Source organism: Ornithorhynchus anatinus, chromosome 14 (assembly GCF_004115215.2).
Source record: "Ornithorhynchus anatinus isolate Pmale09 chromosome 14, mOrnAna1.pri.v4, whole genome shotgun sequence".
Classification (NCBI taxonomy): Eukaryota; Metazoa; Chordata; class Mammalia; order Monotremata; family Ornithorhynchidae; genus Ornithorhynchus; species Ornithorhynchus anatinus.
The window spans coordinates 9292812-9436990 of record NC_041741.1 but is presented as its reverse complement, the minus strand read 5'-3'; the positions used below and the strand labels follow the sequence as shown (position 1 = coordinate 9436990).

Below are 144179 nucleotides of genomic sequence, written 5' to 3'. Positions count from 1 at the left end.
CAAAAGGCAACTGCAGGGCCTGGAGCCAATCAGATGGAGTTCTCCCGGTACGGTTGGACTCTTGATGATTCGATGACACTCGGCTACTTGAATTTAATTTCCCGATTCTCCATCTGACCTTAGCCCCCAGAACTTTTGACGATAATCTCCCCATCATTTCAAATACGCCAACCCGTCTCCAGACCAAATGTCTTTCATTCATTCATTCGATCATATTTATTGAGCGCTTACTGTGTGCAGAGCACTGTACTAAGTGCTTAGAAAGCACAATTTGGCAACAGATAGAGACAATCCCTACTCAACAATGGGCTCACAGTCTTGGAGGGGAAGACAGACAACAAAACAAAACAAGTAGACAGGCATCAATAGCACCAAAATAGATAAACAGAATTATAGATATATACACATCATTCATAAAATAAATAGAATAATAAATATGTGCAAATATACACAAGTGCTTTGGGGCGGGGAAGGGGGTAGAGCAGAGGGAGGGAGTAGGGGCGTTGGGGAGGGGAGGAGGAGTTTTCTCCAGATCTATACTTAGGTCCAAATACTTAATCAATAATTCAACTAAGACCAAATAAACATCTTCATTAGATATCAAAATTTCATGCCAGACCAGATGCAGTGCCCAGGAAGATAATCAAATACTAAGTTCGATGACATGTTGTGTGGGAGCCCTATATATGCATAAAAACAATTTCCTCATGCAAGAGATTAGCAATGCAGCTGCCGAGATCTGAGAGGTCAAACGTTTCTAGGGTCGTTAAAGATCATTTTAGGGAGTTTATCTCAGGGGCACAAAGCACAGACAGGGGAGCATCATTTTCCACTTCCCTTACCAAAGTAACGGGAAGACATAGGAAATATGTTTCTGCAGCGTGTTGTGTGGACAGAAAATTTAAAAAGTAGATTCAAGAGGAGTTGGGATAAACTCAGGGCAAGAGATCTATTATAGTTTCCTACATGGCAGGGAGGGATTTTAGAAGGCTGACCCTTCCTCATATGGTTAATTACCCTCCATGACATCCCTCGTACCATTTCACTAGGCATTCTGTGGCCACTGTAAGAGCCAGAGCACTGGGCTGGGTGAACCATAGGTTATTTCAAGTATTCCATTATTTCATTATTTCAACTAATAGGCTAATTTTCTGGCTAACTAGAGTGGTGTTATATTTGCTGTTCAAACCAGATATGGATTCGCTACTTGGGCCTTAATCTGTAAAGCCCTAAAAAGTCGCTGACTTGTGAGGAGGGCCAGTATCGACAGAGCAGCATGAGACAAGTGTTTTCTTCTGAGCCTGCCTGTTTCTTCTTGGGGTGTCCTACACCAGTGGGTGATTATCTAAATCCATGCCACCTTTTTCCACTTATAGCTTATGGTATGCGTAGCTCGGCCCTGAAAAGCAGGCCTATTCAAAGTATGGTCTAGTGAAAAGAGCACGGGCCCGGGAGCCTGAAGGATCTGGGTTCTGATCCCAGCTTCATCACTTGTCTACTACGAGACCTTGGGAAGTCTCTTCACTTGTCTGTCCCTCTGTTGCCTCATCTGTAAAATGGATATTAAGACCATGAGCCCCATGTGGGACAGGGACTGTATCCAACCTGATTAGTTTGTATCTACCCCAGTGCTTGGAACAGTGCTTGACTCATAGTAAGCACTTAACACCATCTTTTTGAACTTTCCCTTCCTTGTTACCTCTACCTCTTCCTATTTCTCTCTGCCACCTGACAATTAAATGCTAACATCTCCCTGCAGTCAATATTTCCCACAGATTCTTATTCTCACAAAAATAGAGGGAGGAAGACAGTGTTCTGTTTCCAAACCAGCCCTCATTGCAGTGACTTTAGGCTTAAACCCTACTGCCCTGAGCCCAACCCCAACCTGCTCATTTTAAATCTGCAGTGGGCTCTTAGTTTTCTGCTGCTCTCCAATAAGCCTGTCCTCTAGTAAAATCTTCCTCCCTCACCTTCACTGTTTCCTAGTGTCCTTTCGAGACAGAGTTGCATCCAATGAAAAGTGATTTCAAGCCAATCATAAATCTCCCAAATATCTTCAGAGAGAATGGTTCTTAAAGGCACATCCTCGGGGATATTTTTTAATCTTCTGATCTTGTAATCACTACACTCAAACCATTCCCCAAGTTGTGCTGTAACCTTTAGACAAGTCCTGATTTATTTCCTGACTTGCCTCTGAGGCAGGCACTGATGTCAATGATTTTGCGTAACAAAAGATAGTCAGAAAGACAACCAAATTACCACTCAAGGAGACACCTCTGGGACATCCAGGGCTATTAAGGGGCAATGCCTGTGACTCTAACTTTGAAGCACATCTTTCATCAGTCATCTGGTCTCTAGAAGTTTCCGACCATTACCATTTCACCCCAACCACCATTAAGAATAGTCCAAGAGCCCTCAGGAGTAGATACAGCTCTAGAATTAAGTTCTGCTCTATGTAAAGTCCTACCAAAATCACATCTAATAAAAACAATAATTTTGTTATTTGTTAAGCACCTAACACATGCCAAGTTCTGGGGTACACATCAGTCAATCAGGTCAAATGCAGTCCTTGTCCCACATAGGGCTACCAGTCTAGAAGAGAAGAACAACAGGTACTAAATTCCCACTTTACAGATTAGGAAATTGAGGGACAAAGAATTTAAGTGACTTGCTCAAGGTCACACAGCAGGCAAATGGCAGAGCTGGGGTTAGAACCTTGGTCCTCTGAGTCCTAGACCCGTGCTCTTTCCATTTAGGCCGGGTTACATCTCCTTCAAGAGGCCTTCCTCAACTGGGACCTTTGGGCATTTGATATTCACCCCACCCTCAACCCCACAGCACTTAAGTACATTTCTTTGAATTACATAGTGTATATTATTTATTTATATTTGAATCTGTCCCCCTCTAGACTGTAAATTCATTGTGGGCAGGGATCGTATCTATCAATTCCACTGTATTATACTTTCTTAAGTGCTTAGTACAGTGTTCTGCATGCTTAGTAAAGTGCTCTGCACATAATAAGAGCTCAATAAATACTACTGATGATGTTGGTGATCTAGTCCTTACTTCTCCTTTTTGAATTGCCTATGTATTTGGGTTTACCCCTTAAGCATTCTGATATTTGCCCCTCCCTCATCCCCAGTGTTTATGTACAGATGATGGAACATCTATAGTTTATTTTAATGTCTTTCTCCCCCTCAAGTCTGTGAGCTCCTTATGTTCAGGGATCATCTAAACCTACTCATTTGTATCGCACTCCCCAAAATGCTTAGTTCAGTGCTCTGCAGAAAGTTAAGCATTCATAAGCAATGAATGCCATTGTTTGACTGATTAATCAAGAGAAAGGCAGTTAATGAGGAATGGGGTAGGAGTGATTCATTCATTCAATCTTATTTATTGAGCGCTTACTGTGTGCAGAGCACTGTACTAAGCACTTGGAAAGTACAATTTGGCAACAGATAGAGACAATCCCTACCCAACAATGGAGGAGACAGACAACAAAACAAAACAAGTAGACAGGCAGCTAAAACAAGGATAACCTAACAAGGATAACCTAGTGAATCCTCAAAGGGTTTTTCTCCTTAAGATTCAGCGTGGCTGAGTGGAAAGAGCACGGGCTTTGGAGTCAGAGGTCATGGGTTCAAATCCCAGCTCTGCCACTTGTCAGCTGTGTGACTGTGGGCAAGTCACTTAACTTCTCTGTGCCTCAGCTACCTCATCTGTAAAATGGGGATTAAGACTGTGAGCCCCACGTGGGACAAGCTGATTCCCCTGTGTCTCCCCCAGTGCTTAGAACAGTGTTCTGCACATAGTAAGTGCTTAATAAATACCAACATTATTATTATTATTTACTCCTTTTTAGCCAGTTTCTAACTGATCTGCAAAATCACATTCTCTTTCACTGTTAGCTCTTTCAGTCACTCAGTCTACCTATCAATAATATCTACACAGTGCTTACTCTGTACAGAACACTGTACTAAGGCTTTGGGAGAATAAAACAGAGTGAGTAGACACAATCCCTACCCCCAAGTAATTTACAATCTATTTTAATTATATCTATTCCAGTGCTAAATACAGTTTTTTTGGGGGGGGGGGGGTTGCAGTGGGGCAAGTGGGGAAGGATGAAAGGGGGGAAGGGGCAAAGGGGGGAAGGGTGGGGGTTATTAAGCATTTACTGTATGCCAGCCACTGTACTAAGTGCTGTGGTAGATACAAGCTAATCAGGTTGGACACAGACCCTGTCCTACATAAGGGTCACAATCTTAATCCCCATTTTACAGATGAAGTAACTGAGGCTCAAAGAAATTAAGTGCCTTGCCCAAGGTCACATAGACATGTGGTGGAGTCAAGATTAGAACCCAGGTCCCTCTGATGCCCAGGTCCATGCTCTATCCACAAGGTCACGCTGCTTTTTGGCACACGTGACACAAAGTAAGCACTAAAACACCATAATAATAATTATTATTGGTGGGGAAGGCAGACACAAAATAAATTACAGGTAGGGAGAAGTTACAGAGTATAAAGATATGTACCTAAGTTCTGTAGGAAGGAAAAGGTGGGGTGAACATCTAGAGGGTGAGGACTTCAGTGTCATGTGTGATGCAGTGGAGGGGAGATGAGAGATTAGTCAGGAAAAGCCTCCTGGGTTTTGGTAGGGCTTAGAAGGTGGGGATGGAGTTTCAGGGATGGGGAGGGTAAGAACAAGAGGATAATGGGGAGAGATATGAGAGTGAGGCATGGGAAGTAGGTTGGCAGTAGAGAAGTGAAGGTTGCGGGCTGCGCTGTAGTGGGAGAAGAGCAAGGATAACTTGGGGAAGAGAGCTACCCAAGCAATTATTTCCATTCCCATGTCCCTCCCCTGGTTCCCTCTGAACCCTCCTCCCCACCCTCTGCCCAATCCATCAATTAAACAATCAAAAGGTATGTATTGAACGCTTACCACGTACAGTGCTCCGTACTAAGAGGAGAGTACAATACAACAGAGCCGTACAATACAACAGAGCCGGTAGACACATCGCCTGCCCTCAGGAAGTTTACAGTCTAGCAGGGAAATCAGACACTGAATACATTCACGGAGGGGAAGCAAGAGAGTGTAAGGGTACGGATGTAGTTTTGGGCTCCCGGTTTCTCATTCCCGTGACCTGGACAACTTGAGATCTAGGGGTGGGGAATGTAGTGAGCTGTAGATAGGGAAAGCTACATTTGGGGCAGAGAAGAATGAATCGGTTCATATACTGTCATACTTTTCCCGCCCCCACCCCTTTTCACTTTATTATTTCACGTGGCGGATTCAGTTTGGCTTCTGAGTGTCATTTCGAGTAAAAGAAAATTAGCAATTTGGGGCGATAGTATATTCCATTTGCTGTGCCGAGCAGGTTGAATATATTTTTAGGCTCTGCATGTTTATAACCTAATTTTCCCTCATTACTTTACAGAGGTGACCTTGTTCTAATACCTTCGGCACCTGATGTTATAAAAGTGAAATTCCTTTCAAACCTCCTCTGTTAATGTGCTCTGCACAGAAACAAATGCAAGATAACATTAACATTCCTGCCACAGAATACCTGCTAATTTGCTTGCAGTGAAGATAGAAAGCTTTTCATTACATATCACAAACTTCATTTATGTGGAATGAGTCACCAGGCCTTCTGAAAAGCCAAATGAGAGTCTAATCGCTAATGCTGCCTTCAGCTCTGGCATCAATCCTCTGGTTCGACTCATCTTTTATCAACTATTCAGTTTTTAAAATTTTCCATCCTGTTACAAAATTGTGTTGTTCATCTGTCAAAACAGCTTTGATTTATGCTTTTTTTTTAATATGATGGCTTTAGAAGGGGGAAATAACACCCAGAAATATGCTATTTTCTTATTAAAGCTAGAGTCAAATCAATGTAATAGAAAATGAGCAACTTCTTCTGAACAATTGATGACACTATTAACTTTGTAAAAATTTGCATTGGGAAATTCAACCCGCTGCCAATTTGAACTAGTTTCCCTTGTCTAAGATCTCCCTAGAATAGAATGGCAAATCTGGCCAGGCCCTCTGGCAAACAAGATGATAAAATGCAAGGATGACTTTAAGTGCATTTACATACGTTCAGATCCACCCACTCCTATTGCCAGGAGGATTAAGATGCTTAACTCAGTGCCCAGGGTGCTTGGTGCTAGGGGCAGAGAAGTTTGCCAAACCCCTCAAAAATGTATGTCTCACAGCTATAGACACAGCGTTTTTGGAAGGGAAGTTGTCTAGGATCTGACCCTCGCTAAACTCTAATCTTACAGAGCATGTCAGGACCAAAATTCCACAGCTTTCTGGCCCTGTTGTTTGTCCAGTGGAAAAAACATGGCACTGGAAATCAGGAGACCTCAGTCGTACAAGAAGAAGAATGCCTTCTGGGGCTAGGCCATCAGTGGTGAAAGTTTGTGACTGTGGAACCAGCTAGGGCATTTTGCAAGGCCTAGCAAGAAACATGAAAAATACCTGACAACTTGGGTGGAGGAGACCACAGCTGAATTAAGCAACTGCCAGCTGAATTAAGACTTTAACCTGCCCAGTATTAGCATTGTGCCGTGGGCACTTGGACTGTGTAAATGGGTCCTATATGTAAAAATAAAAAAAGCCTCTGCAACATGCTCTGCACCCTCTCTGTCCTCTGTGTCCCAGCGGGAACATGACTGGTGAGGACCAGAGGGTGTGAATTTCCCCTTGCACAAACCTCTCCCACTACAATCAATTCCTGCACAGAGGGTTATAGTCCTGAGGCCCTCCGACCAAGGCACATCTATTGTATTCAATGAGAGACATGTTAATCAGACATAATTATCTAATTGTCTTCCCAATATTCCTGTGATGTTGGGAGGATACTTAGGCCAGGGTTCAGAAGAATGTAGGACACACAATATCAGTGGCAGAGCTGATTAGAAATCCAGACCTCCCGGCTGTATTAGTGATTCTATGCTTTGCTGAGAAAACAGCCTCCAAAGGAAATGCTTTCCTCTCTCCCCACCCCACCCCCCCATCAAGAATCACTTTATCAAAACATCCAGCTTTTGGATGGTGATTTTTAAGTACTTCCACTTTTTCACATGATCTGGGCTGAAAAGAAGTCAAGAGGTATAACCTCTTGCACTGACTCACACTTGATTCACACTCCACGGACTCTCTCGGCCTAGGTACGGACCAGTCACTCTCTGTAAAACATGAGGCTCAAAGAAAAACCTGCTCTTCATTGAAATGTCAGAGAATTACAGTCTGTGTGAATCCTCAATCCCTTGATCTGCTCTTTAATGCATACCCAAGTCAAACGAAAGCTACAGATGACCAGACTTCCAATCTCTCAGTTTGGGTCTATTTTGACCAAAAAGAGATGGGAGAATGTTAAGAGTTTCTCCTCATTTCTGCAGATCCTTACCTCCATGAGTTCTTGAGAAGCCAGCAGTTCCATCCATTAAAGCAGGTCCGCTTTATGGACCGAAAGGTCGGGGGGTTATGTGCTGCTGAACACCAGAACAGTAATACAAGATAGGGTGTAGGGAATCCAGGCAGAAATACATCTCCGGTGAGCACAATTAGTGTTCAAGCCAGTACAGCACAGAGACATTCTGACTTTGGCTGAAGGTACTAAGGGCAGTGATATTCCTTAATTATAGTTCAGACGAGAACAATTTATATAGACGTAGAAGGGAGAAATGTTTCCCTAGCGACATCCCACACCACATGGCAGTTTAGACAGAAGTGCCCTAACCAGCCACAACACAGGGGAGTGTTCCAGCTAAGTCCCTCTCCACCCATCTCTCTCAGCCAATTCCCCAGAGGAGAAATAAGCCCCAATAACAATACCGTTTTCTAGCCGGGGCGAAACCCGACGCCTCAAGGCTACCAGTGGTGCTCTGACGCTTCTCGGAGACAGTTCCCCCAGAAGCCTCAGACTGCGAAGAAGCGCTGCTACCAAATGAAACCCTGCCTATTAGTACAGATTGAAATTTGGAATTTCTGGCAGATGATTAGGGATTTTGAAACTCATACAAAGCCAAAATAAACCTCATTACCCACAGGTCATTCAAAGGATGCTTTACCACCTGCATATCACCTGTTAAATTTAGATCTGGATTGACAAAATATTTTTCCTGTGGTGCATATAACTCAGAAGCCAAAACCCTTAAGACTTCTTTGTCCTACTTTCACAGTTTTCTGAAAAATTCTCTTTCACAAATGACTTTGAGGAACTTGGAAGACTTTGACTTTGTCTACTGCTATTTGGGATTCTGATTCTGACTTAGAGCAATGAGAAAGCTTTAGGAGAGGTAATGAAATGCTCTCTCAATACCACCAGAACAGAGAAAAAAAAAAAGGAGTGACTTTGGGATCTCTCTGGGGTTCGGAGATTTGACCCTGTCCCAGAGAGCTACCCCTTACTGACCTATTTGTTTCATTTAAAAGAAGTGTCATAGCTGAAGGACTTCACATAAAAACTAAGGGGAAAGAATTCTCACTGTAAAGCTGACTATCCAATAGGTGGGTTCCAAAGTTAGGATTCTGGTCCTAAGAGGGGAATCTTCCATTTCCCTAAAATATCAAAAAGCACCAACTTTCATTTATTTATTTATCCCTAAAGGTACCTTAAGCATCAGGCGATAGACCAGCACTTCCTGTGACTGTGTCAGGTGGTCAGATTAATGATGGTATTTGTTAAGTACTTACTATGTGCCAAGCACTGTTCTAACTGCTGAAGACTCTCAGAAGCCATTGGAGGAGCCCTCTAAGGTTGACAGAGTCTTAAGTGCATACTTTTCATTTGGAATGCTAGAATGAAAATGGTGACAAGTTTGGGGGAAGAGGGAGCAGTGGATTTTAGATAACCTAGTAGGTGGACTCATAAGACCTCATCTGGAGTCATTTCAAAAGGACTCACAATAATAATAATAATGTTGGTATTTGTTAAGCACTTACTATGTGTCGAACACTGTTCTAAGCGCTGGGGTAGACATAGGGGAATCAGGTTGTCCCACGTGGGGCTCACAGTCTTAATCCCCATTTTACAGATGAGGGACCTGAGGCACAGAGAAGTTAAGTGACTTGCCCACAGTCACACAGCCGACAAGTGGCAGAGCTGGGATTCGAACTCATGAGTCCTGATTCCAGGGCCCGTGCTCTTTCCACTGAGCCATGCTGTTTTTGTTTGAGGAAGGCTGAGAGCCAACCCACAAATCTGTGGGGGCAAAATCAATGGCTTCCCTTCAACCCCCACATCTGGACAACCTTGAGGGCAGTTGCCCCACTTCCCCCATGGAAGAGGAGCCTATGAGTTGCGCAGAGCTCCAGCACGGCCTGTCTCTCCTCATGTTCTCCCCTCTCCATTTTGTTACTCCACTCTGAAAGTAAGCCAGGTTATGCTGCACAGGAACTGTACCCCACAAAATCAGGAAGAACACAAGCAAGGTCTGAGAAAGGGCTAGTACTCACCAGCGAGTTCTCAGGGCTCACCTGTGTGGGAAATTAACCCACAAACAAAATAAAGTACGCCTGTGTTCATGCTTGCTTTTCACCACACAGATTAGTTTTACACTTTAAATTACAGTCACGCTGCAGAAACTGGGGATAGATATTCCTTTCACAAGCTGACAAGTTATCACCATGCTTATCCTCCCCGATCCGCCATTTTCTGAGGCACAAAAATCCCAGTATCCATCCCCCTGGATTTACAAGAATTGCTTTCCATGGCTGTTAGGTCGTTGTATTTGCCTCATCTGGGTCACTGAGCTCAGATTCAGGCAGAACAGAATGTTAGCTCTTTTCCCAACGGACATCATTTTTAGTGCATGCTGCTCTTAATATCGGCCTCTCCCTGAGTTTTAACTGGGTTACACTCAGAACCCAGCCTGGTGTTCGGTACAAATTCTCCCTCCTGTGAGAAATTCATCTGCCTTTGCTGCATTCATGTTAAGAATGTCAGTAAAACATGTACAAAATGGGAAGAGTCATATGAAGAAGAAGAGTCATAAAGCTTACAAGATGAAAGGACAGAAACTAGGGCGTCCGGGACAGGGTTTTCCCAACTGTACTGCTAAACTCTCCTCTGCTCACAGTCCTCCTCACATCACATCCCAAATGGTAAGAATTTCACCTTAGCCAAAGGTGAGGGTGATTTGCTATGTCTGAGAATAGATTGCAAACTCTTTGTGAGCAGGAATTGTGTCTACCAACTCTACTGCATCGTCATCTCCCGAGTGCTTAGTACAGTGCTCATTCCAGGGGAGTTGAGAGGTCATCTGATCCCCTCCCCTGCTTTCAGAACTGAACTCACCTCGACATAGCAAACAGATGTAATCTACCCTGCATCAGTTGGCCCAGCAAAGAAGGTTCCCAGCCTACCTTAGTGGTTTTTGTTAAGCATTTACTATGTGCCAAACACTATAATAAGCATTGGGGTAGATACAAGATTATCAGGTCCTACATAGGGGTCATAGCCTAAGGAGGAGGGAGAGACAGGTACTGAGTCTCCATGAGAGAACACTGAGAGATGAGAGAACTGAGGAACGAGAAGCAAAGTGACTTACCCAAGGTCACACAGCAGGTAAGTGGAGGAGCCAGGATTAGAACCCGAGTGGTCTGACTCCCAGGCCCATTCTCTTTCCACTAGGATATGCTACTTCTCAGTCCTCTTAGTCCTCTGTCCCCAGTGTTCTTCCTTAGAGCTGCCTCAAACCCCACGTGCTGTGGCCTAAATCCATTTCCTCTTGGTCTGTACCTCTTGTAGCCATAGCAAGCCCATGCAAGCACTGAGTGCAAAACAGCAGATAAAAACCAGTGTTCATCCAAATCTCATTCCTGACCTTTTGCTGTCCCCTAGAATGGTGCTCTAAAGCATGCCCCCCATATCAGAAACCTGACCTTGGAATACCACACTCCACACTTATTTTCAAAATAAATGTATCTGAAAAAAGCATGACAGCGATAGTTCAAGATTTGAAGACCAGGGTGGAATGCTCGTGGTCCATTTTCTGTGTGACCCAACTGACTCTGTTCCAGCTCGGGGCGTTAAACATCCTTTAAGAGAAGACCCCACTAAAGCTGTCCAGGAGCAGAAGGGACACAGTCCTGCTAGGCCGTTTCCTAGGGGTAACAAGAGCTTCTAACCTCCTTCACTTGACAAGAGGAGGCCCATAGAGTTGTTCCTGGTTAAAAATGTTTAGCTGCTTGAACTTACTCAGTGAGACTCCTCAGTTGCCTTAATCCTTCCAGTTCCTCTTCCGGGAACTCCTCCTCTGCCTCTTTCGACAAGTGAAAACCAGCATCCCTCCTGCAGTAACTCCAGCATCGGGAAGAGTCCGATGCCTCTTCATTTTAAGGCTGGAAGGCCCCAAGGATCACTGACTTGAGCTTAATGGGACCCCACTCCAGGGCTATTTGGAATATCTTTATCTATTCCAAAGGGAGGGTCAGCTTCTTCAGCCACATTTCAACACTCTTGATGTGAGTCTCATCTGAGCCAAATATATTTAATTTTGCATGCACAATTTCAAGCCTTACTGTAACAAAGCCTTCACTCAAGTTCAAACACAAATCTGGCATTCTCTCAGTGAGTTTTTAATTTGTCATATGATTTCTTCTTCATTAGACCATGAAATTCAGTCCTAGGCTTTCATATTGCCTCTCCCAATTTCTATGCCTTAGTTTTAACATCATGTAAGTCAGAGTCACTGATTTTCAAATCATTTCATTGTCCTTTTGGATGATCAGTACTAACCCTGTTGCAAAAATCCTCTGTTTAGCAGTTGTACTATGGAAGTACTACTAGTGATAGAATTATTATTATTAATAATAATAATAATAATTACTATTAGTAGTAGTATTTATTGAGTAATGGGTACAATGCACTCAACTAAGTGCTTGAGAATGTATGACAGAAGCAAGAGTCACATTCCCTGCCTTCAGTGAGCTTTCACTCTAGTGGGTTAGGTGGACATAAAAATGATTTATGTAAGTAATTTCTCAGTAAGCCAACTCTCCATCAATTGAGTAGTGTGGGACCTGAATCTAAAGTTCCATTCCATTATGCATTCAAGTGTCTGTTGACAGAGAAGCCAGGGACTGTCGAGCCATTATTGCCTAGGCCTCATTATTTCCTAATTGTCCAGATTTATTCCTTATTAAAGACAGATGTAAATAAAGAATTGAATTTTGTGGCCACTTTGAAATTGTTATTAATTTCATACCCTTCCTGATTCACTTGATGACCTTTTATCCCTCTTGGATCTCTTTGTCCTCACTTAGAAATTTAAGTATTTCTCCTTTTATTTTCTTCATCTAATGGAATTTCATTTTTTTTTTCCTGCCTGTCACGGTTTATCAAAGCCCTTGGTTTACCAAAACATGCCCTGTTAAATTAATCATAGCTGACAAGAAAGTCTGTTACATTGTTATATTATACTCTCCCAAGCACTTAGTACAGTGCTCTGCACACAGTAAGCATTCAAATACAACTGGCAGACCGACTGACAAGAAAGTTCCCAAAGTCAGGATTGAAAATTAAACAGTCACAGATTTTCTAGGCTAAGCATGTAGTTTAATAAAAGAATAAGGATTCATATTCACATCCAGTTTTGTATATCGTCTTGTACATGAAATTGTCTTAATGTCTGTCTCCTCAACTAGATTATAAAATCATAGAGAGATAGGGATCAAGATTATTAACTCTACTGTGTTTAGCACAGGGATCTGCACACAGTAAATGATCTATAAATACCTCTGATTGATTTCTGTTAGACATAAGGAAGACCTTGATTGTCAAGGCAATAAAACCCTGAAAGAAGTTACCACGTAATTTCATCTTCATCTCCAAATAATTTTAAAGAAAAGAATAGACAACCACATATTTTAGATAGCTAATTAATCACTGAACTAGAGGCAGGGACAGATGATTTCTCAAAACCCTTTGTAGTCATTCGACCGGATGAGTCTCTGCTCCAGGCTCCTCCTTCAACACAGTAGTTTCTTACAATGCTCTGTGCATCTTAGAGCTCATAAATCCTCCCAAAATTTGCTTTCCTGAAAGCAAAAATCCAGTGTCAATAGACAATTTTGTTACAATTACATTTTCTAAAGTTGGCAGGCCATCTGCAATCTTATCTGGATCTAATTCCAGAAACTACATCTTCGGATTAGTTATGATTTCCTTAGAATTACAGAACTGGAGTCAAGAGGAATGGAATGTATCAATTATATGCATTGTCCCCGAACGCAAGTCACTGGATTTTAAATAGTGTGGAGAGGGTCCAAGGAAGAGAAATTAAATAGGTGTGGATGATGGATAACCGTTCGCATGAGGAATGTTTAAAAGAAATGGGCAGTACTAGTTTGAGGAAAGGCTGAAGTAATGAGAGGAAGCTGACCAGTTGTTGTCCATGTCCACAGTGATCAAATTCAGGAAATTCAGTTTTAATGATAAGGGCTCACAATGGCCAAAGCAGTGTAGTGAACCCTGGAGGGAATATAGAAACATCAATTCATACAGAGCCCACAGGGGATTCCCAATCTAAAATGAGGGAAAGGACAAATATCCAGGGAAAGATGTTGGGAGAAGGAAAGAGCAGCAGAGAAAGAAAAGAGACAGAGAGGGAAGACTCTGAGCTCCATGAGGAGCCGAGACTGGGCCCGATCTAATTATTTTGTATGTACCTCACGCCTTAGATCTAGGTAACAGCTTAATAAAGGCCATCATCTTCATTATCATTACTGGTATAGTAATAAAAATGAAAGACAGTTCCTGTTTACAGTTCAATGGAGGAGATTAGAGGACACAACTAACCAACAGAGAAGAGAAGCAGTGTGGCTCAGTGGAAAGAGGCCGGGCTTAGGAGTCAGAAGTCATGGGTTCTAATCCGAGCTCTGTCACATGTCAGCTGCGTGATTTGGGGCAAGTCACTTCACTTCTCTGGGCCTCAGTTACCTCATCTGGAAAATGGGGATTAAGACGGAGCCCCATGTGGGACAACCTGATTACCTTGTATCTACCCCAGTGCTTAGAACAGTGCTTGGCACATAGTAAGCGTTTAACAAATACCATCATTATATGTTATGCATTCACTTGCATAGAATATAAATGTGGAATTTTTAACATAGAGATCATTATTGGTGGTTGGTCAACTTGACAGGCACTGTGGACCCCTAGAAAAATTTGCTGAACTTGCAAACTATTAGTCAAACTCCGATATTAGACTATTTTCTTGATCTTTCCCAGGGTGGTGAGTTTGACAAAAAACATAGGCCATGAACCTATGAAATACATGGGGGAAGTAGAAAATATTCCCTCCTTTTCTGGGAGAATAACTCATAAATTAAGCAAGAAACAGTAACTTTACAGGAAAATCCAAAGAGCCAAGATTCATACCTCTCTTTGTACATTTAAGAGGGAAGGTGAACAACTAGCATCCCATCCATCTTAATAATGACAATAATAATAATTATGGTATTTGTTAAGTGCTTACTCTGTGCCAAGCACTGTTCTAAACGCTGGGGTAGATACAAGGTAATCAGGTTGTCCCACGTGGGGTTCACAGTCTTAATCCCTATTTTACAGTTGGGGTAACTGAGGCACAGAGAAGTTAAGTGACTTGCCCCAGGTTACACAGCAGACAAGTTGAACCCACATCCTCTGACTTCCAAGCCCATGCACTTTCCGCTAAGCCACGCCACTTCTCCAATTTATCAATCCTCAGCGATAACCGGCAGAAGCTGGCCAGGCAAATTTGCGTTTTACTTACTGCTAAGCCTAAATTAAGGGACACTGTGGGGGAGAAATCCACATCTCCTGTGGTTGGATATTTAAAAGTCCATTATTGTCATCCAGAGTGCAGGGTGGTGGAGAAGAACACATTTAGACAGAACAGCCTCAGAAAAACTAGTTGCTGATCTTCCATTACCAAACTGGCATTTCCCTGGTGAAGAAAGGCATTTCGATTACGTCGAGAAAGGGTCCGTTGGTGTTGTACCACCACACTACGAATCTGCTCCTTTTCAATTATTACCCTTTGCTCACCATCATTATCGCTCATCAGCTCCTGCACAAATATTCCATTGTCCATCTTTCTGGGCAAGATCTTTAATTGCTCAATAACCACAGTGTATTGATTTGGGCTCCCTTGAGTCCCGGGAGCACACCAAGTGGCTCACTACAAAGGTGGAACCATGACAGGCTGATGGAGCTCTTTTTAATTGACTTCCAAATGTGAATTCCTTCACAGAGAAGCTAAAGTTTGCTCTCCCTCCTTACTGTCAAGCCACACCAGAGAGTGTTCACCTTTGTCTGTAGGCTGGAGATCTGAAGCTTGGCTGGGAAGCTCAGGAGTTGGAGGGAGCTCAAGGGATATCCCTTGAAGCAGACAGATATCTCGTGGAAAGTCAAAAGTCACTCCACAGAGTTCTAATCCCAGCTCTGCCACAGCCTGCTGGGCGACTGCAAGCAAATCACTTAACCTTTCTGGGCCTCAGTTTCTGTCCCTCTAAAATGGGGCTAAAGAACTCTGCCCACCTCACCTTCTAAATTGCAAATATGGGAAAGAGAATATGATTGATCTGATTCCACTGTATCAATCCCAGTGCTTAGCAAAGTGTTTGGAATATAATAAACATTTAATACCAGAACTATTAATGGACCTGCATCACCTTCAAAATCTCACATCTGTTCCATATTCTTTATTGCTCTTTTGCCCATTTTTCAATCAATATCCACTCTGTTGGCTCTTTGGTGATTGAAATACATGCTTGGTCACATATGCTCAGCCCTGTTATGGGTTATGACCTGTTTTCACTCTGAGTCTTATCTAGAATGCTATTAGAGAATTATGGAAGAGTAGTCTGGTGATGTGAACCAGTTTGGATGCAGTACACCTAAGCCTGGAAGAAGTAATTTGTGCATATGTGCATGGGGATACAGCGCCTAACACAGCGTGCTACAATCTGGGTTATCCTTAATGTAGGGAAATGATGTGAACAACCTCCATATTGTGGAGGACTGGAGATACACATACAACACCCACTTTAGGGAACCATATTCTTGCCCCTCCCTGAACTTCCCCAAAGAGGACCAGAATCTAAACTCTCCAATGCTACCTGAACTGTGACTCCCACATGGAATAGGGACTGGGTCCAACCTGATTATCTTGAATATACCCCAGCACTTAGTATGGTGTTTTGCACATAGTAAGGGCTTATCGGACACCACAAATATTATTACCACTATTACATTGTAAGACTAAATACAGTAAGCACTTAAATAATATTATGAAAGATCAGGTGGCAGAGAGCCAGTGGGGAGAATGAAGTGAAAACCTGTCCCTCATTCAATAATAATAGTAATTATGATGATGATAACGATACTAATATTAATAATATTTGTTAAGCCCTTACTATGTGGTAAGCACTGTACTAAGTAGTGGGGAGACACAATACAAGCAGATCTGACAGTTCTTGTCCCACGTGGGGCTCACAGCTTAAGGGGGTGGGAGGAAGAGGAAGTTTATACCCATTTTATTGATTGAGATGACCGAAGCACAGAAAAGCCAAGTAACCTATCCAACCAATTCACACAGCAGGAAAGTGGCAGGAGCCAAGATTAGAACGCAGGACCTCTTCCTTCAAGGCCAGTGCTCCCTCCAACTATGTCAAGAGGTAATAATTAACTTTATCCCTTAAGGAAAAAGGTTTGCACCTTGTTGTGCCCCTCTGCCCTTAGGCTAGGATGGAAACCATCGCTTTCAGCTTCATCTGAGCTGGATCTTACGTACTGTGTCTAATTTGCAGATTAATAAACTGAGGCCCAGGTCAATGACACGGCTTTTGTCCAAGACTGTCTTGAGGAAAAAAAACAAAACAAAAACTTCCAACTGAACTTTGGAGAGAGGGGAGGAAAATTAGAGCATGTCCTCAGCAAATGCCTTTCTATTCACCTCTGAGCGAAGAAACATCTTGGCACTTGTAAGCTGTCAGGATTTCCTCCCACTCCAAACTACCAGTGTAAACCCTCATCAGGATTAGCCGCAGGAAATGACCAAACCAGCTTCTGGAGAGGGAATGAAAGTCTCTTTTACTCTTCCACATTTTCCCTTTCCTTTTTTTTTCTGAGAGGAACTTAAATTTCGAGGGCCTGAGCCAACCCCAAACAGATGGTGCTTATAAAAAAAAAAAAGTTAATTCAATAAAACCAAACTCATGTCGTTTATAACCCATTTTAAGAGCACAGAGCATAAACCATTTTATTCTCACCCAGTGGCTGCAAATCACTGTTTCACCACAAAGGTCAGTCAAGAAGGTCAGGAAACTTCACGGCCTCTTAACAAAATGACTTCCTGACTAGTCGATACCCTTCTCTTGCGGGATAAAGATGGGGGAAACTCAAAAAAAAAAAAAAGAGGTTCAGGTTTTCATCCTGATCTCCAAAGTCAAACAGGTCAAAAGCAAATCCCAGGATTAAATATGTAAGAAATGAAAGGTTGCCAAGATCACCAGAAGCCCAAGTGCCCTCCTTATCCTTGGTTTCCCTCATTTCCATTACCAGGCTCTGCTGTTGACTCATTCCTGTTTGCTCAATCAGTCAGTGGTATTTATTGAGCACTTACTGTGTGCAGAGTAATGTAATAAGCGTTTGGGAGAGGACCACCAACAGAATTGGTAGTCACATTTAGTAGGAGGGAGAAGAGACAGGTGGTGGAGCTGGAATTAGAATCCGGGTTCTAATTTGGGGAATGAGCAGTGGCCTAGAAGATTATGGGACTGGGAGTCAGAGGACCTAGGTTCTAAATCCAGCTCTGACACTTAACTGCTGTGTCACCTTGGACAAATAACTTAACCTCTCTGTGTCTCAGTTTTCTCATCTATAAACTGGGGATTAAATCCTACTCTCGTCTGTGTAGACTGGAAGCCCTATGCGGATCAGGAACTGTGTCCAATCTGATTATCTTTTACCTAATAGTGCTTAGCACATAGTGCTTTACAAGTGCAAAAACAAAAATAATAACCACAATAATTAGACCCTCTGACTCGTAGGCCTGTGCTCTTTCCATTCAGCTAAGCTATTTCTCTGCTTCCCAATGGAGCTATGCTATCAGACAGAGAAGTTACCGACCAAAGCTATGGCCTCCTTTCCAAGGGTCCCAAAATCCCTTAGAGGTTCCACCCCTTCTAAGAGCCATTCAGTTTCCACTGGAGGTCAAGTTCATGGCTGACCGCTTGGTTTCATCAAATTGATAACATCAGCTCCCGAAGCAAATGAGTGCAGGAAATTATGGTGTTTTATCTTTATTGGATAAACACCAGCTAATGAGCCAGGAGGCCAAACACACTGTCTGCACTTTAAATATAGTTTTCTCCTGGAATTGATTGGTTTTAGAGGCAGGTGAAAGGTGCTGGTCGGAGCCCTCTGGCTGCCGTCAGAGAGCAAATGCCTTTGCATAACTGCAGAAATATTCTCCACCCAACTCACCCCTTTAACTTATTTATCGTGTGAGGTCTAATGCCCCCGCAATGCCATGACCATAATTCCCTGAGAAGTTGTCTGCTGAGGGTCCACAGAGCAATGCGAAGCATACCTGGAGAAAGCAGTACCATTCACCAGCAGTCCTTCAGTGATGGGGGTATGAGGACTGGGGTAGATTCCTTCTTAGGACCTTGTGAATAAAAGTACACCCAGTGAATAGCATTCAGTCATGCTGGATGGCTGCATTCAGTGAGAACAATATTTTTGACTTGGCCAACCCACAGAAAAGACCATTTCCATCCAGACTTCCCAAACGTTAAACCGTAATAATTATAATTATGGTATTTGTTTAGCACTTTCTCTATGCCAAGAACTGTATTGAGCACTGACACAAGACACGGGGTAATCAGACTGGACACAGTCCCTATCGCACATGTAGCTCACAGTCTTAAGAAGGAGAGCGCACGGGTAAGAATCCCCATTTTACACATGAGGGAACTGAGCCACAGAGAAATTAAGTGACTTGCCCAAGTTCACATAGCAGACAAGTGGCAGATTGAAATCTAGAACCCAGGTCTCTGGCTCCCAGGCACTTGTTCTTTCCACTAGGCCTAGCTACTTCTGAAAAAGATTCTTTACATCACTGTTATCCAGACCAGAGGTAGAAATACCAATACTTATAGTAACATGTTGTTGATATTCATTGGCTGCCTACTTTGTACCTAGACCTACACTAAATGCTTTGAAGTAAACAAGAATATACAAATTGAAGACCCTTCCTGTACACAACAAGCTTACAACCTAGTGGGGAATATTGCCACAGAAAAATCAAATGTTTAAACAGCAAACTAACCCCAACGTTCAACTTTCCCCTCTCCAATCCCAAAACAGCAAATCCCCAACAGTGTAGACGTTTTTAAAAGCCCCCTTCAGGCTTCACTCTCTCTCCACTCCAGGGAAAAAGTAGGGTTCAGCACCTGTGATGGGGATTGATGATCTGATGGCATATTTTATTTGCAAGTGTTTCACACCTTTTTCTTTAATATTCTCATTCTGAATCTGTAGATCCAGCTTTCTGCAACCAAGAGGGAAATCAACATGAGGCAGCAAAGTTCCCCAAACTGGAAAAAGCAGAAATTCAATGATTGGTTCAGCTGTGGGCTCAGAGCCCATCTGGAAACGGCCGGGATTAGAGGCTGAATCCCCTGAGCCTCGGTACCCGGAAAGGTACATGAAATGGGTCTGACTTTGCACAGCAATCGATGGGCAACCAGTAAGTTGGTTATGGGCAGGGAACGTGCCTGCCGATTATGCTGTATTGCACTCTCCCAAGACCTTAGTACAGTGCTCTGCACATTTCAAGCGCTCAATAAATACCACTGACCGATGGATCCAAATCCTGGGATTCCCAGCAGGGCCGGCTCACCTTAGAAAGATGGTATTTGGAGGAGGAGTAGAAGAAAGGTATCTTTTGAATTCCCATTGGGTGCAATGCACTGTACTAAGTGCTTGAGTGACACCTTGCTCCTCCAACACCAAGCTACAGTCCACCACCCTCCCTATCTTCAAAGTTCTACTAAGTCCTCTCTTCCCTGTTTAAGCCCTCCTGTCGATGACACCTAGATACTTAGGTCTGTAGATCTTAAGCACTTTGATATTCATCATTCATTCAATCGTATTTACTGAGTGCTTACTGTGTGCAGAGCACTGTACTAAGCACTTGGGAAGTACAATTCGGCAACAAATAGAGACACTCCCTTTCCACAATGAGCTCACAGTCTACAAGGGGGGAGGCAGACATCATAACAAGTAAACAGGCATCAGTAGCATCATTATAAATAGAATTATAGATATATACATATTATTAAAAATAAATAGAATTATAATTATAAATATGTACATATATACACGAGTGTTGTGGGACGGGGGGTAGAGCAAAGGGAGCGGGTTGGGGCAATGGGCAGGCAGAGGAAAAGGGGGGCTTAGACTTGGAAGCCCCTCTTTCAGCCCTTTCCCAGCCCAACAGCATTTATGTACATATCCATCAGTCTCCCCCTGTAGTCTATAAGGTTCTTCTGGGCAAAAATCGCGACTGAACTCTATTGTCTTGTACTGTCCCAAGCCTTTAGATGGTTCTCTGCACAAAGGAAGCACCCTATTTATTGACCCTTGATGGACTGATTGACAAAATACATTCCCTGGCCACAAAGAGCCTACCCTCTAACAGGGAAAAGCACAGAAGACACATCCAGCTTCGTGAATGTGCTCAGTGGCTGGTGGCAAGACAAGATTATCAAGAATGAAATTTCCTCCAGCTGGGAGGAAAGATTAATAATGTTGGCATTTGTTAAGTGCTTACTATGCGCTAGGGTAGATACAGGGTCATCAGGTTGTCCACGTGAGGCTCACAATCTTAATGCCCATTTTTCAGATGAGGCACGGAGAAGTTAAGTGACTTGCCCACAGTCACACAGCTGACAAGTGGCAGAGCTGGGATTTGAACCCATGACCTCTCACTCCCAAGCCTGTGCTCTTTCCACTGAGCCACGCTGCTTCTCTACAGGAAGAGTGGAGCTGGGTGGACAGTCTCACCACTCCTCCATCTTGGGAAGGCCTGTGGGTAAGGTGGTCACTGAATACCAGACAAAAAGAGAAATGTGTTGTCACGTGCTGCAGCTGGTCCTGCAGCATAATGTGCAGATGATATACATGTCATTTGGTGGAAGCAGACCGATTCCGCCTGCCCCTCGGGTGTTTATCCATGACACCTCACACCTGCCCCAGAAATTTTGTGTTGCCCATCCAGGTCCCTATGAGCATGGAGGCCACTTCCAAGTCATGTATTTGGCAGGATGAGCTATGGCCTGGAAATAAAAATCCCAGACACAGAGGTGCACGGTTTTTGTACTGGACTGTGGACAGGCCAGCTGAAAGGCGCGTGGAATAAAACTGAATGGCCACTGCGTGACAGTCGACGCAGAATGGCAAGTCTCCTAGGCCCTAATTCTTTTTTTCCGGAGGAGGAGTCTGCCTCGCTTGCCTCTCCTGACCATCTGTTGGAGGGTAGAAAGGAAGTGACAACCCCATGTTGTTCATGTCTCTGTTGACCTCGGTGCAAGGATGCCGGTGACTTATCAACTCTCCCAAGCTGCTTCTCGGAGCAGCTGGCCAGCATGTGCTTTCTGTCATGATTATTCCCTAGAGAGTCTATGTGTTGCCGGGAATATCAGAACCCAGCTCTAGACTAACGGTGAGCATATCTCCAGGAGCCAATCCGTTCGGATCTCCAGGCTTAAGTTTTCTCTAGCCGCTCCGCTCGGCACGTTCTCCTTCCTCATTCAGCACTCCATTTCAAACCCTTCCCATAGAACGTCTGCGTTCCACGACACAGGACAGAGAGGACACGCCAGGCCAGGACTCGATAGGCAGCTGAGCTGATGCTTCTTCCCCTTCACCACACCGTGTTGGAATCTTCTAGACTGTTGGCTCGAGAAGACCCAGTGGGCAGACACAGACACAAAGGGGATGAGATGGGAAGATAGACAGTGAGAGGCAAGGTCTTCTCCAGTTTCAGAATCACTGGAAGCAGGGTATGCAGCTCAGAGGAGGTCAGGCTTGGCACGGCTGGAGTCGGTATGGTCCAGGCAGCTGTGCCCTGTATGTACGCATCCTGGCATGGCCCAGTGAAGCCCTGAAGGTGGGTGAGTAAAGAAGCACAAAAGCATTAGGCGTGGCATCTGTGTTAGCCATTTTTTAACCCCAACACGAGCAAAGTGCTTTGGGATCACTGGGGAGTCAGAGATGCTACACGCAGGTCCATTACTGCCCCGGTCTTATTATGATTTTCTTATCATCTATCAGACAAGACTCTCTGTAAATAAAAACTGTTACCAGAAGACCAGAGCCCTGAATTTTCCACTTTTTGTTTATATTCCCGTTCGGCTGCAAGGAGAGAGATAAATTCCAACCATCAATAGGGGGAATAAAAATATTTGACGTGCCAGGCAAAACCTTCTCTGCAGCAGCCTGATTTATCAAGAAGCCCAGACTCCACATTACACACTTCCCACTTCCTCAAAATTGAACTGCCCAAGTCTCTGCAGGGTGGCTGACGAGGTGTCTCATGAGCTAGATACCAGTGCTTACTTAAGATGAAAAAAAAACCTCTCCAACGAGCCTAACCGAAACCTCGGTCCAGTTTGTTTTTGTTTTGTCTCACAGAACTGTCCAATTTCTCAAGCTAATCTCCAAGTCGCTGCTTGCCAGCGGTGCGGGCAGATATCAGAATTTTAGTTACCTTTTGCTTCAAAGGGAATCCGACTGCCTACCGGCAGCAGGAATGAAGATGGATGGTTGCTGGAGCCGGTTGGTCGTACCAATTTGTACTGCAATCTAGGAGCTGCAGTCTCTGAGAGTCGAGTTTAAATGTGTGCTCTATGGCTTTTGAGGAGAAGGATGTGAGGTGCATACAGTTGTAGATCAACTCGGCCAGTGAATTCATGGGATGAGGCTTTAGTTACGAAAGAGCAGCCTGGCCACTGCATGCGACAAAACTCGGTGCAGAGAGAGTCTCATGGACTGAAAAACGGAGGGAGGGAGAAAAGATGATTGTTATTGCAACTGCAACCGAAACATACTTGCACCAAATCATGCTGCAATCAGAGAAACAAAACCATTAGGTGTATATAGCTGGAGAAGAGAATTTAATACTCGCTCATTGAAAGCTCAGCCCTTCGATGCATACAGAACCTAAGATTTAATTCAGCAAGGTGCCTGGGGCATAGCTGTACTCATTTCAAGTGACCGGTTTCTGTTTTTCTTGGCCACTGTATGTCACTAAATGAATCTTGAGAGGCCTCAGAGTTGTTTCTAGTGTTCCTGATGTAGTAGGCCTTCAATTTTAGAACCATATCAGAGCCAGGTGAGTGTAAAACCTTTCAAATCTGTCCATGTCCTTATCATAATGTTTATCCATTATTTCTCATGAGAAGTCTGAGGCTGTCCAAGGATCTCCCTGCTACCAATTAGGAAACAGAACACCACCGAGTTGAAGGGAGTTACTTCAGGGCACAGAAGACTTTAGTAACAGCAGCCCTAAAGGAATTCACAACCACTGAACATTTACTCCCTCCTCTAGACTGTAAGCTCAATGAGGGCAGTGAACCTGACTACCACTTCTGTTATATTGTACTCTCCCGAGTGCTCAGTACAGTGCTCTGCACACAGTATGTGCTTAAGAAACTGATCAAGACTGCTCTCTAATATATCACCGTCACCTGCTTCCTCAGATCTTGCTTCATTCCTCCCCTACACAGGACACCCAGAGAGGAATGTAAGTACCCTGGGAAAATGTCTTTTTTAAAAAATAAAAAATAAAAATGGAAAGCAGGGGAGAAAGTAGGGAGGAATCCATGGCTTACTTGGAAGGTGCAATTGCACCAAAAGTCTCATTAAAAATACTTGAAGCTCAGGGGGAAAAAATTTCATTTTGCCAAGACAAATTTTTGACCTGCTTGTAAGTAGACTGGATCTTGGCTGCTCCTGACCAGCAAGGCGATGAATGACAAAGGAAACCGGCTCCATTTCAGGGTAGGAGCCACAGTTTAGGCCTCAGGTTAATGGGATCGGGTGCGGAGGTGGTCAATAATGGCATCTCTGCGGGAAAGCAGTGGGTCAAGAAATGAATAGCTCCGTGTCCTCTGGCACTGTGTCAGGCAGCGGAAAAAACCACAGATTGCACATGCGAGGATTTACCGAATGGTTTTATGGTTGAAATCTACTATGCAGGAAAAATCTAGTCTGATGCCACTGATCAGAGTATAATTTGAAAAGAAATAAGAGGTTAAAGGTGTGGGTCAGAAAAGCATTAGAAAAGTTGACAGTGTTTTTTTATGAGACTTCCATTTCAAACTTTTACCCAGAAAAATAACCTTCTGAAATCTGCTCTTTAAAAAAGACAGATTGAATTCAGTGTTCTCATTGTCTTCATCGTCATCATCATCCAAAAGACATTTATTAGTTATTGCAATTAGCGGGCAAATTGAAAGCAGAAAAGTCAAAGTTCACCCTCTAGATTTCTAAATGTTCCCCCTTCCTTAACTCCCTCTCCTATTTCCACCTCAACCCCAGGTTAAAAGCCCCCAAGTAATTAGGAGTGAGAGCCTGTATCTGTGAATTCTTCCCAAGCCCCTCTCAGGGAAAGAAGAGGAAAGAGTTAAGACCTTAATCTTACCACTAGGTGAAAACCTGGAAAAACAAAACAAAAAAACCCTTATCTCTGTGAGCATCTTAATCAGCCCTTAAGACAAAATGGTTTAAGTGAAGATTCCAGGTATATTTCATTCTCCATTCTACTCAGAAGCTTCCCAGGTTGTAAGGGTCTTGATAGCTTTATTAGTCTAATAATAACAATAAATGTAATATTTGTTAAGCGGTTACTCTGTATCATGCACGGCACTCAGCGTTGGGATAGGTACAAGATGATCAGTAGGGACACGGTTCCTCTCCCACATAGGGCTCACAGTCTCAATCCCCATTTTACAGATGAGGTAACTGAAGCTCAGACAAGTTAAGCGATTTGCCCAAGGTCACACAGCAGACAAGTGGTGGAGCTGAGATAAGGACTTTTCTGACCAACAGACCCATGCTCCATTTACTAAACAATGCTGCTTCTCACTAACCTATTGCAGAAACACATCAAAATGATCCCAGACCAGTGGGAATCTCCTACTGTTTCAAATCGCTGGAGACGGAGACTCCGCATTATCCCTCTGTTACATAAAATGATGGTGAGGTGAACTGAAAAGAAAAACTCCAGACAAAACAGAGAGGGGACATATGACTGGCCATCTTTACCAACCAGAATTCAAGTTCCCCCTCGGGTATTCCCTTGGGGTACCCCAGTGCAAAACAGAACACAGAGGGACATACTGATATGACTTGCACCCCAAGACACGAGACTCCATCAGGTGAAAGTAGACTACCCAGACTCCTGTAAGTCTCCAGAGTGCTTGGCAGCCATTTGAGGAAAGTATATTTAACTCAAAATAAACTGTGGAATTTGTTGTGCCAAGCACTGTTCTGAGTGCTGGGATAGGCAAAAGTTTATCAGCCTGCCACAGTCCCTGTCCCACATAGGGCTCGTGGTCTAAGTAGCAGGGAGAACAGGTATCGAATCCCCATTTTGCAGATTAGGAAAGTGAGGCTCTGAAAAGTGAAGCGACTGGCCCAAGGTCTCACAACAGGCAAGATACAGAGCTGGGAAGAGATTCCAGGTCGACTGACTCCCAGGCCCATGCTCTTTCCAATAAGCCACAAGGCCCCTGTTGGTTCCCTTCCTCACAATCAGTGGATCATTCACTATTCTCAAGTGCTTACAGGTTCAGAGCACGCTACTAAGCACTTGTAAACCCTTCTTGGGCAGGGAATGCGTCTGCTAATTCTGCTGTACTGTGCTTTCCCAAGCGCTTAATATAGTGCTCTGCGCCTAGTAAGCATTCGATAAATGCCATTGGTTGATTGGGAGAGTACAACAGAGTAGAATTGGCAGACCTGATGCCTGCCCTTTGGGAGCAGGAATCCAAGGTCCAGAGATTAAAAGACTTGCCCCTGGTTAACAAACTGCAATTAGTGGCAGCCTGAAGACTAGAAATCTCTCTGTCTGGGCATTCTACCTCTACGCCTCACACGCCTTGTTCCTTCTGGAGAAGCAGACCCAGGAGAATTATGCAGCCCAGACACTGAGCCTGTTAGAGAGGGAGATTAAGTCCTTTGGCGGAACCTACTACCTAAGGCTTTGGGCCCAGATGCTGCCCCGGTTGGGAACGCTTTAACTCCATTCCTCTCCCCTTGTCGGTTTAATTAGGAAGCACTTGTAACCGAAAATCCAAATTGCCTAATAAAGTCTTTAAACAACATCCCAAGTAAAGAAAAGAATGTCTCCCTTAAATGAAGCTGTCAGCCCAGCTAAGTATCTGGAGGAGCAAAAGATGATGGCCCTGCTCTGATTTAGCTCTTTAATTTCTATTAAAAACGTTACCCTGGGTAAGTTAAATATCTCAACTCTTAATTTAGAATGGCACTGGGAAAACATCAAAGTAAAAACAAAACGAATAGGGAATGCCAAGGAAAGCACAGTCTCATGCAAATAAAGGTCCGCCCTGCCCCTTCACCTTGAGGTTTGCATCTCCGTTTGACCTGGAAGGCAAAGTTGAATGTTTTTTGAAACAAAAGGCGGAGGGCGTAATGGAGTTATTTTTAGAAAAGGATTCTGGTTCATTTAAGTTCTGGGGATTGCAATTTAGGGTTCTTAAAATAGTTTGTCTCCAACAATTCTGCAAAAGCCCCAAATTAATAATCCACAATTTGCTTTCCCTCGCCTGAAATTTAATGAATTCCCTACCCCGCTATTACAAAGCAGCGTTTATGAAGTCGGGCTTTAATTAAATCAGTGAAATCAAAAATTCACCGGGACCTTACGGTTTGGGGGTGTTTCCAATCCCGGATCTTTGGCGTAGAAAAGCGAGGTAGGGTTTTTTCGACGCTCTGTCTTTCTATGTAACCTGGGGCCCACGGAACTTAGACGAGTGGCACCAAGATGGGCAGAAAGAAACGTTTCCAATTTCTCTTTGGGCCGCCCTTCCCTCTCTCCTGTTCTAATAGTAGTTACCACTAAAGGAGTCTCGGGATGGAAAGATTTGGGTCAGACACGTTCCCTAATCTCCTATGGCCATGTAATGCTAGTACCTTCCGGCACCGCACACAGTCTAAGTCTTTCCGAAGGAGAGGTTAAAGGGAGCTGGAGAGGTCAATCTATGGAAGCAAAGGATTGCTAGCTGCGAGCAGCGGCGTTGGGCGAGGAATGGGAGTTTGGGGCCCACAAGAGGGCAGCAGAAGGTCTCAAACTACGAGCTAAACTAAGAATGTGGTCGCCCAAAGTGAGGAAGATTCCAAGCCAGAAGGCAGTGATTACTCAAATCTTTCGGAGAGCAAGGAGAGGACCGTCAGAGGAGTCACGGTGAATGATCTGGGGGCACTTATTTTCAGATTTCTTTAACAAGAGCTGAGTTCTTTTGCAGGAGAGAAGCAGCGTGGCTCAGTGGAAAGAGCCCGGGCTCGGGAGTCAGAGGTCATGGTTCGAATTCCGGCTCTGCCACTTGTCAGCTGGGTGACCGTGGGCAAGTCACTTCACTTCTCTGGGTCTCAGTTCCCTCATCTGACAAATGGGGATGAAGACTGGGGGCCTCACGTGGGACAACCTGATTACCCTGTATCTACCCCAGCGCTTAGAACAGTGCTTAATGTTAATGTTGGTATTTGTTAAGCGCTTACTATGTGCCGAGCACTGTTCTAAGCGCTGGGGTAGACACAGGGGAATCAGGTTGTCCCACGTGGGGCTCACAGTCTTAATCCCCATTTTACAGATGAGGTAACTGAGGCACAGACAAGTTAAGTGACTTGCCCAAAGTCACACAGCTGACAAGTGGCCGAGCTGGGATTCGAACCCATGAACTCTGACTCCAAAGCCCGTGCTCTTTCCACTGAGCCACGCTGCTTCTCTTGGCACATACTAAGCGCTTAACAAATACCAACAGTATTATTATAACTGTGTGTGTGTGTGTGTGTGTGTGTGTAGTTGTGTAGGGCGGGAGAACGGAACAAAAGTGGATTTGAATATGAGTGAGGTGAGGAATAACCCCAACTTCATCCCCAGGGAGCAAGACCTTGCTTTCTGCAAATTAATACCCAAAGATGGTCGTGAACAAGGCTGTTACCAAGAACAAAAATGCTCTCTTCCCTAACACTCAACATTGACTCCCTTTGTTTGCTCTGTGGTGGTTCTTCCATCTTGCCCCATCTTTGAACAGGAGTAAGACAATGCAATTGATTAGTCAACCTGTTCCACTCTTTATGAGATGCCGGATAAACAACCATCACTAAGAGCCTCCATGTCAACCTCCTACCTCCTCCTTTTCTATCACTTCAACAGATTCCATCCCCTCTCCCCCACGACCAGGGAACACCAAGGAACAAAAAACCTGTTTTTTAACATATTTTTCCTCACTCAAATTCCTGCTATCCTAGAGAGAGGAGGAAACAATCAAAGAGATTTTCTAAGCCCCCAGTTTTCACAGTTTAAGTGACCTGGGTTCTAATACTGGCCCTGCCAATTGCTTCCTACGTGACCTTAGGCAAGTCGCTTAACTTCTCGGTGCCTCTGTTTCCTCAACTCTAAAATGGGAATTAAATACCTGTTTTCCCTTGTACTTAGACTGTGAGCCCCATGGGGGATGAGGACTGTGTTAAACGCTTTCTATGTGTCAAGCACTGTTCCAAGCCCCGGGGTTGATACAAGTTAATCAGATCAGGCACAGTTCCTGTCCCACATGGAGTTCACAGTCTAAGCAGGAAGGAGAGCAGGTATTGAAATCCTAATTTACAGATGAGGAAACTACTGAGGCACAGAGAAGTGAAGTAACTTGCTCAAGGTCAAACAGCAGGCAAGTGGCAGAACCGGCATTAGAACCCAGGCCCTCTGACATCCAGGTCCTAGACCATGCGGCTCCTCAGAGGGCATTAATGTTGAATAGCCCAGACCTAGTTATAATGTGATTGGAATTCCTCGGGTAACCAGCTCACGACCATACTCGACCATTTTATTAGGTAGCAACCTTTGTATTCAAAATGTCCAGCCATCTCAGTCTTCTATCATTTAGAGAAGAATGTGAGATCAGGTATAAACTTAGTAATGATTTATCGCCTTCATTTTGGCTTCTTTTAGTTTTAATCACCTCTCCTTCTTCAAGTGCCTCTAACAGCACAGTCAAATTGGTCTTCCCTGCACCTGGGTCTCCACAGGGCGCAACGGTCTTGAGCAAGGGATAGACAAAGTACAGGCACCTGACAGCAAAAGAGAAGAGGGAAAAGTCGTGGAATATCCACCAAGAGGGCACTCAGTCCTGAATAATCAAGAATTGACTATGCATCAAATGGGGCTCTTACCTGACCTCATGCATGACTTTTCATTTATTTTTCCTTGGAGACTGTTTTTTCCCCCCTTAATAACCATGCCCCTCTGTCTTCCCGGCAACTCTCTTTGGTACCCTTCAATCTGACTTTGGATGATTTTCCTGTTTTGTTTTTGTGGTGTGTTTTTTTCCATTTCTCAGTTGCTGTGCAGTAGGAGGTTGCGTAGAAGTCATTTCTTTTAATCAAGTTCCAATCCTGAAATTCTCACTGCTGAGCTGCCCCATGCTGGCAGAACCCCAGAGCTGTCACTCAGGATTGGTGATCCAAAACAAATTCTCTCTTTTTCCTCACTGCTGGCCATTCTCCCTCCATAGGTGTGCCCTGGCAGAATTTTGAGTGTCTCAGAATTTTGAGTGTTTCACATGCTGGACAAAGACGGTTCAGAGGAGTCGTTTCTCAACAGGTGATATTATTTAAGGGCAGAGCAGTCCCCAATCTAATAACAATGATGCCGTTAATAAGCATATCTTATTGGCCAAGCATTGCATAGGTGAGGGGGTAGATACAGGCCAGATCAGATACCATCTCTGTTCCACACAGGGTTCGTGGTCTAAGAGTTAGGGAGAGCAATTATTTTAGGCCCATTTTACAGATGAGAAAACTGAAGCACTAGAAGTTATGTAACTTGCCCAAGTGGTAGAACTGACACTAGAACTCTAGTCTCCTGAATTCCAATCCTGTGCTTTTCTGGGGAGTGCTTCAAGCACAGCCTGGGCAGACACTTCTTGAGACAAGTGGCCTCCACAGAAAACACTGGGTAGATGAATGTTTTCTGAGAGGAATTCCTTCAATTTTCAGTCCGTGGTCTTTCCAAGGCTGGAAAGACTGTCTGAAGCCAACGCTCTCCCAGCCAAACTGGCTTGGTGGTGACTCGACAAAGCGGTGGTGGCGACGTGAGCCTAGTGAAAGAGTACGAGAATGGAAGTCTGGAGAACTAGGTTTGAGCCCCAACTCTATCGTTGACCTACTAGGTGACCTGGGGCAAATCAATTCACTACCCAGGGCCTCAGTTATCTCATCAGGAACAAGGGAATGAGATTAATTATGAGCCCCATGTGGAGAAGAACTATGTCCAACCTGAATTCCTTGTATCACCCCAGGCATTTAACACATAGTAAGCGCTTAATAAATGCCATAATTAAAATGTGATAATTCATTAATTAAACCCAGCTGAGTCCCATGCAAGGCCCATGCAAGCTTTGCCTGCTGCGCAGCTTGAAATCATGTGGACTTGGGAACAATATGCATGGGGCCGATGGATTTCAGAATACGGAACGTGTTAAACAGGAATCTGGCCTGAGGGTGTTCTATTGGAGACTGGGCCAGGGTGGATCCTGGGGCCGTTTTAGTGAGAGACATCAAAATAATGGGGCATAAAACCGTTATTCATTCATCATGCAAAGTGAGTAAACAGCCTCCAATCCTAGCAGACAATTCAGGGGATGGAACGTTGACTCCCTCCTATAAAATGAACTCCCTCCGATGTATGTGTGTGTGTTAATGTGTGTGTGCTTCTCTCCGCATGCCTATATTCATTCATTCATTCAATCGTATTTATTGAGTGCTTACTGTATGCAGAGCACTGTACTAAGCACTTGAATGTGCGAGTTGGCAACAGATAAGAGACAATCCCTGCCCAACATTGTTCTCACAGTCTGAAGAGGATCTGTATCTATGTGGGTGTCACTGTGGGGATGTGTCCATTTATGTTCATTTGTCATTGTCTATCTTTGTCTATCAACCAATAGTATTTCTTGAGCACTTACTGTGCACAGAGCACTATATTAAGTACCTTCACTTAGACACAATGTGTCAAAGTGTGTCCGGGTCCATATGTTTTATGTGTATTGCTTTGTGTGTCTATGTGCATAGATATGTCCTTGTGTATATTTATTTGTGCTTCTCTAAGTGTGCATTTATTTGTATCTGTGAAGCTAAGTATGTGTTCTTTTATCTGAAACTCTATGGCTAGGTGCCTATATGTGTTTGACTGAGTCTTCATGTTGATATGTCCGTGCATGTCTCCTCAAAAATGTTATCTGCATCAATCAAAAACCCTCGACCACGGGCTTTCAGGCACTCAATCTCTCCCTCCTATTCATTCATCCATTCATTCAATCATATTTATTGAGCTCTTACTGTGTGCAGAGCACTGATTAAGTGCTTGGAAGAGTACAATATAGCAATAAGCAAACACATTCCCTGCCTCCTATTTATCCACACTCCTCCCACTACACCCCCTGCTTGCACTCTTAGCTCCTTTCAAGCTACACTGTGTCTCATTCTCATCTCTCTTCCTGCCAACCTCTTACCCTCCCTTCTGCGTGGAGATCCCACCCCCTTCCATCTGCCAACCACTGTTCTCCCCATCTTCAAAGCCTTTCTGAAATCACCTCTTCCAGGAGGCCTCCCATGATTGCTTTCTACTTTTCCAACTTCATTCTCTGTACTTCTGCACAAACTAAGCAGTTCTCACAATCCCCTCCAGTATTCACGTACATATCTTTATGCCCCATTAATAATAATAATAATAATAATGTTGGTATTTGTTAAGCGCTTACTACGTGCAGAGCACTGTTCTAAGCGCTGGGGTAGACACAGGAGAATGAGGTTGTCCCACGTGAGGCTCAAAGTCTTCATCCCCATTTTACAGATGAGGGAACTGAGGCACAGAGAAGTGAAGTGACTTGCCCACAGTCACAGAGCTGACAAGGGACAGAGTCGGGATTCAAACCATGACCTCTGACTCCTAAGTCCGGGTTCTTTCCACTGAGCCATGCTGCTTCTCTACTTCCTCCTAGCTATAATTTAGGGGCTATTTCTCTAGACTGTAAACTCACTGTAAGCAGAGATCATGCCTACTTATTGTATTGCACTTTCCCAAGTTTAAAGTGTTCAATAAATACTATTAATTGATTGCAGGTGCCTGGTGTGTCTCTGTGTGGGTAACTGTGTATATATGGGCCTGTATGTATATGTCTGGATATAGGCTCTCAGCTTTGCCCAGAACATACATATCGCACAGGAGCAGGAGAATTTAAAAGTAAATGGCTGAGACAAGATGCCCATTCTTACTCAATATCCTCAGAAAGCAAATAAAACCTCCTCAGAGTTATTCATCAAACTCTGAGCAACAATGGAGTTGTCAAAATCAACTCCTACTACCCACAAAGAATGCTCTTAACTGACATTGCAGATAGGACAATGATGGATACCCTATAACTTAGTTTTTGAGAATGATCTGGGGCAGTCCTATTCTCATGGACATCTTCTCTCACTAACTTAATGATATACTGGGGCAGAATGATAGCAATTATGGCACTGGTTAAGCGCTTACTCTGTGCCAAGCACTTTACGAGGTGCTAGGGGAGGGATGAGATAATCGGGTCAGGCGCAGTCCGTGTCCAACGTGGGACTCCCAGCCTAAGGGGGAGGGAGAACAGGTACTTAATCCCCATTTTACAAATGAGGAAACAGACACAGAACCGCTAAGGGACATGCCCAAAGTCACACAGCCAATAAATAGCAGTTCTGGGATCAGAACCCAGGCCCTCTGGCTTCCAGGCCCATGCTCTTTCTATTACACTGCAAACAGGTAGCTCTCCTCAGTCAAACTTTCTTGAATCATTAAGGCCATGGCAAGAGGGAGGTTTGCCTTCCTGAGATGCAAGCATTCTGCTGAAGGCGGCAGTATCTAAACCAGGCCAAACCAATCAGTCAGTCAATTAATCATATTTATTGAATGCTTACTGTGTGTAGAGCACTGTGTGCTTAGGAGAGTACAATAGAGTTGGTAGACCCAGATCCTGCCTCATAAGGGTTTAAAAGGTCCACTCTTTTTCACTTTGGATTCTTCAAAAAAACCCAAACTGCGTGTCCCCAGGCTAGGCTCTATTCTACCTTTTCTTTAACACTGTCTCTAGCCCTTTCCTCACAGTGAAAATGTGGGTGGGTTGGGGGACATTTGTTGCTAAAGAAAGCTGAAGTGCTCGGAACAACCGCCTGATGCCGAGGGTGATTTCAATCTCCCCCAGTCTTCATTACTGCAAGGAGCCAATTACAGACTGAGTTTTTTTTTTACATCAAGGCATGCAGTGATTCCAACACAGATGTTTGAGGCATATAACCATCCCCTCCAGGATTATGGGATTCAACTAACCGGTAGCTCCGGACATGGGATTATAGAAGCAGTGTCACCTAGTGGAAAGAGCCCTGTCCTGGTAGTCAGAGGACCTGGGTTCTAATCTTGGCTCTGCTACTTACTTGCTGTGTGATCTTGGGCAAGTCACTTAATTTCTCTGTGCCTTAGTTTCCTTAACCGTAAAATGGGGATTCAATGCCTGTTCGCCCTCCTAATTACGCTGTCAAGCCCATGTGGGAGCTTGTATCTACCCCAGTTCTTAGAATAGTGCTTGACACACAGTAAGCACTTAAATATTATTATTCTTATTAATGATATAAGGAGGAGTTTTTAGTTTTCCATATAATGCTAACTCTGTCCTTTGACTTCCCCATGGTTCAGGGGTCCCTGCTTTCAATTGAGATTGTTACACCAGAAGGCTTTGAACCTTCAAGGAAATCTCCCCAATGCTTTTAGAAGACCTTGCGTGAAAGATTAATTGGGCCAGCCTCCTCCCAAAAAAGTCTACTTCTACTTCTCTGGCTCATTCAGGCGACGGCAGTGATTTTCATTTGGATTATCAGAAACGACTTGATTACTTATTTCATTTTGCCCGTGGAGACCAACCTTATACATAAATGCTGGCAACGGACACTCTAAGGCTCAGGTGTGTATCTCAACTCAGACCAGATTCTCTGTTACATGAGATTAGGCACCCAGAAAAAAGAAAGTTATCTCAGAGCAATTCCATCCTTATGGCTATCCTGCAGTCCAGAAAATCTATGGGAGTGATAGTCCTCGAAAAAAAACCTCTCTCTTCATTCTGAACTGCCCTCAGAACTTGGACATAACTACCAATCTAAATGTAAACTCTTTAAGGGCAGGTATTTTGTCTACTAGCTCCATTGTACTCTCCCAAATATTTAGTAGAGTAAGCACTGCACAGAATAAATGCTCAATCAATTCTATTGATTGATGGGGTGATTGGTCTTGCATCATACTTGTATTTTTCCAGAGCATGCTTGCATTAAATGCCTCATTTAATCCTCAAAACATCCCTGTGAGAGAAGGAGAGGCAGGCATCATTACCCCCAATTTCAGAGGAGGAAACTAAGGCCTACCAAGAGTAAGTGACTTGCCCAAGGTCACACACATTAGCCTGTACCTGAGCCAAAGCTTCCCTAAGCCCTTGCCACCGGACCAAGCTGTTTCACAATGTGCTTCGGTAATATCTGCCTCGTGTGAGGCGGCCCTCAGCCCAGGGTTAGACCTCCACAACCATGTCTCTGAATTGCTGATGGTTACACTACTCACTGGGAGCAGACCAGTTGCCTTGTTATTTTTCTAACTTATCCAGGACGTTTAGCTCTCGCTGAGTGTCTTACAAGGCACTCAACAGTCTCCTTCACTGCTCAAACATTTCATGTCCCCCTCCCGAGTGAGCAGGATGCTCTGGGAGAGCAGTTACCTCGACCCAGGGCCCGCGTGAATCAGAGTTTTTGAAGTCTGGAATCAGGGCACATTTGCGGTGGGGATCAAGCTTTGACTGGAGGGCTGTGGTAAGGGAAGGTCTTTGTGCATGTACACCGCTGGGGCTCTATTGCGCATGCATTCTGCACACGTTCTGCGCAAGCCCGGGCCCTCCAGCTCCTTCAGTGTACGGCCAATCATGGGAGGAACCATTCTCCCTATCAACTGCCAAGAAAAGGCAGGGTTCAGGAAAGTTCACTTTCCTTGGATGGCGCTTGGAAATCTAGAGACGTTTCCCAAAGCCAGGGGATAAGAAGAACAAAGGAAACCAAAGTCGAACATCCCCCCTATTTCGCCCTCCTCTCCCTGCCCTATCCTTTTCAACGGCCCCGCAAAGAGGAGGAACAGGCCAGTTATTTTCCGGGCAGGAAACAGACTCAGCAAGAAAGCAGCGTACAAAGCTGGTGTCTCTGTAAGTGTCCTGTACAGGGCGCTCAGACTGGGCCTCTAATGAAGTCATTTACATGCAGATGCAGGCCTGACTGGGTGGACATCAGTCCCAACTGTGGGAATTGCTGTTTCCCCGAATCAAAAGAAATTTGCACATGAAAGCCACATCCCTGTTAGCGAACTCTAGGCTTTCACCACCTCTCATCTCCGCCCCCGCTGTCCCAATATCAAACCTTCGTCCTACTGAATCTCCTCCTTGAACTGTTTTCCGTTATTTTATTTTATGTGGGTTTTGGGGGGGGGGGGGGGCGGTCTCACTCAGCAACTCCTGAACCTACCCCTGGGAAAGAAAAACTTCAGATGGGCCTTATCTCTGGTCCCTTGAATTTCTCTGACTCCACCCTGATTTCTTACAGAAACAGAGTCCAGAACTGCCAGAGTTTCTCCAAGCCCCAGTCTCCTCAGCAGCCTGCAGACAGCAGAACGATGGGACTGAAGATGGGGGTCCCAAGGTATTCAGTTTAATTACAGACTTTATTTTCATGTACAAACGGGAACGGGAGACCCAGATCCGCCTGGTGCTAAATATTAATCACACATTCCATTAGAAAGGGAGGGCTGTCACACTGGAAAGCCGCCACCGGAGTCCAAACTCCAGGGTTATCCGATGACACCGGGCCCTAGCACAGTTAATGATAATTACCCATCCTGTCAATCCTGCAGGCACCAACCACCCCAGCCTAGACGCACTGATCTGGTGGGCATGCTTTTCCTGGTTGGTGAAAAACAAGTCGAATATTAGCATAGAGACGGTGTTTGCTCTCCACGCTGCAATGCACCTCTTTCATAATCTCCCTCCTCCCTTTTGTTTAGAGCGAAATTCAATATAGAGAAGTGATTTGAGGTCTCCATTTTGCCAGCAGTAGAAGATGGAAGTCTCTCTCCCCCCCGGCCCCCCCCCCCCCCAGCTAATGTGTTTCTGCAGTGACCTGAAGGGGCCTCTGAGGCCGATAAGGGTAGTTCAATTCTCATGCTCATTCAACGACTGCCCTATTTCTGAAACTGCCAACAATGCTACTAATTAATGCCAATTAGGATGGAGGTTGGGGGGAGGGGGTTATATGGACACCTGCATTCTGTGGCTTGGAGAGAGAGCACTAACTTCCTATCGGTCATCAAACAGCTGTCAGGGGCTAACAACTTGGAGTTGTTACTGTGCCGAACTGGATTTAAATCAATCGCCTAGAGGTGAATGGCTTTATGTCTCATTATTAATCCACTCACCCATCCAGACACTCTTTGTGTGTCTCCACAAACCCACATTGGGTGCTTCTGGGTTTAGGAAACATTCCCCAGGCCAGAGAATCTCATTTCTTTTGGGTCACCAGCCCCTGCCCCTGGCTGATGTGTCAACAGCAGAGAGGGGACCGGTCATCGAGATCAGAGAGAGGTCTTTAGAATGTGCTGCAGCAGGGAGGATTCCAGGATGTGAGAGAAGTCAAACCTGAACTCTGAACCTCCCAAAATCCATTCATTGTTTCTCCTGGCAGATGAGAAGAAGGAAGACTGAGCAGCTTCTAAGGTGACCAGAACTGGGGAACTTAAAATGAGGTGGGGGTAGGGTTGGGCAAGGAGCCAGGGCTAGAGGCCAGGAACAGAAAAAAGTGAGAAAGGCAGACATGACACAGAGGCAGAGGAGGAGAGAAGAACAAGGAAAAAAGCTAAGACAGTGAGCCCCCTCCGAGACAGACACTGTGTCTGACCTAATTAACTTGCTTCTACCCCAGTGTTTTGAACAGTGTTTGACATACAGTAAGCACAGCAAATATCATAAAAAAGGGAGAGCGGGAGGTCTAACTAGGAAACAAACCTGGTAGCCTTAGGTGTGGCCAGATGGGGCAGAGAGAGGAAAGAGGAAAGGAAAGAGAGAGTGAGAAAAGGAGAAGAGAAGGATGATGGAGATCAAGAGAAGTAGCATGGCATAGAGGATAGAACATGGGCCTGGGAGTCAAAGGTCATGGGTTCTAATCCCAGCTCCACCGCATGTCTGCTGTGTGACCTCAGACAAGCCATTTCACTTCTCTGTGCCTCATCTGTAAAATGGTGATGGAGACTGTGAGCCCCAGGTGGGACAGGCACTGTGCCCAACCCGATTTACTCATATCCACCTCAGCACTTAGTACAGTGCTTGGCACATAGTAAGTGCTTAACGAATGGTAACAAATACCATTAATATTATTATTATTAAATATAAGGAAGAAAAGGCCACAATATCTGCCCTGCCCGACCATTATCTCCTTTCTTCTCCCTCCTGTTTCTTCCCTTTTTCCTGGTCTTCTTCCTTCCTCCCCATATGCCACATTTCCCCAACATAGTGAGGAAGATGTGTAGGTCCATGGGAACCCTGCTGGCCCCCTCCCATTGGCTAAGATACTATCTTTTTTTTTCTCATCAGGTCTATCAAGGAACCTAACATAAGAGGTGGAACAGACCCTTAAATTTCAGGACCAACCATCCAACTGTTTGACTTCATTTGCCACACAGCTTAATTGGCCCAAATATAGATTTTTCCCAAACCTCAAGGAAGCCCATCTATTCACTGTAAGAGAAAAACAAGGTTGGGGGGAAGGAAGCAGAAGGAAAGAAAATTATGGAAGGAGGGGGAAGGAGGAAGGGAGACAAAGAAGGAAGTCAAGAAGTGTAAAGGATACAGAGAGATGAGAGCGAAAAGGAAAGGATAGATAGAGGGGAACAGGAGGAAAAGAAGGAGGAAGAAGGAAATCAGAGGTAAAAGACTGGAGGCCATGGGCTATAAGGTACTTTTTATTATTATCATTATTATTACTATTAACAATAGTAATAATAATAATTGTGGTATTTGGCAATGTACTCAGCGCTGGAGTAGATCAGGCCAACATTCTAAGTAGGAGGGAGAACAGGTACTGAATTCCCATTTTGCATATCAGGGAACTGAGACACAAAGAAGTTAAGTGATTTGCCCAAGGTCGCATAGCAGACAAGCGGTGGAGTCGGGATTAGAACCCAGGGTCTCTGACTCCATGCTCTTTCCACTGGGCCACATTGCTTTCCCGAAAGATAACATCAGCAACCCCAGGATTCAACAGGTTTTCAACTTAAAGGGCCCTCTCTGATTCCCAAACGTTTCGGATGCTTGGGAAGTCTCAGGTTAGTAAACTATATTCAAAACACACTTCAATTTTCTTCAGAAAGGATCCAGTGGTGGGCTCTTCACAGGATTCCCAAAAACATGTGTCATTTTTGAGATCCTAGAAAACAACGGAAGCAACAACCACCACCGAAACCGGACTTCGTTCTGGACCAACTAGAAGAGAAGTTTGGTTGGGTTGCTGGTAGAGTGCCAGAATATTTTCCCAAGATTTATACTCTCATGATGGCAGCTGTCCTATCCAGCAACTCGACAATCAATGCAACACAAGTTTCCAGGCTCAATACAAAATTAGAAAAGGGAATAGAAATACGTTCATCGTTGCCTCCCGGGCTCCAGCCACCGGGATATAAGATTTGTTTATGAAGCTCCATCGTGCATAGCACAGGAAGATGTGTGACACTTTGATTATGACATGCTGTTGCCGGTTCTCAAATTAAAATAGTATTCAGAGTGATCACTGCATCTTGGCCTCTAAGATTTGGATTTCCTCAATCAATTCCTTCACCCCTACAAAATTTTCAGGCAGCTGATGCTTCTGCGTTATTCTCAAGGATGTCCGTGACTGGCCTGAATGGTCAAATCGGTGATGTTTGAGACACTTTTATGCTTTTCAGAAAACAGTACATTATTGGCTGGATTACTTTATTGCCAAACATCATTTCTGGCTATTTTGATTTTCTGGGGAGTTTGACAAAAGGGCAATTAAGACCGCTCTTGGCTCTTGAATATGAATGTTCGCCTCTCACAGAAGGCCGGGTCGTTCAACTCATCACATTCCAAGTATTTTTAAATCAGTCTGCCCTGTTAGAGTGGAAGCTCCTTGTGGACAAGCAATATGTCTCTCCATTCTGTGGTACGTTCCCAAGTGCTTGGAACAGAGCATGAAGCCTAATGGGTGCTCAGTAAAAGTCACCGCTACCCATTATTGGGAGACTGTTCATTCTTCTGGTCTTTGTCTCCCCCAGTATGGTGTAGCAGTAAAAGTTCCACGCTGAGAATCTAGAAACCTGGGTTCTATTGGTGGCTTCACCACAGCCTTCCTCTGTGACCACAGGACGTGGCCCTGGACTTTTCGGGAGTCTTTTTCCTCATTCTGTATTTCTTACTGACGAATGAAAATACTAGGCAATGCTTTTACCCCATGGAAATAGCATAAGTAACCTTTAAAATTAGTATCATAGATTGAAAACACATTATTTGATGCTATTTAATTATGTAATTTCATTGTGAATGATTAATCAAGAGATTTCATCTTCAAAACTTTAATCTTAAAAAAACATAGGAACCTTAGAAAGGAAAAGAGGAGCACGTCAATGTAGTGATAGTATTAGTAGTAATTAATAGTAGTTAAGTGCCTACTGGGGAAAGCACTGGGAAAAAATAGGAGTTTGAGAATTAGACATGATTCCTGGACCCCCAAGAGTTTTACAGTCAGGGGAAGCAGTATGGCGTAGTGGATAGAGTACGGGCCTGAGAGTCATGAAGTCATGGGTTCTAATTCCAGCTCCACCACTTTATTATTATTATCATTATGTTATTTGTTAAGTGCTTACTATGTGCCAGGCACCGTATTAAGCACTGAAGTTAGTAATAATAATAATGATGATGGTATTTGTTCAGCGCTTACTATGTGCAAAGTACTGTTCTAAGTGCTGGGGGGATACAAGGTGATCAGGTTATCCCACGTGGGGCTCATAATCTTCATCCCCATTTTACAGATGAGGTAACTGAAGCACAGAGAAGTTAAGTGACTTACCCAAAGTCACACAGCTGACAGTTGGCGGAGTCGGGATTAGAACCCATGACCTCTGACTCTCAACCCCATGCTCTTTCTAATGAGCCACACTGCTTCTTAGTGAAGCGACTTGCCCAAGGTCACACAGCAGACAAATGCTAAAATATGAATAAATTTCTGAGGTAAATTGTAGGGGCAAGATATCCTAATAATTGATAATAGTAATCGTGATATTTGTTAAGGCTTACTTTGTGACAAGCACTTTAGTAAGTGCTTGGAAAATGTCCAAGCATCAGGTCGGACTCAGCCCATCCCTTATGAGGCTCACAATCTAAGGGGAATGGAGAACAGGCACCAAATCCCCATTTTGCATAGAAGAAAACTTGAGGCGCAGATAAATCAAGTGACTTGCCCAAGGGCACACAGCAAGGGGTGGCAGGATTAGAACGCAGGTCCTCTGACTCCCTGGCCCAAGCTCTTTCTGCTAAACCATGCTACTCCTTGAGAAAACTGTAATATAACATAACTCTCATCAATCCAGGGTGGTTTAAGCATAATCTGTCAGAAGTCCGAGTGATGGACCAAATGAACTCACTGAAGGCTCTTCTCATCTAATCCATCCCCAAACATTCCACCTAATTTGGTCACATTTATTATCCTAGTGATACCCTCATACACAAAAGTAGGGTGATACTCCTCAGCGATGCTAGAGGACTAGACATAAATGCCTCGTCCTCACAAGCAATAGACTCCTCTCTTTCTGGAACGCTGATCCCTTGCTGCCAGGTTTCCTTTTACTCGAGGAGCCTTCCACAGTGAGCGGACCCCCCTCATTCAAATTTCCAGACCCTCTTTACAGAGCTATGAGGACCCAAACACAAGACCTGGACAATCTGGGGTCCAGCGGTATATCCTGCCTGACGAGTTCCAGAAAGAGATCTCAGAGTGCGATCCCAAATCCTTTGCTGATGCACCAGTGTTCCACTACAAAGGTGGCCTGGCCTAGGTAAAATAACTTGAGGCTGAGATTCACGAAACCTGGGTTCTAACACCCAGCTCAGCCCCTAGCCTGATGTGATTCCTTGGGCAAGCCACTTAACCTCGCTGGGCCTCAGTTTCCTCATCTGAAAAATGGAGATAATAACCCCGCCTCTTATGTTGAAAGCGCCACGTGGGAGAAGGACCGATCGTGATCTGATTTTCTTGTATCCATCCTAAAACCTGGCACACAGTCAGTGCTTAAAGCCTTAATGAGTATTATTATGACATGATCATGCCATTGCAGGCTGGAACTTATACAAGTATCTGAACACTTTCTCAGGAAACTCCTTATCACTTTAAGAGAAGAGAACTTGGCAACAAAAGGCAAATCGAAATGAGGGCATTCCTCTGACCTGGATGAGGTAGAAGGAAAGTCCGCTACAATTTTGGCAGGCATGGAGAAAATCGGGGAAGAGACAGAGAGAAAGCGAGTTAAACACAGCCTTGGTGAGTTGTTTTTTGTTGCACGCTTCAAATGAAGATTTCCCGAAGGAAAGAGGGGACTGTAAAAGAGCATTGTGGGAACCCAACTGAACAGTAGAATGAATGCCTTGTTGGTTTGTATTTGGAGAACCAGAGGATGCTTGACAACTTAATGAATCCCTGAATATGCTGAAATCCAGGGGACCAGAATGGAATAAAGCCAGCACCTGGACCCTGGGCTGACTCATCTGGACGAGGCTTCTTGCTACCCCTGGAAGGACCCTCGCCTCAGACAGAAAGGACTTTCAGAAAGAAAATGAAGCCGACTGGACCAATCCTCCAGCTGCCCAGAGAGTGTTGCCATCACAGGTCTGGGATTGTTCATCCACGTAAAAGGAAGCTTTGGATGAATCGCTCATTCACCAGGATCCCTTCATTAAGCCAGAATCTCTCTCTGTCGTGACTCTATTACGCCTGAGAATTAACCGGGGGAGTTATCGTTCAGGCAAACAAGATACCTCTGTCTTCCACCCCAGTGTGCACGTTAGCTTACAATGTCAGCCTGTCTCTCTCTAGGTTAGTATTTCTTGCTGCAGATGAAAAGATGAATAAGGGTATGTGTTAAAGAAGGGCAAGAGTTTACTGAATTCTAAATGATTGTGGACCCCCTAGTCAAGCAAAATATATCTGAATGTAATTCCCTCTCCCTCTTTCTTCTTCCCCATCCCTCGGATGTATCATCCTTCCTTCCTGGGCTCAGTAGACAGATGAAGAGAGAGTGTTTTAAGTCCTATTGCTTGAAAATAGTTCACTTGAATGTTTAGAAGGAAGAGAAAGAGGTGCAATGTCTGGATAGAGATTGTTAGCCGAACATGATGATGGTTAATATCTTTGCACACTGCTTCATATGAAATGCAAGCTCTTAGGGATGCACGCAGACTTTTAAATAGCTGAGCACAAGCTTTGCATAAATGAATGAAAAGGGCAAGTTTGGTTTCTTTTGTTTTTTAAATTAACAATTGCCTACCAATGGGATCTTTAAGTTATCTATCAACGGCAAGTGACTTTGGTCTGATGTGGCATTTACTTTCCCTGATTAGGAAACACCCGATACCTATCGTGATTACATCATTGCCTCGATCCTAAGCTTGCTTTTTTTTTTTCCAAAAAAAATTTGAGTTTCTGACAAGATGTGCAGGAGAGAAACAAATCCCATTGTTAATGTGGTATAATTGACAGCAAGCATCCTCATTTCCTTTCCTCATCTTTCCCACAATTTCTTGGGGCAGTTCCCCACAATCAAGCACCAGACGACTATTTGGGTGGGAACCTGTCAAACAGAACAAACTCATTCATGAGGCCCGGGAGTAGGAGGTTGGGGGGGAGGTTTGATGCATCAGCTGGGCATTATTGGTCCCTACCGGTCTTTTTTGGTGGAAAACAACTGATCTAGCCTTGACTGGAATCAAGGGGAGGGTTCAGATCTCCCCTGAGCTATTCCTCTTGCTCCAAAGGGTCACAGAGTTGAGTCTGGAAGTATTTAGAAGAAGTTTGAGAGCAGCAGTCTTTTGAAGGGGCGTGGTTACGGGGACAGTGGTTGGGTGAACCGACCTTTTCTCTTTCCTCTCTTAGGGGCCAAAGAAAGGAAGGAAAAAAGTCCAAGAATTGAAATACCATCTTTCCAAATCATCTCCCATTTTGAGAAGATTTAAGCTCCATTGGTGATTGTGGAATGAGATATGGGGAAAAACCCCTCCTGTCAAGTGCCTGGCTCACTCCAGAAAGTACGAGGAACTACCGTCCTGGAGGGATTTCTAAGGGGGGCATCCTGGCCCTGTCACCCTCCTCCAAGCAGGTGGACTACCCCCTGCCTTCCCCCTCCCCAGGCACACTCTGTAAGAGAAATACTCCTGGCAGAATTCTACATATCACAGAGCTCTCATTTTCCAGCTCCAGATTGGAGTGGTGGTTGCCATGGAGACATATCTTGCGTTCCCAGGCTGGAGGCCCTGGCTACGTGCAATGGGCATGCACTTGTGGGGTGGCAGAATAAAGCAGAGTGCACCAGACTCATAGAGGGAGGAGAGGAGAGGTCATCTATTGTTAGGTATTTCAGATTACATTTTAGGTGCCGCGATGCAAAAACAAGCCCGATTTCCCTTCGGGTGCTGTAGATGAACATGAGCATGCCAACATTGCATGATGATCTATGGGATTTCTGGGCAGCGAGGTCTAAAGCAGCCAATCATGGAACTCTCATTGCCCGGAAAAGCTCGGGACAGTCGGTTAAGCTTCTTCCACCCCGACCAAATTCTCTTTTCTACGAACCCTACGACTGACCGCCTCGCCTCTGCACAATCAAGCCCTTTTCAGAGGCTTTCCTCCCCCGTCTTCTGAACTCCTTCCACTCCTTTCCGCTACACTCATGATCCCCCCTAAAGTCCTCTTTAAGTAATGACTGGGCATCGCATGCATCAGACTGAGAAGAATGGTTGAGTGAGATTGCTGAGAATTTAAAGTATTGGGAGCAAATGAAGGCAATGATAACTGAAAATTTTAACACAGACACTGAGAATTTGGCATTTCTCCTCATTTTTATAGAAGAGATTCTGGGTGCCGGGGGCAAGAATAATGGTCATCATAAAAGTATGAATTCTAGCCAAGAGTTGTATTTAGATGCATCAAAACTGGGGAAAACAGAAAAGAATCAGGTGGAATTTTACCTGGGTATGTAATTGTTTCCAGGTAATCTCATGGCATATATCAAGCTGGGGATGTAATGTTTCTCTGTGGAATAGAAATATTGAATAGTTCCCACATTTCTTTTCCTGAACAATGGAACCTTTTTGAAATGCTCCTGCTTATTATGTCTGGGGACATATAATGTTTATTTTTTTTTAAGAGACACAGCCTAATCCAAAACCATTCATTGTTTTCTACTTACATTATTTTCCTGGTGTTCCCTTTTCCAGAACCTTTGAAATGCTGATAGCATGGTCTCAATGTACTGCTTAATTTTAAGACGACTTGCATGGCCATTTCCATGCTAAATGGGCAAATTTTAATTGAGATATGATAGCTATGTTTTGAAGCTGAAAACATGGTCTCCCCATCAGAGCTTATCACTGGGAACAACCAGGCAAAAATCACTGTCTTTCTTGGGTCTGCATTTAGATTACCCATTCACCAAGGATAATGATACATACAGGGGAAAAATGCCATCCGTTCCATAGTATTTAGTAAATCTACTGTATGCAACACAATGTACTAAAATCTGGGAGAAAATCAATCCCCACAAAGGTCTACAATTTTGGAATGCTAAAAATTAGGATAGAGTGCTCGCCCTCTGAAACGGAACGTCACATCAAAATATAGCATGATATACCATCTAGCCTCAATCAATGGTATTAGAGAAGCAGCCTAGCTTAGTGAAAAGAGCACGGGCTTGGGAGTCAGAGGTCATGGGTTCGAGTCCCCGCTCTGCCACTTGTCAGCTGTGTGACCTTAGGCAAGTCACTTCACTTTTCTGGGCCTCAGTGACCTCATCTGTAAAATGGGGATGAAGACTGTGAGCTCCACATGGGACAACCTGATTACTTTGTATCTATCCCAGCACTTAGAACAGTGCTCAGCACATAGTAAGCACTTAACAAATACCAACATTATTATTATTATTATTTATTGAAGGTTTACCACCTCCAAAGCCCTGCACTAAGCACTTAGGAGAGTCCATAATTCTTCCCTCACCAGCCCTAACTTTCCCCACTCATAGCCAGCTCGTCTCTCTCATTCATAAATGTATTCATTCAATCAATCAATCGTATTTATTGAGCACTTACTGTGTGCAGAGCACTGTACTAAGTGTTCGGAAAGTACAATTCAGAAGCAAATGGAGACAATCCCTAGCCAACCTTCTTGAACCTTCTAAAAGTTTTGGCAAGTACAAACTATTGCTGTAACCTTAACACCAGCTGCATCTCAAACTTCCACTTCCAAACTGCAAATGGGGTCTCCCTCCACTTGTGGTTTGGAATTTTGTGATCAATGATTTTGAGTTTGCCCTGACCACACCATTCATGACTTTATAAACCTCAATCATGTCCCCTCTCCCAGGGGTCTTTCCCGACTGAAAAGCTTTGATCTTTTCAGCCTCTTCTCAGATGGATGGTACTCCATCTTAGTTCACTTCTCCGTACTTTTTCTGGGTTTATTCTACCTAAGATTTATGTGATTATTACAACTGTATCTCAAAGAATGCTCTTAATCCAGATTTAGTCAAAACTAGTGGATTCAAAACATGTAGCTGTTTGTGTGCAAACAGGTCATCCATCCCTGGAGCTCCCGCTCAGGATTCAGACAGTGGAACCTAGTCCAGGTTCCGCTCTGCTCTGGTTACCCCTACACTAAGCTGTGATTGTGCAGCTGGAAACTGCAGAGACCCAGGAAAAGGCAGGGATGGTTCTTCACGGCCCCAGTCCCCAAAGTCTGTCTTGCTAGACTCCTTGTACCGCAATAACATTTTGCCTTTCCCATCCTCTCCTAGAGACCCTACAAGCTGAAAACGTGAAAGGCTTTGTTAAAGCAAGTAAGATAAATCAGAAACAGGAAAGTTCTTTCCTTGCATCCTGATTTCCCCAGGTAAAGTGGGGTTGGGCATATGGGAAATCTCCCCTTTCTCCCCAGGGGCCGACACCTGCCTACACTGCCTGAGCCCGGAAAATGGTGAAGGAAAGAAGCAGCTCCGACACTGTAGTTCTTTACCTCTCTGGGAAGGGAGGAGACTCCTGGTAATTGACTGTGCTGGTGCCAGAGGAGTGTCTATCAGCATGGGTGGATGTCAACGGGCTGGCCTGTGCCAGCCTCCTGGCCTCCTCCCCAGCCCCAGATCCTACAGTTAAATTATTGAAGTTATTATTAGAGCTGAAGATGACAATACGTGCCCAACTGTTGCCTGGATGCTCACGCTCCAAGTATATTCTGAGTTACAACAGGTAACTTGATCTGGGATCGCATCTACCAACTCTATAAGCACCTAGTTCAGTGCTCTGGACAGGGAATTCAGTAAAGATCATTGATAGTTTGATTGAATGCCATTTTCAAGGGAAGTTTTGTGTTGTTCACATATTTTTTTTTAGTCAAATTAAATTTTTCTTAGTTAAACAATTCAGCAACTCTGCCTTTTTATCGTTGTTGCTGTTAGACAAGCGATATCCTGCCTTGAATCTGGATAGTATCTGGGAATCCTTTAGCTCTAAATGCATTATCTGCCCTAGTTCTTGCATTTGGTAGTTTCAATTTGAAGTTATTCAGTTACCAAACTTTTTTTAATTGAAGATGTGCATTTTCAAGTGGGTCCTTAATTGGATTTGAGGTCATATTTTGCTTCCAGCTGTAGCTCCCTCAGATCAGAAAGTTGAATTGACCGGAAACAAGTTATAAGTATGCTGGAGCAAGATGAGGTTGGATGAGAGAGGCCTGGAAAAATTGAGTTATTTTTGCTTACCCCTCCTAAAGGAAGCCAAGGGGAACCGGGAAAAATAAAACTGTGATATCATCAGGCTGGGATCGTTTGCTTCGGGATGTTTTGTAACTTTCTAATTTCCAGACATTTTCCCATTGTTTTAAAAATATGCATATTTCAAAAGGCGTTGGACTAAATCTATTCAAGTTATCTAGGATCATGTCAGCTGCCAAAAAAATGTTAAAAATTAGGTGTTCTTGTATAGGTTTTTGGATTTGATGTTCAACTAGTTCAGAAAAGTTCCATATAAACACTCCACTGTCCCCAGTGTTTACCCAAACAAAGTATTGGAACCTTTAAAAGTTTGCACTAGAGAAGTGTTTGCATAACGTGTTCGCCATTTTGCCAGAGAGCTGATCGTTCCTCAGGATGTCAGTTGCACTCAATAGTTCTAAAAACAGTTGTTTTTCTCATATGCTGCCTCACTGAGATGAATCATCAATGTAAAACATATGCACAAGGGAACAGGGGATATACATGCAGCTCTGAGATAGGGGAGGAGAGAGAGAGGCAGATAGACAAAGACGGACAGAGAGAAAGTGTATTCATGTGTGAATCCATTTTTACAGACAACCTGGTACTGATGAGGAGGTTTTGTGTGCTTTCACTAGGGCTGACTGCTTTTCCAATGGTGTGAAGATGCTCAATCGGTACTAAGAAATTGGAACTTTAATCTTTTTCTTAATGTTTTTCTCAAAGATGACAAAGATTAGAAGGAACGAGAGTGGGGTTTTTTCTCTCTCTCTCCTCCCCTTTCCCTCTCTCCATCTCCATTTCTCCCTCACGGTCAATCTTTCTCCCTCTTGCTTTCTTTCCTACTCTCCATTTCTCCCTCACTGTCTCTTTCTCCCCTTTCCACCTCTGTTTCTCTCTCCCTCTCTTTATCCTTTCTCCTTCTCTCTCTCTCTCTCCCCCTTTTGTTTGGAAGACTAATCAGCTTATTCTCTGCCATTAATACAGTTATATTTACAAGAACCATATTAACCTATCTGAGGCCCTGGCCCCGGCTGCAGTCATCACCATCATCCTTTTTTTTTTGTTAACTTCCTCACAATTAGTTTCTCACGGGGCGGTGAGTCGGGGGTGGAGGGAGGCGGGAGGGCGAGGGGGAGATTGCGACTGTTGGTAAATAAAAGGTCTTGCATGAGTGCCTTTTAATAGCTTATCATCAGTGTGTAATCAAACTGAATAATTGCCAGAGAGGAATCGCTCCTACATCCTGGCAGATGCCTACGGGCTGTGCTCTGCTCGGTAATGTTGCCACGCAGCAAAGTGCTGGGCGGATAATGCATCATCAGCATCCCTGCTCCAGGCATGTCCTGCAGGTGGACAGGAATCAGTGGGGTGAGGTAAATGTAAGTATGCCAATGACATCTGAGTGGTATGAGATGGATAGGGGGCAAGGGAAAAGACAAAGAAACCTAGAAATGGGAGAAAACAGCTTTCCCTACAAAATGGAAATTACCTTGTATGCTGCAGTGCACCAGTGTGTTTGACAGCTAAAGCAGAAGCAGAGAGAACTTGACTAGGGAGGGCATTGGGCATACTGTTTGTTTTGCAAGGGGACTATATGTGGTTGATTTTCACCTGATGAGATTGATCGCAGTCCCCAAAACAAACTACCTCAGGTCGCGAGAATATTTCCTCAGAGGCGTTTGAAAAGGGATGACGTGCCGGGGTATGTAGAGCAACAGAACGAAACTTAAACCTGAAAGCATATTTACACCTTGTTCACTTAGACCAAGGGCTATGTTCTTTAATATATGAAAACCATACATCATACAACGGCAACTGTAGTTCTGGTGCATAGATTCATAGATTCTATCTACCCAACAGCAACCGCAGGATTACATATAAATTTGAGTCCAAATAAAAAGTGGTTGGCACACATGCCTGCTTCTGAGACCTAGCCCACAAGGCGGTCATTTATCGTTTCTTTCTTTGTGTTGCCACTCCCCAGATCTCCTTCCAAGGACGATATTATTCTCTGGCAGACTGGCTAGTACTTATTTTTTTGTTTGTTTGTTTGTTTTCTTACCTTGCAGTGAGTTAGACTCGCCATGCACACACCCCATCCATCCACACACAGAGCCAAAAGAGCCTCTTTATGGGTCGGTAACAGTTGTGACAGAAAAGTAACATCTGTGCTATGTTGTCGGCAAACAGTGCGTCTGCCAGGGGATCAGTGATTCACAAATCCCTTAGAACACATGTTCCCCCTTTCTTCCTCTCCCCTTTTGAACCAGAATGTGAATAGGAATTGAAATTCTAAATTAGCTGCTCTAGATGAAGCTTAAGGTTTTCATTAATATTTAAATTGAACTATCAGCGATGATATTGCGATCTTTCATACCAACAGCTTACAAGGAGATGCTCTTAACTAGGCTCTGTGATTTCCAATGGAAATCTGAAATTGTTCTTCCCTTTAACCAAGAATGCTGAAGAAAATAACTTCAACTCCCAAAGAGATGGGAGGGAAACAATGGGATGAGCGGGATCCGTGCTTGGCTTGCATCTCCTAGAAGGCTGATTCCTTCAGGGGGTGGGTGTTGGGGAGGGCGGGGGGAGAAGAGACGTTCTATCCTGAAGGCAGAGACACTCATTCATGCACTCAAGTTGGGAACTCTATTCAGAACTGAAGAACTGACATTAATCTCACTCTTAACTAGAGCCAGACTCAGGTCCTGCCATTCTCTCAAATAAACTCCTGTGAAAATGGAATTAGGTGAACAGTAAGCTCCTTGGGGGCAGGAAATCGTGTCTTCTAATTATATTATATTCGCCCGATTGCTGAGTACAGTGCTCTGCACAGAGGGGGTGTTCAATAAATAATACTGATTGGTTGATTGATAGGCATGGGGAGTCTTTCTGAAGGTATACAGGCATTGCCAAGCAAAGACTGCTGTGGGCAAGGAATGGGTCTACCAACTCTGTTATATTGTACTAACCCAGATGCTTAGTACAGTGCTTTGCACACGAAACAGTTGATTGATTTGTGGTATTTGTTAAATGCTTTCTCTGTGTCAAGCACTGTTCTAAGCACTGGGGTGGGCACAAGTTTATTGGGTTGAACACAGTCCCCATTCCATACAGGGCTAACAATCTGTGCACAATGGGACACCAGCCCTTAATCGGTTTAGGGCTTCCAGATCCAGCCCTGAACCCCCAGGAATCAGCAGCTCTGAGGCCTGGTTCTCTGGGGATGTTGTGCTGTTGCTCACACGATCTACCAGTGTCAACATGTCACATGGCAGCTCCAGCCTTGGCCACTCTATATTTACAAATCAAACCCTGGGTAGAGGCAAGAGATGACTCCAAGATAGCTTGACCTCCACCTCACACAGCAGGCTTCCACTTGGGAGAGGATTAAAGGGGATGGTTTGTTTACTTCAACAGAGAAGTTATGAAAGTAAAACCCAGTGAAATTTCCCTTCTGTGAGGCAGCCTTTGTTTTTCCTGAACTATTTTGGAACAGGTAAGGATGAATAAATATGAATGGGACAGGCTAGGTAAAATGGAAAAAGGACTGAAGGCCGAATTACTTCGTGACTCATCGTTCCCTGGTAAAGCAAAAATCACATCCCGCTTTGAGATTCTGATGGAAGTTTGCTGTTGCCGAGGTGGTGGGTGCCAGCCAAAAACACAGCTTGCTTGTTCGGAAGGCCCAGGCCAGATGCCATAGAAGTCTACCGACCTAGAACAAATGTCGGATGCGAGTGAATAATGGTGTATGTTAAGGTTCGGTAACCCAGGGTTTAGAAACTGCTCCAGGGTAAGATTTTTATAAATAGGGCATGATCATCCACTTCCTCTCCTTGACCTCCTTCTATCTGGTATTCACCCCTTCACCCCATGGAAACTGCCCTCTCAAGGTTCACCAGTGACATCCCTCTTGCCAAATCAATGGCCTCTACTCCATCCTAATCCTCCTCATCCTCTCATCTGCCTTTGACACTGTGGACCACCCCTTTCTCCCAGAAACATCATCCAACCTTGCCATCGCTGACACTGTCCGATTCTGGTTCTCCTATCTCTCTGACTGCTTCTTCTCAGTCTCTTCTGCAAGTTCCTCTTCTGCCTCCCACCCTCTAACTGCGGTAGTCCCTCAAGGCTCAGTCTGGATCCGCCTCTATTCTTCATCTACACCCACTTGGAGAACTCATTCATTCCTCTGGTTTCAACTACCATCCCTAAGCAAATGATTTCCAAATCTCTCTCTCCAGTCCTGAAGTCTCTCCTCTCCACTCCCGCATTTCACTGCACCTGATATGATTATGTTGTATCTACTCCAATGCTTGCCACATAGTAAGTTCTTAATGAATGTTATAACAAAATGCCATAACCTCCTGTTTTTGTGTGCCTGATTTCAACTCGGCATGTAGCAGGAGCTTGAGTGTCCTGCTGTCTGTCATTTTCCATATATGTTGCTGTTAACCAACATGGCTTGTTTATTCATTCAATAATATTTGAGCACGTACCGTGTGCAGATCACTGTACTGAGTACAGTATAATAATAAACAGACATTCCCTGCCTACATCGAGTTTACGGTCTAGGACCTGTCCCAGTGTTTGTGATCTGTTGGCATACTAGTGAAAGAAAATATGATCTTTACATATGCACCATTAGAAGCATCTTTTAAAGATTTTCACACATTGGTCTTATTAATCATACCCACCCATAGCGATAAAATTGTACCATCAGTGGTATCATCTTTGACCCCAAAAGAAATGTTCCCCCTTTTCCTCTTTTCTCAGTCTTGTTACCTCTCTCTTTCTCTGTCTTCACACCTCTCTCTCTCTCTCTCTCTATATATATATATATACACACACACACACACACACATATGTATATTCTTTCTCATTTATTTTCTTCCTCTCCCCTCCTCTCTCTCTTATAGAGAGGTGCTTTTAATATGGCTTAGTATGAAACTGTCTTCGGTTGGAGGTCTCCAATAAGGGCAGATTAAGATTTATATTTTATTTTCACATAATTATATGTACAGCTATATTTTGAGCATATGCACAAAAATATGCCTATTATGTACATTATAATAATAAAAATGATAGAAACAGAGGGAAGCTGCTTTATTGACACCTTATAGGAGCCTTGTACTTAGCCATCTGATGGTCGGCCCAGGAAAAAAAGTAATAAAAAAAATTATGATTTTTCTTTGTTTTGGTTTTTTTTAATTTGGGCAGGCTGGGGAAATCAAAGTTGGAATTTTTGTGGGATGGTAAATTCCTGGAACTGATTTACAGCCCTGAATGCAGATACTGTCGCCTGATGCCGTCATTACAATAGAGAGCTAAAGCTGAATGTGTGCTCAGGCTGCTGGATCTAACTGGCAAAAACCTGGGTAAAGAAGCAAGTCTCATTTAAATGGTCAAAGCAAACTAATATGTAAATCAGACCCTCCTCGGGTTACAGATTTCAGTTAAACATTGACCACTGTTTTGCCAGGAGCTCAGAAATAGAAGCACTCAGAATGACTCTGCCAGCTATACAGAGCACCATATGGTACCAGTTCGCTGCCTGCCGAGTAAACAGGGTTATACTTCCCTTTTGCAAACCTGTTTTCTTTCAAAAAAGAAAAAAAAGAATGAACAGTGACAAACACAGTGGAAGGCAGAAATGCCACCCTGGCACAGGCTCCAATTCTGTCACAGAGAGACCACTGCTTTAGTCTCCTCTCCCATCTCCCAGTTACACTACAAGCTGCTGCCTGGATCATCTTCCTGAACCATCGTTCGGTTCACATCTCTCCGCTCCTCCAAACCCTCCACGGGCTTCCCGTGTTCTCTCAACATCAAATAAAAACTCCTTACCATCTGGCCCATCTTATCAATCTGCTTTCTTCACCCACGATCCCCCAACCCGCTGTCTAGGTTTTTCCCAAGCCAACCTCCTGATTGTACCTCACTTTCAAAATTCTCTCAACTCTATCCCCTTGCTTATGTGATTCCCCACTGCCCATCTTGGGACTGACTCCCTCCTTCCCTCCCTCTCCACAGATCTGCACACTTCTCACTAAGTGCTCATATTTGGCATAGGCAGGAGACATACACACCTTTTCCCTTTCAACTGAGATTCTGACTCTTTGTCCTCCATTACTGAGGGGAACGGTTGAGTGGAAGCACCTAGAAGTAGAGTTAATAGGGACAGATTAGCTACTCTTGTGAAGGATCTGGGTATGTCTTGCTTCTCTCGTACTCTCTTAAGCACTTAATACAGTGGTACCTACTGAATAGGCATACCATAAATGCCATATAATGGAGGAGGCATTTATTAAGCCTCACTATCACCCAGGTTCTTCGGGTCAGGTGAATATTTAAGAAGTCTTCATCCTGGGCAATTGCATGCTTGTGGACTTTGAGACTCTGATTGAAAGGTTCTATCTCTGGTTTCCAGATCAGAATGATCATTTTTCCAATTTGATTTCTCCACCTCTTCCTGGAGGTGGGTATGCAACTCCTCTAGAATATCCTGCCACTTGACTCAGGGCTGTCTCCCCTTAGAAGATGTGCACTGGACTATGACATTACTAGGGGAAAATTCAGGGCTGTTAGGGTGACTCTCCCCATACATTAGGATGGATGACAAAATAGGCAACCACTGGATGGTTCCTCCAAGCTTTCCGTTATTCTCAGAGACAGACTCCCAACCTGGTTGGACTAATAGTTCCCAGTATGGTACTGCTAACGTCCTTATGTTCATGCTGTTTCCCTGTTCAAAGCTTCCTCTTACCTCCTATAACACCACCTCAGAGACTCCCTGCTCCCTATGCAATTGAAGGTGTTCTCCAACCCCTCCTTTCTCACTTCACAGTTCCCCCCAGGAAAACCTCATTGGCCTTTTCCCCTTTATCTCCTCCACTCACTCCAGATTGCTGTCCCTTTCTCCCGAAGTGCTCCATTTGCCTCAAATAATCTCCCCATTCCTTGTTACCCAGGACTTGCCTCAAATCCCAGCTCTGGCAGGAAGCTTTCCCATAGAAAATGATTCAAAAGAAACAATCATTTCCCTGAAATCTCTGCCCAACTATTGCTCTCACCCATGGGAGCCTTTCAAATCCATTGGCTTGAGAAAACAAGCACCCTAAAATCAAAAACCACCTGGAGACAGTGTGGTTTTGTAGAAAGAGCATGGCACTGGGAGTCAGGACCCCGTGTTTCTAGTCCCATTTCCACCCCATACCTGCTGAGTGACCATGGACGTCACAACTTCTCTGGGCCTCAGTTCCTCGTCTGTAAAATGGAGATTAAAACATACTTGCTCTCCATTCCCCTTAGATTCATTCAATCGTATTTATTGAGCGCTTACTATGCACAGAGCACTGTACTAAGCGCTTGGGAAGTACATTTCAGCAACAGATAGAGACAATCTTAGATTCTGAGCCCTGTATAGGAGACTGTGTCCAAATTGACTACCTTGCATCCATCTACTCCAGGGCTTAGCACAGTGCTTCATATGTGGTAAGTGCTTAAAGAATACCATCATCTTTAGCAATATTTGTTTTCTTTACCTATGGGTGGCTGTCTGTGTGGGAAGAAGAATAGGTGCATCGGGATGTCTCATACTGTGAATTCCTGGAGAGCAAATCAGGCCTTGTTCTTATGTTTCTTGTTCAGTTCCTACCAGACTGTTGGCCTTTACTAAACACAACCACCTGGTCCTGCCCCATCAGAAAGGAAAGAGCCTCCATCCATGGAGATCCAACATCTTTTCACACTCTTTTCTCACCAAACTTGTTTCCATCTGTTATTCTCCTTAACTTTGCCCGACTTCCCAGAGAAGGACCCATGCTTATCAACTATTAGTCATCAAGCCTTACTTCCAGGGTATTTTTAGACCCGCAAATCCATTTTACCGAGAGGAAGATTTGAACAAAGTCACCACAGTACATAAATCTAAATTGGTGTCTAAAGAAATTCCGGTAAAAGTGGATTTAACCCTGAGGTGGCATCTAAGGAGCTAAAATTACCTTTGGTAAAAAGTCAACCTATAAATGCTGACCTTTATTACTTGGATTCCAAGGGTTTCAATATTTCATGTCAGCCATGCAAATTAGTCCATGCCCATGTGCCAGGGCCAAAAGCGGATAGTATTGTGACTAATGGCACCTCTGGAAGCTGGAAATCAGGCATCAGGTCTAAGAGAAATTTAGTGTATGCTGACTCTCTTTTCCATGACCTTTTCCTTTTGGTTTTATGGGAGGCCTTGTTGGTGGGGGAACTCTGAATGTGGTGCTCCCCGAAACTGTGGCCAGGCACGAGGCAAGGCATCACCATTTCGAATGTGCAGGACTGGATCAGCGCAAAGAGTTGAGATCCATTTCAGAGGGTGGTTGTGGGACGGCCACAGCCCTAAATATTACTAGGATGCTGAGTTGATCAGTTAATCACATCTACTGAGTGTTTATAATGTGTGCAGATCACTGTACTAAGAGCTTGGGAGAGCAGTTCCTGGAATGATCTGAGGACCACCATAATGAAGCATTCTGCCAGGGACCATATTGGATCCAGATCTCCAAGGCAGTCCAGATTGTAGTCCCGGAGGGTCCTCGGCAAACACAAGTAGGGCTGTTGAAAAGGGCCACCACAGCAGCCAATCCTTTCTCCTCACTGGAACTGAGGATGCAGTGAGTAAGACATGTAGCCCAAATTCTCAGTCACAGGGAGGGTGGGTCATGCAGGGGCATGATATCTCTGCTTCCATCCCATGATGTCCAGGAACTATGTCCACCATTATGCTGCCAAAATGCTCCCCCCCGTGGAGTGGAGGGGTCTGAAAGAGGTGCAAACATTTAGAACCCTGAGATTTTTCTACTACTTGCCTGAGGACGGGGGAACATGACATGGGTGGAAGGAGAGAAGCAGCAAGATGCTACTCTTATCTGGTATATTTATGTTAAATTGGCAGTTTTTCCCGCGTTCACCTTCCCCCTTAGAGTGCATGGCCCTTGGGGACAGGGACTGTCTTCACCATATGTCTTTATTCATATCCTCAAGTGTGTGTAATGCAGTGGTGAACACTCAACAAATGTTAGCAATATATAACAGATAAATAATTTTGGATTTGACACTTTCTCCATTTATCCGTAGGGCTGTAGGTTATGAGACATATTAAATTTTATGTTTTGACTGTCTTGCAAAGCAAGAATAGATTCAGTAACTCCAACATAATCACTTTAAGCTTTTCTTTTTTTTTTACACTGCTGAGCCTAAGAAAGTCATACTAGGTCATGAACTTTCTCCTCACCCAAAAGAAACAATTCTTAAGAAATTCATCTGTCAATGGAAGATTTATTTTCTCCTGTACCTCAGAGGCCTGTCACTGCAAAGGTCCAAAGGGTTTGGGCAAGCTGTTGCCATTATCCATCTGGGGTCCCTTATCTACATTCTTTATAGAGGTTCTGCAGAACTATTTTCAAAAAATTAAGGATCCGGGTAAAACTTGCTTTCTGTAGATAGGTGTCAGTAAGAAAAAATGTGTGACAAATTCTTTTAAAAATGCTCTTTCAGAGGCTAGTTACATAAAATAACATGAACTTTTAAAAAAAACTAATAGTCAGTAATAGAGGCAGGTGTTTCCAGATAAACAGCTCTCCAGTTGATGATATAAATGACAAACTGGCCCTAATTTTTCAGAAGGTTCAATATCCAACATCCTCAACTTTGATTTAAATAGTTAATTTGTCTTTGCCTCAGAACCTTATCAATACACAATCTTATTAATTGTATGATGAGACAGAGGGAATTTGAGTAAAGCATTTTAAAATAATTCTTCTGGAACAGTGAACTCTCTCTGACCTTCACTAAAGCCATATGTTCATTACAAAGAAAAAAGTTTTAAACAAAAAGAAAATGAGAGCACAAATGTTCAGCTGTTTCCTCTTCGGTCTTTCTGACACAATCACCCACGATTTATCTACAACCAGCAGCAGGCTTTTAACTACATCGAATAAACTTTGGGTAATATAATATCAGGCCAATTCTGGACATAGGACTTCGTCTAAGGAGAAAGATAAGTAAAGGAATCAAAGTCATTTTTTCTTAAATAATGTGATTATAATCACATTGGGGTTACATAAACCAGACAAGGAAATAAGCTTGTATGGAGGAACAAGAAGAAACCAGGCAGAAAGTAACATGGAAATGGACCTATTCCATTCTTCTCTTTTCTACCGGCTTTTAGTTTGATTTTCAAAGTAATCTCTGCTTGTGAGAGAACTGAGGGAATCTGTTATAAGCAGATGCTTGTGTTAATGTAGCTTAGTGATATGTTAACGAGCATCATTGAAAGTCTTTGAGACAGTCATCCAGTTACTATACGCTGATGACTGGGCTCTAGAGGCACACTTTCAAGACCGGTTTAGGATATAAACCATTTCAGAGTCAGGACAACCCTAAGGACTGACAATAAGCCTACTGAAAACTGAAAAACATGCTAACTTGTACCAATAAAGCCACTTTCCCAGCTCATGTTATTGAAGGGCAATGCAGAATTTGATGTTGCTGCTGAATTCTGCTACCCAGGCAGGGTATTCACTAATCATGAGATTACCAAAATTTACTTTCCGTGACAATACTTGTGTTGGCTGCCTTCCTGATGTCCAACATCCCTCCATTTGTTTTTAGTTATCTGCATCTCCCATCAGCAGCCGCAGCAACAGCAGCATGCATATTTAATAAAACCCTCCTTCGTAGGCTAATTTAGAGCCCCTCTGTATAAACCTTTCCTGTCTGCTGTCTGTCAAGCTCATCAGCCCACGACTGTATACTTCTAACAGTGCACTGCTACATTGTTTGAAACTGTGCTATACTGGGTCTTTAAAACATTTGTTCTGTATCCAGCCCAATTAACTTGTACCTCCTCCAGCACTTAGAACAGGGCTTGGCACATAGTAAGCGCTTAACAAGTACCATAATTATCATTATTTGCTCTGACTCACCAACTTGTGTCCCCCGTTTCAATTCACCATATAACCGTTTGGGTGTTCTGCTGTCATCCATCTTCATGCTGTCCCTCTAATGAACAGCATAGCCTAGTGGAAAGAGCAGAAGACTGGGAGTCAGGATACAGGGTTCTAATCCCAGATAGGCCACTGGCTTGCAGTGTGATCCGGGGGTGTCTCTTGTTTTCTTTGTGCCTTGGTTTCCTCACTTGTGAAATGGGGATTAAATACTTGATCTCTCTCCCCCTCAAACGGAAAGTTACATAAGGGACAGGGACTGTGATATGATTGCCTCAACCCCAGTTATTAGCACAGCATTTGGCACACAGTAAGTGCTGAACAGATGACATGATCATTATTGATAAGATGTGTTGCAATGAGCACTGTTTCAAAACTGGTGAGTTTAACTGTGTTCCAAGACACGATTTTTGATTAATTTATCCTGCCATTTGACAGTGAGTATAGCTTACAAGTGACTCAAGGAAATGACTTGAGCAGTCGAGTGTGTCTTTGGAGATAGATCCAGGTCTCACAATCTATTGGAAGGACTTGATTATGCCTTCTTAACTTGCAATCTCAGTGTAAATGGAGCAACTTTTGAGCAGAGCACATTCAGAGAAGGGCTAGCATATGGTAAGACCTTAATACCCCAAAATTAGTAGTATTGTATATAAATGAGGCATGGACATTTTTGATCAAAACTGAAAAGTCTTATCACTGGTTAGGAACGATTTGATTTACTTGGACTACTTTAAAGGTACAGAAGGAATGCCGCAGAATGTTTCTCATCCCTCGCTACATCTTTTTTTACAGGAAAACTCTGTGTAAGTGTACTTTGCATATATTCAGGTAATGTTGCTGTGCATTTTACACCCACATATGTTATGCAAAGTGTTTTATATTAAATTGCACTAGCCCCATTTGGGAAGATACAGAATGTCTATCATAGCATGTAAACATATGCAGATTTATGCAAAAGATTTTCAAATATGTGTACCTAAAGTCCCAAGCTCCCAACAGACAGGCAAAGCCAGACGGTTTTGTTTATTTTCAAATTTGGAGAAAGCTGTAAATGAGATCCAAGGCCAGTGCTAGGCAGTGGGCTACTCTGGGCAGGTCACTTGAGCTTGTGGCCCTTCTCTGCGTTCAGTCTGGTGCCGGTTCCCAGAGAAAAGAGTTATACCTTGCCAGGAATGTAGCCCTGCTCTTTAAACTTTCCCTCCCTGCCATCGGTCCAAACTCTACTTGCTTCCAGGGATGGATGATTTCCCCACAACTGACAGCCCTTGAAATTTAGTATCTCCCACTTCTCGGGCACCTCCGACCAGTTCTGATAAGGGATGGGCAAGACATGGGTCCTCTTTATGTTGTAGGTTTTACTTGGGACTCCCTCTCTTCTGATTTTCAGACCCTTCTGTAGGCTTGCTATGGTCAGGGAATATTTCTGTTTATTGTTGTATTTTACTCTCCCAAGTGCTTAGTACAGTGTTCCACACACAGTAGCGCTCCAAATCTTCAATTGAATGAAAATACCAAGTCTTGAAACATCCTTCATTGGACCCCATAGTCACCTCACACGGTCCTTGATCTAGGCAATAGCTTTCATTTAATTTGACAAAATCCTCCCATTCATTCAATCAGTAGTATTTATTGAGCTCTTACTAATTGCAGAGGACTGTACTAAGCACTTGGAATGGACAATTCGGCAACAGATAGATGTAATCCCTGACCAATAACGGGCTGACAGTCTAAACACAAAGAATAAAATCCTTTCAATGGATTTACAAGCCATTTTCATTCATTCAATTGTATTTATTGAGCACTAACTGTGTGCAGAGCACTCTACTAAGCACATGGAAAGTACAATTCAGCAACAAATAGAACTCGGACTGCCCTGGTACATTAGGTCAGTGCTTAACTTCACCAGTGATCTCTCAGGATTAGAGATGTGACCCAGTTTACAATGTGTCTGATTTAGCAAAGTGGCAGAAAATAAGTAATCCTGAATCCCTAAGCAGAACAGCAGCAGCAGTGTTGGTCATGAGCCCATAAGCCACTCACAGTCAACATGGGGAGAAAGTATAGTGTATTTCACTCAGTAGTCATTTGATAAATGTCATTATTACTTCAGTACATTCAGAAGCAAACAGGAGTTCAGAAGTTGTTTTTTCTAAAGACACTTTACTGGAAGATAGCTGTTGATCATCTTTGCTGGTGCTAGTCCTCTTGTTGAGTAAAATCAAGTCATGTGGACTAACACTGGCATATTTCCCATTCCGGGGTAGAGGCAAGCAGGACTGGCCATACTTTATAAGCTCAAATGTATTTATTGAGCACTGACTATGTGTAGAGCATTGTACTAAGCAGTTGGGAGGGTATCGTACTAAGTAGTTGGGAGGGTATGATGTGACAGAATTAGCAGACACATTCCCTGCCCAAAATGAGCTTACAGTCTATGTGCAGAGCATTGAACTAAGCATGTGGGAGAATACAATGCAGCAGAATTAGCAGACATTATTAGCCTAGAATATAATGAGTTTATAGTCTAGACAGGGAGATTAATATGAATAAATAACTTACAAGATGTAATTTAAAGCTATCAGCGTGGCTCAGTGCAAAGAGCCCGGGCTTGGGAGTCAGAGGTCATGGGTTCTAATCTGGCTCTGCCACTTGTCTGCTGTGTGACCGTGGGCAAGTCACAACTTCTCTGTGCCTCAGTTCCCTCGTCTGTAAAATGGGGATTAAGACTGTGAGCCCCACATGGGACAACCTGTTAGCTTGTATCTCCCCCAGTTCTTAGAACAGCGCTTGGCACATAGTAAGCTCTTAACAAATACCACCATTATTATTAAGTTCCATGGGGTTGGGAGTGGGGTGAATATCAACTGCCCAAACATTACAGACTAAGATACACAGATGACGCAGAAGAGAGAGTGAGCCAGGGAAAAGAGGGCTTAATCAGGATTGTCTCTATCTGTTGCCAAATTGTACATTCCAAGTGCTTAGTTCAGTGCTCTGCACACAGTAAGCACTCAGTAAATATGATTGAATGAATTATTGAATAATCAGGAAAGACCTCTTGGAGAAGATGTGAACTTAATAATTCTTAAGTGGAGAGAGTGGAGTAGGTAGCGAGATCGAGGCTCAATCAGTGATTTAATAAGCATTTATTGTCTACTGAGCACTGTGTTAAGCTCTTGGGAGAGCATCATAAAAGGTGGTAGGCATCATCTCTGGTCACAAAGACCTTACAATCTAGTGAGGCCACTAAACTGTCCTACTGAGTTGAAAAGAAGAACATGGATTTTTCCACTTTTGGGGTCTATTTCACGACTCACCTCAAAGATAAGCTCTCTCCACCTTCAAGAGCTTCCAAAAATCCCATCTCCTCCAACAAGCACTACCTGATTAATCTCCCAGCACCCTAAGCAATATCATTCCCTCACTTAAGTACTTGCAAAACTTATTTACACCCTCTTTAACAGTCATGTATATGTATCTGATTCATGTATTTATTTTGATCAACTCTAGGTGTAAATGTTTTAATGTTTATCTCTCTCAGGTCAGTGTAAACTCCTTTGCAGGAGGGGACTGTGTCACTTTGTTGTCCCAAACACTTAATATAGTGGATGGCACCAAGTGGATACTTGATAAATGCTGCTGCTGCAAATATTACTATTACAACCTAACCAGCTGGGCACTAATGATACTCACTAGACGCTGCTTTTGATGATCAAGAGTCAATTTACCCTACTAACGTTGTGCTAGTACCAACTAATCCAACTTTGCTGACAGGAGTTCACCAGGCTCCCTGAGAAATTTCTAAAAAAAGAACATAGGCTTATTATGCTCATTCTGATTTCATAGGGAGGTATCTCCTGCTTACATGCTCAACCTCCAAAGTCTTTTTTTAAGCTTGTTAGTAAGTCAGCTGTTGTGAGATCTCGCTCATATAGGAAAACCATAATCCCGTTTGAGTGAGGATCAGGGTAATTTCGCAGTCCTTTGTGATCAATGTTCTAGGATATTAACAGTCATGCTTCCTCTGCATCAACATTCCAGGATCTGCCTCCCTTACTGCTCTGGAGGTCTATAAACATTTCCTTAACCACTCTTTAAACATTTTTTTGCTTCCATTAACATGACTCTGCCACGATAGGTAGTAGGCAGCGGGCATTTTAAAATCATTTTCTCTTTTAATCCATCATCCACACAGCCCCATTCTTTCTCTCAGGTGCCACCCTTTCTACCGAGAGCACAATAGAAATCATATGGATTAGCTTTTCCTGATTTTTCCATAGCAAGAGAATACTATAACTACATCTAGTGACTGCCCCAGGGTGGACCAAGGGCTTGGAGCTTTCTTGCATTCCTGTTTACTTCTTATAATTATCATCCTAGCATTTCCTTTTTGAACTAGTTAACAGCTTCCACTGAGTTATGCTCAACTAAGCTTTGGTGGTCCAGGTTGTATTCTCCTAACTGGTTAGTATAGTACTCAGCACAGTAAACACTCAAACACCATTGATTGGGTTATGTTTCCAACAAAACCTGGAAATCCACTGTTCAGGATGCTTCATAATTCTAAAGAGATGAATAAAAAGAGTAGGCCACTAAGTTCACTTTAGCCTTTCTTATTTATTATTAGTTATTAAGCACTTACTACATGCTTGGGACAATATTAAGAGTAAATACATGATAGGTCAGATGTAATCAGCTGCATAAATTGAGGATTTACTATGTGTAAAGTACTGAACTGAGCATTTGGGGGAGGAGAATATGATAAAGCTGGCAGATAGATTCCCTGCCCACAAAAAGCTTCTCCCATAGAGAGTCACATGCTAAAAGGAAGGACAAACACCTTATTATCTCCATTTTATAGATGAAGAAAACTGAGACTCAGAGAAGTTAAGTGACTTACCCAAGCTCAGCCAGCAGAAAAGTAGCAGAGGTAGGACTAAAAGTCAGCTGTTCAACCTCCCTGGGCTATGCTCATTTCAGTAGACCATGTTACCTCTCAGCCTAACCATCTGAAAAACTGAAAAAGGAAAGCCTTGTTGACTCGTCCTTGGTAAGATCTTTATTACAGTTCTAGGCACCCCACCTGGGGTGACAACCATTAGCTGGAACAAGAAAGACAAGTAATGACAGCTGTTCTTGATAGCAGTCTGAGGAGAACTGGGATTTTATAGCCTGGAGAAGACAATGCGGGACATTTCCAACAGCCTGCAAGTCTCTGAAAAGATATTGTATGAGTGACAGAGAGCAGCTGTTCCCTGTTTACATGGATGAGGTCAAGAGTTGATGTTCTATTACCCAGCCTTGAGCCAACCAGTCCCCACTTAACTACTGATTGTGCAAATGGTATTGGGAAGGTGGTATTTAGTGGACAGGCCAAGAATTCACCACAGAGATTATAATACTTAAGAGTTCTAAGTGCTTGACACATTTTAGAGTTGTAATTGATGCTCCTATCAACACTGCAAGTAGAAAGGCTCATTTATCCAGATGAGAAAACAGAAGCATTGAGAGGCCCAATGGCTTGTCCCAGAGCCACAGAGTTGACTACCAGGGGCGGCGAACACTGTGACAATAATAATAATAATGGTACTTGTTAAGCTCTTACTATGTGCCGAGCACTGTTCTAAGCACTCAGGTAGAAACAAATTAATCAGGTTTGGACACAGTTCCTGACCCAAGTGGGGCTTTCCATTTTACAGATGAGCTGAGGCACAGAGAAGTTAAGCCACTTGCCCAAACTAAACAGCAGGCACGTGGCAGAACCAGAATTAGAACCCAGGACTATGAGGATGAGGGCATTCAAGAAACACTTTCAGGAGATAATGATGATATAACATGATGAGATAATGATGAGATAATGATGGCACCGTTGGTGATGTTAAATGAGAAGAGAAGACAAATTTCCTCCCTAGCAATCCTATGGTATACTATGCTTCCCTGTAGTGGTTGAGGCCATCAAAAGAGGTAACATCCAAGAGTAATATTTTCCCCTCAAAGAATAGGACAGAGTCACTGAAGATCTGAATACATGCCCACTATTCAAGAAAAGCTAATGAAATGAGAAAGTGTTTGACGAGGACACTTAGAGGACTGCCCGCTGACAGAATTTCAAGCTTCCGATCAAAAGAAGCATTTGACTCTACTTCGGCTACAGTAAACTGCATTTCTTATTTGCCGGAAAAAATAGCTCCAAAATACGCTTGGCATTTATTTTTTGAGTTTTCTCTTTATGGGGACTCAGGGCCAGTAATGTTCCCAAGAGTAAATGAACCTTCTTGTTATAAAGCAGCAATAATGATTTTACTAAATTTTATTTCAGTCTTCACCAGCTGAAACTACCACATAAACTCTGGAAGCATCTTAGTATTGAAGGTCAGGGTTAGGGTTGAGGCACAAGCCAACTTTGGAGGAAATAAATCCATTTTCAAGTTTGAAAACTGGAATCCATAGGATGCCACTATTTCCATTCCCTCAAACAGCGAAAATGGATTCCCAGCAGACAGTCTAAGCAGCGATTCACTTCCTTATATTAATGATGGAGCATCAAGGAGATGTTATAATTATTCAATTAGCTGTAGTATCTGTTGGGCACGTTTTCCTTGGTTAGATAAACTAGATGCACAGTCAGAAAACAAAGAAACACACTACAAAATGAAATCGTCGGTGGTGGCTGCACACCCTAGAGGTGCTGTGGTTTGTTGTATTATAAATAAGGTTGCTCACATTATCCTTCCTGTGCCTCTGCAGCATGGTTGAGCTAATAATGTGTAACTGATGGAATTTCAAATAAAGCATTATTAAAATATTTGTTCAGTGACCTTTTTGCTCTTTATTTTTTGTCTTCTCCTGGCTGTTAACTTTCCAATGCAATTTCTATCCATCTTATATGATTCCTTTCTGTTCTCTTCCCTGATGTCCCCTTAATTGGTTCACTGCTTCTATTTTTTTAACCACTTGGCTTAGAGCACTAAAAGAAAGACGTGATCTTTCTGGTTAAATGCCTGATGTCCTAAGTGATGAGATCTGAGATCAAGGAAAGATGTAACGATGGATGCCATAAAAATATTTGGGTAGAGAGAGTTCTATGTCCCCGGGAGCCTAAAAGCACTGCCTTTTAGGCAAGTAGGAGGTCATTTGGTAAAGCCCTGCTGCAGCTCGCAACATGTCCCCCAACTCTGAGTCAGTGTTCAGCATTCCACAGTGGTAGAGGACACCAGACCTTAGTCGGGATTGAGCAGATTTCACTAGATGCCTCTGAGAGGACTGGGAGTTTTAGAGCCTCACGTTTGCCCCGGGAAACAGAGATGGCCACAGTGGAGAATGGGGTGGGAAACCCGGAAGGAGACAAACACGTGATTTCTTAGAAAAATTCTCAGCATTTAGGAGAAATGGTAGGAAACCAAACACAACCAGCTCAAGCTCCGAATGGTCCCACAAGGTCTTGGCAGTAATTCCCAGCATATTTCAAAGCACGGATATCATTTCTTGCCAGCGCATATCTTTCTCGGTCAGGTAATGCAAATAGGGATGTGTGGGTGCTTTTAGCTGTGATTATCATGAATCTCCCTATGCCCGTGGCCTTGGGGAGCTGAATTTATGAACAAATGAGTTCTTTCTGCCACCTGGGTTCCAGGTTCTGAAAAAGCTCTTCCTCCTCCACCTCTCTCTAACAGTTGCCATCCTCAGCCTATTTGGGGGGCCATTAGCACCTCAGCTAAAAGAAATAAAAGGATATGAAACTCAATGAGTTAATGCTACTCCATTTTATCAGCTCTGGCAAAGACGCATGTTGCTAGGGGAGACTGGAACGACCTGAAAGGCGCAAGGGAGGTCTGGAGTTCATCCACGGGTTTCATTTAGCCCTGTAATCTCTGCCCTGTAGAACCCCACACAGTCAGGATCTGGCGGTGCCTGGTCCCTGGAACCAATCTTCTGGTTATACCTCCAGCCGTGGATAGCCCAGGAGAAGTTTGGAGAGACTTTCCCCCAAACCTGAGACTAATGGGACATGGAATTCATTGGATTTGAAGGGCAAAGGCTTGCTTCACTGCATAAGCGAATGAGCTAATCACAGGAAAGGTACAGGCTGGGTAGAAGAACCAGGAGACAAGCAGATGCAATGAAACGCGTTTGGGGTGCTGAGCTGAACGGTTAACTTTTCATTTACCGCTTCACAAACTTGACTCGACCTTTGTCTGGCTGGTAATAATGGACTGGGTGCTATAAACTCAAGCCTCTTCTCAAGTTAAACACTCCCCCTCTTGCTCCTCATCTGTATTACGCCAGCATTTTCACAGTCAGTGTTTTCCATCCACTTTCAGTTTTACAGAAACACTTCCACCCTCCTCAGAGTTATCAAAGCCTTCCTGCACCACGCTGTCTCTTCCAGAGTCACCAGTCGCATCCTACTCACCCTCACACTGAATTTTCTGTTTCTAGCCATGTTATGCTTCCCTTGGTTAGGCTGCTTCTCACTTCTAACCTTTCAAATGACCTTGCGAGTGAGGATGCCTTGATTTTTTGGGATCAGGATTTCCTAGCTGAGTTTCTACTAGGGACACCCTACATTCAGGCCAAGAATATTCTATCACTTCCCTATACGGGATGTGGGGCTAGGTTGTTTTGCCACAACTCAACATGGAAGGCTGAAAAGCTTTAGTATGATATTCTTGAGACAATTCTGCACCACTAAATCATTGTCCTACCTCCTGAATGGCCCAGAATTCTCCTAGTCGACAGCTATCCACTGGGGTGTTACTTCCCTTATCTTGCTGCTTATCTGCCAGTACTGGGGACATAAAGCCCAGGCCTGAGCTCCGGAGGGTGGCAGCAGAGTGAGGATCGGGCCTGGGGGCAGATGAAAATGGGAAAGGAAGAATAAATTAAGAGGCAAAACAAAGCACAACCTCAAAAAATGTGACATAAAAAGAGTTGTTGGGAGACCACTGCAGCAAACAGACTGTCCTGGTGAGCAGCAATCTGAAAACCAGTTGTTTGAGAGAAAAAGTTTTGAGCAAATTGAAACTTCATGAGGCAGGCTTCAAAAGAGCGTGGCCCAGTTTTGGCAAATGCATTCATGCTACCAAGGTCTTTTCCATCATATTCGATACCTAGATAGAAAGGATCTCACTCTCAGCAGTAACATCTCTGAAAATGAAGGACAGATATATATATATATATATACTGCATATGAATGCTGTATATTATTATGGTATTTGTTAAGCACTTACTATGTGCCAGGCACTGTACTAAGCACTGGACTAGATACAAGCAAATCAGGTTGGACACAGTCCCTTGTCTCATGGGGGGCTCACAGTCTCAATCTCCATTTTACAGATGAGGTAACTGAGGCACAGAGAAGTAAAGTGACTTCCCCGAGGTCACACAGCAAACAAGTGGTGGAGCTAGGATTAGAACCCATGACCTTCTGACTCCTAGGCCCATGCTCTATCCACTACACCATGGTGCTTCTCAATATATATATATATATTACTTATATATATACCATGTATATATAATGCATACTGCATACTTGGTAATCCTGGCTAACCATGGGTCCTGTAATCCTAGAAAATAAATTACCTTCTTCTGGGGTCTGCATTCCCCTCAATTCCATCAATGGTTATTCCCTCTACCTTTCATCAAAGAGGCTGGGGCAAGAGCCAAGTGAGAACCTAGAAACAAAAGCCATCCATTTTAGGATTTAAGATATTAGTGAGCCTTGTTTAGATAGTGATGTCACAGCCAAAGTGGTGTGCTTAAAAATCCTTTCAAAAGAGCTCTGGTAGGAGATTTGTAAGGAAGTAAGAGGAAGAAAAAACTACAAAACCCATAATCCAAAGAGGTTATTTTCATTTACACTGACCAGAGATTATTGGGACATTCTGAGAGGTGTTTGGCTTCTCTGCCAATAATGGGAAAGCTCCACTCTCCTGGGAATGCGGAGTGTCCTCTGGGAGAGGTTGGAGAACATGCCATTAGTTTTAATTTCCTTTACTGTGTGTGCTGTGCTTGCCTGCCTGCCTGCTCCTCTGGGACCCAGCCAGAAGATCATCATGTGGTACTTTAATTTCTTTCTAAGCTATACCTGAGATAAAGGAAGTTATGGGGGTCCAGTCTGGCTTTTGTAGTCTAGATTCTTTGCCAGTCAAATTCCGGAAAGAAACCCTGGGTGTGGCCATGCAACAGATACAAGGTGATCAGTTTCTGGAAATCAGGCAGTTAAGCTTTACATTAGTAGCTTTCACCTCTGTGACTTTAAATATCGTTATGTAAACATCCGCGTTGGTATCTTCTGTTGCTATTACCAATTGTCATTACCTCGATTGGGAATCTAGTTTGGGCATGCCTAGCGGGGCCTTCACAGAGCTCTCCGCTGGCTTCTGGCTGGAGTTTTGAATCCTATATAGTCCTTGGATTGCTCTAAATACACGATGGTGAACTTTAGTTCTAGTTTGTGGTCACTCTCTAATAAATTTTTAAAGCATTTAACTTCTCTCAGAGAAGTATATTTCAGAATCCCACCAGAAAGTCTAACTACATTCCAGCGAAATCTGTAAGGTTTTCTGCCACTGGGGATTCCCTAGTCTCTGTACTCAAATTGTTCCCCATATAAATCAGAACTAGCTTCCCAAGGAGGAGGGAACAGCTCCTGTTTATTTCCTCTACCAGCACTGCTATACTGTACTCTCCCAACCACTGTACTAAGCACAGTAAGTACCCAATAAATAGTGATTGATTGATTGATACATTGATTCCTTTTCTGAGGAGTTAGTGCCCAAAATTTCCAAGGAGGTACAGAGAGTTGCCCTCAGGGGCCACCAAAAAGGACAAACCTCTTGATCCATGGTGTAGTGGATAGAGCACAGGCCTGGGAGTCAGATAATCATGGGTTCTAATTCTGGCTCCACCACTTGTCTGCTTTGTGTGACCTTAAGCAAGGCACTTGACTTCTCTGGGCCCCAGTTACCTCATCTGTAAAATGGGGATTGAGTTTGTGAGCCCCACGTGGGACAGCGACTGTGTCCAACCAGATCTGCTTGTATCCACCCCAGCTTTTAGCACAGTGCCTGACACATAATAAGTGCTTAACAAATACCATAATAATAATAACAATCCAGGAATATAGATTCATCCATGCAGTCACAGGGTGCAGGTAAGAGGAGTTATGCTTAGTACAGTGCTCTGCACGTAGTAAGCGCTCAATAAATACTATTGAATGAATGAATGCCTGGATTGACAATGTTTGTTTAAGTTAGTGTCCTGGCTACTAGAATGAGAAGCAGCATTGCCTAGTGGTAAGAGCATGGGTCTGGGAACCAGAGGTCATGGGTTCTAATCCTGGTCCGCCACTTGTCTGCTGTGTGACCTTGGGCAAATCAATTAATTTCTCTGTGCCTCAGTTACCTCATCTGTAAAATGGGGATAAAGACTGTGAACCCCATGTGGGACAGGGACTGTGACCAACCAGATTATCTTATATCAGTATCAGAACAGTGCTTGTCACATAGTAAGCACATGACAAATACCATAATTATTACTAGTAGTAGTAGTGGTAATTTTTCTTCAACCTGTGTCTCCTCCCTCCTCTAGTCCTGGCCATCCCACAGCATATTTTAACCTCTGTCTTTTGTTCCTCCTGTGTTAGATGAACACAATTTCATTTCTTAATGTTCCACCTCTTTCATAATTGTTTTTCTTCTTGTTTTCCAACAACTCTTTATGTTTCAGGAGGTTAACCACAAGCATACCTCAGGGGAAGGAGTTTAATACGTGAACGCTGTCATCTGAAAAACACTCTGGCCTGTCTTTCTCTTAGTTTGCTAATGTGACAACTTCTAGCTCATTAGTGAGCATCTGAGCTATTTATTTCCTGGGATTTCACCAGAAGATTTTGCAGGGGCATTCATTGGTTCCTAGAGTCTAGCCCTGGGCTAAAACTCCAGAGAGGAACATAAAGAACGTGGAGCCAGTAGCACCCAGTCTGACTCCCAAACCGGAAAATAGGTTTGAAAGGGAGAAGGCACAAGAAAGTGCCCTTCACATCACCGGTGCACTGGCACCAGAGAGCTGCAGTGGTGAGGTTAAAGGCACCAGTTCTCAAAGCATCCCCGACCCTGGATATAGTTGGGTCAGAAACTCCATTCTAGGCCCAGAGTTGTTTCTGATGGCCAGTTAATTCAACTATTCCAGGCTAATGCAATAAGAATGCAGGAATGGGAAACTTTAACATAGAGAATGTGAATGGCAAGGTTCCATCTCTATTGAACAGCAGTCTCTTTTTTACAGATTTTTTTTGCCAGGAGAGATGAAATATGTGTACACTTAATATGGACAGCGTCTTTCAGATTTGTAGATTAATGTCTATTTCCCCAACTAGATGGTAATCTCCTTGAGAGCGGGGATTGTTTCTACTAACTCTCTTGTATTGTACTCTCCCAAGTGCTTAGTTCAGTGATCGATGTAAAAATTGTCTCGGGCTACAGTGTTGCATTTGTTACCCACCGGCCTGATGCTGTTTTCATTTTTCCCCTCTTTTTGGAATGATCTTCTCCCATCTGCACACACAGAAAAAGACGGACACACAGAGAGTAAGGTAGAGAGAGAAAGGAAGAGGGAGAGAGGGAGAAAGGGAATGAGAAAGAAGAGGGAGAAGAGAGAGCAAAAAAGGAACTGGAAAGAGGGAAAAATAGGAAAGAAAGAGGAAGAGAGAAAAGAGTGAGGAAGAGAGATGGAAGAGAGAAATGTTGTTTAAAACAGATTAAACAATATCAGACCTCGCATTCAACTGTTTTACTAAATTGTTATTGGATAAAGGCAATAGATACAGCAAGCTTTATTTCTGTTAGGTAATCTCAGGTTTTTGGTAAAATCCTACGAGCAGGAAATCCTCCAGAGCAGGGGAGAAGCATTATGCCCTAGTAGATGGAGCATGGGCTTGAGAGTCAGAAGGACCTGGGTTCTAGTCCTGACTCTCTCACTTGTCTGCTCTGTGACCTTGGGCAAGTCATTTCACTTCTCTATATCTCAGTTACCTCATCTGTAAAATGGGGATTAAGACTGGGAGCCCCAGGTGGGACGGAGACTCTGTCCAACCTGATTACCTTATAACTACTCCAGTGCTTAGAAGAGTACCTAGCACATAGTAAGTGCTTAACAAATACCATAAAAAAAGACAGTGCTAGACTCCACGAATACTGACAGTGCCAAACAGTCTTGTATGGTCTAATGACACAGTTCAAAACTGTTGATACTCTCCTGGCATTTCTCTAGGAATAGATCAGATTGGCTACATGGTAGTCTAGGAGCACAGCATTTTGGGAGCACAGAGTTTGGTTCCCAAAGGAGAGCAGTGAGCTGCACTAGTAGTTTCCCCAGTCACTATGCATGCACTTCTTTTTCAAAATGGTGATGATGATTATAACATCTTTGACATTCCGTTATCTCCTTGGTCTTCCGAATGCCAAGAAAAGTTTGAACTGGTGAATGAGCAATAGGTTCTTTCTTTATTGTAGATCCTGGCAGGCACGCCATCAGCTCGGAAAATGTTACCATCATCAAGGCTCCGATCTCAGTAGTAACTTCCTCTGAAGTTGGCATGAACACAGTGCTCATGAGCCCAATATTCTTCATAAAGTTAAGACGAGGTGGTATGATGGAAGGGTTCTTAAGAAGATTATTAAGAAGGTGATTCATTCCACTTCTTTCAACATCGTCAGTGTCGTAGTATTTATGTAGCTCAGTAAATCCCCCAAGATTTTCCAGTTCCCTTGTGGAATATAATACCAGTTCTATTCTCAGTAAGAGTAGATCATTAACGTAAAGATCACAGCTTTCTAAAGTGTTATTCCTGCTCATTGCTTACATTCTATCAGACCATTTTCATTGTTAATCTCTTCCAACTGACTATTCTTAGGCAGAATCTGTCTGAACAAACGGGAGCCTTATTATTGTGAATTAATCTCTGCTCAGTTGGAAATGATATCAAGACTTCTTTTTCTTGTTGGATAAAGTGCCTCTTTAATCGTTCAAATCCCTTTCTTCTTCCTTATATCATTAAATTCAAATTGGTTATGAAAAAAAGGACTTTTTTTCCTCTCGGAGTGAAATCTCTTGTTGCCATTGACAGCTTTTTCGTCACGATTCTTTGTTCCCAACCTGGACACCGATATCATCTTATGCTTTCCTTCCAATGTGTTGATCTCCATAGTATCTTGAGCTGTAGCTGTCCAAGATCCCCAAAGCTTTTTTTTCCATGAAGCAATGGAAAGCAATGAGAACCCACTGGAGATGTATGAAGGGGGATCTATGTGCTCCAATTGGCATTTTAAGAAGATGAGCTGAGTGGGAAGCATCAGTAGAAGTAATGGCATTTATTGAGCAGACATCGAATGCAATACGCTGTGCTAAGCATCCGGGATAGTACTTTGAAGACCAAGACCGTGTGCTTAGCCACCCCTGTTGCTTTGAGATTCCCGAGACATCTCCAGCAGCCCTTCCAGCTAGCCATCTCTTCCTGAGTCTAATCTAATTCTTCCCTCTTGCAATGTGAGCCCATATCTACTACAGAAAAGTCGTCGGTCACTAATAGTAGTAACTGTATTTTCTGAGTGCCTGCTCAGTGCTGATTTAAGCACTCTGGAAGTACATCAGAGGCACAGGGCAAGCTCCCCTCCCCCAAGGAATTTACATTCTGAGAGGAGACAGACATAAAAATCACTTATAAACGGTGAATCAGAATGAAGAAATTGAATGCGCAGATAATGTATACGTATGCCCAAGTGCTGACGATAGGTGCAAATAGGTATGTGCAAGAAGCAGTTTGGGGGCTATTCCTAAAATATAGATCATGATTCCTCTGTTCCTAAGCCAATCCCGTCCAGTGGCAGGATATGTGCTCTCGCCATTCCTGTCCTCCTGAGTCCTTCAGATTGTTCACCAAGGGGTCACAAGTTCTGGCTGCCGCGCCAAGAACTTGCAAAGCTTTCCTTTCCCCTCTACACTCTGAAATAACAGCCATGACCAGATTCTTTTGCATTGTCTGTCCAGTCTGCGAGGCACTAAATCAAATGAATCCACTTCTATCATGACTCTACATAGAAAAAAAGCTTCTATCTCATGCTTTCAATATTTTTTCTCTTGCATCATGCTCAGTTATTGCCTGAGGCTACATTCTTCCACTTTAAGCCATTTTACGTTCCTCTCGCATAAATGGCATCGGTCTGGTCTTCCCAATCAGGAAGCCCAACCTGGCCAAAGGAATGTGCCCAAGGGGGTGGAAAAATCATTTTGCTTTTAAATAGTATTTATTAAGTGCTTGCTACGTGCTAAACACTAGGGTAGGTACAAGACAATCAGGTTGGAGATGGTCCCGGTCCCACATGGGGTTCACAGTCTAATGGGTTGGGAGGAGGATTTAATTCCTATTTCCCAGTTGAGGAAACTGAGGAACAAAGAAGTTAAGAGACTTATCTAAGGTTATCTAAGTGGCAGAGCCAGAATTAGAACCCATTTCCTCTGATTCCCAGGCCTGTGCTCTTTCCACTAGGCCATGCTACTTCCCATTTTCTTTGCCCAAAGCTTTTGGGCCTTCTGTATCCAAGCAAATGACTAGTCAAAGGTCAATGTGAAGAAATGGTCCTTTACTATGACGAGCAAAGATATACTGTTTTAACTAAAGAATTTCATATTGGATTATTCTTTGGTTAAGGCAGTTTATCTTTGGCAGACCCATTAAAGAACCTTCTCTTCCCACTGACCTTTGACTAGTCATATGCTTGGATACAGAAGACCCGAAAGCTTTGTGTAAAATACATACATATATATATTTCATCCCCTTTGAATTACATTGTTTGTATACTACTCAGCTCCTACAGTAGTAGTGCTGTAAAAATACATGTCATTTAATTTACAGAAGATAATGTCCTGCATCTCCCTTGAGGATCTGACAGGAAGAAACAACCTTAAGAAGCAGAAGGAGGAATTAGATGAGAAGGAATTCCTCAATAGTGAAGGTTGTTCAACATGAAAGTGGAACTTCAAAGAAGCTATTCATTCATCCATTTCTTCATTCATTTGACAGTATTTATTAAGCTCCTATCATGTGTTGAGCCCTGTTCCGGGCACTTAGAAGAAAACAGGAGAAGTAAAAGACACAGTCCCTACTCTCCAGAAGCTTGCATTTGAATTGGGGAGGCAGGCACCTATACACTGCATATGTACAGTGGGAATCGGTGGAGGGCGTTGGGAGAGGGAATGTGGGTCTGGAAAAAAAAATGAATAAATAAATGGAGTTTATAAATTACCAAGAGTGGCTGTTCGGATGAATGACCAGAGTGGAGGACATTGATCAGAGAGTGTTATCTGGAGAAGAGGGGTTTTCAGAAGCAGTTTGAAGTTGGGGTGGACTTTGGGGTTGGGTAGATTTGAAGAGAGGATCTTCTAGGCAGGGGTACGGGTTGAGGAATGGGTCAGAGATGGGAGGGTTGAGTATAGTGAGTAAAGAGAGCAGATACGGAACACTGAGTTTACAGGTGGAGAGCCTTAAAGCCAAAGATCCAAAGCTCCTGTTCGATGTGAAAGGAACTGGGAAGCCATAGGAGGTTTTGAGGAGTGTTGTGATATGTTCAAGAGAGCGTTGTAGAACCCACATGGGTTTCGGTTTGGAGTCGGTCATTTATCCCTCTAGACTATAATAGTATTAATAGTGATAAAAATAATAATAATAGTAATGGTACTCGTTAAGCATTTTCTAAAGGCCAAACACTGTTCTAAGCGCTGGGGTAGATACAAGTTCATCAGAGTGGACACAGTCCCTGTCCCACATGGGAATCACATTCTTAATCCCATTTTACAGATGACGTAACAAAGGCCCAGAGAAGTTAAGTGACTTGCCCAAAGTCACACAGCAGGCAAGTGGCAGAGCTGGTATTACAACCCAGATTCTTCTGACTCCCAGCAAACCCACTGCTCTGCAGAGGTAAAGAGAAGATTGACCTGTGTCCAACGGAAAGGGATTTTGGGGTTCAAAGCTTAATTTCTTTTGATACAGGTTTCCTACAATTAATCAATCAATTGTACTTTTTGAGCACTTACTGTGTGCAGAGCACTGTACTATGCGCTTTGGAGAGTACAATATAACAATTAAACAGACACAATGACTCAGGTGTTGCTTCGTAAATTATAATAATGATGGCATTTGTTAAGCGCTTACTATGTTCCAAGCACTGTTCTAAACACTCGGGGGAATACAGGATAATCAGGTTGTCCCACGTGGGGCTCACAGTCCTAATCCCCATTTTACAGATGAGGGAACTGAGGCCCAGAGAAGCTAAGTGACTTGCCCAAAGTCACCCAGCTGTCGAGGGGCGGAGCCGGGATTCAAACCCATGACCTCTGGCTCCCAAACCCGGGCTCTTTCCACTGAGCCAGGCTGCTTTATCTTCTTGGTCATAGCCATTACACTCGGGTTGGGCAGAATGCTAGTTATGACTTCGTGTTTAGCTAAAGCATGAGGGCATAATGAGGTAAGGTACATCCAGCATTACAAGTCCACCTGGCTGTGGCATGATGCAGTCTGGGAAGGAACCACTGCGTGCATGTGTATGACATCAGACAAGAGGGGAATATTATAATGTGTGTTTTCCCGAACACAGTGCTCTGGAAGAAAGGAAACCTGAGCTAGAAGAGAACTGGCTGCACTCGGGCAGTACCCAGTTCCTGTTGATTCAGAAAAGAATAAGGGCAGGTGGACTTTCACTCCATTAAAAGTGGTAATCCTACAAGCTGAACATTCTATTAAATAACAGCTCTGGCGCCTTTTTGTGGATCATATGTGGATTTTCAATGTTTATTGGTTTCATCAGTTATTCATCTCAGAGTGTTGTGGTGCATGAAATCTGCAATTAAAATCAAATGCAAAACAGAATTCGGGCCCTTTTATATGTAAAGTCAGAATTTTGCATTCCACTTAGATCAGGGCAGGAATACAACTGGGATCTATCAAAGCATGAATTTTGTTTGCTTAAAAAGATTACACATTGCCAATTAAGTGATAAAATGTTAATTTTTGTTGCATCTGCTTGCAGATGAAGTGAAGTTACTTGGAGATGTCTCTGAGTCAAGACAAACTGGACCCCCAATTGCATATCCCACAATTTCCACCTTCTCCCACAATTTCCTTTGAGTATTTCACCTGTCGATCTTTCCCGCATCTGCAGTCTTCATTAGCCTCCACAGTTCTGGGTGTAGCAAAGGTTACAATATTATCCTTCTGCAGGTTTAGTCGTTTTCTGCCAGTTGCCAGCAAAAGATAAATTCCGAGAGCAGTTAATAGACAGTCGGTATGCGCTGCTATGGGGGGAGTGAGAGAAAAATGATATTTATATGATGGAGGAAGAGATCCTGGTAGGGGTCTATCCAGTTCATAGAAAAATATCCAAGTGTATGGCAATCAAGCGACTGCAGTTGAAGGTCATAGGGAGAGTCTGTAATAGGCCTATACTAAAACCCACTCCTATAAAGATATCTATTGATATATCTCTGCCCTTTATACTCAAGGACGCTGTTGCTGCTGCTGTGGCTGAGAAATCTGGGTCAGGTCAGGGAACAGAAATTCCACGAGCCTTATATCTTCAACAGCTGAAGGGCCCCAAGACTAGTTCGTGTCCACCACTTCCTGGTCTATGTCCTTTTTCTGTAGATCCTATTTCTCCTGGTCCATCTGGTCATCGCCCATAAAGCTGCAGTATGGAGACCCATGCTGGAGAAAATACAACCAATACAAACCTGGGCTTCGGCTAAGAAAATAATGGTCCTTGGGCATGAGAGTCAGCTCTAGTCTTGTGGGTCTTGAGAAGCAGGATGACCTAGTGGCAAGAGCCTGGGCTTGGGAGCCAGAGGTCATGGGTTCTAATCCGGCTCCGCCCCTCGTCAGCTAGGTGACTTCAGGCAAGACACTTAGCTTCTCTGGACCTCAGTTCCCTCATCTGTAAAATGGGGATTGAGACCGTGAGCCCCACGTGAGACAACCTGATTACCTTGTATCTACCCCAGTGCTTAGAACAGTGCTCAGCACATAGTAAGTGCTTAACAAATATCATTATTATTATCACTGTCTTCCTGCGCAAACACCCCTGCCATTCATTCAATCGATCGTATTTATTCAGTGCTTACTGTGTGCGGAGTACTGTACTGAGCCCTTGGGAGACAACAATACAACAATAAATACATTCCCTGCCCAAAACGAGCTTACAGTCGAGTTTACACACTAGCTTATGGTCTAGGTCAAAAGTCACATTTGTCTGGACTCTGGGCTCTCAAAAAACTCATCAAGACCATTATAGAGTATTCCTCCAGGTTCAAAGATGACACTACTAATGGTAAAATTTGTTGAGTGGATGGGAGATTGATGATGATTTTAAACTTTTTAAGAGACAGAGAGTGTGTATACTAACTCCCACTAGACTTTATGCTCCCCACCACACTGTAAATTCCTTGAGCACAGGGATTCCCAAGCGCTTCGTGTAGTGTTTTGTACTTGGTAAGTGCTCAATAAATACCATTAATTGAATGATTGATACCCACAAAGCTGCTAAATGGCAAGCTTAATTGAGAAACTGGGAAAAAAAAAGGCAGAGGAAATATTTTTAAAATTTGGTAAAATAAAGCCTCAGAAAATACTGCGCGTCAGCTGAAAAGTGGGTGCTTACTTGCAGATGGCCCAGCATGGCTCAATGCAATCAAGAGCAGCAGTTTTTGAGCTAACGCTTCAAGTGGATTGAGAGATCAGAAGGCAAAAATCAAGAAATAGTGCCAGGCCCTGCAATTATGCCCAACGTCCTCATCTATAAAATGGGGATAAGATGTCTCTTCTCCCTCCTCTTCTTGGATGGTGAGCCCCAAGAGGGACAAGGGCTGTCTCTGATCTGATTATCCAATATAATAATGTTGGTATTTGTTAAGCGCTTACTATGTGCCGAGCACTGTTCTAAGCGCTGGGGTAGACATAGGGGAATCAGGTTGTCCCACGTGGGGCTCACAGTCTTAATCCCCATTTTACAGATGAGGGAACTGAGGCACAGAGAAGTTAAGTGACTTGCCCACAGTCACACAGCCGACAAGTGGCAGATCTGGGATTCGAACTCATGAGCCCTGACTCCAAAGCCCGTGCTCTTTCCACTGAGCCACGCTGCTTCTCCAATCTATCCTAGTGTTTAGCACAGTGCTTGGCACAGAGAACTACTCAATAAATACCATCACTATCACAGGAAGACAAAAGAATAAATTATTCTTCTCATTGCATTATCTCACCCAACTTCTTTTTCAATCTTACCGGATCTCAATGTAAACAGTATTGTTTTCTAAGAGTATTTGTTAAGTTCTTACTGTGTGCCAGACACTCTTCTAAGTGCTGATCACATTGGACACAGTCCATGTCTCACGTGGGGCTCACAGTCTTCATCCCCATTTTACAGATGAGTTAACTGAGGCAAAGAGAAGTGAAGTGACTTGCCTGAGGTCACACAGAAGGCAAGTAGGATTAGAACCCAGGTCTCCTGACTCCCAGGGCTGTGCTCTTTCCACTAGGCCACACCTAAAAGTGGTCAGAGTGTCAGGCTCTAAAACAGAGAAACCAGAGGCAGGGAACATGTCTGTATGTTGTTATATTGTATCATCCCAAATGCTTAGTACAGTGCTCTGCACCCAGTAAGCACTCAATAAATATGATCGAATAAACGAATGAACGAATATATGATTCGTAAATTCATTTTCAATCATATTTTATAAACTTCTGATGTAAAAAGAAGTGTTTTGAAATATGGTCTTTCTTCCCCCTCCTCTCTCACTGCCAAGATTTTGGTGCCCTTTATAGTTCTCACTTCCTCACTGTTCAGACTGAAGACTGTGTTGGGACTTATCAAGATCTCTCCCTCAAAGACCATCCAAGGATTGCAGACCAATAAGACTTCACTGCTTTGCAGAGGTGGGCTTGGAGGTCTGTTTTTATTGTTCCCATTTTTCAGAGGAAGAAACTGAGGCCCAGCAGGGCAGCACCAGTCCTCCAGTCCATAAAGAGTCGGGATAGAGGGGTGTTATAGTCTGTGTCACTAAACAGTCAGTCAGTCAGTCAATCATATTTATTGAGTAGTTACTGTACTAAGCACTTGGGAGAGTAGAGTACAAGAATAGAACAGACACATTCCCTGCCCACAGTGAGCTTACAGGCTAGATGGGGAGACAGATATTAATATAAATATAAATAAATTAAGCAGACATTCAGGGGCTTTTAGGAAGCTGGCTGAGCCTTGCCAGGGAGGCAGGGCCAGGCATGCAGTTGTGGCTCACTGTGCCTGGCTCCCAAATTGTCGGTGATGTCTGCGTGCTGCAAACCCAGATAAGTTAGGAATGTACTGAGTGTGCTATTTGCTCTTTGCCAATTCAGCCCAAATCAGTTTCCTTATGGAAAGTCCCCTTCAGAAAATACCCACAGCCAACAAAGATTAATGGCAAAATGGTTTTCCCCAATCTCTGGGAGTGTTCAGAAAGACCCAGATTTTTCTATTACCCCCACTTCTCCACTTCTCCTGAAACGAGGGTGTTGCGATTTTTGCCTTCAGGTAGACTCATGCTGTAGGATGCCACGTGCAGGCACGTACGCACAAAAACCCTTTCTTGTCGAGTCGTATGTTATCCCAACTTGCCACAGATCATTTCTTGTCACCGAGTCATACATTATGCCAACATGCATTGTTGGACAAAATTTCCCTAATTGCCTATCGGATTTCTAGCCAAAACAGATAGCATAAACAGATTACTGCAGAACCGAGTTTATTGTTCTAATATTCACAGTATTTGTGAAGCCCTTACTAAGTGTGCAGGACTATTCTAAGTGCTGCAATAGGTACAAGATAATGTGGTCAGACACAGGCCCCATCCCACATGGGGCTCACAGTCTAAGTAGGAGGGAGAACAGGTATTTAACCACTATTTTACAGAGGAGGAAACTGAGGCACAGATCATTTAAGTGACTTGGCCATGGTCATACAGAAGGTGGTGCCAGAAACAGAATCCAGGAACTCTGACTCCTATGCCCAAGCTCTTGTAACTAGGCCACACCACTTCTCATTCTTTAGGTGCTTAATATGGTAATCTGCACACAGTTAAGTGCTAAAAAATATCACTGCTTAACTGATTGATACAAAGGTAAATGGTAAATGTTAGCCTCCTTGCGGGCAGGGATAGTCTACCAACTCTACTGCATTGTGCTCTCCCAAGGACTTAGTACAGTGTTCTGCACACAGTATGCACTCAATATATACCACTGAATGATTGATTAACCAGATATGGAAGTTACGTCACTCTTCTAAATGGGCAGAATCACCCATAAATGAGGAGATCCCTCTTCCTTTGCAATTCCAACCCTGTGCCCTTTTTCATGGCTTATAAACAGAGGGAGTTTTTCCTTGAAACAAGTTCTTGCTGGGCTCGTGCTGTGGGGCACAGTGGTGTAAGACAGATTTATCTCCATTTATGGAAGTCAATGAGACAATACAAGCTGGTCCCCACTTAAAATAGCTCTCCCCATTCTTCTTTAATGGTGATGATTGCCTGCCTCTCTCTCTCTTTTTCTCTCTCTCCCCCCTCCCACCCAGTTTCTTTTTGATAAATGAAAAGAGTTTATATTTCCATGTTTCATTCACATTATGAGGACACACACACACACGCACGAGCTCAGTCAGGCCCACGCACAAAGTTCAGCGATAAACAGCCCAGAGGCCTAGATTTGTCACAATATTTGAAGCTTCTCTGAGATCTCAGCAGCGCTTCCCATTAGAAAAGATCTAGCATTTATAGAAAGTGCCATTTAAAAGACTGTGTAGCTCAGAGGGGGAAAAAGCAATATTCCGGTAGGCTGCCTTTGGATGCAGTAAACACCTTTCATGTCATTTAATAATGGCCTGGGTGGCTTCAGAAATATATGTGTCAAGTATCCTGAAAACAAGGGATATGAGTTTGGTGAACTCTTTCAGTCATTTTAATCTTCAATCACGCAGTCATCGTATTTTAAAACAATATGCCGGATTCACTTTGACGTTTGGATCCAGGAGCCCATCCTATTGCTGTTTTACCTGCAGATGATGCAGAAGATTCATATACCCCCCCTCCCCTCATCAGAAGTGTAATCAACCAATATGGGGTTACTAATAGGAAATGGCTTTGCCTCCTCTATTTGCGGGGTGGGGGAGGGCAACAAATTTTTAAATAATACACCGGCTCTGACCCCAGCTGAGGGCCACACCATGGTCTTGGAGATTTTGATTTATACTCCTGAAGGCAGAAGAAACCCACTGACGATATTTCCCAGCTGGCCTCTGATTTTCTATTTCGATGTGGGCTATCGAAATTCCCAGGCTCCAGAGGTTGCCGAAGAGATGGAGATTTCTCTTTAGGATTTTTCCGGTGGGGAGCAGGGAGTTGGTGGCCTTGGGGACAGTCTTCCTGACCAACTATTTCTGCAAAATAACCCTCCTGCATGTTAGACCACAAGGGCCTTCCTTTACTGGCTGTACCAGCTGGTTCTTCTAAAATTCCCCCCTGCCCCCACCCCCAACAAATTGAGATCGGGTTTTTCCCCCCACCAGCTTCCAAGGACCATATACCTTGAAAGGGGACCCCAGTGTCCTAGGTCCTCTGAGAACTCTGTGAGTTGGTCCTGAAGATTTGCTCTCCCTAATGTTGAAACATGAGGAATCCGATCCAGTCATTTCAATGCACACTGAGATGAAATAACCAAACTCATTTCACTTTAGACTCTCCAGGTTTGGCTTGAAATACAGAGCCGGAGGTGAAAGACGGGATATATTAAAATTGACATTAGGTATCAGGGTTAACTGCTGTCGCCAGGAGCTATGAGATAATATTGCTTAACCTTTCACCCCATTTCATCAAACTGGATGCCAGCTGAACTCCAGAAGACTTCTGCCGCAGAAAAGAAGAAGCAGGAATTTTGTTTAAGAGGATTACAGAAACATTTGGAATCCCTTTTTAAAATAACAGGTCAATTATTATTACTTCCTGTGGTTCTCTTTGTGGCCCTTTTAATCAGGAAGAATTCATTTAGCATTAATGTGGCTGTAATAAGGTATTTCATATACATTGCATGCAAATGGCTCAGCCTCAACTTTGATTACTTTTTTCTTGTGCCAAACTTACGTGCAAGAATGAAAGCAGTGGGGACTCCTGTTCAATTACAACTGAGATAAGAGCGGCTGAGCTATAATATTAATAATTAAGTAATAACTCCAGAGTAGCATCTGGTACAGAGGAGAATGAAAGCATTCAATGCTCTGAGTCAAAAAGAAGCAGCCAACGTTTTCACTCGGCAGTGGGATTGATTCAATGGATGCTGTCCCGGCTGTGATGGTGCCGAGGGACCTGAGAGGTGACAGGGTTCTGCTCTTGCCCAATCACCCTAGATATCCCAGCAGAAGAATACTACCCTGATCAGCGTGGCTCAGTGGCAAGAGCCCAGGTTTAGGAGTCACAGGTCATGGGTTCTAATGCCGACTCCACCACTTGTCTGCTGTGTGACCTTGAACAAGTCACTTAACTTCTCTGTGCCTCAGTTACCTAATCTGTAAAATGGGGATTAAAAAATGTGAGCCCCACAGGGTACAATCTGATTAACCTGTATCTACCCCAGGGCTTAGAACAGTGCTCTGCACATAGTAAGCACTTAAATACCATAATTATCATTATTACCTGGACAGGCTAGTGTATTAGAACCATGACTGATGGGTGTTTTGTTTGTTTAGAAGTGCAAGTGTCCGTTAGACTACCTGCAGGACCATCGAGTGACTCTGGCCAAGTCATTTTTATTAGGAAGTCAACAAGCATAGTGTTTTGGGTTGGGGGTTTTTTTTGCATTTTTTGTTTCTGAACAGACAGCTCCCTCTCCCTTCACACACACAGGCAGTTACACAACACAAATAACGACACTTGAGTCCTTGAGGGAGGATCCCTGGAGGCACACAGATCCACCAGAATGGAAAATAAAGTACAAGACAGAAAGCCATAAAAGTAGAATTACTAAGATCATGCCCTCACTCTCAGCTGAGTGATTAACGGAGTTTCCTGAAGGTCAGTAGGGCAAGACAACGGCAATGCCGCAGCCCAAGAGATTTGGGATTTTGTTAGGTGGCGATCAGCATCCCCTAAAAGCAACGGCCTAGCTCCAGATATGTTCCCAGCTGGCCTATCCTTCAATATCTGACTGTCAGAACGTCCATAGATTGGCAGTGCTTTCAATCAACTGAAGGCCCTGAATGAACCCATCTTCACCTTTCCTCCTTGAACTCCAGGTGGGCGTATTAAAATTAACCACCCACCCCCTGGAATCCAAGGTTGAGCAGATTCTTGGGTTTCATTTCTGATTACCTGCCGCTCAGTTACTCAGAATATCATTAGACCAGAGAATCACGCCCCAGCAGTCTCTGCTTGTGTATCCCCTGGGTCCCACCAGCTGGATGCAGGGAGACAGACTCTCCAGACCTTCAATTCCACTAACATTACCTTTCCCTTGGCACATTCTGACATGGACACCCTTCCCCTGAAAGAGACTGGTTGTCCTGCTTCCCCAATTTACCTTCACTATTGTGGGAGAAGGGTAATAGGATGCAATATCAGTCAAACTTAAACAGTTTCAGAATTTCTCACTCAATTGCTTGGCAAAATTAACAGTTCCTAGTTTTAAGGATGCATCATTCCGTAGAACTGCTGAATTGTTACCAATGGGGTAAGAAAGAGTGGGAGTGAGGGAGGGAGAGAGGGAGGAAGGAAATAGAGGAGGTGAATGAGTTCTTCACGACTCTTTCAGATATTAACACTAATATAAAATAATATGTGACTCGAGGGATCTTTTAATGGCCGAAAAGACCTTGGGAGGGATCTGAGTTACAGCAAAGTCGGGCAAGGCTGGGTAGTTAAGGGTCCCCAGCAGCAGCTCTTAACCTTGCATTAATGATTCCAAATGTTTCTAGAAACCACATGCCAGAAAGTGAACTGGCAGAAGAGAGTGGGCAGAGCCCTTTTACTTCAACCACACAGAGAGAGGGTTCTTATGGGAGAATTCTTTTATCCTGATGTCAATGATAATAATAACGATATTTATTTTGGACTGCCAATGGTGTCAAGGACTGTGCTAAATCCTGGGATAGAAACTGAATAATCAGATCGGACAGAGTCCCTGCCGCACACAGGGCTCCCAATCCAAGAGGAATGGAGAACAGGTACCTTAACCTTATTTTACAGATGAGGAATCTGAGGCTGGAGAGATTAAGTGATAGAAAAAGACCTAATCTCTTGCCCTTGAGAAGCAAGAAGATAGTACATTGTCCTGTACCCAGTAGGCTCTCGATTCATGCCAATTGTTGACTAACCTAAGTTACTTATTGACCTAAGTAATGGTGGAACTGGCTACCTAAAGAAGGAGACTTGTTTGATGTCCTTCTGAGGGGAATTTTTTATAAGGATTAATTTTAGGCATCCTCCTACTGGGAGTCATGAAGCTAGGCAGAGGACCTCTTTAATTCCACGACATCTAGGATATTTGAAAAGTGCCAAAGTCATGTCAAAGGAGAGCAGAAAGTAGCAAAAAGTAAGGCATAGGAATGCTGCCTCACCACTGAAAAGGTTCCTTGTATTCAAATGAAATAAAATTATAAATATTTACATGGGCCTCCTCTCTCTTTAGGAAGGTTCAGCAGAGGAGACAATAAGCATGAATTCAATTATGGAAAAATGTTAAAAAAAGGCTTGTGTGGCAAACTTGCAAAAGGGATAAGCAAACCTCTCCTAAGGTAAGGTAAAAGTCATGTAAAACTTGCTTCTCCGAAGGAACTCAAATGTCCAGGGGGAAATCATCCACAGAAAGGCCTTCAGCTGGAAGCAGAATGACCTTGCCTCATCTGAACTCAACTCAGGTGGTAAATCTCTTCCATCTGAAGTTGAAAGGTGAGGAGAAAGCATGAAACAAATCTGGAATTGTTAAAGAACCTCAGTATTAGGTTCAGTTTGGAAATTTCCAAATTCATCTCCGAAGATCTGAGTTCTGAATCTACTGTCAGGAAAATGGGGCTCTAGAAGTCCAAATCTCTCAGGCTTTTCTTAACTTGAGTTAAAACTGATAATATCTGGACACCAAATTTATCATATGCAATGTATCAATCGATCAATCAGTGGAATTTGTTGAGCACTTATTGAGCACTTATTGTGTACAGAGCACTGTATTAAGGACTTGGGATAGTACAAGACACATTTCCTGTTCACAATGAACTTATACTCTAGAAGGGGAGGCGAAGATTGATATAAATGTACTGTGGGGACAAGGGTTGGGTGAATACCAAGTCCCCAAAAGGTACGGATCCAAGGAGTGTGGCTGAAGAAGCAGTGTGGCTTAATGAGTATAGCAACAACCTAGGGGTCAGAAGGTCATGGGTTCTAATCCTGCCTCTGCCACATATCTGCTGTGTGACCTTGGGCAAGTCACTTCACCTCTCTGGGCCTCGGTTACCTCATCTGTAAAATGGGGATTAAGAGCATGTGCCCTATGTGGGCCAGGGACTGTGTCCAACCTGGCTACCTTGTATCTACCCCAGTGTTTGGCACAAAGTCAGCACTTAACAAGTACCATAATTATTGTTATAAGTACATAGAAGGGAGAGAGAGTGAGGGAAAAAACAGCTCGGTTGAGGAAGGCCTCTTGGATGAGATGTGACCTTAATAAAGCTTTGAAGGTGGGGAGGGTAGCGGTCAGGTATATAGGGAAGAGGAGGGAGTTCCAGACCAGAGGGAGGATGTGGGAAAGGGATCTGTAGTAAGATAGACGAAACTGGGGCACAGTGAGCTAGCTGGCCTTAGAGTGAAATGTGCAGGCTGGGCTGTAGTTGAGTGAAAAGGGCACTCTTCATGATGTGCTTGAAGTCAAGTGCATTTTGACTAAAACAAATCATTAGTGGCAAGTACTTTTATGTGTTGGGTTTCCATGGCTTCAAAGAGCCTGCAAAAAAAAATCCTAGACAGGACAGCACTGGAGATGATAGCCAAAAAGGCACAGCACAAGAATGTTTGTAAAGAAAATCGGGCAAACAAATCTTTACAACCCAATGTTAAAATTCTTGTGTTTTCCTCTTCTGCTTCATGGAGCAAAAGGAATCCATAAAGGACTTGCGATTGTTTTCTGTTGATGTGTTGACCGCATCATCAGCAAAAGACCGTAACCTGAAACAACCAAATGATCAAATCCTAGGCTTGGCCCAATACCCAAGAGATGGCAACCATCCCTATGGGCAACCAGCCAACAGGTCCTAGCTCACCACGGCTGCACAACCTGGGGAACATCCCACAGAACTATCGGAACCAGGAATACGAGGAAGGCTGCAGGGAGCATGTCTACCAACTCTGCTATTGAGAATTCTCCAGAGTAATGAGTGCAATGCTCTGTGCAAAACAAGCACTCAATAAATATGCATGATTGAGTGCAGTCCATGCTACCAGATTCCTGATTCAGTTGATATTGACTCAGGCAGGAGATGAGTGCTTAAAAAGAGGAATCTAATTGACATCAAAATTTTTCAGCCCAATTTACTTGCATATGTTAATGCACTAACCTTTCCAAAGTACAGATAAGCTAAATGCTGGAGGAGATTTACAATAGAAAAAGAAGAGCAAGATCAAGTTGGCTCTAGGATCAGCTTGATATTTAATCCATGTTCATATTCACTTAATATTATTCAGCCCAGCCAAAAGTACCTGTCTATCCGCCTGCTGAGCTAGAGTGCTGGCCATCGCAACAGGCAGTCGTAAGCTCATAAGGATGAAAGAGACTCTCCGCTTCTCTTCTCTCCCTCAAAGGGCTGGATTAAATCCTCAGAGTAGGAGCATACAAACCAAGAACGACTGTAAAGGAGAAGGGTGGTCGTTAGAAATGCACACCACTAGATTGTAAGTTCCTCTATTAAACTGTGAGATCCTTGTGGGCAGGGAAGGTTTTTTTTCCTTCTATTGCCCTTTCCCAACTTTCCCAACGGTGCATGGCATTCAGTAGGTGTTCAATAAATACCACCGCTCTTTCTACCTGTTTGGGGGAAGAGTCCCAGATGGGGAGTCTCTTGGGACCCCAATCAATCAGATTGTGGTCCCTCCCACAGATTCAGGCAAGGATGGGGTAAGCCCTGAAGGTGTTTTCCCATCTACCCAGGAAAAGGAAATCCTTGGCAAAGGAGATTTCCTTCGCTTTTCCTTGATCACTCATTCTTGTAATGCCAAGAATTTGGAAATTGGCTGGATTTTCCATCTCAAGAAGCCCCTCTATTTCTAGGACATTAAACATAATACAATCTTACTGTAGAAGAAACTCTTGTTCCCGTTCAAATGAGAATTTCTTCCTGCCTCAGCGGTATGAATGTGTCATGCTGATTCATCACAGGGATTGCACCTTAGTGAACTGCAAACTGGTGTTGCTTTTTGATATGTATTGAACTGTCCTTCATTTGTGAAGACGAACCTTCTGACGGTGAGGACCTGTCCGTGCATGCAGTTGTGGCTGAAAGGACTAATGTGTTACTGACAGTCCGTTACACACTGTGAGCACCAAAAGCTAGTTTCTCCAGGGGCTTGAGACTGCCTTGGTATCCAGAGCTTTCTGAAGCCTCTGCTGATGGAGAGCAGCCCCCCTCCTGATTGCTCTCTGCTAGGCTGCCACAATCTGCTGCTCTACACCAGAATGTTTGAAACTATGGTTTACTACGCCTTCGGAAACACTTGTTCTGCTCTCCCCATTTGTGTGTAGTTCTGTATCTCTAACTAGAGAGAGGCAGTGCGGCATAGATCATGGGACTGGGAGTCAGGAGACAAGTTTTGGTCCTAGTCTTCCACTTGCCTGCTATATTACCTTGGGCAAGTCACTTCTCTGTGCCTCAGTTTTCTCTGGACTGTAAGTTTCTTGTGGGGAGGGACCAAGTCTGCCAACTCTGTGTTATGATTCTCTCTCAAGTGCTTAGTACAGAGCTCTCACATAGGAAGCACTCGATAACACTGATTGATTGATTTTCTCAATATAGAACTACACAATAGATCTGTATTATGGCCAAAAACTCCAGCCCTCCTAGGAAAAGCAGGTGCTCCATCTTGTGACTATTTCAAATCCAAGCTGTTAGGCCCTTTTCATTTCTCCCTCGTTACTCATTTTCCTTTTGCCTATTCTGGATCTTTGTAAATCCTGAAAGGTGCAACTGCGAGATTTTCTTTTTCCCCAACCTAAGAGGCATGAGACCCCAGGATTAGGGGTGAAATTTAGCCTAGTGGAAAGAGCCCGGGCCAGGGAGTCAGCGGACGTGGGTTCTAATCTCGCTACCACCACTTCCCTGCTGTGTGACCTTGGGCAAGTCATTTAACTTTTCTGTACTTCAATTTCATCTACAAAATGGGGACTCAATACATGTTCTCCCTCCAAGTTAAGGCTGTGAGCCCCTTGTGGAACAGGGATTGTGGTCAATCTGATTAACTTATATCTACCCCTGTGCTTAGTACAGTGCTTGGCCCATAGTGAGCACTTAACAAATACCACAGTTTTTTAAGATTATTGATTATTATTGTCCTGCTCTTTCCAATATGCAGTTTGTGCATTTTGGAGAACTGGCCACTCCTTCAGAAAAACTTGAAAATCTCAGCCTTCCTGGACCCGCCTTCTGCAGGGTTTCAGAAAACAGACACTGACTTCCGGTTCCAGATCGAGTTTGTGATGAAACCAGGCCCTCCTGAAGCAGCTCCACCTCTGCTGAGCTTCAGATTCATGAAACCAAAGTTGAACTTCAAAATGTTATATCCTGGCGACGACTCTCCTCCATCCCCATCCTTGCAATTCCACTGTCTAATCTCTCAAACTACTTCTGTGGCGCTCTGGCCTATTTTCTTGCAGTTACAGTATGTGATTTACTTACTGGATTGATTTACCAGTGATTTACTGCAGTTTCCAATATGCCTCAAAACTTTCTTGGCTGCTGCCTTGAGCTCTAATGGCCCAGATCTATAAAGCACCAATCATTTTGCATGCATAAATATAGCTTTCCAGTGTGCACACCCAGCCCTATCTCAAACCTGTAAAAAAGTCCTACGAGTCAGAGGAAAAGCGAGTGGGGTAGTTGCCTGACGTTTCTCTGGAGCTGAAGGAGCCCCAGATAATTCCTCGCAATGCCTCCCCAAGTGGAGCCTGCCCTAGATTCTTCCTCCCACACACTACCCCGATTCCCCATTCAAACTACTGTACATCCCGGCTAGGAGCTCTTAATTGGTTCTGTGAAACTAGAGTTCTAAGTGGAAGAGTGCTCGCTGAAGTAGAGTTTCCCACAGGAGCTAAACGCAAAGTGTACCATTACATTCCCAAGACCCAAACGATTGGCTAAAGCAATGAAACTATAATTTTTTAAACAATGTCAAAAAACACAATAGGATCAGATAGCACTGTGAATATGAACCAGTAATGGAAGACTTGGAAATAAGAGCGTTTTTGTGTAGACAGGGTACTTAATTTTCAAAATGTTATCTTTCAGATGCTATCAGATACTATTTTTCAAGTGATAACAAACTAGAAATCTACACAAATCTTCATTCATCTATGATAACTGTCATATCTAATCCTAAACTGAAATGAGCTACAATCTCTCTATTCATCAATCAAAACGCTGCAAAATGAGGGGAAGAGAAGTGCTTAAGCCATGGTAAATTTTGCAGCATTATTTTTGCCAGGAGAGCGCGTGTAAGTACTTCTGGCATCATAAGTGAATAGCACCATTGTCAAAAAGCATTAAAAAGAAACCGTTATAATGACAGATGGCAGTACCTTCTTCTCTGAACTTAAATTCTTCTCAGGAGACAGAAAACATAAAACATCCATTTTGTTGTTTCCCCGCTTAAATTTCTGTCACATCTTGCCCCATTCCTACCCCTCCAAGAAACAAGCTCCACCAAAAGTATACTCTTGAGCCTTTCCAGTCAGTTTATGAAAGTTAGACCCCCCAACACCAAATCCGAGTCAACCGTGGCTAAGTGCCAACATATCCAAAATGAAAATGACAAGCACAGCAGAAGAAAAACCAGAGACAAAATAAATGGCCTCTGGGCGGGGAAACCCAAGGAAGACAGTTAATAATAATGTTGCTATTTGTTAAGCGCTTACTATGTGCAGAGCACTGCTCTAAGCGCTGGGGTAGACACGGGGAATCAGGTTGTCCCACGTGGGGCTCACAGTCTTAATCCCCATTTTACAGATGAGGTAACTGAGGCACAGAGAAGTGAAGTGACTTGCCCACAGTCACACAGCTAAGTGGCAGAGCTGAGATTCGAACTCATGGCCTCTGACTCCAAAGCCCAAGCTCTTTCCACTGAGCCACGCTGCTTCTTCTGGGATATGGAATTGACGGGTTTCACCCCAGGCCCAGTGTGGGCCAAGCTCTGGAGTCAGAGAGAAACTGGGCCTCTAGAAGAGAGCCTGACTCATCTTGACACATAGAAGCTTGAAACTCTCTCATAGACATGGGTGGTCAAAGGAGCCCTTTATTCCCATTCTGTTTAAAGCATTGAACAAAAACAAGAACTAAGGAAGAAGACTTGCCCTATGTGCAGTGGCCTGTTGGAGAGGAAGTACACTTGGTGGGTGGCCATGATAAACCAGAGTGTGGAAATATCTGCTTAAAGAGGGTAGGGTTGGCCCCTGATGAGCTCTCTAAAATCTCCCTCAACTCCCCATCTCCCTCCCCACCCAACATGCACTCTCTCTCTCAATGTTTTCAACGGTCTCTTAAGAGATCTACTGCCTGCTCTCAAATTCTTCACACTTCATCTCCGCCTCCAACCCTATCCCTTCTCATCTTTCAAAACCGCTGGGCCTGTTCTTCAGCTCACCGTGACTGCCATCCTCAACTGCTTACTCTCTAATGGTTTCTCTCCCTTTGCCTTCAAACATGCTGATAGCCCCTTATCCAAAAAAAACCAAAAACCCAAAACAAAACAAAAAAACCTTTCCCTGAACTCCACTGCACCAATCCAGATATGGCCCATCTACCTCCTCCCATTCCTCTCCAAACTCAGCAAACAAGTGGAATACAGCTGCTGTCCTTCACTTTCTCTCCTCCAACTTCCTTCTTTACCATCTAAGATCCCTCTTTCCTACTCCTTATACTCCACTAACGCACCCTCTTAAAGATCATCAATAATCTCCTTCTTGCTTTAATCAGACAGACTTTGCCTTAATTGTCCCTGACTTCGCCGCCACTTTCATTAATGTAGACAATCCCCTTCTTCTGGAAACACTACCTTAACTTGGTTAGGTTCTCTCCAGGTTCTCCTAATACCTTTGATTGATCCTTCTCTTTACATATCACTGCTCTTCATCTGCCTCCCAGCCTCTCTTTGTGAGTGCCCCTCAAAGTTCTGCTCCAGGCTTCCTTTACTTCTCAATTCATACTCTTCGCCCCTTAGACTACGAGCCCCATGTGAGACCGAGACTTTGTCCAATCGGATTATCTTTATCTACCAATGCTTACGTTGCTCCTCGTGGCCAGGGAATGTCTGCTCCACTTCTGTTGTACTTTAAGAACTTGGTGCAGTGTTTTACATTCCGTAGGCTCTCAATAAATACTATCAATTGATCGAGCGAAGAGAGCCCACAGCTAGAGGAGCTGGGAAAAGAGAATATGGATTCCAGGTGCCGAAGAAGAAAGTCTACCCAGGCAGGGGGGCAGAGACCAGATAAGGGATTTTGAAGTGACCACCGTTTGTCAGGGCAACCTGGAGTGGGGGTGATTATACAGAAAGCTGTGTGAGCAGTACAACGATATGTCTCAGCAGGAATTCTCTTTGTATTACAGCTGTTCCAGGGGGTCTCACTACCCTCTCCTCTGGGCCCATCCAGCGGAGATTTAGGACCCAAGGGAATAAGATGGCAGAACTAAGACTGGAAAGAAATTATGCAGTTGGGTGAACCCAAGGGCATGTCCTAGAAATCAACCTCACATATATTTCTTTCCACACGTGGAAATTGCATTCCGACTTTCTCCCCATGAATATTACATTGCTTTGGTAGTGAGTCCATTAGATAAAATACTATTTATGATTCCATAAAGGACCGCACTATATTCTAGCTCTGACCTAGTTCACCATCAACCCAAACTAATTAGAATTCAAATGAGAGCTTTTGAGGAACAGACATCAGCTTCTTAGCTTCTCAGCTAACTGAGGTGAGGATTTCTAGGCAGGAAAGTCTGGGGCCCTACTTCAAACGAGTCTCCCAGTCCTGGTGGCTGGAGCTAAAGGGAAAACGAAGAGGACATTTATTTCTTCTATTCTACATGACGATAGCAGACCTCTGACAAATCAAACAGCTGTCCAGGAAACTGGACATATGTGATGTCCTGCTTTCGAAGGACCTAACGAAAACACAAACGTGGCTTGTGAGGTCTGCAAGGAATTGTGGGATGCTTAAGAAACCCCAGTGACAAGCATAAGAGTCACAAAGGGGAAAAACGGTCAGAGTCCTGGCAGGGTTCTTTGAGGCCAAAAGCAGAGTAGAAGGGCTGGAGCCAAGAGTCAAAAAGCCAACTGAAGTGATATAATTACAAAGAGATGAAGAGGATGTCAAAAAATCCCTTGCAGGGAGCACCAGCTCAAGATGTGACATTTGATAACTTCCATGGCTGGGCTCTTTTTCATTTATTGACTCATGCATCTGTAATCACCATTGAAATTTAGTTCATTAGGTCCTCCCAGAGTCTCCCACTCTCATCTGTTTCCAGAGTTTAATTCTGTCATGGAATGCCACCAATATCCGCTATTGCGTTCAGAATTAAGAGTAAGAAACTCAACACAGAATAAGCTCCTAATGAAAACTTGTTGCACTCCTGAGTCATGAGGTGGCTTAGAGGAGCCTGAAGTTTATTATAAAAATTTCACCTTCCCAGAGCCAGCGTTTGGACGGAGACTTTTACTATTGCCCTGGCGAAACTCTGACAAAGAATGAAAATAGCTTGAGCAAAAAGCTGGGACAATAAAAAACAAAGGTTTTCTAAATTACTGTTGCCCGTGTCATTAAATTTCATATTGTGCATGGAATATAAATACATCACTTTGTTCTGCATGACAAGCAGAAGTGAGCATTCATACATTACTCAGCCACTTAATTAAGTGCCTGGGATATTTGCAGTTAGCAGAAACTAATAAGGGAATCACATTTAAATTCAAATCACTCCTCAGGGTAGCTGTCTGCAACATAAGCAAAGCTTACTGGGTAGACATTTCACTAAATGCTCAGCTAAAAGCTTAGATTTGCTGCATTTGTTAATAAAGAACAATTCTATTTGTGATTGAAACTGAGAGGAAAATAAACAAATCTGCTTGGGATTTTTACCTCAAGTTTCCCTTCCTTGATTTTAAGTGTCCATTTACCTGGGGCTTTGTGTCGGAAAATGAGAGGATGACACGGGGCTTGGCTAGCATAGAGGAGGAGGGCCAGGGAGGATGCTGGATTCACTTCCAATTCTTTGTGGCACACTTTTCATATGCCTGATGGCATTATGGCTTGCACCCAAACAGCAAATAGCACCATTATAAACTTCTTTTTCCAAATAAAAGCCAAATGGTGGTGTAGAGGCAGAAGGGGATCCCTAGAAGTGCCTGGTGATGGGATTGGGTGTGCATTGGAAGTCAAACCTCCACATTCCAGGCACTGACAGTGATATTTACAGTATTCATTAGTAGTTAGGAGATAGAGAAGAAGTGTATCCTAGTGGATAGAGCCTGGTCCTGGGAGTCAGAGGGACCCGGGTTCTCATCCCCATTTGGCCACTTGTCTGCTGTGTGATCTTGAGCAAGTCACTTAACTTCTCTGTGCCTGTTACCTCATCTGTAAAATGGGGGTTAAGATTGTGAGCCCTATGTGGGACAGGGACTGTTTCCAATCTGATCTTGCATCTCGTATCTACTCCAGCACTTAATACAGTCCCTGACACATAGTAAGATCTTCACAAATACCAAAAAAAAAAAGGATGGACTCTCTCATTAAAAATGATGTCCAAGTTTCAGTCCCATCCCTTTGGGTACATTTCCAGGTGTACACAGAGGCCATGGTATGGGCCTCCCAAAAACCATGCCTCTGAAGGTTGTTTTGCGGTGCTTAAAAAACTTCTTTGGTTTAGCATGTTTGGAGTCATGGCACTTATTGTCTTATGCTGACGAGTCATCTCCAACCCATCGTGACTCCAGGGACACATGTCTCCCAGAACGCCCCGCTCTCTATCTGCAATCGTTCTGGTAGTGGATCCATAGGGTTTTCATGGTAAAAAAAAATGGAAGTGGTTTACCATTGCCTTCTTCCACTCAGTAAGCTTGAGTCTCCACGCTAGACTCTCTCCTATGCCGCTGCTGCCCAGCACAGGTGAATTTTGATTTATAGCTGAATGCCTTCCACTTGCTAGCCACTGCCCAAAGCTAGAAGTGGAATGGGTATGCCCCTGCTTGACTCTCCCTCCCTTAGCTGAGACTGATAAGAGTACTCTCCAGGTTCAATCCTGAGAGGGGGCTAGGAAAGGTATAGCACTTATTAGAATGCATAGTATATATACATGTATATTTGTATTATAATATTTATTAGTCATTATAGTATTTATTTGGGTGGTCTTTTGGAAAGAGCACTGGAGCTGGGAGGCTCAGGACTCGGGCTCTAGAACCAGCTCCATCGCTGCCTGAGCAAGTCATTGCATTAATTCATTCAATAGTATTTATTGAGCACTTACTATGTGCAGAGCACTATACTAAGCGCTTGGAATGTACAAATCAGCAACAGATAGAGACAGTCCCTGCCCAATAATGGGCTTACAGTCTAATCGGGGGAAACGGACAGACAAAAACAGTAGCAATAAATAGAATCAAGGGGATGTACATCTCATTAAAACAATAGCAATAAATAGAATCAAGGGGATGTACATCTCATTAACAAAATAAATGGGGTAATAAAAATATATACAAATGAGCGGATGAGCACAGTGCTGAGGAGAGGGGAAAGGAAAGCGGGAGGAGCAGAGAGAAAGAGGGGGGGAAAGGGGGCTTAGATGAGGGGAGGTGAAGGGGGGCATAGAGAAGCAGCAGAGGGAGCAGAGGGATAAGGGGAAGCTCAGTCTGGGAAGGCCTCTTGGAGGAGGTGAGCTCTCAGTAGGGCTTTGAAGAGGGGAAGAGAATTAGTTTGGCGGAGGTGACGAGGGAGGGCATTCCAGGACATTTAACTTCTCTGTGTCTCCATATCATCGTGCGTAAAATAGGGATTAAATATCTGTTTTCCCTCCTTCTAGACTATGAACCCTAATAATGATAGCAGTTTTGTTAATCGCTTACTATGTGCCAACCACTTATCTAGGCTTGAAAGAAGAAATCGGTCCATAAATCCAGTTATTCCCTGCACTGAACAGCTCCAAATCTTCAGGGCCATCTGGTAGCTGAAGCAAAACTGGCCCCTTAAAGGCCTTCCCATCAAGAGTTGGACTCATCCAAAGGTTACAATCAAAAGGAAAGGCACACAGGAAAGTGTAGAAAAATACCACATTGTTGCAGGTGGCGAGAAGAAACACATTTGTATTCTCATCTGAATGCTTAGATTTTTGTATGCTATTTTCCACAGGCAGTAAAAGCATTATTTCTTCTGGAAAATCTATTTTTGCTGCAGTCATGGGGACTTTAATATAAAGATGGTGAATAGCTCTTTGGGATAAACTTCTCCATATCTAAATACACTCAATTCTGCCAGAACGCGTGTCTTCACTAAATGTTTGACTAAAATGTGACAGGATTAGCCAGTATTTTTCCGACATCGTGAGTCTGTCGGTTACAGCATGATGTCATGTCAGAAGGACCAGTTCTGGGCATGAATGACTGTGTACACGCCTGTAGCCTCAGAATTTCATTCACTCGTATTTACTGAGCGCTTATTATGTGCAGAGCACCGTACTAAGCGCTTGGAAAGTACAATTCGGCAACAGATAGAGACGATCCCTACCCAACAACGGGCTCAAAGTCTAGAATCAGAGTGGATTCTCCAATAAGAGTTCTCCTTATGGGGGTTCTGTAAGAATAATAATAAAAAGTGCTTAGTACAGTGCTCTGCACACAGTAAGTGCTCAATAAATACGATTGGAAGAATAATTTTTAAGCACTTACTATGTGCTATAAGCATGGTGACCACAATACAATCAGACTAAGCACAATCCCTGAACCACTGAGAAGCTGCATGACCTAGTGGAAGTGGGACTTAGAAGGTCCTGGGTTCTAATTCTGACTCCGCCACTTGCCTGCTGTGTGAACCTGGGCAAGTTACATCTCTGGGTCTCATTTATCTCATTGGTAAAATGGGGACTGAGACTGTGCACTCTATGTGGGACAGGGACTGTGTCCAAACTGATTCACTTGTATCTACCCCAGTGCTTAGTACAGTGCCTGGAACATAGTAAGTGCTTAACAAATACCATAAAAAAATTGATATGGGACTTACAGTCTAAGGAGAAGGGAGCACAAGTATTGAATCCCCATTTTACAGCTGGGGCAGAGAAAAGTTAAGTGACGTGCCCAAGATCACGCAGCAAGTAAGTGACAGACGTAAGATTAGAACCCAGGCCTCCTGACTTCCAGGCGGGTGCTCTTTTCACTCAAGTAGTAGCTTGTTGCGACAACCTCCCCCCAACCGGCATTAACAGCATTCTGGGCATATTAAGACTTTCCCCTCTCTCTCAACCTCACCCTTTCCCCCTTAAAATGACGACTGGGCTCAATTAGCACAGAAAGTTTACAAGTCTTAAATTATTTGGTTTTGGAATAGGGACTACGTGTAAACCAGAAAGGGCTCTGAAGAGGGTCTGGCAGGACTGGTTCCCTGGGGTCTCTGGGCAGAACCCTGGGCCTGGATCCAGATCCTTCCCCCTTTGGGAAGGGCCCTACCCCCTTTTCGAGGGGAGAGGCTGACCGGGTCAGCAGTGAGTGAGTCATCTCAGAGCTGAGCCAGATGTCTAGGAGCCAGTAAAGTGTTCTGGAGCTGGATGCTCAATGGAGGCGATGAGCAGATGGTTGGGGGCAAGGGGAGTTAACACACAGTGAACTCCCCTTAACAGGCAGCATTTTTAACAACAATATATCCTTCTTCTCCACCCTACCTTCTTTGTTTGCCTCTCTTCTCTCCTTTTTCTTCTAGCATAAATTCTAAGCCAGTGTGCTCTTCAGGATTGCATTCAGCAGAAGACTCCTGATCCCACCATCCTCCGCTCCTCCTGTTTTCAATCACACTAAAGACTGGGAACAGCAAGACAGGGAAAAGGCAACTCTAGATGACCTAAGTTCAAACCTGGGCATCCCCTGAACAAAAGGCCCCCCAAGCAGCTGGAAGAAATGACATCCTTAAGACGTCGGTACAAGTTCCTGGATCTGATAAACAAGATACGAAAATCAGTGGAGGGCTTTGGGGCTTTCTAATGGACCCACTTTTTCCTGCTGCCATTTCCGCTGATTAGTAAAACCCTTAGCTGGTGATGATGGCCAAGTTCAGCAGTGGAAGAGGCAGCTGAACATGGTCAGTTTTGCTCTGCTCATTGTGGTAAGTGGGGGCTGTGAATATCACCACACTCAAGATTCTGTTTTTTGGGTCACAATTGTCCTTTAATGATTGTTTCCATTTCTTCTTACTTCCCACCCCAATTGCAATCTTCCTAGAGACACCTGGGAAGTCATCCCCTCTCACTGTATCACCTCATTTGCCAGCAGGACCAGACTTTTCATCTCAAAGGTCATGGAGTATCTGAGGAATCTTCTAAAAGATTTTTTCTCTCAGAATTTTCATTTGGAGTCTGAATCGGTAGGAAACAAATCTAATGTCGACCTCCAATCTAACCTGAGTGGGGACTGCACTAAGCAGATGGGATTCATATTTCTGGATATGTTTGCCATGACAGGTCCCAGGCACCCATTGCATCTTCCTGATTGACAAGTAACCAGTTTCAGCCACCAACACTTTCCTCCAGCCCAGTGGTCAGCCCAGCAGACCTAAAGGCCATATCCACAGCCTATTAGATGGAAAAGCTGTTTGAGGGGTCAGGGCAGGAGCTATCAATTTAGTAACCTCTCAGGCCAATTAGAGTGTAAAAATCTCATGGCAGGCTGTTCTAATGAAAACAACATGGGGCTGGCAATCGGGAGACTTGAGTTTTAGTCATGGCTCTGCCACTCGCTTCATGCGTGACCTTCAAAAAGTCACAACTTCTTCATGCCTCAGTTTCCTCAATTGTAAAGGGGATTAAAAGATCTGTGTTCCCTCCCTCTTAGACCATTTTCCCATTATAGTTTAGGGACTGTGACTGATCTGATTAACTTGTTTCTAGCCTAGTGCTAGATACCAAAATGTCCTCTTGACATTGGTTCAAGTCTACACTTTTTAGTCTTAGGCTGAATTACAATAAAATGACCAATACCAAATCCTCCTAATATCACCTGGCTGTGGGAGGTATATTATTCAAACTCCTTATCTGTAGCCTGTCAAGTTGTTCCAGATCAATGGATAGATAGATATCACTATCAGTGTTAATGGCATTTACTGAGCACTTATTGTGTGCAGAACACTCTACTAAGTGCTTGGGAGCGTACAATACAACAGAGATGTTAGACATGTTCCCTGCCCACAGTGAGCTTAGGGTCTAGATATGGATAGATAGAATCGTCTTTCTTGCTTGAAAAAGACTAATAAATCAATCGGAGGTATTTATTGAGCACTTACGGTATGCAGAGCGCAGTGCTATAAGTGGGAGAGTAAAATACAGTTAAGTAGGTAGATTCCTTGCCCACAAGAAGGTGAAATTAACCTATCGGCAGAAAAGGCCAATAAAGGATACATAGTCCTGTGTAAACTCTGTACACACACAAACACAGTCTTCTTCTGTGTCATCACGTTTGCTGCCGGCAGTGCCTGGCACTGTTTTCACTTTTCTCCTACTTGTTTTATACAACTTATTAAACTCCTTCTCCTTTTCTGATCGCTGGTCTATCTGTAGCGATTGTCTTCCAATCTTTAGCCAAGATGCAATACTGTCTGAGGTTTTGTTTTACCATATTCTTCTAACATTTTCTTCACTCCTTGCTTTTGGTTTCCCAATTTCAGCTCACCACACAGCAGCTGTTTGGGTATCCTGCTGTCATCAACCCACCATTAAGCTGGCTGCATGCAGACACAGCAGAGTCACAATAATGAGTCAAACTAAGGAAAATGACTGGAAAGCAACTTTTACACTTGGTAACCAAATAGGACCTTATAAATACTTAACAGAAACAGTTATTTTTTGCTTTTAAGATGAAAGTGCAGGTGATTGAGATGCATTATGGACCATTTCCCAGCCAAAAAGTTAAGCTTAAAAGGTCCTGAAGACACATCAAGATGTGGCTGAATCCTTTCAGTATTGTGATTTTCAGAGTCCCTGGCTCTAGCTACATCACAAAAAAACCAATGACCCTAACCTCAAATGGACTTTCTCATCTAGGTGAGGAGAAAGCTGAGAAATTCTTATTGCGCTCGGTGTCGCAGGGAAAACATGACTGACGGGGAAAAGAGAGTGTGAGTAACTCGGCTCAGACCACCAGCAGTGGAATCAATTCTTCTGTGTGAGTACTAAAACTCTAAGTCTCAAGAACCATCTCCAATTAGACTGGGGTTGTTAGACACAAGCTTACAAAGACCAAACTGTTACATATATCCAAACGGGAACAGCTCTCCAGAGGGATTGCTTCCACCAGGTGGGACTTCCAGTGGGGTTGAGCATGGGTGGAGGTAGGGGATGGAAAGAAAAATGGTAGAAAAGCCAAAAAGAGACACAGAAACATAGAAAGCGAACTGGAGAGAAAAAGTATCACTCTCCCCGTTCTGCTTAGCCTTCCCCCAGTTCATCAAGGGAGCTTGTCCACTGTCAGTCAGACAATCATATTCATTGAGCACTTACTGTGTGTAAAGCACTATACTAAGTGCTTGGGAGAGTGCAATACAACAAACAACAGACACATTCCCAACCCACGAGTTTATAGTCTAGAGGAGCTTACAGTCTATGGGGATAAACTTTCATCTTGGATGGAGCTGAGCCCAGCCTAGGTGGCTCACAAATACTGTTATGAATTCTGAAGAGGGTGTTGCCCACACAGACAAGACACCAGCCTGCTCCCTCTATACTGTGAGCTCACTGGGGCAGGGAGTGTGTCTGATGTTCTATTGTCCTCTCCCAAACGCGTAGTACACTGCAATGCACACAGAAAGCCCTCAATAAATAAGGTTGTTAATGATAATAATAATATGCTACAGATCCTGGTGTTGCTTATAAGTGCTTTCTGGAGAGAAGACCTTGAGAGGATTATCCTTAAAAGGATTCTGAAACCCAGGAATGGGGACACGTGGGATGAAATCTTTCCAACCTGGATGAGTAGTACACATGGGAGCCAACCTGCCCAACCTGGAGGAACAGTGCATGATGGGTACAGACCTCATGCCAACATTAAGGGCGAAGAGAAAGGATGGTAAGTTCTAGAATAGAAGCCTTGCTGCGGGGAAAGGCTCATCCACCACATCAAACAGAAACTCCTTCTCATTGGCTTTAAAGCACTCAATATTCTCCCCGATACTACCTTACCTCACCGGTCTCCTACTCCAGCCCAGCCCACCCACTCCACTCCTCTGTTGCCAGCTTACTCACCGTGCCCTGATCTTGTCAATCTCGCTTCTGATTCTTTTCCCACATCCTCTGGCACTCCCTCACCCTCAACCACTCTCTCCACCTTCAAAGCATTATTAAGGTCACATCTCCTCCAAGACGCCTTCCCTGATTAAGTCTTTCACCCCCTGGCTCACTCTCCCTTCTGCGTAGTCTGTGCTCTTGGATCTGTGACCTTTGATCATTTGATATTCTCTCCACCTCCAACCCCACAGTACTTATGGACCTATCTTTAAACTATATATGATAAATTATTTATTAATTCATATTAATGTCTGTCTCCCCCCTCCAGATTGTAAGCTCATTATGGGCAGGGAATGCGTCCACTAATTCTGCTGTACAGTACTCTATCAAGTGCTTAGCACAGTCCTCTGCACAAAGTAAGCACTCAATAAATACCATGGATTGACTGAAAGGCTGTAATGACTCGTCCCTTCTGGAGCTGCAGCAAAGGATACCTTTCACCTAGGCCATGTCTGCCCAGCTGGTGTCCAGTACCTGACAGGAATGTCACACATGAGCCTAGACTCTTAGCTCGTTATGGGCATGGAATGTGTCTGCTACTTCTGTTGTACTGTATTCTTCCAAGCACTTAGCATAGTGTTCTGCACATAGTAAGCAGTCAATAAATACCATGAATTGAATGGCTGATTGTGGGGGATGACCTGAATACATGACAGGGGAGACATTAAAACAGGGTATCAGGCAAGGCCAGAGTGGCTGAACTCCAAAGAACATACTCCAACCTCCTGGCGCCTTCAGATTGTCTCCAAACCTCAGGGTATGCTATGATTTCTCACACTTTGTTGATAAGAGCTCTTCAAAGAACGATTTTCCATCAAGATGGCAATTTGACATACGACAAGGCAGAGCACATAATAATAATGTTGGTATTTGTTAAGCGCTTACTATGTGCCGAGCACTGTTCTAAGCGCTGGGGTAGACATAGAGGGATCAGGTTGTCCCACGTGGGGCTCACAGTCTTAATCCCCATTTTACAGATGAGGGAACTGAGGCACAGAGAAGTTAAGTGACTTGCCCACAGTCACACAGCCGACAAGTGGCAGAGCTGGGATTCGAACTCATGAGCCCTGACTCCAAAGCCCATGCTCTTTCCACTGAGCCACGCTGCTTCCCACATGTGCATAGAGTCCTATAGCTTTAATGCTTGTTGGGTCGACAGAGCAGATATATACTTAACTGGTCTCTCAGCTGGGCCAAAGTTGCAGCTTGGCTTATATCAAGCCAGTGAAGCTCAGAAAAACATGGAGGTTTTTCTTCTTTTTTTTTGAGCAAGCAGGGCTGAACTTGAATTCACCAGTGAACATCAACTCAAGGTCGGCTCTAAACATTTGGCTGCCAAAGGAAGGAAACATTTGCCACCATCCATGTGATCTCCATATGATGTCATTTAGATATCTCTTTGAACCCCTGAATGTAGAGTGTGACCCTGAATCCCCCACCATTCTCCAGGGCCATTGAGTTCCCAGGTCCCTATTGCCACTTCTTACTGAGGCTGAGCATTTTCACATTTTTATAAATGATGATGATGATGATATCACCATCATAAGCATTTACTCTAACCCTTAGTGCTGGGCTAGGCACTGGAGCAGATACAAGATAATCGGATTGAATACTCTTCCACAAGGGATTCACAGTCTGAGAGGGAGGAAGAATGGGTATTTTATCCTCATTTTACAGATGAGAAAACTGAGGTCCAGAGGAATTAAATGGTTTGGCCAAGGTCAAATGGCAGGCAAGTGAGAGAGCCAGAATTAGAACCCAGGTCTCCCGACTCCCAGTCGTGTGTTTTTCCCACTAGGCCACCTCCAACCCCACGTTTTGTTTTGTTTTTCCAAACTGTTGAAAAGTTAATGTTTTACAACTCTCAATTACTGGAGAAAGTTTTGATGTGTCCTCCCTGAATTAGTGCCTTCCCTTATTTCATGGCTCTTTTGCAGCGGGGAGGGCATGAATAAAGGAAATTCTGCTGTTCTTGTACTTATTTTTTACCTAACTTCACAGATATAATTGTGCAGTTTTTATAGTTATTATCTATTCACAGCATATCTCCACTCATGGCAGTATAGTGTAGCAACATAAAATTTACAATTTCACATTTTTCAAGACGCTGATTCAGGCAAGAAAAAAAAACCACAAAAGACTTCCACAACTTCTTGAGCTGTCTCTTCTCCTTTGGGTTGGAAGGTCTTTTTTTGAACTTATGGTCACGGATACCTTGATCTTTATAGCCCCAAATCTAGCCGTTCTTCAGAGATGATGCTACAGACACAGACTGGTATCCATGGGTGTGGTTGGTGCGGAAAAGATTGATGCCCAGAAGACACTCGTCCACGAGGTTTGCATGTAGAAGCAGTTTTTACTGTGTTATATTGTATTTGACTTACACTGAGGCAGTTCAGTTTTTAAGACTGCCTCTGGATATTCCGATCTCCTTGAAACCTCCACTCAACGATAGCCAGGTTCCCACCACAGACAAAGACCAACCATTGGGGCAGTCAGCCAATGGTTTCCCTCATTAGCAAGCAGGAAGAACCATGTCCCCTCTGCCATTAACAAGCTCTCTTTGAAGCTCTGCATTAGTGCTGGGCTAAGCACACTCTATAGAGTTTTTCCATTTCTTTGAAAGGAAAGCCTACCTGTACTGTTTGTTTAAAATCCCCCTCAGCATGATAAACCCTTCCATTACAGCACCATAAAGCCAGGGAGCGCCTAACAGAAGGAGGCTTTAGGTATCTACAGGAACATCTGCTGCCTTCTCGGTTGCTCTGCGTATGGCTTCCCTTCAGGGGCACCCTGGGCTTTTGTTTCTCCTGTTTGCCTGAATGGAGGAGAGAGAAAAACAACTTCATCCCAGCACCTTCTGGTCTTTCTGGGCTCTCTTTGGAAAGCAGAGACATGACCAGGCCCGGGATCTGTATTGTATTTTTCGGGCTCCCCAAGGAGCCTTGGCATCTTGCTGACCTTGATTTCTGCGGCCTATTAAATGGCAGACTAATAATCTTCCTCCTGGAACTCTCGAGTCAAGTCATCCGCCGCTGGGGATGATGCAATTGCATCTGAGTGGCCACAAGTGCAGAGCCATCAAAATGTCTTTTTCCCTAAAGCCACAGGCTAGGTTCAACTTCCTCCTCCCCCCTCTGATAGATGGAGTTGCTTCTGAAGAAGACGCCCAGAGGATTTACACACGTATTCAGAATTTATGTAGTCATTTGCACACACAAATTACCAAGAGCTAACTTACTCCCCTCTAGACCGTAAGCTCCTTGTGGGCAGGGAACGTGTCTGTTTATTATTCTATTGTCCTCTCCCAAGCGCTTAGTACAGTGCTCTGCACACAGTAAGCGCTCAATAAATACGATTGAATGAATGAATGAATACAATTGAACGACTGACTAGTGAAATAGAAAGTAAAGTGAAGGAGCAAAGAAATCTATTCATTGGTACTCAGTATTATTATGGCATTTATTAAGTGTTCACTCTGTGCCAAGCACTGTGCTAAATCATGCGGTTAATTTAGGATAATCAGGCAAGTAACTTTCCTGTCCCACCCCACGCTCCCAATCGAAAGGCGGGGATAGTGGTCTCAACCCCATTTTATAGATGAGGAAACAGGTTCGGAGAGGTTCAATGACTTGCCCAAGGTCATTCGTTCATTCATTCGATCGCATTTATTGAGCATTTACTGTGTGCGGAGCACTGAACTAAGCACTTGGGATAGTACTGTACAACAATAAACAGAAATATGCCATGCCCACAATGAGCTTACAGTCTAGAGGGGGAGAGAGACATTAATATAAATAATTACAGATCTCACACAGCATCCCGTGGCAGAGCTAGGATTAGAACCTAGGTCTCGACTACCAGACGTCTTCTCTTTCCACTAGAAAACACTGGGCCCTGAGCTTGATATCATAAGGTTACCAGACCCAGTAGTTTACATTTGAGTTATGTTCAGTCATAAAAAAGAAAGAATAGGAGGCAAACCTTTGGGAAGTATTAAGAGATATGTAGTCGAGCATCTATTTTTCCACCCTGTAACATTTCCTTCTTTAAAATGGGTGTAATACTTAGTATCATTCTCTGCTCATACTAAGCACCAATAAATACCATTGACTGATTGATCGGGATTAACTTAGTGTCCTTTGAAACGGATGACTACCTCACACCACTGTGTCTAAAACTGACAGACTTTCTAATTCCAATAGGAATTAAAAAAGAAGCGTGGCACAGTGGAAAGAGTACAGGCATGGGAGTGAGAGGAAGAGTACAGGCATGGGAGTGAGAGGACAGGTGCTCTAATGCTGACTTCACCACTTACCTGTTTTTTGACCCTGAGCAACTCACTTCACTTCTCTATGCCTCTGTTCCCTCATCTGCAAAATGGGGATTCATTACCAGTTCTCCATCCTACTTAGATTGTGAGCCCCATATGGGACCTGATTGTCTTGTATCTACCCCAGCATTTAGTACTGTTTGGCATGTAGTAAGCGCTCAACACATCCCACAATAACGTTATTGATATTATTATTTAATATTATCATCATCATGTCCTCTCCCCCCCAATGCCAAACACCTTAACATAAAGCCATTCTTCCATGTCTGGATTGGCCTGTCTCTTTAGTTACGTAGGTGAGTGGGTTTATGCAGTTTATGGAATGCCGCTGATCACAAGAATAAGGATGTGTTAGGGGCCTCTTGGAGAACTGCAACATTTATCTTTTGCCTACTAACTCTTTCAATGTGGCCTAATCTCTTTTCTCAACTCTTCTAAATATCCCTCAGAGATAATCTCAATTTGCTCTAACATTTGCCCTACCTCCCTTCCTTCCAGAAAGGCTGTGAGGCTAAATAACCTAGCACACAGGAAGCTGTTTGAGTTCATTAAAAGATAAGCGGAATAGAAATCCAGGGAGTTGGGGTGGCTCAGAGATAGGCTCGATATTGTTTGTATTTATGTGGCAGATTTCTACTACTGAGTTTAATAAGTTACTATGATGGGTCGTGCCTTGAATTCCAAGAGTGCTCCAATTCAAAAAGGTTGAGGTTCTTGGGAGGCCAACCTAAGTTTACTGACTTCTGAGGGAACCAGAGGCCTGAGAGAAGGGCAACCTGGGTAGACTAAAGGGACTACTAAGTAAATCCTACACCCACAGACCTTTTCAATCCAGCTAGCAAATCTACTCTCCTTGACTGTCACTCCACAGGAAACCCAGCTGTTATATTTGAGGGGAAAAGACCATATTTCCAAGGAAAATGCCCTATTCCAGTGAGAAGGAGGGAAGGACTCTTCAGCTAAACGTTGCTTATAAAGATGGTTTTGCTCTTGTTAAACAACCAGGGCCCTGCCCCACTGTTTCACACGTGAATAAGCCCCAGAGAGACTTCATAGTAGCTCCAAATTGACCAACAGCTGGCACTACGAGAGGTAAAGTGGAAAACAACGCTCAGAAAGGAAGAGGTAGGGCAACTGCATATCAGGTTGGTCCAATATTTTGAAAGGCCTCTTTGTGACAGTTTCAACTCAGACTAGCGCAAGAGCTCCACAAGTGCTGAATGTGAGGACTCTGACAGCCTCGACTGTCGGCCACACAGGAGATATATGTTTGCTGGCCACCCTGAAAGAGGTGTGGCCAACCATTTCTCCCACGTGCGATACACTATGCTCACCCTGACAAATGTGACTAGGGTCAAAGGTGAGTCCTGACTGTCACCCCAAACAGTGCAGTATTTATAGTGTTCAGGGGTGACCGGTGGGAGGGGGAAGGGGATTTTACACAACACATCTGCACCCCATGTGCTGCTGAGTCATACCTCCTTGCCTTCCTGAAAGTAACAAATATTTATCTTCTCCTGACAGGAACAGAGAGATGGTGAATTCGGGGAAAAAAAAAATGTGAGATGCCTTTCTGATTTGTTCATCACTAGATTGTTTTGGTACTTTCAGCTTCCCTGCCTCTGAGATATCTGGGGGAACTGGACAGAGACCAGGGGAGAGCAATGGAAATGATTATGGGTTGGAAAATAAGACCAATAAGGAAAGGTTAAGGAACTGGGATCATGGAGCCTGGAGGAAAGAAAGCTGGGGGATGATTTAATACCACTCTCCATGGAGACGGAGGGTTATGTATGAAGAATTCCGCAGCTGGTCTCCGTCTCCATAGAAGACAGGGCAAAAGCAAGGCGAAATAGTACAGCAGGGTGGAGTTAGATGAGATTTAAGAAAGAGTTGCCTGTTTAAGAAAGATAACCCTGACAGAATTTTGGATGCAAATGTTGCTGGGTAGAACATAGAATACCCGCTGTCGAACTAGAACGCATGGCAGAGGGTGGGCAGGGGTGGGGGAATGGGAGAGGGTTTATCTACTCTGGAAAACTATGAAAATAGGAGAGATCATAACTACCTGTCACCACTTGGGAGAAGATTTGAATTAGATCATCAGTGGAAGTTCCTCTAAATCTAAGTGTTTTGGAGGCAGGGCTGTAGGTTGTACGGACTGTAAGCTCGTTATGGGCAGGGAACGTCAGCTAATTCTGTTGTATCGTACTCTCCCAAGAGCTTAGTACAGTGCTCTGCACACAGTAAGTGCTCAGTGAATACGACTGATCGATTGAGGAAGAGCCCACTTAGGCTCTCCTGAGTTGAATTAGTGGTGTTTCTATTGTTCTCCCCAAGTGCTTAATACAGAGAAGATACAAAGTAGGCATTCAGTAAATGGTTCTGAATGAACTTACAGTCAAAAACCCGGTTTTTAGACTTTGGTTGTCCTTGGATATATGGAGGGAAAGGGAAGGGAAAACCCAGACCATTTTGGGTTAATGAATGGTCCCTTTGAACCACATGTCTTATTTTTTTGGAAGATCTCAAAATGAACATGACCTAGTCTTGGTGGGCTGAACTTTGTTTCTCTGCTTTCCCAGAGAAGTCTTGAGTAAATAAACTGGTGGGAAACCCCTGCCAAATGCTGAGCCTTGGGAAACAACATTTCCACGGTCCCCGTTTCCTTTGGGTGAGGTATCAATAGCTATCAATATGTTTGGAAAAGAAAATGTCCATAAGGCCTTGCCTCTATGTCCTGCCAAACCTTTTCTCAACCTAGAGAAGGCAAAGCTTCCAATCCTCTCTAAGTAGATAAAGGGATCATTACTTAAAAGTTATTTTATTAACCTAAAAACATTGTTTGGTATCCCAGCAGAGGGGAATTTCAAAGGAGCTCATTTTTGAATCTTAATTGCATGTGATTGAAATGTACAAACCCTGGCTGTGCCGAGCCAGAATGGAGAACCTGCTCTCCTAATGATTGTTTTGTGTTTTGTATCCACTAATGGGCTTAGCAGGGAGGGATTGATGGAATAGGTCACTATTTCCACGTGACGTAAATCACAAAGAATGGTCACTGGCTTCAACAGCAATTTCCTAGATCTTCCCTCCTCTGAACTAGCATACCACGCCTTGCTTCAGAAGAACCCACACAGCTGATGACATTATTTCCCAAAATACATCTCCAGCTAGCAGTGAACAAGCCGACTCTGAGGGGACAGGATCCATCAGTCGTCCGCTCAGGTGCTTATGCAAAATTCGACATGTCATTTTATCTCTCCATCATGGGCTTTTATGCATAAAACATGCAAGGAGAAGTCAACACCTTCCCCCAAAAGTTCTTCCAAACCTTTTTACGTGGCATTTTTCCAGTTATAAATACTCATTCTCTTTGAAATTAATCCACAGGTCCATTCACAAAAGAACCAAGTATCCAGAGATGCAGAATATTTTCAAACCTCCTTGGCTAACCCAAGGCTGGGCTGCCCTATTCCTTTCACATTTGTCCTGTCTTTCATTTTACAAAATGAAACTGGAAGATTTTGTGGGGCACTGCAAATTCTCTTCATTTTCACACATTCAAGTGTGTAAATATGAACTCTCTCTGGGAATGAGAAAAGAAATCTCAAAGGCTAATCTCTTTTCTCCTCTCAAAAGCAGTTGGCAACCCTGTGGAACCCAAGATAATCACATGTGCATTTCCATTGTTAACCTTTTGGGAATCTAAACAGAACTGAGAGCAGCACCTTGCAGGATAAACGTGGCACAGAAAGATTTAGAAATCTATGACACTTAATCTTCCTAAAACTAATCCTTTTTGGTCCCTAAGGTTACCGAGATAGGTCTCCCTCACACCTTGACATGTTTTATCATATCTCAGAAAGGGGTCTGGAGATCTCGTATATTACCTGATCGCTATCTATCATATTGGCCCTCCCCATGCCCAGCCTGCATGAGGCTCTTGTGTTGGTTTTTTCTCCAGGGTATCTGATCCGATCTCAACAGCTTTCAAGCATCTTGGCTGGGATGTGACTGTCTCAAAAATCCGACAGCAGAAGATTCGGGGAAAACGTTCATTCTTTGAACGAGGAAGATATAGTTTGAGAGGAGGGCTGTCAGATGCATGAATAGGTGACTTCTAATGCCTTTTCTCAGGCTGCCTAGAAGGAAAAGAAACACTTTGTTTTGACTGAAGTGAATAGTGAAAAGGAATGCCAAAAGGTTTGGGTCTAGAGAGGTTTTAAGATTTCTGAGCAATTATATTCTGAAATTGATCAAGGTAAACAGCAAATTTGGGTAATTCCATTCTCCAAATGTGGCCTCCCAGCTTCTGAGTTACCCAGATAATTGCCTCGAGCCTTGATTTCACTTTTCCTGTGAAGGCTGAGGCAGAGGGTCCAAAGAGAAGAGGGCGTTTTGATCAAGCAGGGTTTTTTTTCTGGCTTCTTTTTTGTAGTGAACTGACACCAGCACCCGACAGATTATTGAGGGATGAAGATTTCTAAAACGTGTGAATGGATTTTCTTCCTTCTTCACTTCTGCCACCATCTGGGGGCTTTGTTCCCGCTCTGAGTTTAATTAGATTTGATTGGTAATGAAGTGTTTGGGTGCCTCCAGCTTGGGTGGGGAAGGGGATGGCGATCAGAGCCAGAAACTTTGTTTGGTGACGCCCAACCAGGAAATGGCTGGGGTGTGACTGTCCTGCTCAACAGAGTTCTGTGGTGTTAATGTTTCATCAATGCTATGGCAACCCAGGAGTCATCCAGTTCTCTTGAAAAAAACGTTGCTGTTTTTCAAGTCGTGAGACATCAACCAAACTCTTCACCACATTGCTTCTCTTTACGCTGTGCAATGTTTTCCTCACCCCCTCACATGTTTCTTCAGTTTTTTGTCTTCAAAAGCTAGTATGGCACAAGCGACTCAACAGCCCTGTGGTCGGTCCATGGGTGAGAATCGGTCAATTAGTAGTATTTATTGAGCTCCCACTGTGTGCAGGGCACTGTAACAACAATAATAATAATGATGGCACTTGTTAAGCGCTTACTATGTGCAAAGCACTGTTCTAAGTGCTAAATTCACAGAGAAGTGAAGTGACTTGCCCAAAGTCACACAGCTGACAAGTGGCAGAGCCGGGATTTGAATCCATGACCCCTGACTCCCAAGCCCGTGCTCTTTCCACAGAGCCATGCTGGTAGAATGAGTATGTGTGATCCCTGCCTTCAGGTAGTACAGCTCTGCAAAAGTGCAGTTCTGGGAATCAGGTGACCTGGGATCTATCAGTCAATCAATCATTCATTGTATTTATTGCATGCTCAGTCAATAAAAATTAGCTACCCTCTCCCTCCCTAGAGTGGTCACCATGAGGCTACATGTTGTTGCATGTGTTTCACCGGGCACATAATGTAACATGACAAAGTCATACGAAACCTTTTGAGCAAATAATAATAATAATGGTATTTGTTAAGCACTTACTATGTGCTAAGCACTGGTGTAGATACAAAGTCAGCAGGTTGTCCCACGTGGGGCTCACAGTCTTAATCCCCATTTTACAGATGAGGTAATTGAGGCCCAAAGAAGGTAAGTGACTTGTCCAGAGTCACACAGCTGACAAGTGGCAGAGTTGAGATTAGAACCCCTGATCTCTGGCTCCCAAGCCCGGGCTCTTTCTACTAAGCCAGGCTGCTTCTCAATAATAATTGCAATATTTGCTAAGTGCTTACTATGTGCCAGGCACTGTACTAAGCACTGGGGGGGGGGATACAAACAAATCAGGTTGGACACAGTCCCTGTCCATTGTAGGGCTCACATTCTCAATCCCCATTTTACAGATGAGGTAACTGAGGCCCAGAGAAGCGAAGTGACTTGCCCAAGGTCACCCCAGCAGACAAATGGCAGATCTGGGATTAGAACCCATGACCTTCTGACTCCCAGGCCTGCGCTCTATTCACTACACTACAAATCTGCCTGAATCCGTCCAATCTATTTCAACAACAGTAATAATGATAAATAATGATTTGGGTATTTGTTCAGCACTGAGTAGGTGTCAAGCACTGTACTAAGCTTTGGGATAGATTCAAATTAATCAGGTTGAATACAATCCCTGTCCCACATGGGCTCACACTCTCAATCGGAGGGAGAACAGATAATGAATCCCTAAGTCACAGATGAGGAAACTGAGGCACAGAGAAGTAAGGTGGCTTGCTCAAAGTCACACAGAAAACAAGAACATAACAGCTAGTGAAAACAAATGAGAATTATGTTTGGTGGATTTCCGAAGTTCCATGCCTCTAAAGTTCTGAGCAGAAAATCCTCACAGAGTGGCAAATCTGCCCTGCTGCCATGCTGCTCGTCACCATGACACTCACTCTCCACTCTGCCGGTGCCGCCTGAAATGACTGTGTCTCTTGCTTATCATCCAGGGCCAGCCCACGGTCACCCAATGCAGGACATTAGCCTTGTCCCCACTGAGCAGAGGGCTCTGGGTCGGCTGGAGCCCCTGCACAGAGCAGCTCGAACCCTCCATCCCAACCTTTCTAATAGCCGGAGAGATGAAGACACATGGCAGACGCCTCAAAGAAAAGCAATAAAAATGATTAAGGGGAAGGAGTGACACAAGGGGACGTACTAATTAATAATAATAAAATGTAAAACCATACTGGAAAAACCACTCAAGAGGAAATAATCCTGCATGAAGATAGATTAGAGATGCCTTCAGCTCAGAAATAGTCTTGTACTAAAAACGCCTTCACTACTCTGGTTTGAAAAAATCCAGGGCTCCTGGCACACCGAGGAAAGTAAACACCCTCCATTTTCTGGGGTCCACGTCACATATGTTTTATCTTAAATAGAACCTTCGGTCGCTGCAGTGTTAGAGGGAAATTTGCTTGACAAATTAACAAACTGGCACCAGGTCTACTTGAGTGTGTTTTAAATAAGCATAGAGCTTTCATGCAGAAGTGTCTTCTTCGTCTAATTAAAGCTGGCTAAGCTTATTACACTTCCGGAAAGCAGCTTAGATGAACAATAAAACCCAGGTTATATTTAAACTTTAATGCAAATAGCACATTTTTAGCATAAAACCTTTCCCTTCAATAGTAGCTTTCAGAGTACATTGGTGAAATCCTCACAGATAGAACAAGAGGAGAAAGGTAGAAAGATACCCTATCTGTCGGTCTGTCTATTCTTCCATCCATCTAACCATCTTCCTGGGCTTTGTTTTCAAAGACGAGGCTACTGAGATCCAATTCAAAGTCTGACCTACAGTTCACCACAGTTGGAGGTTGAAGCAGTCATTAGTAGAGGAATGCCTGCTGGGGCTATGTCTTCAATAATGAAGGTTTATTATCATTGCTATTATTACTAAAAATAGTTTATTTTGGTATCTTTTAAGTGTTTACTGTGTGTCAAGTACTGTTCTAAGTGTTGGGGTAGATACAAGTTAACCAGGCCAGATATAGTCCCTATCCTACATGGGACTCAGTCTAAGCAGGAGAGAGATTAGGTATCAAATTCCCATTTTTGAGCTGAGGAAACTGAGGCACAAAGAAGGTAAGTGACTTGCCCAAGGTGACACAGAAGGCAAGTGGTGGAGCTGGGATTAGAACCCAGGTCCTTTGACTCCCTGGCTCATGATCCTTCTACTACACCATGCTGTTTTTTGACCACAGAATCACCTATGGCATCTCACTGTGGACAGGATCCCTGCAACTAGCTGGATAATGAGGGCAGCCAAGACCACACCATATACTGAGGTAGTTTCTCTGGTCCAGTTTCTCCAATCCAGCCTTACCAGCAAATAAAAGATTCTCTCAGAGTTAATTTTAATCACAGATCAGAAGATTCGAGTAATACCGATCTAGTGACTGGCCCACTGGATCACAGAGCTCACATAGGGGTGGGAGTTAGTTTTTCAGGAAAGAGGGATTGAAAGATGAGGGCAGGGGTTAAGGATGTTAGATGGTTACAGATCTACTCCACTGTATTACACTTTCTCAAGCACTTAGGACAGTGTTCTGCACGGCAGAAAGTGCTCAGTAAATACCACTGACTGATTTATTTACTGATGTGTCAGAGACAGAATGCTAGTTTGAAAGAACTGATAGTCTGACCCAAAAATGTCATTTCCTACATTCTTAGGATATGACAGCCCTTTTGTTCCCAATGTGCGTGCTTCCCAGACTCAAGACAAAATCAATTTACAAGATCAAAGAAAAATAAATGTTGACTAACTTGCTGGACTAAAGTGTTTAAAGTTCTGGGATAAGCAAAATTAATGTCCAATATCAGAACTTAATGAGAGGCAGAGTGCCCTAGTGGACCAGAACAAACTGAGTTCTAGTCCTGGCTCTGCCACTTGCCTGCTGTGTGACCTCATGCAAGTCACTTAACTTCTCTATGCCCCAGTTACCTCATCTTTAAAATGAGGATTAAGACTGTGAGTCCCAAGTGGGACATGGACTGTGTCTAATCTGATTCCCTTGTACCTATCCTAGCACTTAGAACAGTGCCTGGCACACAATAAGCACTTAACAAATACTATGAAAAAAATACCATTTAAGAAAATTACCTCTTCTTCAGTGATTTGTCCAGGCTTAGTTTGGGATAGTCCGAATAACTACTTCTCATCAATTTTAATGGATTGCCTAACTGACCAAGAAAGAAGCCACATCACAGTAACTCTGATTCTTGATTTAGAACCATTTTGGTCAAGGATTCATATTATCTTTGGTCTGGAAAGATTACGGGGTCCTCAAGAGTGGTCCCCTGCATCCAGGCATGTGGCATCTAAATTAACTCATATACAGGAATAGCTCTTCGTTTCTTAGATATCTCTAGGGACTGATGCATTCGAGTAAACAAATTCTCATCTCATTTTCCTGTAGTTCCTCAAATAAAATTAAGGGGAAAAAAGAACAGGACCATTTCTACAAGGCTGATATTGGCTTGTTACTTAAAACACGCTTGAATTGGCTAATCCCATGGGAAACCACTGTTAACTCAATAGAGCAGAGGCCTGAGACTGTGGGAAAAAGCAAACCAATCAAGGCTAATGGTTCTTGATGAACCCAGATTACATACAGAGATGGGTCTGGTTTAAATAAACCCAGGGGAACAGGTTTTCGGATAAGAGAATCAATTTTCACCCTGGGCCAATAGGACAGACACTGTGTGATTAAAAATCAGACACCGCCGAGGTGTTGGGGAAGTCAGAGAAATTTCTTTCAAGAACAGAAAGTTGAAAATGAGTTGGGTACAAGAAGATATTATCTCGGGAAAGGAAATTAGCGTTCTTGTAGGGGCCCATCCTGGATGAAAGGAGGTCTGAACTGCACCTTTCTGAACCACCTTCCCTCAGATTAGAGAGCATGAGTATTTCAGGGGAGCTCAGACAAAGTAAGGAAAGGAACTTCACTTGGAGAAAGAAAGGAGGAAAGAGAGAAAGGAAGAAGGAAAGAAAGGAGGAAAAAGAAAAAAAGAAAGGAAGGAAGGAAGAAAGGAGGAGAGAGAGTAAAGAAGAAAAGATAGCCTTCTGATCCAGGTTCCTCCAAGGGCCCCAAGACCAAATCATTAAAGAGTAAGAATAGCAACAGCTTATAAATGAGTTATCCCCTTTGCTCTCCCAAACTCAGATCCATTTGAACCCAGTGATGGAATTTCTTAGGGTCTTTCAGAAACAATAACAACAATACTGATAATAATACTTGTAATATTTGTTAAGTACTTACTGTGTGCCAAACACTGTATTAAGCACTGAAGTAGATACAAGATATTCAGGTCAGATATGCTCTTTGTACGGGGGATGCTGCTTCTCAAATACTAATGCACATGAATAAACAATCCAACCCAGGACTCCAGACAGGCACAACCTGGTAGGTCAATGGGGCTCTACTGTGGGATGCAAGGAAGCAAATCTCACAAGATGTGACCAAACTGTGGGCTGCAGGGACAGCAAATAGAAAGACTTCAGTCTGGCAGGTAAAATTAAAATGGGATACCTAAGGGCAGGGATGACGACTACCCACTCTGCTGAACTGTACTCACCCAAGCATTTAGTTCTGGGCTTTGCACACAATATGCACACAATAAATACCATTGACTGATTGATTGGAGTGTTTTTGGAAGATGGTGACCAAGAGGGAGAAACAAAAGCAGCATCAGTCCCTGTGGACCGAGAATTCTACTGTGCATGGGGCGATCTTTGCATCCATGAAAAGACTTGTCATTCACACAATGGTCATGTCGGTTACCCTCACATAAACTAATTAAATCTCAGCCATCAATAGCGGCATCTTCATCTTATCAGCAGAGACAGAGATGTGACTTGAGGGAGAGGAACAATACTTTTTAATTCTGTACTTATTCTAGGTTCTGGCAAATGACTAAGGTGAAAGGAATGAGCATCCAAAGTCTGATTCCTTCCTGGTCATGATTCTCGGCTGTTCGGCAAGTTGGTCCCCTCTCCCAGACCACCAGAGCTGTAAATTTACCATCAATAAAGTTAGCAGGTTAACTCAATGGAACCCAGTCTGCTGTGAGTTCGCAAAACTACTCCAACACATTATCTCGGTTTATGTGAGATGAAACCCTTTCACTAGTCGTGGAGTTTCACCAGCGGATGGCAGAAGGGACTAGGGCCAAGTTTTGATTATAATAATGTTGGCATCTGTTAAGCGCTTACTATGTGCAGAGCACTGTTCTAAGTGCTGGGGGAGATACAGGGTCATCAGGTTGTCCCACGTGAGGCTCACAGTTAATCCCCAAGCTTCTAGAGGGTGGGGAACTGTGCCTTTTGTTTTACTTGTAATTCATTCAGTCATATTTACTGGGCGTTTACTGTGTGCAGAGCACTGTACTAAGCACTTGGTAGAGTAAGATATATCAATAGATACATTCCCTGCCCACATACACAGTAGGTGCTCAATAAATACTAACGGTAATGATGAAGATAAATCTATCAGTCAATATATCATATTTATTTAGCACTTAATTTGTGTAGAACACTGTACTAAGTACTTTGGAGAGTACAATATAACAATATAACAGACATATCCTCTTCCCACAGTGAGCTTACATTTTAGAGGGGGATGATGATGATGATGATGACAATGTATGGAATTTTTTGATAAAAACCAACATCCTTGCTAAGTGCATAGTTTAGATTTTCAAGTTCCTTTATTGAATTCCATTTTAGTATTGGTAACTAACTACTTGGTATCCCAGTCTAAGTAGCATAAGTAGAGAGAAAAAAAGACCTGAGGATAATCAGTGATCATGTGACTAGGAGTCAGCAGCGCAATGCCGTTATTTAAAAGCCATTAAGGTAAATGGGATGAAGCAACAAGGAGTGTGATTTGTAGGAGTTAAATTTTCAATAGCAGGCTAGATTGAGTTCAGGTTACCATAATTTTTTTTTTTTCAATGATGTAGGCAAACTGGAGAGGAACAAGAGAAGGCTAAAGGTACGGAAAACTTGATCTCTCCCCTTCTCTGCAGTCTCACATTTCCTCCTGCCTTCAGGACCTCTCTACTTGGATGTCCCAACGACCTCTCCAATTTAACATGTCCAAAACATAACTCCTTATCTTCCCATCCAAATCCTGTCCTCCCCCTGACTTTCCCATCACTGTCAACAGCAGCACCATGCTCCCTGTTTAACAAGCCTGTAACCTTGGCATTATACTCAACTCATCTTTCATTCAACCCACATATTCAATCTGTCACCATATCCTATCGGTTCAATCTTCACAACATCACTAAAATCCACCCTTTCCTCTACACCCAAACTGCTACCACATTAATCCAAGCACTTATCCTATCCCACCTTGATAACTGCATCGGTCTCCTCGCTGATCTCCCCGACTCCTGTCTTTCCCCACTTCAGGACGTACTTCACTTGTGCCGCTCAGATCGTTTTTCTACAGTTCAGTCCGTCTTTCTCCACTCCTCAAGAACCTGCGGTGGTTGCCCGAACACCTCTGCATTAAACAGAAACACCTTCCCATGGCTTTAAAGCACTCAATTAATTACCTTGCCCCCTCCTACCTTATCTTGCTGTTTTCTTGCTACAACCCAGTCTGCACACTTCGGTCCTCTAATGTCAATTTACCACTGTGCCTCAATCACATCTGTCTTGCTACTCACCTCTCGCCCACACTCTGCCTTAGGCCTGGAAAGCCCTCCCTCTTCACATCCAACAGTAACTCTCCTCGCCTTCAAAGCCTTATTAAAAGCACATCTCTTCCAAGAGGCCTTCTCTGATTAAGTCCTCATTTCACCTCTTCCACTCCCTTTTGTGTCACCCTTGCTCTCGGATATGCACCCTTTATTCACCTCCCTCAGCTACACAGCACATATGTACATACCCATAATTTTTTTTATTTATATGAATGCCTGTATCCCCCTCTAGAGTGTAAGCTCACTGCGGACAAGGAATGTGTCTACCAATTCTGTTATACTGTACTCTCCCCAAGCACTTAGTAGATGCTCTGCATACAGTAAACACTCAATAAATATGATTGACTGAAAAAATACTTCTTACCCAGGATGCTTTAAGGAATTAGGGATCTTTTGATCAGAGATGACTAAAATGGTCTTCAAGTATACGTAGGATTTTTATGGGACAGCTAAAGACCACATGTCTTCTGCTTTCATTGAAGAGCTCAGAGGAATTGAGTTTGAATTGGGTCAGGAGAGGTTTTCAGTACACATAAGGAAGAAGGTATTAACTTCCAGTGAGATGAGACCCTTGGCATGACCCCCTGAGGGAGTGTGGAGTCCTCTTCCCAAAATTATTTGGGGAAAAAACAGACATCCATCACATTGCCTTCACCTGCCTGATGGCAGGGGCTTCGCCCAAATGACCTCCTGAGATCCACACAGATCTACGATTCTTTCATGTGCACGCTATTGCCTGTTCTAGTTGGCTTTTTAGAGGCATTCCCTTCTCTCATAATGGAAGAGACCTTGACTAATTTAATTCCTAGTCAGTCGTAGAGATATGATCGAATATGGGAAGCAGCATGACCGAGTGGAAAGAGTTCAGCCCTGGGAGTCAGGGAACCTGGGTTCTAATTACAGCTCCACCACTTGTCTGCTGTGTGACCTTGGGAAAGTCTCTTAAATGCTTTGTGCTTCAGCTTCCTCATTTGTAAATGGAGATTAAATATCTGTTCTCACTTTCCTTAGACTATGAGCCCCAAAAGGGAGAGGGGCAGTGTCCAGACTGATTTTCTTGTATCTATCCAAGTGCTTAGTACAGTGCTTTGGCACACAGAAAGTGCTTAATGAATACTATTATCATTATTATTATGAAGATTTTTTTTAACCAAGCTTAGGTAAAATACTGGCATCACGGGACCACTTTCAAGAGAACTCAAGGCAAGATTTATGGGGTAAGTTGGGCCACTGTGGAAAATAAATCATACTAGTACCTCCACTAGACTGTAAATTCCATAAGGTTAGGGACTATGTCTATTATTCCAGGGCTCTGCACACAGTAGGTGCTCAATGAATACTAACGAATGAATTAATGAGTCTGTTCTAGTTACCTGGATTTCCCAGGAATCAGGTATTCCTCGGAGCTCTACCAAAGCAGAAATGCTGAATAAGTAAAATGGATGATGAATAGAGTTTAACTTGTCAATGGTTCACACCTGCATTGAGTTTTCTTGGGATTAATGAAAAGCTCCCAATACTAGCTGGAAAGCCTTATTCTGAGCTGAGGAAAATGCTTGCAAGACACACTGGGTGGCAGTTCGGGTGGCTGGGAAGGAGAAGAGAAGTGATCTAACCAGAGAGCAGATTGATTTCCTAGAGTCCCGCAAATTTCGATTTTCTCTGATGACATGCGTCCCCCACTGTCAATATACATCTCCTAATTTGTTTGCAGGGAAATGGCCCCTTCAGCCTTCTCAGATCACACTTTGTCATCAAAGGCCATGTTCTCAATGTGAATCAGAAATGCCTCTGGAAACTAGGGACCGATATAACATGCTATTTTTAGGTGGATATGCAATTATTCTTACAATAGAAGCAAATTGGTTTTACTCCCCTCAGCTGCAGGAATGTGGTTGTCCTGGATCTCATTACTCCTATCAGAGTTTACAGGGCAGGGGTCATTGGACTACGGATATGTTCACTTAAAGGAAAATCTCACCGAAGCTTCCTGGTGACAACAGATACCTTCATGATTTAGTGGCCGTTTCAGTGTAAGAAGCATTATATTAAAGATGACAGAGACATCTGAGTTCAGAGGCCAGCAGGGAGTTAGGGGAAGGGAGGTGAGTGACAAAGATAGGGTGGTGGAAGTGGGAGATAGAGGGAGCGCTCTGCAATACAGGCCCCTAGGAGAGCCCTGAAGGTATTAAAGAAGTAGAGAGCGCCTTTTGGAGGCCTACCCAATTGCTCTGTTCGCACTCCTGGCAATAAAATCCTGTCCCTGTTGTTTAGGGTTACACTTTGATGGGGGGGAGCCAAGACTATAGGGGGCAGAGTCAGAGGGCAGAAGCACTCCATACTGGAGCTGAATCTAGGCTGGTGTGGAAATGGAGGGTCTGTCTTCCAGAGGTGTCTCCACAACAGGAGTTAGAGATCATCAAGCCAGTTAGAGGGTGTCATCTCCGTAGAGGGATACAATGTGTGCGATGAACTCCCTGAGAGAATGAATATATGTAGAGAAATGAGATGGGGATCCAGAACAGAGGCTTGTGGAAAACTCGAAGCTAAAAGATGAGGAGTGGTTGACGCAAATGAGACTGAGAAGGAGTGGAAGGCGAGGAAGGAAGAGAGTAGGGAGAGATCCGCAGTGACAAAATCTAAAGAGATTCATTTTCACTTCCAGTTTCGAAAGAAATTCTTTCAATTCCTCTTCAAACACAAATTCAGTTTGGAAAACTTAATTTCTGTTGTATGTTCTCAGACTTTGCCATAATATGGTTTGGGAGAGTTTCATCTTCAGCTAATAGGGTTTGTGGCTATACTTGATTGAAATATTAAAACTGAAGCAAATGTCTGCTCTTGAGCAATAATCATTTTCACAAATGTTGATAAGATTTGCAGGACCAACAGAAGCTGCCTCCATTTGGCATTAAGAGCTGCCAAAATGTAGCTCATTGTATTTAGTAATTACCTAATTACCTTGTGTGAGCAAAACAATTACATTGTGAAATCTATTGCTTTTATTTACACAAATTGTGTAATGAAATTCAATTAAAATAACACAAATACAAATTACAAACGATTTTGATAATGTGACTTAACTGAAGAAAAAAAGGTTCAATTTATAAAGTTGGAAAATGAAGGAGAAAAATCGTGGAAATCCAATAGGAGCTCGATTCCCATTCCATTCCAGTCCAGTGTATTGGCTTTTAGATCTGTGTCCAGAATATGAACATGGGCCAAAACCTGAAGGATTCCAACTGAGTTTATTTCCTGGCAGTTGGCAGAACTGTGAAGTTCCCCAAACCATCTTTCTAGTTCTCAACTCCCTTGTTCAGGTCCTCTCAGAAGCAAACATTTCAGCAGAGGAATCACCACTTTCCTGAGCCACCGAGTTCCTCTCCCTCCATCCAGCAGGTTCCTAACAGATCCTATAGGGGACTTTTCAGGAATGAACACAGAACCCAAAAACCTGTCACCTAAAAGGAAAGTGTCTAGACACATTCTCCAACCATGTCAGAATTAAAGAAAATAAAGGAACAGTGTAGTGGTTTTTAAGCACATCAGCCACCAGCATCTCAAAAGAGCTTTAAAAACCCATTCTAGTCTCCTATACGAAGCAGAAGGCAAACAGAGAACTCCATCCCTGACTTCCTCAATCATAATAATAATTGTGACATTTAAGTGCTTACTATGTGCCAGGCACTGTTCTAAGCGCAGTCTTAACCCCTATTTTATAGCTGAGGAAGCCGAGGCACAGAGAAGTGAAGTGACTTGCCCAAGATCACACAGCAGGCACATGGCGGAGGGGGGATTAGAACCCAGGTCCTTCTGACTGCTAAATCCAGGCTCAATCCACTAGGTCACACTGCTTTCAGGCAGAGCCATACAACCCGGGAGGCGGGCGCTCCTCTCAGATCCACGCTCGACCTGAGGAACCCACTATCTTACCTCAGGAAGAGTCTTTATCCACTGGGGTGAGACACAGCCCTCTGAGACTCATTCCCTCGCCAGGAAGCTCGGCACTCCCATCCATTCCAACCAGCCCCATTGAGTAGACATCTGCTTCTTCTATAGCAACAGCCTGTGCTTGTGGAACCATGTGCAGCAGCTGTTAGGGTTCAGCTAAGTGCTGACAGGAAAAAAATTAAATTAGCACCCAATAATTTTTTAACACCTGGTCCAACAACCACAATATCACCTTTTGGAGATTGCTGATAGAGTTAATTGTTCCTTTGACTTTGACCAGAAAACACTCCTGCATTCTGGTCCCATAAAGGATTCTGCCTGGGATATTGCTCGGGAATTTCCCTCATAATCTGTGCTTCTAGACATTAGCACCCAAAAACTCTGGGACAACTCTGGAGGGGAGCCCTACCCTAAAAAATGGGAAAACATGATTGGTTTGAACCAGTAACAGATGGAAAGCTATCTGAACTGCCACCAGAAAGCAAATTTGAGTCTGTACTGAAAAAGAATATCAGGAGGTGGTCCTCTGCATACACAGAAAGTTGTAAATAGCACTAAATTATTAAAAAACAGCATCACTTTTCAAAATCTTGAACTTGTCCGGGACTTTTTTTCCCAAAAAGACACTTTCACATGTATTATCTCATTTTCCCCCCTATTAATACCTCTACTAATTAATATCTCCAGGGGAGGTGGGATTGGCCAAGGATGGGAGATAAAAACTTTAAAAGTTATTGTCTGTCCTTGTGAACAACATTTCTGGTAAAAGTATGGAGGAGGAGAAAGCCAGGGCAACATTTTTGAATTTGAATTGAGGAGCAGCATGGCCTAGGAGAAAGAGCCCAGGCCTGGGAGTCAGAGGACCTGAGTTCTGATCCCTGCTCTGCCACTTGTCTGCTGTATGACCTTGAGCAAGTCACAACTTCTCTGTGCCTCAGTTCCCTCATCTGCAATAAGGGGATTAGATACCTGTTCTCTCTCTGATTTAGACTGTGAGCCCTGTGTAGGACCTGATTACCAGATTGACAGACTGTTTGGTCCTCCCTTTGCTATATTCTCCAGATACGTCATGGCATAAACTTCTATACCTCACCCAAAGGATGAGGAATTGAAAAGCAGACCGTTCTTGCAAGGGATCAAGGAGAGGGAAATATCAAACACTGTGAGGTCTCTGGGGGAAAGGGGGCATTCACTCTGCTGAGTTCCGAGTTACTATCCTAATTTCTCTTTTGTTTCATGAATTTATAGACACCCGGTCTATCTACCAACCAGCCTACACTGCAAGATGGATATTTGTCTGGGGGAGTTGGCAAGTGCTCCCCAAATACTGTCTAGATATGACCAGACATCCTTCAATATACAGATGATCGTGGTTTTGGGATTTCCATTCTCCCTATTTAATGTAGATACTTATTCATACCACTGACTGCCTCTCCCTCTAGACTGTAAGCTCGCTGTGGGCAGGGAACAGATCTTCCAACTCTCCCAGGTGCTCATACAGTGTTTGAGCACAGCAAGTGCTCAATAAACACCACTCACTGATTGATCTGTCAGGAGGACATGGGGAGTGTATGCTCACCAAGATTCCTTTACGGTGACAGTCTACAAACAGCAGTATAACTAAAACCCAGGGGAAGGTTCTTAGGAGATGCTCTGCCTGGTCCACTCTGTTGCCAACCAGTGATGCTTCGCTTTCATTTGTTTCCATTATTCTGCTCTGCAATGCGTTTGAGCCATTTAAGAGGGGAGGTAAGTGCCAGCTCAGTGAAACTAGTACAGCCAGGTCGCTGTAATTTCACTGAGGAATTAGTGACATTTCACAGAATCCCAAGGCTAGAAGAACCTTAAGAACTCATCCCAGGTTATCCCCCTGTTTTTGGGTTCAGTTGCCTGAGCCATTCTAGACAGTGAGAATCCATTTCATTCTAAAATGAAAGATAAAAGCAAATCAATCAAATTGGGAAAGATAGAAACCGTTTTCCAGATTGAGATTCAATAATGCAATCATATGCCAGGCACAGACAAAATTAGATTACTGTAAATGCTCATTATCTCTTCGTCAGTTCAAACATTCTATAAAGGGGCAATACCTTCCTAGTCAGAGCCTGACACTCCACAATTCGTTCTGAGATGTCCAGAAACTTGGACCACAATAGCAATTCCTACAAATCTCCCTGAAAATTGTCATATTCGAAAACAATGAGCAGATGGACATGTGGGCACACCTGTGCATCGTGAGGCAAAGGGGGACCTCCTCATCTGAAGCACATACAGTGTACTGTGAATTCAGAAACAATTCCAGATTGGACATCTGACCAAGGACATCTCACAGCTATTTTGATGCCATCAATCAATCAATTAAGAAGGACAGCTTTGAATACCAGATGTTGCTCTAGCCCTTGAAGCTTGGGAAAGCAACAAAAATATTTAATGAGGACTCCAGGATCTTATCGTTGCACCAACCCCATTTGAATCTCCTGATACCCAAGCCAGAAGTTTCCTTCATTCTTTCAACATGACGTGCCCATTCCTATCTTCCCTGCTGGAGGCAGAGGCAAACAATTATAGTAGAAGTGTAGTTATTCTGAGGAATTTCTCTCTTAAATCTAATCTTTCTCATTGTTTTTCTTCAGTTTCCTCCTGTGGGACTGTCCACTCCCTATAAAATAGGCAGGCAGGTTCCAAATAGAAGGTATTGAGAATTAACCAAGTTATTTGAGCTGAATTAGCTCTGATATACCCCCTCTTGGAAAAGGTTAAGTAATCTACATCTATTGTACTTTAGGAAGAAGAGAAAGATGTTGGAATGTGTTTTTAGCTTAGATCACATTAGGACATCCTATCAATATTCAGATCATATACTTTTAATAGAAATTGGCAGCATTTCCACTGAAACACTACAAGTCGCATGAGGACATGACGACAGAGAAATCTTGGTTCGTCCTCCACAATGAGAAATCTACTGACGTACCCTCTGACATTGCCCAGCATGGGCTTCTAGTCTGGTTTCTAGATTCTGGTTTCTTCCATTCCAGGATCCATAATGCTCTTTGCTTCATTCAGCAAGCCTGGTTGAAATAAGTGGGTTAAAACAGGATCTGACATTACTCTGATCCTCTAATGGGAATTAAACTAGTCATTTCCTGCCAATGGTGTTTCAGGATGTCTGAAAACTCTGCGGGGCTAAGCCCATGAGGAAATTTCCAGACATCAGTGTTCCAGCTGGTTATCGAAGGGAACACTCATGGCACTGAAGGAGCATGGATGACAATCCCTGAATTTTTCTTGTACCTGATATTCTTCTGAAATCCTACCCTCAGAACCTTGAAGAGACCACCATCTCCCTTGTAACTTCATTATCGATCTCATATAGGATTGCCAACTTCTGAGAATAATTTTTACAAACAGCATGAACAAAAATCACAGACTGAGAAGCAGTGTTGCCTAGTAGAAAGAGCAAGTGCCTGGAAATCAGAGATCCTGAGCTTTATTCCAGGCTCTGCCATTTACCTGCTGGGTGACCTTGGACTAGTCACTTGATTCTTTTGGTGCCTCACTTACCTCATCTGTAAAATGAGGATTAAGTCTGTGAGCTCCAAGTGGGACATAGACTGTGTTCATCCTGATTAGTTTGTTTCTAACCTAGCGCTTAGAACAGAACCTGGTACATAGTAAGCGCTTAACAAATGCCATTAAAAAACAAAAAAAAAACCTCTCTAGCATTTTTATTGACAGATGCAAGGGGGTGGAGAGCAGGCGTTCCCATTGTGGGAGGTGGGAAGGAGCAACTGTTCATGTGGGAGGAGATGGTTGGACTCACGACACACACTATTTGTAAAAATCATTCGCAGCAGTTGGCAATTCTGACATCCAGATACCCATCACTTAAAATGGGGGGGGGGGGCAAACTGCTGGCGGTGATGACGCCCTTCCAAGGTTTCTCCTGCCACACTATCCCATGTGGAGATGGCCTGCATTTATGGACATCCAAACAGTTTTATGGGCTTTATGGACATGACCAATTTTAGCTCATTTTTATGGACCATAAAGTTACAGACAGTTGACAACCCTGAATTCTCACTGGAGCTGACTCTGAGCCTTTAAGAAAGCAGTATATGACAGTAATTTGGAAGACTCTCTGCTACTGCAATACCCATAAATATTTTCAGGTTTGAATCAAAAAAGCAGTCCGAATGCAGGGTTGTCTGACAGCTTTGGACGCCATAGAACTAGGACCAGTTGACCTTTAAAGAACCACCGTGAAAATCTGCATTTAGAGTCTTTTCATTTAAGAACAGACTTTTCTATAAAATGGTAGTTATGGAAATGCAGGAATTGGGTGAAACTTGCCTAGGAGACCTCCTCTTAGGCTAGATTTTCTTCAGATGGATTTTACCCAGAATCCCCTGCTGCTTTTGTTCCACTTCTCTGAGGCCTGGCAGGGAGCCTCTGTAGGTGGGTTATACTCCATATCTGAACTGTCTCATTACCGCAGAAGGTCATTCTCGAGTCTTTTAAAGCACTGAAATTGCATGGTTTTTTGCATTCTTCTAACAGAGGAATAGGTCAAATAGTTTTTGAAATAATACTGACTTGTTACTTTATAACAGTAACTGACAGGACGTCCAAAAAACTGGAGAAGTAACTAGTCTTGGGTAAAAGATCTCTAGAGACTTGAGTTTTCACAGGCCCTGAGGTTACATATATTAATTCTCCCCCTTGTTGAAAGATACACACATTCAGTTTTTGGCATTGTCTAAGGCAACGATGCAGGGAACACCTTCAAATCACCACTGGTGTGCGTGTGTGTATGTAGGTACTTATATTCCCACCTCCAATCACAGGTATCAAATGGCCATCTTCTGTGGCAAGAGGCGGCATCAGAAAATAAACAGATGAGGTATAAAATAAGAGAAAAAATGTTCTCCAGTAGCATATTCAATTTTAAGTTGGAGTTCCTTATTTAGGAGGCTGTAATAGCTTCTTTGGCAGAATGCTGATTTCTGGAATTGTTCAGTGCTAGCAAATCTCCATAAAATTTCAAAAGTGTGTCATACAGGATCCCATCTGAGAGGAGAGTTAATCAGATACTTTTAATTCTCTGCATTCATTTTCCTCAAAATAACACATTCCATCCATAAGATGAGTTCCAAAATGTGTTCTAAGCAAAAATAACCTGTTTGTTGCTGTTGGGAACAAAAAGACTAGAACAAGTCCCTTTCCAATTTATATCAACACAAAAAGGCTATTTTGATTTTTTCCTAAATGAGTTTCATTTGAGAACTTGACTGTCAAGTTTCTTTTTGGAACCTGTTTTAAAAGGAGCTTGCTGAACACAAAGATGCTGGAGAACTGCCCTGCAGTCCTTTTATATCAGGCTGTTCTCTGGATAGAAAGGGTTGAGGGGACTCTATCGTGCTTCTTGTGTAACCATTGTCAACAGCTCTATGGGAAAATCATTGATTCCTGCAGGACAAGGGCCTGAACTTTATGCAACTATAGATTGGGGAAGCCCTGATGGTTTCTGAATGAGCTCTGTGTATTTTATGTCTGGGCCTGGAGTTCATCTGGACTACGGCATTAACTAAGTTTGCAGATAATTAAGTTTATTACAGCCACCCTTGCTTTTTGCTTTGGTTATTATTGATTTGTTAGCTCTGAGGCATTCAGCAAATAAGGAAAAACCTTATCGATTCTCTATTCCAAAACATCTTGAAAGCCTTCCACTCTGTACTCTCAGGACAATAACAGGAGATCAAATCTATTGGCTCCTTTGGAAAAGTCATTACTTTGTCATTTATACAAATAAGAGCCGCAGCAAATGAAAGTCATCTTTCTTTGAAGATGCAGATTTATATTCATAAAGCAAATGGTCAAACAAGTGGACTCCCGCATGTGAGAAGATAGTAAATCCCTTGACAGAATGTCACCATTCACAGCTATTTCCGATGAAATGAACAGATCTGTTTCACATTTTAGTACAGCAAATGAAACACATTTCATAGTCATAATAGAAAATCTTAGTATAAAAATTAAAATCAGAATAGTTGTGGTGATTGGCAGAGCTGCGTCTCACAAATTAACCTTTCTGTTAAAAAAACCAAAACCCTGCAACCTACATTTTAATAGCCAAAGTCGCAACATTTTATGATTCAATTTACCTGTGGCACTACTTTTGTGATAAAAATCAATTTTATGTCACTCCACTCAGAGGTTGTGATTTTAACAATGCACACTCAGCCACGCTGAAATCTAGCCTAAATGACAGATTTTTCAAGCCAACTTTGAAATAAAAGTAGTTTAAAGAGATAGTCCCATGAGAAAACAGAGTAACCACTTTCTGATGGACTCACTTTCCAAAAAGTCTCCAAATAAACATGGCCAGAATTATCTCTTCAGATCTGCTTCACAGATTTTGGCTGTTATTTCTCCTGATTCTGAGAGATGTTTCGTAGGAAAATAATCCAGGGATCCAGAAAAAATGAGAAGTGCATTTTCCCCAAATCTGGCAGCATAGTTCTCTCATGGGAGGGCCGTGTAACATAAAGATGTCATATGGAACATTTTGTGGACATCACCCGAAACCTAGAGCATTTCTCCAGGGAAATCTCTGGCTGCTCCCTTTGCTCCATAGTCCCCTTCCCAGGGTCCTGGGACCGCGACTGCCATTTCTGAACTACAGAATCACCCGCGGGAGCAAAAACAGAAGGAAACCTGAGCACTTGAAATAAAAATATCAGCCATAAAAGCATCCATAGTGATCATAATAATTGTTGTATTTCTTAAAGTGCTTACTGTGGTCCAAGCCCTTGTACAAAATGCTGGGGTAGATACAAGATAATCAGGTTGAGCACAGTCCCTATCCCAAATGAGGATCACAAAGAAGGAGGGAGCTATTTTAGCCCCTTTTCCCAGAGGAGGAAACTGAGGCACAGAGGAGTTAAGTGAGATGTCCAGGATCGGACAGCAGATAAGTGGTGGAATAGAGATTAGAATCCAGGTCCTCTGACTTCCAGACCAATGCACTCTCCATCAGGCCTTGCTGCTTTAGTGTCTGCTGTTAGACATGGGATATAGATGTTGAAAATCAGCCCTATGGTATGAAACCAGGCAAATGGCCACTCTAATTAGCTCCCTGATTCTCTCCTTGTCTTTCCAGCTCTAGTGCTTCTTCGATGCTCAGGTTTGGACTTGAACCAGACTAGAATGTGTCGGTAGGTCACAGGGTCTGAAGGTCTGGACTCTAAGCTAGTTGAGGGCAGCGAACATGTCTATCAGCTCTGTTATATCATACTCTCCCAAGTGCTTTAAGTCCCAAGTAACTTAAAAACAGAAAAGACTTAATACATTCACTATACTTTCCCAAGATCTTAGTACAGTGATTTGCCTTCAGGAGGCTCTCAATAAACCCCACTGACTGATTGACTGATTGAATGCAATATAACCAAAAAAAGAAAAAAAAACAAAACTGTATGGATAACTGATCAAGTAAAAAGGGTCACTGGAATAAAAAAGTCACCTTTTAAAAAATGGAAATTTCCCTCAAATGACAACAGAAAAGCCTATAAAGAAGGGTAAGTCAGATGAAATGGGAAATTAGGTGGCCCAAAAAAAGGCCTTTGAAGAGAGCTGTGTAATGGATTTCGAATCAATAGAACCATTTAATTATTGGGCTGTCAAAGGTGCACTCAGGAATGGAAAAGAGATTGTTGAGAGGCTTAATGAATGTCTTAGTTCTGTTTTTATTGAGGAAGATGATAGAATAATATCCACATCCAAATAATTTTTTTGTAGAAGAAAGTTCAGAGGAATCTGATTGAACTGTGGTTACTGCAAAGGTGTGACTAATGGTAAAACTTAATTCACGTGTCCCAGGGTTGTTGAAAAGACAGTGAAGCCCCCACCCCCACCTCCCACTTCCCACATTAGTAGGGCCTTTACTCAAGGAGAGCAATCCTCCTCCCGAATGCTGCCTGTTGATAGGTCTACTGATTGGGAGCTTCATCGTGCATCAACCTTATTGCTGACCTCCTTGCCTCTAGGCTCTCCCCTCTTCAGTCCAGACTTCATTCTCCTGCCTGGATCACTTTTCTAAAAAAGTATCCCACACACACCTCCCCACTCCTCAAACCCATTGAAAGCTAATTGAGTATTTTAAAGCTGGTGGTGAGTTGGATGGGCAACTCTCCATCACATAGAAATTCCTCACCACCAGCTTTAAAGTACTCAATCAGCTTTCATTCATTCATTCAATAGTATTTATGACAGCTTACTATGTGCAGAGCACTGTACTAAGTGCTTGGAAAGGGCACTTCGGCAACAGATAGAGACAATCCCTGCCCAATAAAGGACTCACAGTCTAAACGGGGGAGACAGACAGCAAAGCAAAACAGATCAAAACAAAACAAGACAACATCATCAAGATAAATAGAATCAAGGAGCTATACACCTCATTAACAAAATAAATAGGGTAATAAGTAATATATACAAATGATCACAGTGCTGAGGGGAGGGAAAGGGGGAAAAGTGGGGGGGAGGGGAGGAGGAGCAGAGGGAAGGGGGCGTTCAGTCTGGGAAGGTCTCCTGGAGGCGGTGAGCTCTCAATAGGAGAAGAGAGTTGGTTTGGTGAATCTGAGGAGGGAGGGCATTCCAGGACAGCGGTAGGACGTGCCCAGGGGTCGACGGCAGGACAGGTGCGAATGGGGGACCGTCGAGAGGTGAGCGGCAGAAGAGAGGAGCATACAGAGTGGGCAGTAGAAAGAGAGAAGGGATGTGAGGGGGCAAGGTGATGGAGAGCGATGAAGCCAAGGGTGAGGAGCTTTTGTCCCATTCCTTCCTAGGTTTGCTACCTTCCCAATCCAGCCTGCACACCTCACTCCTCTAAAACACCAACTTACTATGTCTAGATCTCATTTTTCCTGCCACGACATCTGCTCACATCCTCCCCTTTCATCTTCAACAGAGCACCAGGCTCCCCCTCTTCTTCCCCTCTAGACCATAAGCTTGTTAAGGACAGGGAACGTCCCTGCTAATTCTGGTGTACTGTACTCTCCCAAGTGCTTAGTATTGTGCTCTGCACAGAGTAAGTGCTTAATAAATATGACTGATTGATTCAAAGCCCTACTAAAATCATATCTTCTCCAAGAATTCTTCTGGCTAATCTCTCATCTCCCCACCCTCCTCTCCCTATTGTTTCACCTATTCCACTCAGGGCTCTATCCCCTAAGCGCACTGAAATTCACCCCATCCCAACAGCAACAGCGCTTACATCCACACACTGGATTCTGCTTCTTCCCCTATCTGTCTTTCCCACTAGACTGTTAATTTCTTGAGGGCAGGGATCATGTCTCCCAACTGTATGTACTGTGATCTCTCAAGCACTTAGGACAGTGCTCTGCATACGGTACATGCTCAACAAATGCCATTGATTGATTTATTCATGTCTTAATCATTTAGTCTGCCTCCTTGCTTATGTCTGTCCCACTGAAGTTCACCACACAGCCGCTTTTTGGGTAGGAAAGGGTGAAAATTTAACAAAATTGTTGCTAGAGGGAAAGTTAAGAATTAGAAGGAAAAGTTAGGGATAGTGAGTGGTATATCCTGGTGCCCCATCAAAGACAGAAATACCGGGCTGGATGGAGCATTGACAGAGTAATGGGATTTCTTATGATTATGATAAGTTCTTATATTCTCCTTGAATTAGAAATTCAATGTGTGTTGCAATACCCTTGTCTTTGATTTTCCCTTTATAATAGATCTGTTCCTTTATTCACATCCCTTCTGAGGAGGGTAGATGATATTGGTTATTCATTTTCCTCCACATCAAGCAGAAACTTTTTATCATTCGCTTTAAAGTCCTCCACTAGTTTTTTTCCATTGTACTTATCAATACTCTTCACCTGTTACTCTCCAGCTCACTCAACCTAACTTCATCTTCTAACTGTACCTTTTTCCCACCTCTCCTGCCTCCAGCCCAACACTCCTGCCAATCCCCCTGTTTGGAACTCTGTCTCCCTTAAAAAAACACCAGATCCCATTTTTCTCCCCATCTTCAAAGCCCTCTTAAAATCCTACCTTCTCAAAGAAGCCTGCCCCAATTCATTCCAACCAACTCAAGTCACATTAATGCAACACTTACCCTTAGTATTTATGTATTTACACACATGCTTAGTACTTATATAACTAAGACTATATAACTATGCATAGTTATATAAGTGCTAAGTATGTGCATATATATACATACTTATGCATATACTGAAATATACCACCATTTACACATGGAACTACATAAATCAGTGGTATATTTCAATCTACTTATGCTACTTATTCATCTACCTTTTTACTCACCTATTTCATCTCTCCAAGACCTTACTATTATCAGTCATATTCTTATTCTTCTCTAGGAAGAGAAGTGAACTGGGCTAATTTTTCAGAACTCATTTCACATCTTCCCTGATTGCACTTAGTCAATCCTGAGAAAATTCAGAGAAAATACTGCTTCCTATAATTTTCCAAATAAACCAATTGAAAAAGCAGGCTTGAAAAGAATCTCAATCAATATAGCCCCCTTCAAATTCTCTCCTACTCTCTCTTCCTTTCTCTCTCTCTTTCTCTCCCTCTCTCTCTCTCACACACAAAATTTAGCATTTTTCAAATGCTTCATCTTTGTCAGGTGCTTTACCACCATTTTAGGGGCTCAGTCCAATTGCTGCAAGGTCTGAGAGAAACCTACCTCAAACCAAATGCAGCCAGCAAACCAGATGCTGCACCTGTTTATCTAGAGCAGAATTTGGATCCTAAGCTTTTCTCTTTTGATTTGTATGTGAGTAGTATTGTGCAGCTGTTCAAACCAGTGGGCTAATATGAAAACCAAATATCATTTATTCAGAAGGGGAATTAACTTTTGTAATAACACACACATTGCTGAAATTCCCCATGTAGATCGATAGCACTGTATTTTTTTCTCCTATTTAAATTTCCTTTACAAAGGTTTGCATTGTTTCATTGCCTTCTTTTTCTCTCCAATCTGAACGACATTTATGCATATGCAAGTAGGAAGAGGAAAACCCGTTTCTTGTATGTCCGATATTTACTAGTCTACGTATCTTCCACAGGCTTTCAACCTTAATGTACAGTGTAGAGAGAGACACCCCCCAAAAATCTCATTTCCATGCTAAGGAGACTACATTTTTACTAGCAATTTAAGAGATTGAGCTGAATTTGAGAATAGCCATTTACATTTAAATCGTATGTATACATTTATATATCAAAGGTTCCTTGGGAAACTGTCTCTGACTGGGTCCCTAGAGTACACTGTGCATGTGCAGGATTACCAAATCTACTACACGTGAAATAGGTATTGATAGGGAAGACCACAACTGACAGAATGTCTGGTGGGCAGCAATCGGAAGAGGGGTCTGCTGTCTTTGAAGAGAGATTCTGGGAAGAGTGGGATGCCGACCGGTGGGCTCAAAAACAGAGACAGTTCTGTGTGGCACAAACATATTAGGCCCAGCAGAAAGCTATTTTAACAATGTGGACAAAGAGTCAGTCGCACCCATACAAATGAATAGGACCTACCTCACTCAGTGTTATCTTTGAAAACCGAGGGTGGCTATGAATATATGAGTATATATATATACATATATATATATATATAAATATAGTGCTAGGAAAGTTTTGTGTTATGCATCTGACACGTCACTACAACTTAATGTGCTTGAAATAAAATCTGTGAAGATAAATGAGGCAATCCTTGGGAAAATACTTTGAGCTCACGGGAAGGAAGGTGTTATACAGATTAAAGGTCTCCAGTCATTTTTGCCCACACTGCATTTCTTAATCTAAGAGGTGGCCAAGGATATAAATACTTATACAAAAATTAGTAAAATCCCAGAGCTCAGGGGTCACTACCACTCAAAGCCCAAACCAGCTTCCCATGGCATCTGAAAACAATGTGTGTGTGTGTGTGGAAAGCCCTAGTCTTTCTGGGGCTTCAGAAAATATAGAGATCATTGGTAAAGAGGGAGAGGAGGGGTGCTTTGTACCCAAGGACTGTGTGCCAGGAACAGTCAGAAATCTGAACTCTCCTTAACATAATTTTGTTTTGTTGACTGTTACTTACTGTTATAGTTCTTTGTATCTGTTTATGCCCAATTAGACTGGGAGCCCCTTGAGGGATGGGGATGCTTTGGCATTGCATCCGATCTGTACCCAAGCCACAGATTTAGTACAGTCCTCGGGATATAACAAGCTATTAATATACATCTTAACAAAGAACTTATTGGAGGGATAGATTCATACACTGGTTGTATTAGTGCATGGCTGCCCTCAGTAAAGGATCTCAAAATGTTTTTCGGGTATGATGGAGTGACAATAGAGAACTTTGGCTTTCTTTATCCAGTGTGTATGCCGGGTAGAATTCACCAGATTCAGAATGGGAATTGCTTTGCAGTAGTAGTAGTGAGAAGCAGAGTGGCCCAGTGGCCCAGTGGAAAGAGCACAGGCTTGGGAATCAGAGGACCTGGACTCTAATCCCAGTTCTGCCACTTGTCTGCTGGGTGACCTTGGCTAAGTCACTTAAATTCTCTGTGCCTCATTTCCCGCTTCTGCAAAATGGGTATTCAATACCTGCTCTCCCTCAGACTTAGACTATGAGCCCCATGTGGGAGCTGATTATCTGGCATCTATTCCAGTGCTCAGTACAGTGCTTGACACAGTAAGTGCTTAACAAATAGCACAGTTATCATTATTAGCATTTATTAAGTGCTAACTGTACGAGCCAGGGGAAAGGTTATAGGGGTAGAAATTAGACATGGTTCCTGTCCCTCAAGGGGATCTCAATCTAACAAATAAAGCAGAGAGACGAGCTGATGATATAAACTTAAGGAAAAATTAAACAATGCAACACTAATATAACACAAATGAAAAGAAGCAATTGCATTGGGGTTGATGTGGAGAATGCAGATGAAGAGACATCTGTTAAGAGATAGCTGGTACTTTTATTCAAGCCACAGTGTAATTAGCATTAGGCCACAGCCCAAATAGAAGTCATTTTGACATATCTCTCCCTTTCCACAAAGCCCTTAGGGGCTTTCCATAGATTTTCAAATTAAAACGAAAACTCAAACCAAAGACTTCCAAGAAACTCCACCAACTGTCACTCCTCCACTTTTCTAATTGCCTCAGTCTCCCACTGCATCCTGATTTAAGTATTCCGGGCTCACAAAGCAAATCTCCACTCTGCTCATCGTACATGGAATACATGATCTTCTCTCTCAATGATGAATCCAGATAATAATAATAATATTCGTATTTGTTAGGTGCTTACTATGTGCCAAGCACTGTTCTAAGCGCTGGGGTAGATACCAGGTAATCAGGTTTTTCCATGTAGTGCTCACAGTCTTCATCCCCATTTTATAGATGAGGTAACTGAGGCACAGAAGTGAAGTGACTTACCCAAGATCACACAGCTGACAAGCGGCGGAGCCAGCATTAGAACCCGTGACCTCTGACTCCCAAGCCAAGCCTCTTTCCACTAAGCCACACTGCTTCTGTCTCTGAGAGTGGGATCACACTCTCTCCCACATGGAGCAGTGGTCTTCTCCACTTCTCTTCTCCAAGCCACGGCCCCTCCTTCCTTACCTCTTCCATGAGTAATCAGTGGTATTTAGTGAGCACCTACTGAGTGCAGAACACTGTACTAAACACTTGAGAAAGTACAGCAGAACCAAAGCACACATTTAGTCTCCCTAGAAAATCCCTCCTGATTACTGTCACTCTACTTGTTCGGTCAGCCACTTTATCATTTGTGTTTTCCTTTGGCAGTCCTCTCAGTACCCGAAACAGGCTTTGTGAAGAGTGGGTTGGTGTGAAGGAGAGACCAAAGAGTTGGTACAGCAGCCCAGGTAGGTGGTAGCTACCATTACCCTATTTATTTTGTTAATGAGATGTTCATCCCCTTGATTCTATTTATTGCTATTGTTCTTGTCTGTCTGTCTGTCTCCCCCGATTAGACTGTAAGCCCATCAAATGGCAGGGACTGTCTCTATCTGTTACCGATTTGTCCATTCCAAGTGCTTAGTACAGTGCTCTGCACAGAGTAAGCGCTCAATAAATACTACTGAATGAATGAATGGTAGCAAAGAACTGGACTGGGGCTGGGTACTGGGCTCCTAAATGAAACGGGCAGGAAAAAATATTCAAGGGGAAGAATTGGCTAGATTTGACTGAGAAAAAATGTTACCAAAAGGGAAAATTCCCTCTACACTGTAAGCTTCTTGTGGGCAGGGAACATGTCTACCTTACTCTGGAATATTGTACTCTACCATGCACTTAGTTCAGTGCTCTGCACGCAGTAAGCACTCAATAAATACAATTGATTGATTAGAGCTGGAAGCCCTAGCACTGAACTTATTTCAGTTTTAAGGCCCACTTAAAGCAGGAAATATCTCACACTAGTTTGGGACAGGCTGGTGACACTCTGTGAGCCAGTAAAAATTCTGAAGGCCTGAAAATTTCAAACTCTATCAGCAAGGCTGAATTACAACCTTTTCTAAATCCTACCTTGTTTTCTCCAGTGATAAGAGTAGTTCAATGGCTCATCTGTCGACATTCCTTGGTAGAAATGAGAATGTGGCTTCAGCTGTCCTTCAGTACATTTTTCTTCTTGCTACCATTAAAGGGTTGTTGGATATCCTTTTCTTTCTTGTTTTTCCTTCACGAAGGCGAAACAGACAATCAATTTCATTTCTCATCCAGGGCACTTGTCGCATGTGATGGTGAAATGGATTAAGATTTGGGTCTTCTCATAACTTCACAGGAAGGAGGAATGCTGAGAGGATGTTTCTGAATCTGTGCCTACAGGAATGGTATTTTGGCAAAGCAAGAAACATGGAATGAATGTCTTTCTTTTTCTAGTGCAATTTCAAGGGCGTAAAATTGACAAATCAATTGCCGATTGTGAAGAAATTGTGACCCAAAAGATCTCCTTCTCCCTTTTAATAAAGACAGTGGCTATCTCTCTCAACTAAAAAATGATTTCTCTGGGTTCTGATAAAGCTATACTTCAGTCAATTTCAGGCTTATATGTGGGGCTGGATTTTTATCCTTAATCTCACGCTATCTCCCCTAATGGAGCCTCCTTCAGCACTCTTGGAAGAGGAAATTTGTTAAACAAAGAAAAATCAAAGTACATTTAAATACGTGGGTGGTGGGGAAAGTGCTGCTGTGGTAAAAGAAACCCCCCCCATTAGAGACTGTGATTGTAAAATGACTACTTAGGTTCATAAATTGAACCCAAACTTCAAATCATCCTGCCTCATCCTTGAAGGAGCTGTGTCGGCAGATCAACCGTTGCCACTGTAACGATTGATCTTTGAGGGTAGGCTTTCTAATTATTTTCTGACCTCATTCTCTTTACATTGCTTTTTCAACTTATTTCCATACAAAGGACAAATGTCAAGCATTGAAATCCATTCAACAATATATACTACTAATGAGATTTAACAGCAGGAGAAGCGTAAATTCAACACCGGTTACTGTGCATCATATTTGAGGCATGGCAGCCTCTCAGATAAAGAAAAGGCACACCGCTCTCTGAGTTGCTAAAGATTGACAGTGCTATTTCAGCTAAGTTTATTGTTCATACTGAACCATTACAAAGTATAGTAAGAGAGAGAACAAATTTGATTTTGAAGTTGACTTTTTGTGCTTAGAGCATATGATGAGGGAAAATGTTCTGACAGCTCAAGCTTACTCAAGCTTAATGACAGATCTAAATTGGAGCTTGGAGATAAAAGAAATTCTTTAGTGATGCCTCCGTTGTCATTGATTGCTATGAGCAATTTTAAAGCTATTCAAGATGAGAATTGGCAGCTTGGATATAAAAGGTGAGAAAGTGGTACATAAGACTAGAGACTGGTGCAAATGCTACCTCAGACAAAAGAAGAACAGTTTTGTATTTTTTGTGTACATAGGTAATAATCGCAACTACTATAGACTTACGTATCAGCAGGAAATGACTCACTGAATCTACAGGGTACGTTTTCAGCACTGACTGGGCTGGGAAAAATGAAAATGAGGATCAGTTTTTGTAAAATCAACAGCAGCAAGACGGATGAGAGCAAAATGCTGCACCCAGAGCTAACAGCCAAACTACAGAGGAAATTCAAAGGGGACCACAAATTACGGGATTTCTTTCTCCTGATTCTTCTCTGAAAGTTTGGTTCTAACACCATTTAATGAGGTTCATTTGGACCAATTTGGACCATCAAGAGGAAAACTGGAAGAAACTCCAGGACAGTATCTATATAGAAATTTCCATGCAAAGCTCTGCACAATTAAGAGCAGCGTCCATAGGTCATCTCTATTACGTCCATATAGTTGGGAGTTATCAAATTGTTCTCTAAACTGATTCCTGAAATTATTTCCTGCATGATATTCTGTCCAGTTGGATATCTGCCAGTGCAAGGCTCTTGATCTTGGATAATAAGTAGAAGATGTCCTCCCAAGTTAGTTATGGTATTGATTAAGACACAAACAAGACAATCAGATTGGATAAAGCCCTTATCTCACACAGGGCTCACGGTCACCAAAGTAGAGTTCCACTCCCCCACTTGGTTCCCTGCTGGATGTGATTCTATTGAAAGACTGGCCTTACGGGTCAAGGTGGGTTCTGTGGTCCATCCTAATCTCCCATCTCAAAGGAGTAGCTAGCCCATCTGCGGCAGATGGGCCCAGAGCTATTTCTCAGGTGCTGACCAGGGTACTGCAAGTAACCAGCGGCGACATGCACGGGAAACACGGTGAAGGACGGCTATTACCTAGTGTTGTGTGAATATAGTACTCAGTGGGCTCCTGGATTTGGCAGGTCACTGTGGAGGAAGGTGCAGAGCTGAAGGAATTGAGATTCAAAGTCAATGAATCACTGATATGTACTGAGTCATAAGAAACATGTTGTTTGTGTGTGTATGTGTGTGTTGGGTGGGATCTTTTCTACCCCCATTCTTCCTTTGAGGAAACTCCCACCAAACCTCCACCAGTGGCTTAGCCCAGTGCCAGGAAGACAGCATGCATCCAGGATTAGCACTCAGAGTTGCAAGTTCTTGAGGAGTGGGGAAACAGGAACTGAACGTTTTTGTAGAAAACTGATCCGGGCAGCAGAGTGATATATGGACTGGAGTGGGGAGACACAGGAGGCAGGGAGGTCAGCAAGGAAGCTGTTACAGTAATCAAGGTAGGATAGGAAAAATGCTTAGATTAACGTGGTAGCGTTTGAATGCAGAGGAAGGGATGGATTTTAGCGACATTGTTAAGGTTGAACCGATAGGATTTAGTGACACATTGAATGTGTGGGTTGAATGAGAGAGAGGAGTCAGGATAACAACAAGACGGTTGCCCATCCACCTCTGCGTCAAAAAGAAACTCCTTACTTCATCTTTAAAATGGAGGTTGATACTGTGAGCCCCAAGTGGGACAGGGACTGTGTCCAACCGATTTGCTTGTACCTACCCCACAGCTTAGTACAGTGTCTGGTACGTAGTAAGTGCTTAACATATACTGCAATTATTATTATTATGGAGGTTAACTTTCTGAGACTTGTGGATAAATCTCCACAAATTTGGGCTTTGACAGGATCAAACAGAGACACATCAGGTTAGTAATTTTTCAATGGGAGACCAGCAATGGGTAAATAGCCTAATTTTTGCAGCACGTCTCGAAAACTACAACAATGAAACACTGAGGATAGGAGTGGTTCAGCATCACTGTAACACTGAAGGCTGGGGTATGGGAACTGCAAATTTATAAAAGAAATTCCTGGCATGGCCGGAGAAATCATTTGAGGCAGGGATTCAGGAGGCCCAAATTCTAATCCCAGCTCTGCCACTGTATGACCTAGGACAAATCACTTAAACTCTCTGTGCCTCAGTTTCCTCATTTGTAAAGCGAGAATAAGATATATGTTGTCTCTTCTGCTTAGAGACTCACATGTGACAAGCACTGTGTCTGATCTGATGATCAGTCAATTACTAAAGTTCTTAGCTTGCTTAGCTCTGTTCTTGGCATATAGTAAAAACCATAATCAATACTCAATACTAAAATTATTATTACTATAAATCATATTCAGATCATACATGATGAGTCTTGTTTGGATAGCATGTGATCCCCTGGAGGGTTTGCAGCAGAAATGTCCCACAGCTGAAACTTCACTAGAGAGACACAATTCTGTATTTCTCACAAAGGGGTTGTATCTGAAGAATTCTCCACCACTTACCAGAGAAAGTATAGTTTGGAGACTTCATCTCTTCTCTCTGCTTTATCTAGAAAAAAAGGCAAAACATCTCCTTTAATATAGCTTGATATGGGGGCTGTATTCTATGTGAAAGTATTTATAATAATGTGATCCAAAGTCACTGCAAAAATAGTTCTGACCTTCTTCCAAATGTATATAAATGGCTTAAAATAAGAAAGTTTCATCACTTCATGTGTCTACTTCCACTCATCTAGGTATGGAAAAGAATTGCATAGGATTCAGGGACCTACTTCAAAAAAAATTCAAACAGGAACTATAAAATAGGAACTCCTATTAAATTTGGATTTATTCACCTATTGCTATTCCCAGTCTCTTTGTTCTGTAAATAAGTTTGTGTTTATCTTGCCCATTACATTGGGAGCTCCTTGAGGGCAGGGATTGTGTCTTTTCCTTCTGTAATACTCTCCCATGCCTTTAATGCAGTGCTCTAATCGAAGTAGATACTCACCGAAGATCAAATTGATTCCAAATAACACTCTAACCTGGATGATAAAAGCTACAGCATACTATATAAATTGCCAAGATGATGATAGATTTTCAAGGGAAAGTGGAACAAAGATCAGACGCAGATATGTCAGAGCTCGGCCCGTATGTGAAAATCTTCAACAGATGCTGGGAGCTGCCTCAGAGAGAGACCGCATGACGTATGAAATGGAGGCTGCCTTAGCATTTGTACGGATGGAGGTGGTCGAGAGCCCGTTGGCTATATTGGGACTAGATGTTCCTTGGATTAATGTATTTACCAAATAGCCGATTTGGCAGTCTTGAAGCAGCAGAATGCAGTAAGCAGACTTTCTTTGCGTGGAAGGAGTGGGTGTGAAGCTAAATACAGTACTTGTGCCTGCTTTTAGCTAGGGTCCCAGATGGGCTGCCTTGCCCATCATTCTTCCGTCACCCTGTCTGAAGCTGGAAGTTGTCTGGATGTGACTCAAAATGGTGGGAACCAGAAGCACCAAGATGAGGTTCTGGAAATCCCCACAAGGGATGCCTCCGGGCAGGTCACTGAATATCACTGTCCATGGATTTGTCTTGCAGGCAAAAGAGCTGATAGACATTGCCCTCGCAGAATTTCATCTTCCCAGTTCAAAGACTCAAAAATGCCAGACTAATCCAGTAAAGAAACAACATTAAACAGAAGTATGGAAAATCCAGTTGCTGGTATAAAAATAATGTCTGGATAAATCAGGTCTAAGAAAGTTTTCAAGTGAAGAATTCCTTTGCATTTTGTCCTACTTTTACCTTGAATTCAATAATGTCCCAAGAAGGTCAAAATTAAGTCTACTGCTACAGAAATGATCACATTACAACTCTGACTTCAGTCACCCTCCTCTTGGAAAACGGTTTTGCTCAATTGCAAGATGCTCTTGTTTTCAATTCAGCACAGCTTCAGCCCAACCACTAAGATCACTTCGCATTGGAAACATTTAAGCACTATCATTGAGATGGGATAATGGAATCATTCGCTATAACAACTGCAAAGCAGCAGTGCCGTGCTGCTAAACAAGAAATAAGGGATTCAGACTTTCACGGCAGTCAGAAAATGCTAACCTGCAAGGCATAAACCAGCTTTGGTCTTTGCCCTAAGAAAAATTGCTTCCACCTAACTATTCTGAAACCATTTTGACCACAAACTGCAAAAATCTGCGATGTTGAGGGAGAACAGAAGTTGGGGCCAACAGAGACAGAGCTTTCATGTCACAAGGATTTTTAGCATCCCAATACCTGTCACAGCCTCCACCCTCCTGCCCAACCTGTAGAAAATTGGAGCATTCTCAGATACATACATACATCTTCCCCACCCTATTTACCCCCTCCCCCCGCCACTGACATTTCAACGTTTCCACCTCAAGTAAACAGTTGAGTAACCAAAAAATCAATCTATCAATTTTTTTATGGCATTTGTTAAGAGTTTACTATGTGCCAGTTCTAAGCACTGGGGTAGATATGAGGTAATCAGGTTGGACATTAATGTTATTATTATTACGGTATTTGTTAAGTGTTTACTATGTGCCAAGCACTGTTCTAAGCACTGGGGTAGATATGAGGTAATCAGGTGGGACATTAATGCTATTAATATTATGGTATTTGTTAAGTGCTTACTCTGTGCCAAGCACTGTTCTAAATGCTGGGGTAGGTAATCAGGTTGTCCCTCGTGGGGCTCATAGTCTTAATCCCCACTTTACAGATGAGGTAACTGAGGTACAGAGAAGTTAAGTGACTTGCCCAAGGTCACACAGCAGACAAGTGCCTCCCACCTTCTGGTAGCACTTACATATTCATCTTTAAAGTCTGTTGCTTCCTACTATCAATGATATATTTTGGTGTCTGCTCCCTCTCTGAAATGTAAACTTCTAGAGGGCAGGAATCATGTTTGCTAACTTTATTGTACTCTCTCAAGTGCTTAGTACAGTGCTCTGCACAAAGTACTCAATAAATACTACTGATTGATTGACAGAATCATCTAGTGCTGTATAGACTGCTTTAGTAACATGTTCATTCCTCAGTAAGGTCAAATGTCTGAGTTTCAGTTCCTGAAGGATATCGGTGCCCTTAGGCCTCACATGTTTCACTCTATTTATCCCCATAATGGGTATTGGTGGGCATTTTTTCTTCCAAAAACTGAGGTCATAAACGACACCACACCAAAGGATACTGATACTGTGAATGAGATTTGGCAAAATATTTAAAGATGGAGAAAATGCAATAGACCTGAACATGTTACTTTTGATACCATCATGATGGAACAGAGAAAGGAAAGGACAAAACTGCCAGCTGCTCATTTCCTGCTGAAAGATCAAGCCCCTCAAACCTGTCTATAATATTGAGCAGGATTCTGTCCCTACAGAAGAGGCAGAGAAGGAAACTATTCTCTCTCAGACTCAGACTTGAAACACCTTTAGAAGCAGTCATATATCATTCCATGGAACGGCATGGAGCGATATCTCCTTCCTGATCGGCCCATTTCTTTCAAAGTAAAGCCAAGTGAGGGCCACGGTCGTCCGGAACCCTCATTACAGAAAACTCATGTTGCATCTCTGACTCCAAGCACATGTACCCGACCGATTTTTCCAACATCACGCCCACCTGAATTCAGGAAGGCTCATGCTCTTGGAATAATGTTCCCTAAGACTGCTGCATTCTAGCGAAAAAGAATCACAGAAACACGTCTTCTGCTACAAGCTGGTTGAAGTCCATTTGGAATCAAAGTGGAGAAGGTTGATACTAAAACAGTTTGGTGTAGTGATATTAACTTCGAATTCCATTTTATTTCCATTAATTGACATGTTAAAACATAAGAGGAATTTATGCTTGGAAGAAAACTGCACAGTTCCTGGGAAGGCCGGGGTGGGTTTTTTTATTGCCTCAAGAACTGATTTTTAGAAATGAGCCATCTAAACTCCAGGGAACGTACAATACAGCCCGTGAACAAACCTTTCAGAATTCTTAGTTGGTACACATTTCAAACGCATCTAGTTCGAGCTTGGGGAAGATGGGAAAGTTTTCCGTTACTAGGTAGCAATTTCTATTCTTATAAACCATGGTAGCAAGTTCTAGATTCTTATAATGGTGCATTTGCAAGGCAAAGAGATCTGCCACTTAGTAGCAGTTGAGGAGAATGGCAGGCATTTATTTGTGACTTTAAAAGAAATTCTCCTTGAAAAATGACTAATGAATTTTCGGGTACTGCAAGTGTTCCAAGTGGGCAAGATCTACCCAGTGGTGATTATATGACTACATTACCGCATTATTTTTCCAAAACTGGAATAACGGAGCCATCAATATGATGTCTGGAAAGGGAAGTGAGAAATCAGCTCTTCATCTCTTTTTCAACATGAACACTGGGAAAGCACATCTCTTTCTGCAAAAGGAGTCATCTGTGTGTAACCACTGGAATAAGCTGGCAAAAGAAGTCTGGAAGCTTTTAAATTCAGGACTGAGCTTAATTTGACAGGGGATGAGGTAGGTGTGGAAATACCTCTGGCTCTTCCTCCTGCTTCCCATCCAACCTCAAACAATAATTGGCTCTTTGGAGTTGATCGGCAGAAGTGAACATGCAGCAAGGATGGTCAAAGCAATACTGAAGGTGACAGGAGAGACCCCTGATTAATGTTGAGAGAACACAGGAGGATCATGCTTTGAAAGAGTTA

At 43.3% G+C, this 144179-nt stretch overlaps 1 long non-coding RNA gene across 1 annotated transcript; it reads right to left on the bottom strand.

Annotated features, from left to right (window-relative positions):
- Positions 1-87186: 87186 nt before the first annotated feature.
- Positions 87187-140040, bottom strand: LOC114816383. The gene is made up of 4 exons (XR_003764149.2): positions 139993-140040; positions 137724-137780; positions 136284-136577; positions 87187-87383 (listed from the first exon to the last, which is right to left on the bottom strand). It is a non-coding gene; the product is annotated as an uncharacterized LOC114816383 (long non-coding RNA).
- Positions 140041-144179: the final 4139 nt, after the last annotated feature.